At 41.9% G+C, this 121,896-nt stretch overlaps 5 protein-coding genes and 2 long non-coding RNA genes across 12 annotated transcripts; 4 read left to right on the top strand and 3 right to left on the bottom strand.

The window, feature by feature from the left end:
- Positions 1-1,756: 1,756 nt before the first annotated feature.
- Positions 1,757-7,314, bottom strand: LOC125705813 (dihydroorotate dehydrogenase (quinone), mitochondrial-like). 2 transcript variants are annotated; one of them, XM_048972093.1, is made up of 9 exons: positions 7,191-7,314; positions 5,376-5,588; positions 5,044-5,243; positions 4,535-4,617; positions 4,196-4,383; positions 3,867-3,980; positions 3,142-3,295; positions 2,630-2,789; positions 1,757-2,363 (listed from the first exon to the last, which is right to left on the bottom strand). In XM_048972093.1, exons 1-9 carry the CDS (start codon positions 7,206-7,208, stop codon positions 2,264-2,266), a joined length of 1,230 nt encoding a protein of 409 aa, XP_048828050.1. In that variant the 5' UTR covers positions 7,209-7,314; the 3' UTR covers positions 1,757-2,263. The 2 variants fall into 2 exon arrangements, with proteins under 2 accessions (XP_048828050.1, XP_048828051.1); XM_048972094.1 differs by lacking the exon at positions 7,191-7,314 and adding an exon at positions 6,708-6,843.
- A 3,480-nt stretch (positions 7,315-10,794) lies between these two features.
- On the bottom strand, positions 10,795-14,936 carry LOC125706380 (IST1 homolog). 2 transcript variants are annotated; one of them, XM_048973050.1, is made up of 11 exons: positions 14,811-14,934; positions 14,646-14,692; positions 14,349-14,449; positions 13,932-14,112; positions 13,683-13,770; positions 13,443-13,526; positions 13,218-13,328; positions 12,962-13,120; positions 12,726-12,806; positions 12,237-12,282; positions 10,795-11,962 (listed from the first exon to the last, which is right to left on the bottom strand). In XM_048973050.1, exons 3-11 carry the CDS (start codon positions 14,434-14,436, stop codon positions 11,793-11,795), a joined length of 1,008 nt encoding a protein of 335 aa, XP_048829007.1. In that variant the 5' UTR covers positions 14,437-14,449; positions 14,646-14,692; positions 14,811-14,934; the 3' UTR covers positions 10,795-11,792. The 2 variants fall into 2 exon arrangements, 1 of the variants encoding a protein (XP_048829007.1); XR_007381986.1 differs by having other exon boundaries at positions 11,860-11,962; positions 12,237-12,806; positions 14,811-14,936.
- A 1,488-nt stretch (positions 14,937-16,424) lies between these two features.
- Positions 16,425-17,511, top strand: LOC125706909 (uncharacterized). Its single transcript, XR_007382097.1, has 2 exons — positions 16,425-16,532; positions 16,925-17,511. It is a non-coding gene; the product is annotated as an uncharacterized LOC125706909 (long non-coding RNA).
- A 2,461-nt stretch (positions 17,512-19,972) lies between these two features.
- Positions 19,973-21,099, bottom strand: LOC125706136 (uncharacterized). Of its 2 annotated transcripts, none has more exons than XR_007381907.1 (3): positions 20,886-21,099; positions 20,228-20,517; positions 19,973-20,174 (listed from the first exon to the last, which is right to left on the bottom strand). It is a non-coding gene; the product is annotated as an uncharacterized LOC125706136 (long non-coding RNA). The 2 variants fall into 2 exon arrangements; XR_007381905.1 differs by having other exon boundaries at positions 20,228-20,460.
- LOC125706135 (AP-1 complex subunit gamma-1-like) lies at positions 20,419-35,125 on the top strand. Its single transcript, XM_048972685.1, has 23 exons — positions 20,419-20,510; positions 23,116-23,319; positions 23,465-23,589; positions 23,746-23,887; positions 25,988-26,084; positions 26,298-26,374; positions 27,628-27,723; positions 27,807-27,887; positions 28,013-28,111; positions 28,227-28,282; positions 28,369-28,482; positions 28,583-28,723; positions 29,687-29,741; positions 29,960-30,082; positions 30,723-30,812; positions 30,905-31,029; positions 31,133-31,237; positions 31,764-31,905; positions 32,150-32,276; positions 33,204-33,299; positions 33,500-33,660; positions 33,791-33,889; positions 33,990-35,125. The coding sequence occupies exons 2-23, from the start codon at positions 23,119-23,121 to the stop codon at positions 34,089-34,091; spliced, it is 2,454 nt and encodes an 817-aa protein (XP_048828642.1). The 5' UTR covers positions 20,419-20,510; positions 23,116-23,118; the 3' UTR covers positions 34,092-35,125.
- Positions 35,126-38,942: 3,817 nt separating this feature from the next.
- On the top strand, positions 38,943-52,075 carry LOC125706179 (ubiquitin carboxyl-terminal hydrolase 10-like). Of its 2 annotated transcripts, XM_048972749.1 has the most exons (15): positions 38,944-39,216; positions 43,809-43,877; positions 44,376-44,421; positions 44,806-44,862; positions 45,744-46,790; positions 47,788-47,879; positions 48,350-48,459; positions 48,656-48,714; positions 48,803-48,906; positions 49,027-49,126; positions 49,284-49,464; positions 49,804-49,969; positions 50,148-50,292; positions 50,536-50,601; positions 51,251-52,075. In XM_048972749.1, the coding sequence occupies exons 1-15, from the start codon at positions 39,196-39,198 to the stop codon at positions 51,436-51,438; spliced, it is 2,451 nt and encodes an 816-aa protein (XP_048828706.1). In that variant the 5' UTR covers positions 38,944-39,195; the 3' UTR covers positions 51,439-52,075. The 2 variants fall into 2 exon arrangements, with proteins under 2 accessions (XP_048828707.1, XP_048828706.1); XM_048972750.1 differs by lacking the exon at positions 44,806-44,862 and having other exon boundaries at positions 38,943-39,216.
- A 1,788-nt stretch (positions 52,076-53,863) lies between these two features.
- Positions 53,864-65,934, top strand: LOC125706180 (cysteine-rich secretory protein LCCL domain-containing 2-like). 2 transcript variants are annotated; one of them, XM_048972752.1, is made up of 15 exons: positions 53,864-55,214; positions 57,037-57,359; positions 57,549-57,667; positions 58,295-58,427; positions 60,153-60,268; positions 60,464-60,564; positions 61,020-61,235; positions 61,649-61,709; positions 61,782-61,848; positions 61,945-62,075; positions 62,259-62,302; positions 62,406-62,478; positions 63,167-63,242; positions 64,198-64,328; positions 65,069-65,934. In XM_048972752.1, exons 2-15 carry the CDS (start codon positions 57,087-57,089, stop codon positions 65,118-65,120), a joined length of 1,593 nt encoding a protein of 530 aa, XP_048828709.1. In that variant the 5' UTR covers positions 53,864-55,214; positions 57,037-57,086; the 3' UTR covers positions 65,121-65,934. The 2 variants fall into 2 exon arrangements, with proteins under 2 accessions (XP_048828709.1, XP_048828708.1); XM_048972751.1 differs by having other exon boundaries at positions 57,025-57,359.
- The last annotated feature ends 55,962 nt before the right edge of the window (positions 65,935-121,896 follow it).

Below are 121,896 nucleotides of genomic sequence, written 5' to 3'. Positions count from 1 at the left end.
AGCTTTTGAGGAAATGGGGAATAATTAAAGCTTTGCATATTGATATAAGCAATAATAACATTTACGTTCTGACAGAATACAGTGAAGTGATTGTGATGACACCATTATTTCAAAGCTCATTTGTCGAGCAACAGGATAGAGTGCCTCTTGAATATTTCCTTACTAAAATTCAGTACAATTTGTTTTGTAAATTGTCATTTTACGCTTAGCGAGATTGTCACTGAAAATAGCCAAAAATTAGTTCAGCTGCAGTGTTGCTGTTTAGCAAACATTTGAGTAAAAGTTAGTATTTCTATACACACATATTTTGTCTGGTTTTAAATAGAGTTACTTCCCATAGGCTAAGTTGCATTTTAACTCGGGTTATGTAAAATATGTCTTTGTGTTTTGTTGTTTTGCCTTTGAAGGATTTTGTACTAGTAATTGATGAGTCGGTTAATTGTCAGCTCTATTCCAGTCTTTCTGTAATGAATTAGTAATAGTTAATCAAACTCAGGTGAACAAGGAGTGACTACATCGTATTCATTGGAAACATTAGAGGAGATGAGTAGCCTAAATGCAATTAGTTCAAACCTCAGGAATCATTCTTTTGAGGGAAAGGATCGTTTCATCATGCCATTTAAGATTAAGATCAGGTGCTGTCGTTGGCTGAAAAATTGCATTTATATATATATATGTATATATGTATATATATATATATATGTATATATATGTATATATATATATGTATATATATGTATATATATATATGTATATATATATATGTATATATATGTATATATATGTATATGTATATATGTATATATATATGTATATATGTATATATATATATGTATATATGTATATATATATATGTATATATGTATATATATATATATATGTATATATATATATGTATATATGTATATATATATATATATGTATATATGTGTATATATGTATATATATGTATATATATGTATATATATATGTATATATATATGTATATATATATATATATATATATATATATGTATGTATATATATATATGTATGTATATATATATGTATATGTATATGTATATATATATGTATATGTATATGTATATATATATGTATATATGTATATATATATATGTATATATGTATATATATATATATATGTATATATATATATATATATGTATATATATATATATATATATATGTATATATATATATATGTATATGTATATATATATATGTATATGTATATATGTATATGTATATATATATATATATATACTGTCACATTCAGTTGCCCAATAACGCAGAGTGAGCTCTTCCTTTGGCATGAGATGTTTAACTATCTTGCTGTTATTTTTTACAATACCGTACTTAAATTTGTCTAATGAATACATTTATTTGAGATAAACATTTGCTATTCACAGAATCACCCATGCAATTAATATACAGACTTTACACGAACAGACGTTATTTGGGAAGCAATTTGCTTTTATTATGTTAAAGTTCGAAACAAGATCAGACTAAATATGTAGGTGTACTACTTTGATGCACTGGCCTATGTCCTACACACACATGTAAGAGCTTGTAGGAGTTCTATTTCATGTCTTAGAGAATCTTACTTGCAAGATCACAGATGACCGTTATCTGCATCTTCTGTGGGAATTTAATTGATTACTGTGCCTCAGTATAAACGCCTAGGGCCCCATCTTCTGAGGATGCGTCGACATAGCAAACACTGTTCAATTCACACCAAAAGTCTAAAATTTACATGTACATTTACAAACGTCTTTATTCAGTTTTTCATAACACTTTAAAAAATGAAATATTGATTGTAAATGTACAATTATAAATGGTCTGAGCCATTACCCTTGTCAGTAAACTCTGCTGCCACTAGAGGGAACATGTCTGCTTTGGTCAGACAACCTGTCCCATATTCTTTAGGACAGGTGTGCCTAACCTTTTGAAGACAGCAGATGGGGTGTTTGAGAACCCCTGTTCAAGCTGGTATTAGCTTTGTGACAACTTGAAGGGCACTCAGTGCTCATGAGTGTTCTGACCCCTACAGTGGAGTGTGCTTTACCATGATCATGCATTACAAATTTGTTTTTTTTTTTTAAGAAAAAAGAACTTTATGAAGCACATTTCATACACTGATGTTTACATAACTCCACAAACTCTGTAGGTACGCTATTTTCTTCTGTCCCGGATATCTTGACCATATTTTGATACTTTTGTGGATGTGGGTATCTTCTGCAAAGTCTGCGGCCTCATTTCTGGCTTAGCTTTTACAGCCCCGTTCTGGAACCTCCTGCATTTTCCCATCCACCATCCAGTGATCAGCCCCCACTGCATCCAAGATGCTTTTGAATCCCTGCTCCCTGAAGTGCAAGTTTATAGTGGGTTTTAATCCCTTATAACATGCAAGTAAATCTGAACTATATGAACTGCAGAATAAAAATATCACTCGTTTTAAATATAGTAACTTTTAGCTTAAAGAAAATACACTTGCTAATGTAATTCAAATAGTAAATTAATTGATATAGTTTAAGGCAAGTAATAATAGTAGAAAGAAAATGCTTGCACAATTCCTCTCAATTTCATGACTATGAATATTGACTGGCAAAGTGCTCAATGCATTACTTACTTCAGTAGCTGTGCCAGTTCCCGTTTGATTCTGGTGACAATGGGTGGTCCTTGATATGTAAACGCTGTATATAGCTGGACCAATGATGCACCAGCACGAATCTTATCCAAGGCATCCTGTCCACTAGCTATACCTCCAACACCAACTATGGGCACTTTCCCTAATAAAACAATGGGGTGATAGCAGAAATTATATTTTTCTGTGGCACACACTAAATCCAACTTGCACATTTCTTTTTTTTTTTTTTTTTTTTTTTTTTTTAAGAAGTAGTGGAGGTTAAGCACCATGATTAAGGACCAGGTACACTCTACTTTCCTGGGATCTGATTCCAAAACATTTCGGATTCAAGTCCATAGCTGCCTTCAGGCAGAGACAAAAGCAGCCAAACTTCTCCATCTCCCAAAAGATGTGTGCATTGCTCAAGGGTTTGAACGTGATGGACTTTCGTGGGAATGACTGCAAGCACTCTATACATTAGCTTAGGTAAATAGTAACAGTTCTTTTAATTTTACCTCTGGTTAAGCTGTACATCTCTCGCACAGTGGCAGTGGACATTTCTCTTAGGGGGGCACCGCTCAGACCACCTGCTTCGCACTTCTGGGGGTCTTTCAGCATCGGGGGTCTGGACACGGTGGTGTTGCAGATGATCAAGCCATCCACACCCAGCTGAAACCCATAAAGCATGGAATGCATGAATGCTAAAGCATAGCATTGGCCGTCAACACAAAAAGTGCATATGCTACATTGGGATGAGTGAATGAGGGTTTCATTGGCAGATCATAATGGCTTAGGTAGTAAAACGTCTACATGATTGAGGCAGATTCACCCTAGAAGATGTGCACAGTGCATGCTGTAATGCAGCATTGCATCACACCCTTAATGCTCAAACATTCTGACATTATATTTATTATTTTGATAGCTGTGTAACTGTGTGTCATATCTGATGTGTAATTCCATTTAACTGCCTGTCATATTCTACTCTGTTTGAAATATATATATAAATATAAATTGAAAGAAGCAGTGACTGTGGGATAAAAGTTATGGATTGAGGGTCAAATACACCAGGAGGTCCACGTGACAATAATCACATGCCACTCTGGAGATCTGTCAGGGATGAGTCAGAGAGTGACTGGAAGGTGTGGCTGAGAAGCATCAAATGGGTCTGTAATTCATCCAGTTACCAGAATGGTGCAGTGTTCCCTGCAGCAGGGTCTGAAATCTGCCTGGCTGCACTGACCTCAGTGATGATATCAGCTATGTCCTGCTTGCCCTGGGAGGTGAGATCAGGCGCAATCTTCACCAGAATGGGTGGCCGTCGCCCAGATTGTAAGCCATCCCGCTCTTTCAGAACCTGCATGAAATGGGAGAACCACAACTCAAACTACCTACTCACTATAAGGACAACTTAATGCTGATAAATCCGCCTTAGTGAGGAGACCTTGTAGTTTGACTGCATATTTGAACATGGTTCTCGTGCTCTGAATCACGGAAAAACAAGAGTTGTTTATAATTCTTTAACATGGCCTATACTGTAAGCAGGTTCTCTCACCGCGGCGGGACCCTCACCTTCTGCAGCAGGTGACGCAGTTCTTCCTTGCCTTGTAGATCCCTCAGCCCTGGAGTGTTGGGGCTGCTCACGTTCACTACCAGGTAGTCGGCCAGGGGTCCGAGTTTTCGCACCCCCTCCAGGTAGTCAGCTACCGCATCCTGAGACAGTTTGTTCTTGCCCAGGTTGATGCCAATAGGTTGACCAGCTAGGAAAAGACTTTGTCACATCTTTCTGTTGTGAACAGCTACATTGGGTGACCAGGAAACAAACCAAGACTATAATCCAAAGACTAACGACTTAAGGTTCAATCAGTCGGAACTGTTTTTTTTTTTTTACTTTGAGCCTGGAACCATTACCTTGTGTATGCTCTGCCTGGGTAACCTCCCTGGCTTTGAGTCTCTCTTGGACAGCAGTTAAGCCACAACTGTTAAAGCCATACCTTAAAAACACATACACACACAAAACTGACTCAAGCCAAGGTTTTTGGAATCATTTTTATCCCAGTTGCGTTTTGTCATTTTCTATTGTTTGTCTACTAGTTAAAATGACTGTCTCATTTCCCCCCAATGTAAAGCAGGCATTGCTTGACTAATACACAATGTAATATTCAATTTCTATTTTATTTTGGTTACTTAAAGTCTACCATTTAATAAACAGAGGGAGTCCGCTATAAGCATGGCAGTTATGTGTACTGTAAGAATAAGGGAAACAAATCACTTTTTGTGTCAGGTGACCTTTATATGGATTAAAAAATTACACTTGTCTACAAATTATGAAGTGATTCAGACAGGGCTTTACGGTTTGTAGAACATGTACTTTCAGATATGGCAGTAGATAGGGCAGCGTCAGTGTCATGACAGCATACCGGTTGATCACTGCCTGATCTACTGTCAGCCTAAACACGCGTGGTTTAGGGTTCCCATCCTGGGGCAGGGGAGTCACCGTGCCGACCTCCACAAACCCGAACCCCATACGGTACAGCCCATCCATCGCTTCCCCATGCTTGTCAAAGCCGGCCGCAATCCCAACCGGATTCTTAAATCGCTGGCCAAATACGTTCACTTCCTGAAAAGAAATGTGTAGAAATGGCCAGCAGGAAGGTGTTCAACAAGGCTTCTTTGGTCATCTGTAACACCTACTGCTCACAAAGAGATCACTGCATAACTTGGTATAACAAATACGTAAAGTATGACTGACCAGTGAGGCTGGATCCTGGAACCTACTGTATGGTACCAGACCCAGACTGATGAACCGTATTGCCATCACATGAGCCGTCTCGGCTCCCACGATTCTTTGCAGTGCAGGCACAAGCTGATTGGCATAGAATTGCTCATCACCTGCTGCCGTGAGGTATGAGACAAAGAGAAATCCACCAGTGCCCAGAACTTTTATGGAATCCTTTATAAGTCTCTGAAAAAGAAAAGAAAGAGCTTTTCAATAAAACTATACAATGGGTGCCACAATAATGGGTCGTATTAACCCTTTCATGCATGAATTATAAATATCTGAGTCAGGATTTGTTTCCTATGTGGTTTTATTTCTCTGAAGGGATGCAAAAAACACCTGTTAACTTTTTTTTCCAACATACTTTTATTCTAAAAGTTATTTACATGTCCACTTTAGTGAACTGCATGCATTTGGCAATATGTCATCAAAAACTAATGAATAGAACTGATTACGTGAAAAGTATGAAAATGTATCTGGTTTTAATTCTGTTGAACAGATATTTGTATATATTTCACGATATAAGGGTCTTCTAGAATACAAGGATTGGCAAGATATTCCTGCTGTGTTCAACTTTTCTGCCTGTCGGTCTGCCATCTTGGTTGAAACAAATTTTTAGTTACAAGTACTTGCCAGTGGGTGGAAGCCTATAGAGTGATGCAACAGCGTCCACTGTAGTGGCTGATATGCAGTTATACCATTGAGACCATTGCATTTCCAATAAAATGGCTGTTGAATAGCTGTCCACTGTAGTGACCACCATGCATGAAAGGGTTAAGTTGACGTCACTGTCCAAGGTACGCATAAATGAAAACGAGGCGGCGGCCATTTTTCCGGGGTCCGAGTGACAACAGCAGCAAGAAAACCCCGAATCTCAGTTTCTTCTGTAAACCTTCGGTTCGTACAAATCAAGGCAAAGAGACCGAAGAGCTGCCGGAAAACTTGGCTAATATCCATCGATCGAAAAAACTTCAACGACGATACTGTCAAGAAGTGGCACGTTCTGTGTTATGAGAATAGGCAGTATTTCAGTTAAATGCATTGAAAATAAGTATATAGTTTTTATAGCCACTGAGCCTGTGTAAAAGGGAGAACCAACTGGTGAACTTGGTCCCATTTGTATTTTTTGAGTGTATAGCTAAATAACTTTATCTTCGGCGCCCTACTGTAAGACAAAGCTGGCAATTCACGCATTATGATAATTTAAGAAAGCGCCTCATTGCGCCTGCATTTACACTTTATGGTTAACTGTGTGGTAATTTACTTTCTTCAAATGATAAGAAGAAATGCCTCAGTTCCATTTACCTGAAGAAAATACATCTTTTCATAGTTCTGAGCACTCGATATACATTTAGTTAATATGAAACTTTCTTTAACATTGAAAAGAACTACAGAACTTTATGCATCTGTGCGACAGACGTCTCCGACATATGTAAAATGGCCGTTACGCAGAAATCGTGACGTATACACATGAAACTTAATAAAACCCATTAGACAGAAAGGCAAACTTCCTAATTAGTCACTGAAACAGTTTAAGTGAAATATCCACAAAAATTATGTAAATAACAAGTTAGGGAACGGTGCGTACTAGGTGTAATAAAAAGGCCGTCATTTGAAGATTTATATTTTGTTCCTTTGTAGTTATACAGTTTGATAAATCAAAGATTATTCGAAATCTTTTTTTTCTAGCTAACTCGATTTAAAGTAAAATGTATAGATCTTATTACAAATTTAAAAATAACATGTATTTGATTATCTTTAATTATACAATGTGCAACGACTAAATACCTTTAAATGGCCCGCCATTGAAGTATTATGACAGAACAATACTGGAAGCGCTAGTACCCACGTTGAAATGAAGAGGAAAGATCACTTCCGGTACAGAAGTTGTCGCGATAGCTCGTTATCGACGTCACAGAATAAACGGAGCTTTAAGACGAGTCGAGTTTCGTTTGAGGGGCGGTTCAAATTTTGCGTAAAAATAGTTTAATGTAAATCCATTAAATAGTTTAATGAATACAATTGAAGTTTCAAAAGTGAACTGGATTTGTGTGGTGCACATACGTAGACAATTTCAGGTAAAGTTTTTTAACGATAGATTGTTTTTGTTACCACACATCTGGGCATGTTTATGGCCATTTACATGAGTTTTCCCATTGTATCCATCCATCCATCCATCCATCCATCCATTTTCCAACCCGCTTATCCTACTGGGTCGCGGGAGGTCCGGAGCCTATCCCGGAAGCAATGGGCACGAGGCAGAGAAGAACCCAGGATGGGGGGCCAGCCCATCGCAGGACACACTTACACACCATTCACTCACACATGCACACCTACGGCAATTTAGCAACTTGAATTAGCCTCAGCATATTTTTGGACTGTGGGGGAAACCCCACGACGACATGGGGAGAACATGCAAACTCCACACAAATGTAACCCAGGCGGAGATACGAACCCGGGTCCCAGAGGTGTGAGGCAACAGTGCTAACCACTTTGTTTTGGTAATTCTTTGTTTTTCTCTTTAGAGCACAGAGAACGTTTCTTGCTTACTAGCTAATTTCACCGTCAACCGGTAGTGAATAACAAGTTTAGAACAGGTGTTTTTATTAAAAATAATTGTTTCTTAACGAAGGATTTGTTTTTGATTTGAATAAATTTATTTCAAAGACAGGTTGGATTTTTCCATTTTTTTTTTGTGTGAGATGAAGCTACTTCACTGAAAGGAAGCTTTTTTTTACAAATCTTTACAAGGGGTGCCAATAATTGTGGAGGGCGCTGTACATATATACTTGTGTTTTAGGACAGTACTTGTTATATGTAGGCAACAATCTTCCCTGAATTACCTATTATGATTACATTAATTGCTTTGAATACTTAATGTGATAAGTGTTAACCATACTTTAATGGAAACACTCTCCCTTCCCTTTAGGTCTGCTGTGATGTTTGCAGCAGATGGTACCACCATGACTGCGTGCAGAATCCTTCTATTGATCAGGACTATATTTGTATGCACATAAGGAATTGTCAGTTTATTGGTTTTATGTTTTATGTAGGATTAATTTTGATTTATTTGACAATTTGACTAATTGTTTTCTAACATTATTATTCATAATAATAAGTGAATTTATGATTTTATTAAGCGTTTAGTTTGTAGTCATTGTTGGAATTGTTAATTGTATTTATTATTAAAGTTTCTGTGCCTTCACAAAATAATTTGCCAATTGAATCTCAGATGATATCTATAGGAAAACTTTAATGTTGAAATGAATAATTACAACTAGAACATTAAGTTAAGTTTCTACATTATATCCCATTTTATGCCCACTTGACAACAGCAAGGTCTGTTTCATAATCTGTGTAGGTACAGTGCATTACATGTGTTGTCATGAGGCAGCATATTCGTTTTTTTGGCATTCAAGATCATTGGCGTTCAAACTAATTTTAGCTGTGAATCATGATGCAAACTTGGTACTGTGACGCCCGGCCCGTCCGCTCCTCGTGTGTGCCACGCCCCCTAATTACCCACGTGTGATTTCCTGATCGTGCCCAGTCGTGTCTTGTTTTCTGCTGCCTTGTTCCGTGTATTTAAGTCCCTGTTTTGCATTAACCCCTTGTCTGTCATTGAAAGTGTTGCGTGAGACCTTGTTTCCTGTCCCGATCCCTCCATTAAACCCTGTTCGTCCCGCATCTTGCCTGCAACTTGCTTTTACTGCTCTTTGAGCTGCACCAACCACGCCTGCTCAGCACACCCGTCCGTCCTGCCGTGACAGGTACCAAAACATACATGACAAGTTTAGCAATTGATATTTACATTTCTTGAAAAGGGAGTCCTGACATAATGGAGGCCTCTGTATCTGTCTAACTGTAGATCACTCCATAAAACATTGTGATTCAGGGGAACCAAAATAATTTAAAATTGGATGTCCATTTTCCTGCAAAATGCAAAGGGGGTGCAATTCCTGGCAGGTGCCCTGCCGTGAAAGGCACACACCCCTGTATCTCTGTTTCTGGTGATTAGATCCTAAAATGCTTTGGACAGTACACACTGTATGGCAAAGAGTACTACCTGAGCAAATTTAATTGTTGTAGGACATACAGAGCCAGAATTCAAAGGGGGTGCAATTCCCGGCAGGTGCCCTGCCGTGAATGGCACCCCCCTGTATCTCTATCTCTGGTGATTAGATCCCAAAATGCTTTGGACAGTACACTCTATGTGGCAAAGTGTACTACTTGAGCAAATTTCATTTATGTAGGACATACAGAGCCAGAATTCAAAGGGGGTGCAATTCATAGCAGGTCCCCTAAAGTTATCTTAACAGATAGATTTGAAAAGGGTGCATACTCTTATGCTAAAGAACACACCCCCTTCCACCTCTGCATGTTCCTGTCAGTTTACCTCCTCCTAATATGCTTTTCATAAACCTGCACAATAGAAGAAGATCAATAAACAGAGCGAACTTTGTAAGGTACTAATAGCACAAGTACTGAGCCAGTTTCTTAAATACGAAACAAGTAAACTGCCGTAAAATGCACCCCCCCCCCCGACCCGCGCGCTGCACGTGATATGGCATTCATGAAATTAAGTAATTATTATCTATTTCTTTAAATATGTCGCTTGCTAGCAGCATTTCGTGATAGAATCAAAGGGGAGAATGGAAATGAATTTCCTGCCAGGTTAGCCGTCATAAAGATACTTTTTTTTTTTGTTTAGGTATTTCGGATCACTGTACCAGAACACTCTCTTCATTGTGGATAAAGATAATTACTAGATATGTATAGGGAATAATATTGTGTAATTTGCTTTGATTCTTAAAGCGAAGGACTTCCTTGTTCTCAAACTAGTAAACTGATGACGAGACTAATAAATCACCTACGTTCTCGTTCGGAGCTCATCGTTTACATATCACAGTTTATCAGTCTTATATGGGTTAAATGCAGCCTTCGTGAAGTGGGACAGTGGTCTTCTAAATGTGCAAACGGAATTTAATATTTCTGTTGCATATTTAGATTGACGGAACTACGTATTTTCCCACTTCGAATAGAAGAAAAGAGCGGTGCGCGCTCCCGACAGGGGGTGCATTTGACGGCAGGGGTGCAGAATTCGGCACAACACCTGCACCTATTTTTTCAAACTTCAAGCAGTGCGTTAAAGGTTGGAACAACGAGTAATTGGTATCGTGCATCAGTGCCTAAGTTCTTAGTAACAAGAGGGAAACTTCACCTACAAAAGAAGGAAGCAATAAGATCATCATTGTATATAAATATACGGTATTGTGTGTTAGGCATAACTTATTAGGATTTTTTTTATATATGCTGTCAAAAGGCAATTACACCTAGACTGTTATTGCATGGTACATGAAAGGTGTATATAACAAATAATGAAGACAGGGGATTTTGCATTTATCTGTCTTTTCAAATTCGACAGGGAAATTTTATTTATAATTCCCAATAACATTTACATTTTAACGTGGCATTGAGTAGCATTTTGGTATATTGCAGTTTTTTAATCAAGATAAATGTTTTTCTGGTTAAAAGACTCGTGTTAAATAGATGTAGCATGTAGTATGATGTACAATCATCAGAATGAGTAAAAAGGAAGAAAAACGTCAACCACAAACAAGTATAAATGTAGGCCACGACCAGTTTGTCCTGAGGTACCCATGACCACCATTGCATGCATGCATGAATGTTATTCTAACAAGCTTAGCAAGCAGAAAAACTGGTTATTAAGGCATTTTAAATATGAGGATGTTCTGGGATAAAGGCCAACTCTGCCCTTCTGAAACTAATCCCACCACACAACAGCCACAGTATATTTGTAACAGTATTACCAAATTCTTCCCCAGCCATTCCATTAAAACGCACCACTGAAAGACATTCTATACTATGGAATAACAAAGATTAAAGAAAAGAAATCCTAACATTCACACACAGCCAAGAAGCAGAAAGTCACAGTAACGGTCCTCTGGCAAAAGTATAATTTCTAATGGAAACAAGCAATCAATAAAGATGTGATGACCAGCTATCATTTTATTGTATTGGACATTATTAGTTTTCTTAGAGCAAAAGGCCATAGTCATGAAAAGTATCCATTAAAAAACAGATTTTTATAAAGATACTGATTTTGAAAATAAATCTGTACACGTTACTTCTATTCTGAATGTCAAGTATTTACTATTTAAGCACACTGTGCTGAAACTTTGTTTCCTACTGTTAGGGAGAGGATATTTATTTCAATTAAGTTAGGCTGGCATGTTTTTAGGATATCAAAGAGTTTTACTCGAAAAGGAGGGTCCAAGGGCTGTCACTACAGGGTTCTGAATCATCTCTTTGCAGGGACTGTAGTGTGAGAAGGGCCACTGAGTATAAAAGGGGGGGGGCGGGGGGGGATCAGGTCTTTTTCTTCAGATCCTCGAAGCGACGTGTCAGATCATCAAAATCAATGTCGTCTGAGGGTGCAGTGCTTCTGCCGATGGCTGCGACAGGAAGCGTGTCAGGAACAGAGGGGAGCTCGGGGAGGCCAGGGCTGTCAAACATCTGGGGGGAGGTGGGGCCGATGCCTAAGGAAGAGGTAAAATAATGCAATGAGATGCAGCATACATGATGGCTTGGGAGAGAGATTCTACCCCTGCAGCAAGGGCATAGGTTTGGTTTCAACATCGGTAGGGGACAAATCAGCCCCGATTCCCCTGCCCCCCTAAACACGCATGATACTCCCCCGATCCATGGCCAGATCTATGCTCTTGCCCTACAATGACCTTCATACCAATGTTTAAAAATGGGAAAAGGATTTTTTTTTCCCTTAGGACAAAACATGGGAAAATGTGCACTTACCTGTCACCTGGGAAGGAACAGGACTGTTGTTAAACAGGACATCCTTCTAAAACACAGAAATATTTACAAATTAAATACAGGAATACCATGCACACATTCCACTTGCTGCTTTTGGATACAGGCCCTGAAATGTTACATGATCAACCTTTTGTTCCCCTGGAATTTACACATTTTAGCCATGTTCAACTACTGAATATTATCATTTCAAGCAAAAGTGTTTTCAAGTTCAGTAAAAGTGTTTTCCTGTGAATTCCACAGGAATTAATATGACTCCTGAGAGCCCAAGAATACAATTTGTTTCAGGTAGTAGCTAATAGTTAACTGTCTATCTATCCTCTCCGTCAGCCTTGATATCTTGTCATTAACTGCTTTAGAGAACTGCACAGAAAAGCAGCGGAAAAAGCAAGGTGAAGGACAAGTTGTAATAAAAAGATCTTCCCTGAAGGCAGAATGGCTGGATCTCCTGTGGCTTTGGGAGCTTTCACTTACAGATTCATAGCTGGGGGGGTAGCTGGGCAGCTGGGGTGGTTGAAAAGCATTAAAGCCGGCAGGGCCAATCATGTGCTCTTGCTGCAAAATCAAGTTACACCAACGATCTTGTTGTGCTTGAAGCAGAAGAATGATGCTTATATAAACATGCAATAAATATCCAATTAAAAAAAGACGACTAATGACGCGGCATTGAAAGTCATAGTTAGACAAATAAGGCTGAAGGGTCTTCTTACTGAGCCTTTGGGCAGGGGGTAGCTGAAGCCTACTGGCATGGGCATAGGTATTGCTGAGGGTGGGGCAGTGAAGCCACCACCTCCTCCTCCACCTCCTGGCTTCTTGAAGTCATCCTTCACGTCAATAAGGTCGGCTTCCTCTGCTGCACAGACCTCAGGCTGTGGTGGGGGGTACATCAGGCCATTGCAGGTATATTGGGGGTGTACATATCAGGTCATATCACAGAGAGAGCAACTCAAAGAAGGAGAAACTCACATCAACCATGGCGTCTGGCTCATAAGGCACGTTGTAGTTCTTCGCAATCTCAATGAGGTAGCGTTCTACCAGAATCTTAGGCGGGGCTTCCACACTCAGTTTGTGAATGAGCTTAGAATGGAAACAGCAAATTAGCTGCCATTTTCAGAAAACATACAAAGGAACAGATAGTGTTCTAAGGATTTACATTTTAAAGAATCAACACAATGACTTGTCATTGCTTACCCTACTGTTGACTGTACCAATTTGGTTTGTCCTACACAGCTTGCCATACTCCTTGCTGTATTTTGCACATAGCTGGTCTGATACCTGCATTCATAGTCAAATGTGAACAAGAGCCAAGGGGCAGTGCCTGGAAAACTCCAGGTGAGTGCTACTTAAAAAAAAAACAGATAAATGATATGCAAAGGAAGAACAAAAATGTATTTCATGTCACCATCTTCATTCCTCTCTGCAGGTACTCACAGTCTTGAGTTCAGTAACTTCAGACTGCAAACGTGGAGCTGCCCAGATAAGTGTGGACACAGCCTCCTGAAGGCCTGGATCCAACTCCCTATCAAGGAGAAATAAAGAACCACCTGTCATGACAATGTGTTCACCTTAATTTTCAGTGGCAATCTGATTTACCCTTACTTACAGTTTGCACTTCCCTGCTGGATTGTATAGAGGAGTGTGACAACAAGCAATCGGTGCTTCAAAGAATCTCGAACTCACTTCATTGATTGGATGAGGCCAAAGCGGGCCAAGAGGAGGTCACAGTGCAGCTCTAGGATCTCCATGCCCTCCACCAGGTAATCTTCTCTGATTATGTGCTCAACCCTAATACGAGCTCGTTCATCTTTTCCAGATGACAAGTAATCCGCAATTTCCTTCCGTGCTTTCTGAGCTAGTTCAGCTGTGGGAAATGAGTAATATTACAATAAAACTAGGAGTACAGTCAACACTGTCACGGAACAGATCACTAATGTTACAGTACTTTAAATAAAAGTTGTTGAGTAACACTTATTACATGAAATACATTCATGAAACAAATGCGACATTTAATTTTGAAAAGCGCTGCCTGAGCATACTAGCCAAGAACAGATTTCACATTTGCAGTTTTGTCAATGGAATGCGGAAAAGGTTACTTACTTTTCTTCTTCTCCAATAGTTTGAGGCGATTAATGACCAAACGAAGGTTAACTTTAAGTCTATCAGCTTTGAATCCACCACCTAGCATGTTGGACAGCTGCCTGTGTACAGAAGTAAGAAACCTCGGTTACGGAACATGAGCCACACTTCTGTGCTGACAGGGTGGTATCACATTTATTTAGCCGTGTGGCGTATTTGCGGATCTTATAACAGCAAAACCGATTAATAATTCTAAATTACGCAAAACGATCAACTTAACAGTTACCAGTTTATAAGCTCTATCTTTTTCCTGGTTACCTGATAATGCTGCCAAGAAGTTTTTATTTTTCAAACCGCTCGACACCCTGAAAACCAAAATACAAGGTACCGTCATTAAACGATGGGTATTTTTATATTGAAGTTCACGATATGTGCAATAACTAACCGAAAATTATAGTATAAATATCAAAAATATCGCATTACCGATTCTTCCGAAACACAGGTAACTCCTGTTTTGATGAAGCGAATTTATTCTCTTCCGGTATTTTCCTACGTAGACACGCGTACGTGATTGACGTCACAAGGGCAGGACGCTGGGAAATCCCTGATCCCTCCAGTCGTATTACTACTGAAGATCTTTGAGGGTTTTAAGTTCTTTGACCTTTCAGTTTGGCGTTGTCATTATTCTTACACTTTTTCGTGCGCATGTGTGAATTGCAAATGAAAAGAAGAATTAGTAAGTATTAGTGTTGCACATACCCATCTACTGGTTTCTTTTATGTAGAAAAGAAACCAGTAGATGGGTATGTGCAACACTAATACTTACTAATCAGCTTGTAACGTGTACGATAAAGCCTTAGATACATGGAGCATTTACCAATTGCTCCGTAATTTAAATTACTTTATTTCCATTAGCTACTCTTGATTTAACTATATCAATGCAGCAGCAAAATCCAATGAATGATAGTATTTAGAAAATTAATGTCTGCTGTAGGGGTCAGTAAATCGCTGCTGCCCAATAGCTAACACATTACCATGGTAATTCGCCATGAAATAAGCCTCAATGAGTGAGTAAGCAGCTGTAACAAGTTTCCACCTTCTGGTTCTTACTGTAGTAATTACACGTTTATCTTATTCTTTTCAGTTGCAAGATAGAAGGATATACGTTTAACATACTTATTTTAAATTAATATTTTAATATAAATGTATTTTCTCAACAGGATACATTTATATTTTATAGAATCCCATCTGTAATGATATTGTACCAATCAAAAGTTTGGACACACTTGCTTTTTAATACATTGACTTTATTTAGCTATGTTATTCACGTTATAAGTGCAAAAAAAGCCTCGTGACAATGAAATATCAAATTGCAAGGACCAAGAGAAATGCTCAGTTCCTCATAGCCACCTTTTGCTTTGATGACAGCATTGCAGACTCTTGGCATTCTTTCAACCAACTTCCAGAAGTAGCCACCTAGAATGCTTTTCCAACAATCCTGAAGGAGTTTACAAAAATTGTGGGCGTAAATTGTATGCTTTACTCAGTCTGATTCAAATGATGCCAAACCAGCTCTGTAGGGTTAAGATCAGAGAATTCTTGAGGCCAGGTCAGCTGTAGTAGCATCGCCTTTCTTGTTCACAAGATAATTCTTGCATAACCTCAAAGTGTAATTAGGGTCATTATTTTATTGAAAAACAAATGACAGTCCAACCATGTGTAACGGAGCGTGCCCGAGCGGATAAATAGGTCAGAGCAGAAATATATACCGTTGCACAGAACTCGTCAAAAACTTCCTTTATTGCTTTACTTTTAAGCTGCCGGCAGGACAGAACGCGTCACAATCCCAAACAATACATCCTCTCACTGCAACGACGCCCACCCCACTTAGCCACGCACTTATTTAAAATGCTAGGCAATACCATTAATCACTCCCATATCAATCACTACCAAACACAAGCCTTTACTATTTTAAACATTTTCTTGCACAGTATACCCTCCAAAATCAATGTATTAATGCATAAAAACATCAGGTACCATGACGTGAATTCCATAACAAAAGTACCATACGACCCCCCTGCTCTAATGAGCTCTCCCACCGTACAGCGCGACCCGAGCATAGAAAACCTTCCTCCTACCTATGCTCCGGTTTCCTGGACCTCCCCGGAAGATTAAACCCATTAACTTACCACAAACATCAACAAAGTAAGTTATACCAAACCGACGCATGCCCTATCGTCTTCTGATCCTAATCAGTGGAAAAACCGTTGATTTACAATGACAGACGTGCTGCGCTGTCACACCATGAGTTCACCAGATGGGATGGCGTGTTGCGGCAAAATGCTGTGGTAATCATGCTGGTTCAGTGTGCCTTCCGTTTTGTAAAAATCTCCCACAGCATCTCCAGCAGAACAACCCCACACCATTGTATTACCTTCTCCATACATCGCAGTGGGGACACACATAGTAGCGTTATCTGATCACCTGCGAGTGTACTTACGGTACTCATATTAAGAAACACCCCAGATTTCCATTTTTCTAGTGTTCATTGGCTGTCTTCTTTTACCCAAACTGATCTTCTTATTTATGTCCCTCAGGTTTCATGCAGCAATTCTACCCTAAAGACTTGTTTCATATAATCTCTTCTGAACAGTTCATGTCGAGATGTTCTTGCTGCTAGAGCTTTGTGAAGCTTCAGCTGTAATCGGTGGTGCTGCGAAGCAGGGAAGTGTGGAAGTCAGAGCGGAAGGCAGACTGTTGGGGTTGTTTGCGAGTCCAGTCATTCTGTCCCTCAGCTCCGGCTTCCACGCTTCCCTGCATCCAGCAAACTGAATACCCCAAGTACCTCATATCTGATGACGGAAGGGGTTACCAGCACAGTGGGAGCCACCCGCCTTCAAGAGGAGAACTACTCCCTCCTGGATATCCATAAGTAGTGGAGGAGTAATCCCACAGTCTGGAGGATCCCCAAGGCAGAGGTTATCTTGTGGGAGGCAGGGAAGGTGCCCGTAAGACTCACCTTGGATGCGGATCCCAGGAGGCAGATAAGGTTCGGCGCTTAGTGTCTGATATCGCTCCTCCTGTCTGCCCTTGTCCTTCGCCATACTTGCCTTTTTGTTTTGGCTTCTTGCGGTCTTGTTTCCCTGCTCCTGTTTAGTTCAATAAACCACCTTTGTTCGCTAAACACCCGCCTTCAAGTCCTTCGTCTTGCATATTGTGACACATCCACTTGTGAAATCACTGAGTGTGCAGTTGCACAGTGATGGATTTAAACAGGTTAAAAAATCTGTTTCGTTCTTGGATGGTACTTCTATTGCAATGTATGTGCAATCAATAGCACTGACATTAGGAAAGCTGGACATTGAAGCAAATTGCATTGTAATGTTTGCTTGGACACCCACACTAGGTAAATCTAACATACTATCTTGACAGTCAGTTACAGTTTTTCTTGATTGCCTTGAACAAATTCTCAAATGAAAATGTTACTTCTCATAACCACATATCCAATCCTAATATGTAATCCTAACCACATGTATCGATTGGCCTAATTTATTAAGTTTAATCCTTCTCTCTTTTGCTGTGGACCTATGCTAAAGCTAGTCTTGATTTTTGCATACGTTCTTTGTGCTCTCGCCATCTCTGTTCACAATTTGTGTACCACTCGAACACGTCAGTATCAAAGACACAGGAGATGTAATGTTACTCTTGCACCTTTATGCAATTTTATTCTACTACTTCATCGGTTCGCTTAGCAGTGAAACAATCAATATTGCTAGACTCTAATGTGGAAAAAGTTGGGTAGCGTAAAGTCTCCAAGTAGGAATAGTTCATTACAGCTGGGACAGGGTGGAGGGGTCAAGTTTGTGCATTCTGAAAACTGGCACTAAAAATGCAAATAAACACATTGGTATAATTTAAATGATATATTATGTGATATCCTGGATTTCTCCAGGCGCTAAAACTAAATACAACTTTGATGTGCAACTGTCCCTTTTCTTTTCATATTTGTACGACTGCTGTGGACCGTTTGTGAATGTACAAACTTTTTTCCGTTATAAATTTATAAAGAAAATGTGTCTACATATTTTATTTATATAAATAAAATATATTTATATATATTTTCCCCTTCATATCAAGCCTTTGTAAATGGTCTCCCTTTTTCTATTTTAAAACATATTTACATGTAGAAATGACATTGATGTGCTGTGATGAAAATTCAACACTTATACATATTACTTCAAGTGCAGTGCAGAGTCTCTTATCCCCCAAAAAAGTACAAAAAAAAATCCAACTTGGATTTCTTCGCCTTTCAAAACATTCTCGCACACAGTTTTTGGGGGCAATTCTGGGCAGTTGGTATGATTCTTTTACCCACGGCTATTCTTTTATTGACTCCACTGCACTACACATCTGGTGCACTGTAATTGCTTATATAATTATTAGATTAAAAAAAAAAAAAGAATCAAAATCAGTGAAATACATTTTCTATCTAGGGGCCCTTATTTATATGTTATAGCTATATGTTATAGAATTCAACTATAACAATGGATGTGAAGAAACTTTCTAAGGTGATGATTAACTGGGGCAGGCTCACAAGGACGCAGGCTAGACATTACTTCAGTAAATATCGTGAACAATTCAATTCAAGTAGCAAATACACCAGATACCAGAAAAGAAAACGTCAGCTCTAGGACGTACTGAAGTGGATGAAAAGAAAACAGTTTGCTGCAAATCTAGGGCTTGTTCCTCTTTCTCGAGTGATATTATCATGGGATGTTTCTCTGATTTAGGAGAGGGGGAGGAGCAGCAAAGGGAGGGGGCGGATATGAAATGAAACAACATTTAAAAAGATGTCCACATTTGTCACAGAGGTTACCCAACATCTAACAAAGGCACACTCAGTTTTTATCAATCACAAAACGCATAAACCCTAGGCACACTGCAACTCAGCCAGCAGTCCCTGCAGTTTGCTTATAGTGTGAAGCGTTATTGTGCTATGTATGTAGTACACCGCGTCTACAATGTCAGGACACAGCTGGGCCAGTTACTTCCTGGCTATAGCCTTTTATCCTTTAATGTGTTTCCTTCCCATTGGCTTCATGGTAAAATTATGCTTCAAAGTTTACTGCCTCATACTAACATTGGATGTGTGAATTTTATTCATAATGTCAGATTTACCATCACACACACAAAAGTGAAAGCAGAGTGTGATATCCATATAAATATGCAGATTCAAGAAATTTCAAAACAAGTTTTCGCAAATCTTTGTTTCAAACTAAAAAGAACTGCGAGAGATATATGCACTACAATTTTAGGTGTAGATTTTGCATAAAAATTTGGGTACAAGTTGACTATCCTTCCTTGGCTGTAGTACAAACATTACATGACACCTGGGCTTTCAGATGCCAGTGACAAAATAGTTACCGATATCAGAAATTTATCATAAAGCAATGAAGATGGTTAACTGGCATAACTTTTTGTGTGGCATTAGGTGTCTATTAAGAATACCCTAGTAATTTAGCTAAGACTTAATATGTCATAAGTAATTAAGCAACAAATATTAAATGTTTTTTTTTTCTAAAAACACTCAGTATATGGTGACTGATGGAAATTCATGAGTAAAACAATTATAGGTCACCACAAGATCTGTCTTATGATTTTATGGTGTGTGTGTGTACTCATTACAATTATACCAACATTATGACATTATGCTGTAAATTTGAAGTGCTTATTAGACAGGCAGGTTGACTAAAGTACATATAAAAAGGGAAACGGGAGCCCGAATGGAGTCCCTTTCGCGAATACTTTCCAAGTAATTGGAGCCCGAATGGCGTTCACGTCGCACACCTTGCTACGGGCCGAGGAGAAATGGGAGCCCGAATGGCGTTCACGTCGCACACCTTCTTACGTGCCGGGAAGAAACAGAGCCAGAGGGAAGTCCATGTTGCATACCTTCCTACGGGCTTCACAGAAACTGAGCCCCAATGGTGTCCAAGTCGTACGCCTTCATTCTGCCCTAGAAGAAACTGAGCCCGAATGGAATCCATTCACCGTCTTGAAGTATCCCTCCGCCTACAGGGGTGTTCTCAGGCTGGCCCGGCCGCCATTTTGAATGTCAAGTTTGCTCCTTCCTCTGTCGCAAATAGAGAAGATTCCAGTTTCCTTTTGGTGTCACTACGCCCGGTGAGTTCTACACACGCAGAAATGGGGCGGTTAATTGTCTCACCTCTCCGCGAGATGTGTGATATATTTATACAAGAGCACGTTTGTTTTTTCGTGTAGGTTTGGCAGCTAGTTCAACACCGGGGGGGGGAGTTGTCTCTGGGAAATCGTTCAGTGTAGCTAGCTGGCTAGTGCTACCCCAGGCAGACATTAGCGGAGATTTAACGGTATAAAGTGGTTAACTGAAGAATTGGACGGCCTACATTGCACTGCTAGATCTTTCTGGTAGATTGACCAAGTTGTACTGTCTCCATATTAGATTATATCTTTAAAAGGGAGGGTTGTGAGAGAGGCCCCGGTAGACGTTAACCCGCCTGTGAGAGTACGTAGTATTACCTGCTGGCTCTTGCTGCCGGAAAATGCAGTTTCTATAGAGGTCGGCCTGGGACATCGTCAGTTATTAACCCGAGTAGATGTGTTAGCAGCAGCAGTATTGCAGCATTTGCAGTTCAACGATACGCTAGTTTGACTTAGACCTGCTATCCCTGAGGAGTGAACGCAGATGACTTGTGAGCAGGTCCGCTAAGCTAACCTGAAGTAGTTAACGTGCCTGCTTACCTGTCTGCCTGCGTGGCTTTTTTATTCAGTGAGTATTTTAGCCGGGGGGTTAGCTCTAGGGATGTAATAGCTAACCAATTTTAACGGACCGGTTTAGTGGAAACAGGTGTGTGAATGAATTAAACATCGCTTGTCGTTCAGCTACCTAAATTTGGGATTTTTTTATCTCGCATTTCCTACTTGTTTCTGCAGCAAGTACTGGCATTATTGCGTGACTGTTGTATAGTTTCTGATCTTCTTAAGCTGGCTGTATAAACAAATTAGGTCGTTATAAAAAGCAGCCAGAAAGACCGACACAATATTTTACAAAGAAGAGAGAGACTTTTGTGATTAAACTAACCGATAACGATGAATTAGTGTATCTGAACTGATCTCGATGATACTAGTTTGATAACTTGTCTATAGGCCAGTTGATGAATGGGAATGTTTTTTAAATGGTTGAGTTCTATGATTCTTGTATGAGACCTACTTCAGGATTCATTTGAAAAGGTTTGACAGTTATGTCACATATAATTGACTCATAGAATATAATATTAATATAATAATTGACTGACCATAACAAATCTACCCAGGCCAACCATCCATCTACCATACTTGCTCTTTCAGTACACAGTAGTAGTGTGTACCCATGCCACTTTTTTTTTAAAATAATGCTACTAGAATTTAATGAGTTGGAGACCAACATATACAGCATCAACTACTAGTAATGTCTTCACTAATCCTCCTAGTTTACACTTCCCTGATAAATGTGGTCGTCATTAGTGCGCTGCGTCCTGTCACTCCGCAGGGACTGTTAACACACCAGATACGTTTTTATTTGTTTCTCGTTGACGGGTGGCCTGCACTCTCAGTGTGCGGCTGCTTCCTCCTAAATTAGTTGCTGATGCAACGGTGATTTGACCTGGCGTATGTCTCACGCTGCGATTGTGAGGGTACAGCGTGCTGAATGCCACGCAGATCATGGTGAAGCTTCTTGACTTTATGCTGCTGACAGGGTGTCTGGCTGCAAAGTTCTGCAGAGCCCAGCGAGCTCGCTCAGCTCTGCTACAGCGAAATAGCTTATGCCCCCTCTGTGTCTTTCTATGTTAAACCAGGCTTGGTGCTTAACACTGAACATACACTTGGAACCTCTAAGTCATGCCTCTGATGTGATGTTTGCCACCTTCAGAAAGTGTCTGCACATTGTGGTCATTTATAAATGCTTGTTCTTTCAGGAAAAATATGTACATCAGATTTGTTGTTAATTTTTAGAATTCCACTAAAATCACTAAAAGTGTCATTACCAGACATTTAGGAATAACTGAAAAAAATATATACTTTTAGATCACTCTTTTTCTACGGTAATAAATTATACTATGCAACTTTTTAGTAAACACTTTCAGCTAGGTGTTGTGTGTTAAAGAGGAAAAAAAAAATCACCGGACACCTGAGCCTTTCTGATATAGCACATCCAGCCTGGTGATACCAAGGCAGAGGGGAACTGTAACACAACTTTAACGTTTTACATGTGTATTGTCTGTCATTAACTAGAATGTTTCATGGATATGCCTTGACACTTGTGCTATGAAAGAAGAGATGGAAGAAATGAATCTTACAGCTAAGCATGTGGTTGATGAATCTTTTATTGGGGTCTGTGGTTTGAAACCTTAGTGCTTGCCCCATTAAATGGAATGGAATTTCAGCGCGCTTTCATTTCAGATTAAACTATATGCTGCAACTATATAAAGTCCCCTGGGGTTTATTTAGTAATATATAAAACAAATATTCTTTTTGAACCCATAAGTCTGGGAGGAAAGTCACTTTTTTAAAGTTGAGGAAACAATATGAAAATGCATATACGGTTAAGATACTCTAAATAGATATACTTAATATCCTAACCTTCTAAGATGTCATGCAGGTACATCCATACGTTTTATGTAACTGTCAAAGATAGCATTAAGCATCATTTTTATATTATACTGTGGACTTCAATTGATAGGTGTTATTATTTATTTATCTTTTCAAAAAGAGGATGCCAGCTCCAATCAGACTACGGGAGCTAATCCGGACCATCCGGACTGCTCGGACCCAGGCAGAAGAACGGGAAATGATCCAGAAAGAATGTGCTGCTATTAGATCTTCTTTCCGAGAGGAGGATAACACATACCGCTGTAGAAATGTTGCTAAGCTTCTGTACATGCACATGCTGGGCTACCCAGCACACTTTGGACAAGTAAGTGGTGGGACTTGGTTAGTCTGACAGGCCTTAAGCACTTCTGCTTCTGTGCCAAAAGTAATATATTAAACATAAATCTCATTTCCTTTTAGTGTTCATTGTGCTGTGACTTAAATTACAAAGTGATGATTCTGTCTTTCAGCTGGAATGCCTGAAATTGATTGCATCTCAGAAGTTTACAGACAAGAGGATAGGGTATCTAGGTGCCATGCTGCTGCTAGATGAGAGACAGGATGTGCATCTCCTAATGACGAACTGCATCAAGAAGTAAGGAACTGTTCTCTTCAGTGGAATTCCATTTTCACATTCTTTTCTGAATCATCTAAATTTGCCTAACTGGTGTTAAATTATAATTTTTCTGCCTTAAGTAAACAACATCTTTTGGTTACGCTTCTGCTTGCCTGTTTCTCTTCCTTTCACCAGCGATCTCAATCACAGCACACAGTATGTCCAGGGCGTGGCCTTGTGCACCCTGGGTTGCATGGGCTCAGCAGAGATGTGTCGTGATCTGGCCGGAGAAGTGGAAAAGCTCCTCAAGACGTCAAATTCCTACCTAAGAAAAAAGGTGTCATTGCAGCACAACCTCGCTTGTTGCACATAAAACTGCACTGTCTGCAAAGTAGTCAACTGTTGTTGCTCAACTTCTTTGATTTGCAGAATTTGCCAGTTGTGGGTTATGTTTGCTACCTGACAGTTTGGGCTGTGGATATTTAAACTGCATGATGTTCATTATTTATTTTCCTGTGGTGTTTTTGAGAGCTGATGTAGTGGAAGGCTGAACAGCTACGGTACTGTGTGCAAGTCTTAGGCTGGCAGAGAAAACTGTTTTTTGTTGGTGTAAGTTTTATATCTGTCAAAGTGTGTTTAGCTGTTTTAAAACCTCTCCTGACATCACCCTAGTATTGTAGGGAGGTATATGGCTCTGCAGGTTAGGTCTCTCTCACATGGTTTCCAGTTCAGATCATGTGGTTGGCAGAGTGATGCCACTGCTGGGTCCTTAAGTAAGGCCCTTAACCTCAGTTGCACCAGGGACTGTCTGACCCTCTTTCTAAATCGTATGTTGCTTTAGATAGAAGCGTCAGCTAAATACAGTCACCCTTTCAGATTTGCAGAGGCCCCCTGGGCACCCCAACAGGTGGCTGCCCTTTGCGGACAGCTTGCTCTTCAAAAGAGCAAGTTGAGGGAGGTGTAAAAATGAATTTCCCCACGGGGACAATAAAGGATCAATTATCAAAGGTGGAAGATCCTGGCAAATGTGAAAATCGATGACTAATATTAATATTTAGTTTGCACTTGGACTCACTATTAAATTACACTAATATTTATGTGTAATGTGATTTTATATGATATAGATCGATATAAAAATTGATCACAAAAAGGTCTATAATGTGATCTACTTAGATTTCCAGAAGGCCTTTGATGTTGTCCCCCACAAACGGTTCTTGCTTAAACTCAAAGCCACAGGGATATTAGGAACTGTAGCAGCTTGGATCAAAAACTGGTTAGCAGACAGGAAGCAGAGAGTAGTTATTAGAGGCACAATGTCACAGTCGGCCTGCGTTCATAGGGGGTACCGCAGGGCTCAATTTTAGGACCACTATTGTTCCTAATTTACATTAATAATATTGACACCAATATATACAGTAAACTGAAATAAAGGTAGCTGATTACGAGAAAGATCTCGGTGTGTATGTTGATGCTTCCATGTCCCACTCTTGCCAGTGTGTGGAAGCAATAAAAAAGGCCAATAGAATGTTGGGTTACATCTCTAGGTGTATGGAGTTTAAGTCAAGGGAAGTGATGCTACGATTATATAATTCCTTGGTAAGACCCCACCTAGAATATTGTGTGCAGGTTTGGTCACCATACCTTAAGAAGGACATTGCTGCTTTGGAAAAGGTGGAATGTAGGACTACGAGAATGATTCCTGGTCTTAGAGGAATGTCTTATGAGGAGAGGTTAACTGAGCTGAATCTGTTTAGTCTCAAGCAAAGGAGACTAAGAGGGGACATGCATATAAGATTCTAACAGGTCTGGATGCTGTTCAGTCAAATGGCTATTTCAATATTAGTTTAAATACTAGAACTCGTGGCCATAAGTGGAATTATTGGAATTATGGAAACATTTTAAAACGAATTTGAGGAAGCACTTTTTTACGCAGCGTGTAGAGTATGGAATAGTCTTCCTACTAATGTAGCACAAGCTAAAACCCTGGGTTCCTTTAAATCAGAGTTCCTTTAAATAAGATTTTAACAACTGTGAGCTATGGTATTAGTTAAGTTCTCCCCAAACGAGCTTGATGGGCCGAATGTCCTCGTTTCGTTTGTATATTTCTTATGTTCTTATGTTGTTGTTTATATATTTTTAAGTTATGCGTTGTCCATGAGTTTCTGCGATCTTTCGGCAACCGAAAATTTTCCCATTTCATTGTTCATGACCAACTGGCAAATAACCAAAACTATGAGTGTCAAACTGACACATATGGAAGGGTGAATGTAAATGCAATGTAAACCATTGACTCAAACATACACTATGCCTAGCTAATCAGTACCACATCAAGTTTTTTTATTAATTTGGTGGTGAAATTTAACAGATACATGGAATATATTTTGCACAGTGTTTGTGTGCGTTCATGTTTATAACAGCATGACTTGTTTCACTGCAGGCAGCATTGTGTGCAGTCCATGTGATCCGGAAGGTGCCTGAGCTAATGGAAATGTTTCTTCCAGCGACAAAAAACCTACTGAACGAGAAGAATCATGGTGAGACATCAGAATGGGTGATGATGGGTGTTTAACTGTCACCTCAGACCTGTCTTTGCCAAGGGCCCTGGTGGGACTACTCATATCTTGACAGATCTACCCTGGTCTTCTCATGTTGATGTTGTAATAAGTGACTTTCCTCGTTTGCTTGACAGCACCGGGGGGTCTGATATGTGGGTGAGCTAATCTGCGTGCGGCGCCTCCTCGTTTCAGGTGTCCTGCACACGTCTGTCGTTTTGCTCACAGAGATGTGTGAGCGGAGCCCCGACATGCTGGCACATTTCCGGAAGGTACGGCATGGCTCTCTGCCCCTCATACGCCTTTGCCTCTCCTTTCCCTCTGCCCAGAGGCACTGCTCGTTTCGGGGTTTGATACCTCAGTTCCAGCGCGTTCTCTTTACTCAGTAAGAGTTCTTGAGATTTCGGGAATTCCATTTCCAGTTACCAAAAGACCGTAGATCTGTCTCATTGCTTTAAAGCAGGATTTCCCAGAGCCAGAAGGGAGCAAAAACTGGTTGTGGGTCCCCAAGGACTGGATTTGGAAATTCTGATTTAAATTCATGATCCTGGGTCTGTGGATGCACAGCTAGGCTATATTGAAACACAGGGTTGCATATGTGTGAAGCCGGACTGACACAGCTCCGGTCTCTGCCCTCTATACAAGCTGTCAGCTGAGATGAATCAGTCGCTGTACCTCCTTTAAATTTCTCTCTAAGTAAAACTTTTCCGGTTCTTCCTAACATCTACCTCATTTTTCTGTCATTTGTCTTTGTTACAATTCCTGCATTGTGTTAGAATGAGAAGGTAAGAGGACGTTTGGTTGATTGTTGGTGCATGCCCATGCCAAGATATTTAAGGTCATTGTAGGTGTAGTGCAATTTTTGTGGAAGTATTGTTTATTACTTTGGAAAGTCACTTATTCTGTTGTCTTTGCCAATCTTGGCAGGCTTTATATGTTTATTTGCTTATTTATTTGTAATACATGCATTCTTGGCCATTATACAGTCTTTTCACTTCAGCAAATCATTTTATGACTGTATAATTACATTCGCATTCAACTGAATGGCAATTTGCATAAGTATGCTCAGTTAATTAAATTGGATAGTTAGGAGTCATAGATTACATTTCACAATTTGGCTATTTTATTTGGCGCTTTTATTTGTAGCAATAGTAACGTCAGTAATATTTAAATAGAATTATCTTTAAACATCTTTAGAAAAAATAAATTTAATTTAACATTATACCAACATTGCTTTTATAAGCGGTATACGTCTATAAGAATCTAACCTCTAAAGAGTGCATTTTATAACATTTCCATAGACAAAGACTTGCTGAGTAAAAAGTTTTTACAGCAAATAACAATGGATATTTACGAATAGATGGTTTACAAGGTATAAATGTTTAATTTACAGGACATGTCAATGACCGTCCTTCTGGCAACATTATACAGCTGTGTATTTATTTTCATGAGCAATATCTGTGTTTTGATGTGTCCTCAAACAGTTCCATTATCACAGACTCTGCCTCTGTTGCTCATATTTCAGTTGGTCCCGCAGCTGGTCAGAATTCTTAAGAACCTCATCATGTCGGGCTACTCACCAGAACATGATGTGTCTGGTATCAGCGACCCATTCCTGCAGGTAATAGGCCTCGACTCTGCCTACAGTTCGCATTCAATAAATACATTTGTTTTAGGAGCGATCAGTGACATTTGCCGTTTCAGGTGAGAATATTGAGGTTGCTAAGAATTCTGGGAAAAGGCGATGACGACTCCAGTGAAGCCATGAATGACATCCTTGCACAGGTGTGATTTATCACTTTGTTTTTCTTCATATTTTTTCACGAACCTACCAAAATTAAGTTGTACAGCGGTTAGGTTTCACACATTCGGTGCCCACCATAGCAAATCATCTTCTCTACCTTTTCTAGGTTGCAACCAACACGGAGACGAGTAAAAATGTTGGCAACGCCATCCTCTACGAAACAGTGCTGACCATTATGGACATCAAATCAGAAAGCGGACTGAGGGTCAGACTGTCTCTATTCTCTTTGGGGGCGGGGGCAAGCACATATACAGTAACTTTTCATTTGTAAATTTGTAGAGATGTGTGCATTGAAAAGTCAAACTCCATTTTTTATGTAGGTATTGGCAATTAACATCTTGGGGCGCTTCCTACTAAACAATGACAAAAACATCAGGTGAGTGATTTAGAGCGTGAGGTTAATTAGAAACTGAGTAGATGTGTGGGCAAAACATGATGCACTTTTTTTTTTTCTTGGTTCAGATATGTAGCACTAACATCCCTGTTGAAGACCGTACAGACTGACCACAATGCTGTGCAAAGGCATAGAAGCACTATTGTAGACTGCCTGAAGGACCTTGATGTGTCCATCAAAAGGTAAGAAAGACAGATGCGGTCATCATTGCGAGATACTCCTGTGATCTGTGGACGAGCCTCTGTGACCGTTGGAAGGCTGACAGTTTGGTGCTTTCCCCAGACGAGCGATGGAGCTCAGCTTTGCGCTTGTGAATGGAAACAACGTCCGTGGGATGATGAAGGAACTACTTCACTTCCTGGACATGTGTGACCCTGAATTTAAAGCTGATTGTGCGTCAGGAATCTTCCTCGCTGCAGAAAAGTAAGGTTTTTATCCATGAAGAAAGTTAAAACGTTAGGAGGTTGGGTATTGTGGAGCGTACGATATGAAACCACACCCTTGTGCAAATTAATTGAAACAAGTAATAATTTTTCACGATATGATTTTGTTTCATTCTGGAAAGCCAACATTGTGCTTTCATTACTTTTTCAATTGGTTGGGGTTACATCATCAAACACAGGAAATTTCATCATTGTTACATTTTCTGACTGGTCAGGCGTCTTCAGCATGATCTTGCCCTGTGCCGTATGTCAAAAATGTTTAGGAATTTTATCAACAAGAAGAAAACTTTTTAATTGGCCTGTAAACTCTGGATTTAAACCCTATATAGAATCTGTGGTCAATCTGTAAGCAGTGCCTTCGTGGGATGGACTGTAACACCAAAGATAAGCTTATTCAGGCGTTAATTCAAGTGTGGTACTGGAACCCCAAAATCATTAAAGTCTGCTCAGAATTGTTGGATTGTATGTCCAATCGCATCCAAATGCTACTGGAATAAAAAAACTCAAGGAGGTCATATTATATGTTGAAATGTTGATACGTTGAATTTGTTTCAATTAATTTGTCACAGTTCTGTAAGATATACAGGTTCTTAATATTTATTAAATTGTTCCATGATAAGTATACTGTATGTTTAACTCCCTTTGACTACTCAGTACCCAATTCAGCTTTTTTTTTATTTAAAAAAAAAAAAAACTGTAGTTCTTTATGGTCAAGAACAATGTTGTATGTCCTTGCTTGTTGTAAAAGTAGATAAATCTGCGTTCCCTCTAACGTTGCACTTACTTTATCATAAGTGGTGTGTAGTTGTTATGTAGCTTCTCCTCCAGTACTTCTTACACTTGTTTGGCCAGTGACTGAGGCTCAACCTACAAGCACATATACCCCGTTGACTTCGTAATGTCTTCTGCTGCGTTGACTTCTCTCTTTGTGTTTTGCTTACAGGTATGCACCCTCAAAAAGATGGCACATAGACACCATTATGAAGGTCTTGACAACGGTATGATTCCTGCTGGTTTAGGGATTGTCTGAAATGTCACAGTGTGTGTGTTATTGCTGTACAATATTGTTATACTGTATGTAAGATTTGATGGATGATTATTTATGGAATGATCCCTGAACTGTAAGCATAAAGACGAATCTCAAAGCAGCGACAGCAGCTTATGTTTGTCTAAATGACACGCACCTCAGGTAAATGCGGCTCTATTCTTCACTTAGGCGGGCAGTTATGTTCGAGACGATTCTGTGCCCAACCTCATACAGCTGATCACCAACAGTGTGGAGATGCATTCATACACAGTGCAGAGGCTATACAAAGCCGTGCTGGACGACATCTCGCAAGTAAGTGGCTGAAAAACCTGTTCTATGAGCATTGCAGAACGGAAACATGTCCATGCGGATTATTTGTTAGGATGTGACAAAAGTGTGTGTGTGTGGGGGGGGGGGGGGGGTATCTGTCACCTTTGACGTACTTTGACGTGCTTTCTCTTGCTGACCCTGTGTGAGTGTCAGCCTTGCAGTTATGAGACTGATGCGGTATTGCCCCAGTTTGCTGTTTTTTTTTTTTTTCCCTTTTGATTGTCGTAATGTGAAGATGTGTTGGGGTTTTTGGAACAACAAGCACCGCAAACTGCATGCAAGCGACACTTTGCAGTCTTGACATCTCCAGGAATACATCTCGGCTTGCCATCACAGTGCCATCAGTTGTTGGGGATGAATCATCTGCGTGTTATTGCACAGATGGGGGATGACAGATTGCTTTTTAAAAACGGAATATCAAAATGCTTCAGCATGGCCCCACACCATGCTGACACCCCCCGGGGGCTTTGTGTTCTCTCTCTAATCTGTCTTGATCTTTATTTTTCTTGTCAAAGTCATCCGAAAGTTGCCCTTCTCGATAGCTTAAGAAGAAGCAAAAGGTGTCTTGCATATGGCACTGAACTTGTGCTTCTATTTGCTGTTTTCTGTTTCTTATCTTCAGCAGCCCTTGGTACAGGTGGCATCCTGGTGTATGGGCGAGTATGGTGACCTACTGGTGTCGGGTCAGTGTGAAGAGGAGGAGCCCATCCACGTACGTACCCCGTGCTGCTGCTTGGTTAGTCAGTCTTTCCTACATCTCCGGCCTGACTTCAGTGTCTTCTGTCTACTGTGAATTACACACAGGTCACAGAAGATGAGGTGCTGGATGTTTTGGAAGGCATCCTTGTGTCCAATCTGTCTTCACCGATAACTCGGGGCTATGCACTCACAGCAATTATGAAGCTCTCCACGCGTTTCAGCAGTGTGAAGTATGAACTTTTACTGCTGTGACTGTGACATAACTTTTCTCACTCTGTTTTCTCTGCTCAATCAGATGTCATTTTCCCCATGTGTGTGTTTGTGTGCTTGCAGTCGAATCAAGCGGGTTGTGTCAATATATGGGAGCAGCATCGACGTGGAGCTCCAGCAGAGGGCTGTGGAGTACAATGCGCTTTTCAAGAAATATGACCACATGAGGTATGTCACAATCACATCACTCTCCTATCACGCTGTGATTGTTGTCCTTGGCTCTTCCTCAGTTGGTTTTCTGTGGCTCTTTACTGTAATGTGCTCTTTAATTGACAAAATGTAAACAGGTTTAGTTGTGTAATATAGCTCAGTGTTACTGTTTCCACTTTTTCCTTTTTCCTACTTTTGGAGGGGGGAAAAACACTAAATATTGTCCTTATGTGAACTCGCATGCCGGTGTTTAATATGTGTGCAGGGACTCACACATACTTGTTTAAATTCGCTGTGTAAGACAGGACTTTCTTTGAAATGGCCAGTGTGAGATGCCGGAATGGCTGTGGTTCAGTAATAATGTTATCATGTTCACATTGTATGTATTGCAGCTTTTTTTGTAAATTATATGCATGACAAAGTTCTGTCAGCCCTCTCACTTTCCATGACTGCCTACCACCTATGAGAATTGTACAGTCGATCTATGATTTGACCCTGAAGTCCCCATTGCTCCCCCCACCCTGTTTTGTTCTTTTGCCTGAAGGTCTGCCTTATTAGAACGAATGCCTATCATGGAAAAAACCACCACCAATGGCCCTACAGAGATACTGCACACCAATGGAGAGGCAGAGCCTTCAGTTCGGGACTCCAAACACCCGCCCAGCATCCCGCAGCCTTCTTCCCAAGTGAGGGAAATGTAATCTCATAGCCAGCATGGGTCCAGCATGTGCTACTCACTGGGGTGCAAATCTGTTACTGTTACTGAGTGGTCAGTGACTGTGCCTTACTCAGTTTTGGAACATGCCATTCTTGCATTAAATGCATGATTTGTTTAATTATTGCCCACTGAGTCAGCTCATTTATTGACACCTTCACTATGGCATTTTAAATTATACTGCTTTAATGCTGTGAATCTTGTCTTTGCTGAAGGCTAATGATCTGCTAGACCTTCTGGGAGGGAACGACGTAGTGCCTGTGATCCAGACTGAGCTGCCCACGAAACCAGCCTCCTCTGGTGGGGAGTTATTGGACCTTCTGGGGGACCTTTCGCTCTCAGGTAGGATGGAGTCCTGCTTCTCTGCCACGCCTCCTGTGCTATGCTTGGTGTTTCTGGTATTTGTCCTCAGAGTAGCTCCTGACAAACTATTTTAAGGTGATCTAGTTATGACCTGATTTACAGCAAAATGTTCGTTAGACTTTGAAATCAGCTACTTGAATCATGTGGATCCTCGTAATCTAGTCTCTGATGTGCATCGGGAGGTTTTTGTATGTGTCGCGCATGGTGATGAGGCAGGAATGTTATTCTGGGAAAGAGGCGTATGTACCTGTGAAAGCAATGCTTCTACCAACGTAAATGGCAGGCTATTAGGGGAGTGATTAATTTAACTGAACTGTATCTTCGCATCCTGAAGAGAATGTTATTGAGAAACAAGTTTCTTGCACAGCAGCGGAGAGACATCCTGTCTACCTCGCTTATCCCATTTCCCATGCTCCGCCTTCCCCTTGCTCTGGCTGCTGTAAACTGGGAGGCTTCCTCCCGATTCCTCAGCATTTTCTGGTGCATCACTGAAGCCAACTGCTGTGCTCTGCTGCTCCCATGGAGCCTTTGACTTGGGGGATGCTGGGGGGTTGGGCATGCGTGGGCTGTAGCGAGACCCGAGTGTAGAATCTGTCCCAGCTGGACACAGATGGCTGCCACGTGTCAGCAATGGATGGTTCCATGCCACCCTCCTGCCAAATTAGACACTCTAAGCTTGTTGTGTTTGTGAAGTGAGCCTGCAGGATTTGCCAGCTGTGCTGGCTATAAAACGGACTTTGATGGTGCAGTTCAGTTATAATATCTGTCAGGTTTAATGACCCAATTGCTGAAAGACAATATTTAGAAGTTGCCCAGAAAGTCATTTTTGAGCCTAAAAATGCGTATTATTCCATGCTGTTATATTGCCCTGCTGCAACGAAAAGGTGTGTTCTGCTCCAAACCTAGGTGTCCCAGCCCCTGCTGCTCCCATCTCTGTCTCCCAGCCCGCCTTCCTGCTGGACGGCATCTCCTCCCAGCCCCTTTTTAATGATGTTGCAGGAGGTGAGAGTGGCACCTTGCACACAGCCATTGTGGGTCATAAGTTTGCCGGGAAATGTCCCCATATTTGTTCTCTAGCAGGCAGTACAGTCACTTAGGTTTAATATTATATGAATTCTTGATTCCCTATAGTGCAAGGATTTTAGTAGCCATTTAATCAGTGTTACTCAGTGTATAATGTATTTGTTTTCCCCCATTTTTAGCCATTCCACCAATGACAGCCTACAATAAAAATGGACTGAAAATAGACTTCACATTTGAAAGGTCCAATTCAAATCCCAATGTGTCCGTTATTACCATCCATGCGTCCAACTTGACTGAGGTAGACATGGCTGATTTCGTATTCCAAGCTGCAGTACCAAAGGTGAGGTGTCTGTCCCTGTAATTACAGTGCTGAGAATTACCGTACTACTACCCAAACAGACAAAAAATTTGAGTGCCAATAAATGATGGGCAATTTAGCAGGAAATATTAACTAACATTGCTTTTCTCAGACCTTCCAGCTGCAGCTCCTTTCCCCCAGCGGTAATGTTGTTCCTGCACTCAACAAGGGAACTGTCACACAGGTGATCAAGGTGCTGAACCCACAGAAGGTACGTGCTGTTCCCCCACAGAGCATGTAGAGCTTATTTTAAATTACTTGCTGGGAGAGTAATCATTGATATATTATTTATTTATTTATTTAATTCCCAGCAACAACTGCGCATGAGGATCAAACTGACTTATACCCATAAAGGGTCTTCGGTTCAAGACCTGGCAGAGGTCAACAATTTCCCCACTCAGTCCTGGCAGTGAAGGGTTGGCTCTTTGCTCTCAAAGACCCCTCCTCCCCCACCTGCTAAATGAACTATGGAAAAGACTGCCCCCCCGCCCAAACTGTGATGTCAGCACAGACTGGTACCCTGAGGTGGCCCGGGGGAAACAGGATTCCTTCAGACACAAAATGATGATGATGCGTCTGACGATTAGTTCAGCAAAAGTATGTGACGACATATCCATTTAGCGAGTGCGACGGGTGTCAGTGCCGTCCCCAATGTCCACCTCATCTAGGCACTACTCTGACACAGGCAAACCCGTGCTGCTGCCAGGGAGGCATGCAGAGCCTGGAGCTGCTTCATATCAGCAGTTCCTCTGCTAAAAGGAGTCCCTTTCATGTTTTTAGCAGTTGTCTGTCTAACTAAATTGTCAGGATGCCTTTTATTTCTTCTTGTTTAATGTCCCCTCCAGAAATGAAATACAGCAGAAGGTTAGTTTTTTGCACTTTAATCACTTCTCCCTGTGTACTGTGGGGAATTACGATGTGGCTGTGGGGTTTCTGGCTCTTTCTGGGTTTTGTGGTATGTCATTTATTCTCCAGTTTGGTGTCTTGGTCTTAATTTCTGTAATAAAAATCAGCCATCTTCACGCTAAGTACAACCCTTTTGGTCCAAATACTATGCTTCTGTTTTTTTTTTGGCATGTTCATATAAAACTGACTTATTCAGCCTAACTTAACCAGTCGCAGATTGTCAGTGTTTTGGCTGAAAATTCAGTCTTGCATTCTTGTAGCAATAATGTTGAAATTGAAAGGAAAAAAATATATCTTGTTGAAATGGTTATTTCCCCCATTCCAGTGTGAATGAGGATTAAACTTGGAAATGTACACTTCATTTGGTATATAGGGTTGCATGTTAATTTGTTTGGCCTATTTATTTCTTTATTTTCCCCTGCTTACCATGCTACTGTGACTAACAGTCTTTAAAAACTGCAGCAAAAGTGCAGTACATTTTACGCATCCTGAATTTTCTCATGGTACAGTAGTTACCCATGGCAAAATCACCGTTTTAAAGAATGAACCGTTGTCATGAACATTTTTCGCATTTCATTGACCACGTTGTTTTTTTCCTTAATTCTCTTAAGGTGAACATCACCAGATCACAACCCAATCTCATGCTGATTTTTATTTTTTATTTTTAATTAACCAATCCAGAACCCTAACATTTGTACCCTTACTATAGAACCACTATGACTACTTGCTGTCAAACTTGAATTTGGCATTTCAGAATCCACAGTTCCTTGAATGTTTTTTTGTTTGTTTTGTTCAGAAGTCTTACTACAACTGTTGTAGGTGATGTAGCCAAGCAGTGTTTGCGTGCAGTGAGTACATGTATGTTATTTTGAGTCTCATGCAGTTTTTTGTCATCATGTTTTATCTGAAGTTTCCGTCTGGTTTAAGCACCTGTGTGGTGGTTTTTCACCGTCTCCCCTCCATTAACCCTTCTGCAGGCAGGCAGCACCGTCATGGAGTTTGCAGTGATACTTATGTCCTGCCCAGTAATGCTTGAACAGAGCAATGTGCCTTTTTTTCCTTCTCTGATGTATGAAAGATCTTGATGTTGAAGAGGAATGGTTTTTAGGCATCTTGCTACTGTATTGCCGTTTGGAAAAACAGGGCAATTACACCATGGGTCATCGATATGTGGATTGAATACCTCAAGTTGTTGAGGCATGTTATATGGGATTCAGTGCTGTGGCTGCACAGCAAGCATTTTCTACAGGATTTTGTTCAACTGGTTATTGTGAGAACATCCATTCATTTCAGATGACCTGATTCATTTTATGACACTATAGAGCCATTTTATTTTTCCCTCTTGGTTGGTTGTACATGAATCTTCATGACCAGATCATCAGATATTTATCAGAGTAAATCCCTGCCAATGTAACATGATCTAAATTGAGAAGTGTGGAATGAATGACTTTATGCAATACTGGAATTATATGATATGTACAGAAGATGTTGGGACTTCCTTCCCCATTCAGTTTTATGTACAGCTTTCATAAAATTAATTTCAGGAGAGCATGAAGTGGTGAAATGTTTCTACTAAACCCATAAACCCAGTTTTCATGTTCGTGTGTGTTAAAATTGTAGTGTCCTATGTTTGTAGGTTCTGCAAAATTATATCTATAGCTTCTAAAAATTATTGCTTAATCTGGTTAAGATTGATTATTTAGGAAGCAAATTTACTTTTTACCATGAACTATGTTTTCTTCTAAGTTAAATTGAGAATCTTTTTTGCATATTATATAACTGTAATGAGGCCAGATGTCTGATGTCAGACTGTAGTGCAGTTTCACTTCCAGTCACTCAGAGTAGAATAATAATCAATCCCTGTTCTTATAAGATTTAACTGGCCAGGTGTGTGGTGGTGTTGCACTGAAATAATTGGGTCTCTCTTTTGTGTGTAGTTTGTATAAAAGTTTGTTTTTCCAAATGCATTGTCATTAAGCTGGTCAATGTAAAATATGTATGAAAACTTTACCCAATAATGACATTTTCTAGGCGAGGCGCTGCAGGCCTTTGACGATCATTGGGGGGGGGTGGAACACAAGTGGAATTCTTTAAAAACAGACAGCACGTGTGTAAATTTTACACCTGTGTCTTACATACAGACACAGTAAGACAGGATGTCAGCTGCAAACATTTCAGTTCTTAGCTTCAGGGCTGCATGTGAGAACCAGTGTAAATATTTTCATTTCTACTCTTTAAGTATCCGCCTTTTGAAGTTTAAAGGGATTAGATCAGCTAAACCACCACATCTCTGCTGAACTGGAACCTAAATGTACATTTGGAAGTGTTCAACCTCTGTAAAAAAATAATAATAATAATAAAATAAATGCAAAAATTCACACCGTACCATTTTGGGGACAATAAAAGTGAGCTCACACCATTCTGCTTGATGCTATTGTCTCTGTCTTCCATCATCATACAAAGCATAAGCTGTGATGGCCTTGAGTGTACAAATCCATCACCAGAATTTTGACTTTACTTCAACAACTGGAAATAAATTCTAAGGACTGAGCACTTAGGTTTATGATGGCACATCATACCTAGGTGAATATAAATGTATGAACAAAAAAATATGGTTTCTGCTTGTCAGTCTGGTAATGTTTAAGGCTGTTCCCAAAGAAGGACATTACACAATTCATTTCTCTTCTGTTTTTGATTTGAATACTTGATGTTGTGCAGTGTTTGTTGTTCAGCGTTAGTGGCAAAACCATACCCATGAGCTGTGTGTTCATATTGTGAGATTGTGTATCTGCCCCACCATGGTTTCCAGTCTCGATATGGAACCCTGCCTTGCCAATCTGATGACAGAAGTAGGATTCAGACTAGTGGAAGAAATAAATGAGCGTCTGGAGCAGGTGTGGGAAGATCGGCACCATAAGGTTCACGGTTAATGGGACTGCGATCTGAGACTTAAAGGTATACTGTGTGTACGTAATCACTTCAGTAGAACTTTTACAGATTAAGCCAACTTTTTATATTATTATTATTATTATTATTATTACTACTGCAATAGAACACTAGTTTGTAGTAAACCTTTTGTATTCACCTTTAATAAATATGAAACATCCTGTGAAATGCTTTCAAACCAATTTATTACATCATTAAGTGAGTTCTTGCTTGTGCCATACACAGACAAACCACACAGGAACTGATATGTACAGGGCTGGACTACCAATCTGGCATACAGGGTATGTGGGTCATGGAGACCCCAAAGTCCAGAATTGAATTTTAATCTCAGTCCAGTCCTGAAATTTTATTAGCTGCATATAATAATCTCTCATTCCTCTCCTACTTAAAGAGAATAATTTTTAATAACAGCTGACCATTCCTGCACTTGATTTTTCTGTGAATTATTTCGTTCAAGTTCTTTCTCAAAATTTGTTCAGAATCTTTCTATGATTTGTTCACTTCCAACTCACAAGCTTTGGATATTTTTCACCCTATGAGTAGGTTGACATGATATTTTCATTTTGAGATAAATCTGCTCATGCACTTATATGCATGTAACAGTTTTATTACCAAATATCTGTAGTGCTCTTAAGGCAGCTGTTATGCTTATAATGGAATAATGTATATTTGCCATAATATTTCTTGTGTGAGAGTCAGGAAGTGTCACACCAGATGCATGAGAGTTGGCAACCCTGAGTATGGTGGCCCCCCAGAGATATCTTCCTGTCTGGTGGGGTGGTCTCTGTTAATGTTTTGTTTTTACTCCATCCATCCATATTCTATACCTGCTTGTCTAATGCAGGGTCATGGTGTGTTTTGCTATTTATTTATTAAATACTTTATGAATGAATGAGATTTATCAGCCAGGTAAGTTCACACTTATGAAGATTTGTTTTGGTATGATTGCAGTGGCATACAACAAACTATATTTATTAGATATTTGTATTATTTTTAAAGAGTATATATTTGCAATGCATATATTAGGTTTCATTACATTTGTTCAATGTTCAATAAACTATATTCACCATACAGTTCCAGACGTCTGTACATCATTACACCAGTGGGTGGCGAAAGTTCAACTCGTTCAAGTATTCGTTCAAAAAGATCGAATCATGCAAGTGTAATCAAAATAAAAAGGCTCTCCCCGAAGCAATGCGGTACTTTCTACTTCGCCGCATTATTCACCGTTTCTTTATGAAGACGTCTTGAATTAAAGTTATGTAAATTAAAGTAAGTCAATCTAGGTCTAGTTGACCAGCAAAGAAAATGTTTAACAGCGCTAAGTTGAAGCCACCGCATGCATCTCCGACTTCAAAACCGCTAAACCAGTTGGGTGACTACCTCCAGCACGTGACTGAACGCGCAATCACACGCACGCGCCCATTGAGCAGCGTTACGTACGCCAGACAAAGATGGCGGGCACGGCGGGGAAAGCAGCATGATTTGCAGGTGTAGAAGAACGCAACCTGAAGAATTATAGTATTATATGAGCGCTGGGAAAGCTAGCAAGATGACACTTTAGGGTATCCATCCATAGTAGTAATTCGTATACATTTTCTAAGTTTTCCCCGGAGGGAACGTGTTATTTTTTAGGGTTGGCGAAAAAGAAAACTCCCCAGAAGCATGGCTTCCCACAGTATCCAGGTAGCTAGCTATCCGAAACTCTCCTTCACTCCGTACTCGCGGGCTCAGTGCATTGCATGGCTTGGACAGCAACAAAAATGTGACGTCCGTTTTCCAAAGTATTTAACTTGTTGTGTATAGACGGTAGGCTCACGTGTAAGTGCAGATGTAAGGAGTAAGTTCGCGTAAAGTAAGGGACAATTTATCCCGAACGACGGAGTCGGTCTCTGCTCCTGTGTCGAGCCAGCGTGATGCAGTAGGCCCGGCAGCCCGGCCCATTCATAATCCTGGCGAGCTGCTTCGTGGCACCCTTAAATCCCATCTACTCGTTGCTGCTGTTTAATTACAGATTATACATTGAAGACGTCATCGGAGCTATTTTGTCCGTCGATTAGTTTAATGAATTGAAATTTCGTGTTTTGGAACTGCCGGTTCTCCAGGCCTGACCGTCCCGTTCGCAGGGCTTCGGTGCTTAGCTGCCTTTTTAGAATGACTGACATCCTGCTGCTTAACTGGCATTTAGAAGGAAAACCGTCCGGTTAAAAGTGGTTATTAGCGGCGCAGGTGTCCACCCTCTTTCTCTGCGTGCCGCGCCGAACTAAGCACATTTAAAGGCCCCCGAAGAAATGTAATATTGGGACTAACGTGTGTGCCGCTTGCACGAAACCAACTCGGCGATTTCGTCTTTAATCTTAAATGCGTTGAAATAGCAGCAAGCCAACAAGATAATGGAATTGGTCTTCTCTGACCACATCATGGTTGTTTAAATACTTAACATGCAAAGTTATGGAAATTCCTGTTAATCCCACCTGACCCTTTCATGTTTAATTTTATGGTTTGCGCATTTTATTTTTGTGTGATAGAAAATCATTTTAGAGAAGTTTTAAATGATTAAAATGCCTCGTTACATTATGCATTACATAACACAAAAATTAAAAGTTACAGGTAAATATTCATAAATTTATAACGTAGTCCCTTGTCTGAGATTGCTATTCAGTTTGGTGCAATATTATCTTATAGTATGTACTTGCTAAAAGTCTATTAATTTTTTTTTAAAGCAAGAACGAAACTCTGTCCTTAGAATGGAGACTGGTTCTTAAACATTTGCTTTTATAAACTGGAAATTATTTAAAAATGCAGCACTTTTAAATAGATATGACAAATGGACCTGAGGTAGAATGCTTAGTGTGATGTTGGTGTATTGCTGCATTAAATTGTTTGTATGTGGAATACGACAACGGTGACTTTGTCTCGCATCAAGACGTCATGCTGCTGGACCTAGAAAATTAGAACTTTAGCAGCATTTTCCAGAGTTTGTGTTTTTATTTACTTGCATGAAAATGGAAGAAGGCTGAGTGGTGGAGATTCCAGGTGCTGGTTATACAAGTGATTAGTACCGCATGTGACTAAATACGAGAGCCACGTGGCACTGCAGGGTGCTCATTGGGTTCACGGCGTCGCTTTGATTGTCAATGTAAGTGTCTGGAGTCATCTAAGGCCCAGTGTTTATAATTGGTTAGCATGGAGATGTTTATTATATGTGGATGAGTGTCATATGAGTAGGGGGTGTGGCCAAGTTAGTGGACAGGAGGGTTTTGGCATGGTGGTCATAAGAACAGGGGCTTTGATATCTGCCGTGATTGTCTTCTGGGGTGGCAGGAGATGTCATGCTGTCACTGGTACATGACCTTCAGATTGCTACACAAGCTTTTCCTGTCCTCCCTTGAACTGTTGTGAGTTTGACTGTAGGGGGAATTAATTTAGCTCTTTGATTTATACCTTATCTGTGCTTTATGTGTGACCAAATGGCTCCAGGTCAGTGTTTTAATTTCAGTTTAAGATATGGGCTACCTGCTGTAGTCTGTGCAGTAGGCCTGTTGCGATAAATGATAAATCAATTAATAAATCAAACGATAATTAAAATGAGGTCGATAATTTTTCCCGCTGCGATAATTTTCATTTGCATGCTTGTTTGTTTTCCTCGTGTCTTTCTCTACCAAATGGGAATATCGGCTGTTTTTAGCAAACCGGCTCATTTGGCTTAGCTCACCAAGAAGAGCCGGCTCCTAAACGGCTCTTTTTAAAAAACCCGCCCCTCTCTTCGTTTAACCTGATGCTGATTAGCATGACCTGATTTGAGCTTGTTAAAAATAAGACACCGTCTCGTGGTCGGGCTTTTTCAGAAAACAACGTGTTCCGGTCACTCTCGTCCTTAATGTTTAGGCAGCTGAAAAAGTCGGACAATTCTATAAACATTAATAAAGCGGCTCTTGAACCGGCTCCCATCGTTCACGAAAAAGTCGACTCAAAGAGCAAACAACACATCACTAGTAATGAGGCGTGAACTCTTGTGTCAGTGGGCTCTTTGCACGTTAGCTTCCACATTCATGGAAATGCGGCTCGCTCATTTCCGGTCTGTGAAAAATGGCATTGGTTTATACATGCTGTTTACAGGACTTGCCCAATCTTATGATCAACGACGTACATCACTTTTGTAAATCCTTCTCCAAAGTACCAACGAGTAAATTAGAGAAGGGCTTTAAGATGTGTGCCTTACATCCACAGATATGAAAAGGAGTCTTATTCGTTCAACTTTGTGGCTGACGTTAGACTGAGACATGAAGAAGAAAAAATCGGTTATGATGATCATCCGATTATAATTATCAATTTCGCCCAGGCGGACTGTTCACTATAAGCAGTAAAGTAAAATGTGGCAATAAATTATATAATTATATGCAATGAGTTATATTTCTTGCTCGTAATTTGCCAGACTAAAGTAGCTACGGATTTGCATACGGCCTGTTGCGACACCTGCTTTTACTCATATGGAGTGTTTTGTTGTTAATTAGCACTTTTTGCTTACAAAGGTCCTAACTGGCAGTTTTGCCTGTTTTCCCTGTCTGAGCCTAATGTATAATATTTTAAAAGCGATTTTGTTTACAGAGACTTCATACTCCATTTTATTTATTGTTTGTTTATTGTTTATCACAAGCGGATATGTAGGCAGAGTGCAGTTTGAAGGGCTTCCTTAGAATGGGCTGTCAGCTAGTTGTTTATCTCTAGATGAACCATGGTAAACGTTACTCAGAGGTCTATGCCTTTGTGCAGTTATCCTCCAGCCCCATAGTTGCCCACCTGACAGTAGATATTGCTGTTGACGGTTGAACAGGAGAGGAATCCAAATGTTTGATCCTCCATATGGGAAAGCAGGCCAACCTGCATCATCTGGGCTTCCTCACCTTGGGTAGCCGATGCAGAATGGTGTAGATCGAATCTTGCTTTGAGCTGTCCGCTGCTGTGGAAACTCCTCAACTTCTTTATTGGTCCTGCAGAAAGTAGTGACCAATGAAAGTTTTTGCCAGTAGTGACATTTCTTAGTTTTAATTTATCTTTGACTATTTTCATCCATGTTCATGTTTAGTTGCAGTCAGTGTCACACAGTTGAAAGTAGAATTATCTTTTGAATATGCTTGGATCTCCAGGTTTTGCTGAAGGATGCCACTGATTTCAGCATCTTATTCTTGCTGTTCAATATCTTGTCAGTTTCAAGTTTCACACTGTCGATAAAACTTGTCTGCTCTGGAAACGCTGTTGGCTTTTCCCTGTGTAACGTGCACTTTGGTTAGTTCAAGTGAAACTCTAGTAAATGTTTGATCAGTGTTGTCATGATGGGTTCCTTTGTGGCAGCGTTCTGCCCTGGGGCTTCAATTTATGTAATGCTAATGAAGATATTTTTGAGAACACTTCTGTAAAGGCTTTCTTTTTTATGACAAGATGTACATAGATCATGCTTTGTGTTGTTGGATGCTACTATAAATTTTTATCTTTAGGTCCACACGTGCTTTACATGTTCTCGTCAAAGTGTGGTGGTAGTAGCTTAAAATAATTATTAGTAATTAGCAGGTGTTTGCACTAAGATTAAGTCATTGAATTTAGGACTGTTATTCGTTTCTTTGAGAACTTGCCGAGTTTGCGCTATAGTAATCTATATTTTGGTTTCATTGTTACGGAATTCCAAAATAGGTGCTTAAAAAAATTGCCTGTTAACTGGTGATTGCTGGCATTCCTCTTGTATTGGGGTTATATTGGTGTGGCATAAATACAAAGTTCAAAGGAAATTACTTCTTAAGGTATAATAAAGTCTTACATTACATGGGGCGAGTGTCTTTCAGGTGAACTGTGAATGACACTCCTCCATAGTGGTTTTACAACCCGACTATGATGAGTCCACATGTGAGCATGTTCCAGAAGCACGTGAGCTGCCTGTAGTGACCACAGTTGTGCTGCATGTCTGTGATTCGACACTTCGCCTGAAGCAGTGTTGTCACCCTGTATGGCAGCCCGCCTTTGTCTGCCAGTGCATCGCAGGCCGGAGCTGCTGGCCTCTGATAAGCCAGACGCCGGTTTCAGAAGACTTTCTATTCTCTGCTTTGTCATGGTGACGAGTTGAAAATTTTGTGGCAGCATTCCAAACCCCCACCCCCCACTGTGCTAGGCGTAACATTCAGGAACGGTTTTGTACTTATTTTAGTTTTTAAAGAAATAAAAACTGAACACGCCCTAGTTTTTATGTTATGGTAAGTACTGATTTGTTTTTCCTGTCTGTTTTTCAGTACATCTTCGGGGAGTTCAGTCCCGACGAAGTCAATCAGTTCTTCAAAACTCCCCGGTGTTATGTTGAGGTAAAAACTGCAGAAAAATGTCTACCTTTGCTGGCATCTTATTTTTGTGTGCCAGTCCCTTTCTAAAATATTAATGGATAATCTCCTTTAATAATGAAGGAAACCTGCATGCAAACGTTAGGGTGTGTTAGATCTGTCTCTACTTTCGCTGTAACTCACACTGTGCAAAACGCTAACTTAGAGGGAGCTTACAGCTTCCAAAACGGTGCTTAAAGATTTGGTCATCTGCTCGTAGAGTGCCTGGGAGAGCTCTGGGTGTTCTTGTATTTCTGAATGGGATGGGCAGTAAAGGGCCCCCAGCTGAACGGCTAAGGAGTTGCTTGTATTCCACTCCGTGTAGAATGCAGCAGTTTGCTGCAAATTCCCGAGGCTTAAACATGTCGGCATTAACGGCATGGAGCTATGTAGAATTAGCTGTCCATTATGGATATTCATTCTCAGAAATGGTCCTCTTAGTGCCGTGCCTAATTTCTTTTTGCCCCCCCCCCCCCTTTACAGCTTCCCCCATTCTCCGACAAGGTATCCTGCGTCACGAAGCCGACAGGTAAGAGCACATGCCGCCATCTTTCTGAGTGCAGTGCACAGATGTCCATTTCTCTGTGCCCTTTGTACTCGTGATTTCACCACGATGGTCATGCTTCATGCTTGGGTTGTTGTCATTGTGGCTGCAGTTAGTCTAGTTAATGTGGGACTGAAGCTGCAAACTAAGGAACTAAATGCAGACGCTCTCAAACTAAGGAACTAAATGCAACACATCTGTGTCCTTTAGCTGTGTAATGTACCGTAACTGTATAACTGTCTCTGTTCAAATCAGTGGTGTTTTAGAACTGCGATCCAACAAAAATCAGTCTTTAAAAAATACTATTGTTGGTACTGTATTCTCTGTATTCCTGCTGAATATGTCCATGTGTGCCATGTATGTATTCAGGAAGTTACTGTACTCCAGTGCCAGTCATTACGGAGTCAATGAGACGGCAGGTTTGTGGTGAGTCGGCTGTCCGATGCAATGCCTGCTTGCCGCGAAGCTCACCCTCGCGTTCTGCAGCTGGTGTTTTCCTAATCTGTCCTCTGGTTCTCGCCTGTGGGATCTGTGAGGCTTTGCATGCTTAGATGTCTTTAGAGCTGGTATATGTATTTTAAAAGGTCCAGTTACTTGTCTGCACCTCTCCTTCCTAACAGAATGACCTGTGCTTCGCTGGTCAGCTTCAATCCGGCAGGTGTTGATTACTACTGAGTAATGCTCAGCTCAGCCTTACATTTAAAAAAAAAAAAAAAAAGATGCTTGACTCACCTCTCCAGGACGTTTTTCTGAATTGATTTTTAGTATTAGCTAAAATTTGCAATGGGCAGTCTAACATTTTAAGTGGGTCCTTCGGCAATGGGTTTGGGTCTTTGTCAAACGGTATTCACTGACCCTTAATAAATAACTGCATCTTTATATCTTGCAACGCCTTAATTTTGCCTGTAAAAGCTTACACTCTATGCTTCATTCAGATATGTTGTATAAATGTGTGTCAGGCGACATCAGTTGTAAACCCCGAATGCCTTGTAGTGTGATTAGTTACGGCGGAGGGTTATATATTTGTATAACCTGACTCATTGTTTAGGCTAGAGTACAGATGGTGGCTGTTTATTTGTTCTGGGTATAATGCAAAACTTAAAATAACTACAGTGATGTCTCTATAATGCAGAGAAGCCATGTTTATATAGTGAATAACAAGCAAAGGAATATGCACAGAATGAAGCAGAATAAGGCTGGACTGAAAGGCAGGTTTTAGTAACCTCTCTGGGTAACTGACTCCTTGGTTCACTCTGGCCTCGGGTTAGGGTCCTTGGCGCTGACTGCTTTTGGCTTCTCCTGCACAGGTGGCGGCTGTGACCACATCAAGTTTGGCGTGGACGAGGTGATGGATGCCGAGGGTATCAGGATGGGCGATCCAGCCTGCAAGGTCTCCAGCACTCTCAACCCCCAGGCTCCCGAGTTCATCCTTGGCTGCCAGCCAGCTCAGAATGCCCTGCCGACCCTGCAGGGGGCCGACGCTTCTGATTTCAATTTGGCGGACGGCTCAGACCCCCTGCTCCAGTCCCCAGATGACAACCAGCCCTTGGGCAGCCTGGCGCAACGGGAACGCAAGAAGAAGAAGAAGCGACCGCCCGGATACTACAGCTACATGGAGGGGCCCAGCGGTGCAGCCAAGGCCACCGGGGCAGTGCTGGTGAACGGGCACACGCCTGTCAGTCCTGATCACCAGCCAGAGGACATGGTGGGGGAGGCGGGCCTGAGCACAGAGTGCTACCCTGGGGGCGCAGAAGCTTCCTCTGGGGCTCACAGCCGGACTAGTGAAAGTCCAGATGAGTCGTCCTTGGACCCCACGGATGGCGTGGCCCCTTCGGTGGACCACGACGTTGTGGCCGCTGCCTCGTGTTCTCACAGCCTCCAGCTGGCTGCGGCCCCCAGGACAATTGAGCGGCGCTCGGCCCCCCCAACCCTTGAAAGCCCTGAACTACTGGGCAGCGAGAGGCAGAGCCCAGGCCTCTCCTCCCCTCTCCCTCCTGGTACTACTGATGAGGCTAACAGCACAGTTGACGGGACGCTGGACATGCATGCTGAAGACTCCGGGAGCCCGGATAGGGAGGTGCGGCCAGGGGCACCACAGACCTCGCCATCCGTCCCTGCCGTGTCTCCGGCCCCCCCTACTGGCGCTCCTGCTGCCAACCCACCCAAATCCTGGGCCAGCCTCTTTCACAACTCTAAACCCCTGCCCGGTGGGCCGCAGGCATTTGTGCAGGTGAAAAACATCCCGGCCCCAGTTCCTGCTGCCCAAGTCCCTGCCCTGGCGTCGGAACAAGTCAACGAGGTGGACGAGGGTCCTGTCCATGTGTCTGAGGACCCCCTGGCCCCCAGGCTTGCAGGTGATGTATCAGCTGGGGTTCTGATTTGTAGAACTTACTGGTACTTTTAAATTAACTGAATGCATCAACAAACAGCATTGTTTCCCAACCTTGTCATTGAGGACACACAGACAGCTCATGTTTTTGCTCCCTTCCAACTCCCTTCATTTTTTCTGGTAGGGAGCAAAAAGATGGACTGTCTGCATGTCTCCGCAGACCAAGTTGGAAAACGCTGGCATAGAGCACAGGTTCGGTTTCAGTGGGAGAGCTTTGGACGTGGCTATCAGGCTTTGACTCTGTGCTCATGGAGTTAATACTTTGCAACACTAGGTGGCACCAAGTCTTGAGTTATAGGTTGACCCTTTACCTTTCTGATAGCGCTGCCTTGCTATGGACCCTGGAGCTACTACTTTTTTTTTTTTCTTTTGGATACCTGTTGTGTGTGTGGTGTTTTCCTGCTGTGTGGTTGACCTACTCAGCAAGAGGCAAATATGAATTTTTACAAGTAATTAATTTTTTTCACTCAACAGGTTTTTACTCCCCCATCCCCCCCCCCCCGTCCCAAAGGTTTAACACCACACTCTTAGTTACTTTTGTGTTCATTATATCCTAGACGATCTTAACAGCTTGTCACTAAGGCAGTGGTTGTTTTAAGGCTCTTTGAATGTAAGTGGGCCTGACCGCAGTTGATTGCTGTAGTCATTGTAAATATGTCAATGCTGGCAGGGTTTGGCTTTGCAGCTGTATCCATATTGGTGAGTCTTTCCCTGGCCACCAATCTGGAGATTTTTATGCCTTCTTCATTCCAAGTAATAAGATGTATGCCCTTGTTTAACTGAATTTTTAATGTAATTTATAAACAAGTCTCTCTTGTCTGAATTTTCCTGGTTGCTGGTTAATACCCCCCACAGAGGTATTTTATAGTGCAGATGGTAGTAGGGATGCTGGGTTATTAATCAGCTTGGTAAAGCTCCTGGAATGCCGACTTGGTAAGAATTCTCCATTTTGTATCCCACAGAATTGATTGAAAATGTGAAGTTGATACACAAACCAGTGTCTTTGCAACCAAGAGGACTGATTAACAAGGGAAACTGGTGCTATATCAATGCTGTATCCTTTTTGTTCATGCATCATCTGTCTTTGGATACCTCCCACTCCTGAAACATTGTTTTCCTCTTTCTTTTGCTGTCCAGTGGGCAGTTTGTGAGCAGGAATACACTCTCGCAGTGCTGGCAGTTATAGCGTGATGCTCAATTATTCTGCATCCTCTGCCTCTATGGGTAGTCGCTGAGTGTGCTGTCTGTGACATGTGTGCCATGTGAATAGACAGGTCAGCATTGGGTCTGATGCCAACAGCTCTAGCAAAACTGCCCAAAAAATCTGGCAGTTACTCTAGGTGTTACTTATTAGCACCCTTGATGAGAACAATTGAAATTATTTTTCTCTGTCAACTCATTGAATATAAAATTAGCCTTGGAAAAAGAAGCAGTTTCCGTAAACATTGGCAGATGTTTCCCCACAATGTCCGGCTTCTTTGCTTCCTGGTTGTGCTGGCATTTGCCTTGACCCATTCCCCAAAGACCCTGCAGGCCCTGGTTGCTTGCCCCCCCATGTACCATCTGATGAAGTCACTTCCTGTGCCGAACGAGACTCAGCGGTCCTCCTCATCCACGCCCATGATCAACAGCTTGTGAGTGTTCTGGCCTAACTCGCGCAGCTTCTAGTCAACCCCATGTGACCAGGGAACAGTGACACTTGGGTTTTACTGAGGGTGTTGGCTTGAATGAGTTCAGTCTCGGGTCTGAAGCAGTGCTACAGTAAAATGGCTGCGTGCTCAGTGTTGCCTCAAAAAGGTTATTGTCACTCACTGACATGTCTCTTTGCAGTGTTCGACTAGTAAACGAGTTCAGCAATATGCCTGTGCCGTCCAGGGCTAAACAGCAAGGTGAGCACAATATGAGCTTTCCTTCATCAGGTCTTCACTGCATCGCGCAGCGCTGACCTTTGTACTTCTCGCTGCTCTGTTCACCTAGCTGCTGGAGACAAAATCATGAAAGACATTCGGCCAGGAGTTCCCTTTGAACCCAACTACATTTACAGACTCCTCACTGTCATTAAGTCCAGCCTCTCTGAAAAGGTATGTCCCTCATGTCACTTTCATCAGTGTTTACTGGCTGGCAGTGCAGGTCCATTATTCTGTGATTTTTTAAGCTATGTTGCTTTGTTGTTCCTGAATGCCTTGCTTGTTGATCCTCAGGGTCGACAGGAGGATGCAGAAGAATACCTGGGCTACATCCTTAATGGCTTGCATGAGGAGATGCTAGCTCTAAAGAAACTTCTATCTCCGCCTGAAGAAGGTCCGCATTACAGATGGTTTTTTTTCTGAACACATTCCTTGACTTATGGCACATTTTGTCGCTCCTACATATGGCGGAGCCTATTCCTCTTTACATTTTCTGAGTTGGTATTAATCGTAAGGCCTGAATTTAATGAAAGTCTCACCTGTGTGAGCAGAGGTTTCCACCTTGAATGGCCCAGAGTCCCACTCAAGAGCCAATGAGGAGACGGTGGAAAAGGAGGTGGAAAGCAGCGATGATGAATGGGAGCAAGTCGGCCCCCGCAACAAGACTTCCGTAACTCGGCAGGCCGACTTTGTCCGCACCCCCATCACGGACATTTTTGGGGGTCATATCAGGTGGGAGTTTCTGGGCACTGCTGGGTTTATGCATACTGTAGTATTATAACAAGGGAAGCTTTTGACTTTGTGTGGAGGGGGGGGTATTGACTTACTCCTGGAGTTTACCCTCTAAGGGACAATTATGCCAACTTGGTCTTTTGGAGTGGGGAAAAAGGCCAGTTCTCATTATAGTGGAAGCAGTTTAATAGGATTGTTGTTGATCGTTTTGGGCGCACCGACTATTTTCGTAAAGGCGAAGGTAAGTTCATTTGGGGTCTGCATGCATCATGGAAAGAAGGTGCAGCTAGTAGGATTGGGAACTGGCACTGAAAGGATGTTTGTGTGCCCACCCTGCAGGTCAGTGGTGTACCAGCAGAGCTCCAGGGAGTCGGCCACGCTGCAGCCATTCTTCACCCTGCAGCTGGACATTCAGTCAGAGAAGATCCACACTGTGCAGGAGGCACTAGAGAACCTGGTGGCCCGAGAGTCTGTCCAGGGTTACACCACGAGGACCAAGCAGGAGGTATGGATGGTGATGGCTCCTCTGTGGAGTATAATAGACTCTTCTCTCACCAAGGTCTGTCGGTCCTGTTTGATGCTGTCCTTCCCAATCAGTTTGGTCAACACCCTCCAGCCTTAGCGGGCCTCACTCCTGCAGGGACCAGTGGTTTTCCTTTTCAAGGTTTGGTCTTGCTTTACAGATTGAGGTCAGCCGGAGAGTGACCCTGGAGGAACTCCCCCCTGTGCTGGTTCTCCACCTGAAGAGGTTTGTCTTTGAGAAGACAGGAGGCTGCCAGAAGCTGGTGAAGAATGTCGATTACCCTGTCGACCTTGAGATCAGCAAAGGTATGAGCAGGTCGTCAGCATCTTCAGCCTGTAACTCGTGCTCCATTATTTTAACGTCCGATACTGCTGATCATCATGTACTATTAATTCCTCTTTACGTCTTTGTGGAACTGAACTAAAGCCTTTGTCTATTTTACTCCTTTGTAGTGTTAAGTTTTTGATTTGTTTGTTTCTATTTGGAAACCTAAGCTTGAATTCTCTGAGTAAGGATTTCTGTAGTCCTCACACTTCTACTACTTTCAGATCTTCTCTCGCCTGGAGTGCGGAGTAAAATTCTCAAAGGCCAAAGAACCTACAGGCTCTTTGCAGGTTTGTGGGGTTTTTTTTCTGGTGACTTTGCTTTGGTCATCTCTTTAGTTTTTATTATGCTTTTAAACTTGAAGATCCAACCCTCTGCCTCTCCCACGAATGATGAATTGTGGTCCCCATAGCAGAGGGCTCAGTAACATGTAACCTCAGGAGGGTGGGCTTTTGCAGTCGTGATGGTGCCTAGCATGGCCAGAGGCTCTGGTTGGGGTTCCATCAGGCCTGTCTGCTGTTCCTCCTCTGTCAGGACTTGCGGTTCCCTATGTATGTTTGAGGATAGATGGTCCTAGTGGCTATGAAGGTGCCTGAGCCTATGGGGACATCTTCCAATGTTCAATGAAATCGCAGCCCTCTCTGGAACCTTGAAGGACATCTGGAAAAACGATTCAGTACTTCATATATATCCATCCATCCATTTTCCAAACCGCTTATCCTACTGGGTCGCGGGGGGTCCGGAGCCTAATCTGGAAGCAATGGGCACGAGGCAGGGAACAACCCAGGATGGGGGGCCAGCCCATCACAGAGTTCATATATATGGGCAGTGAAAAACATTTGTGCAGGTTAAATGTAGAGTAGCAGTGCTATGTTCTGACATGCTGTCTGGATTGGCGTTCACCTCTTTGTGGGTCTTCCTCATTTTCTCCCCATGCAGTCGTTTATCACCATGGGAACAGCGCCACGGGTGGACATTACACAGCGGATGTCTTCCACATCGGCCTGAGTGGCTGGCTGCGCATCGACGACCAGCTGGTCAAGGTGATCAACCAGCAGCAGGTGGTGAAGCAGGCTGCAGAGCGCACCGCTTACCTGCTCTACTACCGTCGTCTCGACCTGCTGTAGAGCCGCGCCCTCAGCGTCCTCCTCCACCTCTTCCTCCTCCACTCCACGTTTTCCTAGTAAACCAGCTTTATGGTCTGTCTTGGTGAGAAAAATGAGACTCTTCCGGGAAAGCTGCAGATGCTCTCTTCGCTGTGTGTGGCACAGTTTGATTTAACGTAGGCTGTTGGAAGGAGGGAAGCCAGAGCGAAGCTGGGAGTTGACTTTCAAAATCGAATCTCATTTTCTAAAACGCCGACCTCATCCGGACGGCAGCTTCACCAGAGCCCTGTTCCCGGTTAGGCTGAGCCATGCTTCTGTTCCGGTTACTAGGAAGAACTTGGGCCTTTTTGTCTACCTTGTTTTTCCAAGGACTCTTTTGCCTTTTAGTAGGTCTTTCTGAATATGCAGCTTTTAAATTTTTTCCGCAGGGGCCTCGGCACCAGCAAATGGAAACGTGTTTTTTGGTTCGAGTTCCGTGTTGGGAGGCTTCCCATTCTCACTCCCTCCTGATTCTTCTCTGCTCACCTTCCCGGCGCTTCTAAACCTAAGTAATGTTCAAGCCATTTGAATGACGAGAGCCTGAAATAACGACGACTACTTTTGAGAGGATCTCTGGCGGTTTCTGGGTGTAGAGTCAAAATAAAGAATTTTAAACTAACTTGCTTTAGGGTTTGAATAAAGATATGCACGTAAAATTTGGGGGGGGGGGGGGGGGGGGATTAGGAACATATCGATGTGCAGACATTTTAAAGTGGTAAATAAGCAATTGTGTGTGGTCACTTTATCCTGCCTCCTGGGTAGTGTACATGATATTTTTCGATATTTTTTTCCTGCGTACATGCTGGAAAAAAATCCAACGAAGACTGGCAAGTACTCTTTACAGATGTCTGTCTTTGGTTGACTACAGCATTTCTCCTGCGCCATCTCGTCAACTTACTGTGCGGTTTTGGAAGATTTTCCTTCAGTCGCTTCCAGGAATCTGAGACCACACCCTCACCCCCCCCCCCCTTTCTCAGTCCTCCATGCTGCAGGCGTGCACTCCGCAAAGTGGACACGGCAGGTTCGAGGACTGGGTCTGCTTTGAGTAGTCGTTTAGCTGAAGGGGGCGGGGGGACGTACCTAACTTCCCCTCCGGAGACCTTAGACGCCCTGTGGTAATTGCACACTAAACGATACAAGTGGGATTATCCACAATCTTGCTTTGGTCATTTGGTTAAATTGGACTTTAGTTAAAATTTGTTTGACACTTGTGTGTTAATTTTTGACTATGAATATATATATATATATATATACATATATATTTTTCTGACATTGTTCTTGGATCCAAAGTGGTATAATTTTCCCACAGGGCGGCAGAACTGGAAATAAAGTTGTATAAATTACCACCCCTTTGGCTGACCGTATTTGATGCACCTTATTCCAAGACTTTGTACTTAACTCTTAGCATTCGAATGGAAATGCGGTGAGTTGACTGTATCTGCACTGTGGTTCTGGGGTAAGAGAAAGTGCATCACTAACCGACTGCCTGTAAGCTGTTCACTAATTGTTTGTTCCCGGTTTTTCGGTTTTGTCAGGGTGTTTCTAAATTCACCCGATTTGAACGTGCATATGTGGATACTCATTCTGTTCAGTTGGGCATCAAACTAGATCATGCCTGTTAAGAATTTATAATGTAGGGTAACGTGACAAGGCAAGAGGCTGGAAAATATGCATTATGTATAAAGTAACAAATCTAAGCTCTCAGTAAAAGGCAAGCTTTCTATTAATACATTACTAATTAAAATGATATACAGTCATGAAAATGGGGTAATTGATTCACAATGGAAAGCAGAAGCTTAATACATCTACGATCCCCAGTCCGTAATACCAGGCTCCCACTACCCTGCTGTCTTACTGCTGTATGGGAAGCGTTATCCAGGTTACTCTAATTCAGTGGGTGCCTGCCGTTATGTTGGTGTTGAGCTGTTTTTTTTTTTTTTTTTTTTTCCCCCCCTGCTGATGTCACGGTGCCTCTAAACGCACACTGCAAATGCAGTCGGTCCGAAGCGGATCCCCATCCGCTTGTCTTAACAGGTGTGCCCTCACAATTATGTAACGTGATTATTTTCTAACAATGTGGTATTAGCGGTGACCTCAGATTGGAACACTTAACACTGCTCACTCTCGCGTTCTGTTACGATATTTCTGCTTTACAATGCGATGTGTATTCGGTGTGAAGGCTATAGCCAGGAAATGTTTGTGAGCAGCAATTTTTCTGTGAAAACACAGCTGTGAGAGGTGGCTCGATTGTTCTGCTGTCACAAATTAAATGGCTTAGTCTCGCTTGGCTACCCGTCAGTGTTTCTTGCCTTTGCACATTCGTTCTGTCTTAGCAGGAAAATTAAAGTTCTTCCTTCACATTATAGCCACAGTCTATTGTTTTCAACCATATCTTTTTCATGTCTGAGGAGGTTATATCAGAAAATTTTTATTCATAAATATTTCATGATCTTCATGTATTATAAAATATTTCTTAAAGCTCACATTTCTAATGTTTCAGGGCATTATTGGTTTTCCAAAACCTGACTCCCAGACCAAAACATTTCCTGCTTTTACACCCATCACTTAAGTTGTTTCTCTCTCTCTTCTGTGAGGATGCCTCTGTTTATAATCGCCGTTTATTCCTGGCTGCCATTGATGTAAATGCTGAAGTTCTGTTTGCTTCTGCTCAATTGTATTTGGAGCCCTTCCCATACCCAGCTGCCCTAAAGAGCTTACATAGCATGTGTCCCCTTGTTTATATGGTTACACAGCATGTAAGTGCAGCTTAGTGATGTTATTGAATATGATTAATGTTGTCTTTCCATCCTGAATGAGATTATTACTGTCTCAATGGCCTGTTGCTTTGTGAAAATGAAGCTTCACGCTTAGTGGTTCGGATTTCTCTGCACTGTTGGCCACTGTTTGGTTTAACCCCATGGTAACTAACTGACCTGCAGGAAGGTAATTTAACTGTGGGGGTGTTGGTCCCTTGTCTGTAGCTCTGTGGCCTCACTGCCTGCTGTTCTCTGAGTCTCGTGGCGTTGCAGCTGCTTCTGTGGATGCTAGCAGCTCTACTTGTGTGGACACTAATAGTTTTCCTCTGCAGACACAACACACGCTCACATCAAAAGAATGTTTGTCCTCTCGCTCAGTAATGTGCAGGTGTTGGTAACGGCGATCCGTTATTGCTAAGGATGTGACTTTGGGGTTCCTCTTCACACTGCTATGCCAAGAATCTTTTTCTGCCTCACGAAGGTGAACGGGAGAGTGCAGCTTTTGCATGCTGCCAAGGCAAGGGCCATCCTGAAAGGCCTCCCTGTCACCCTGGCATCACTGACCAACACCATGAGTTATTGGTCTCTGCTGGAAAAGCACATAGGAGCCATGCTAAGTAACGCTGCCGGCTTCGCGATGTGATGCTGATTATGCCGAGACATTTAGCAGCACTGCCACATGAACTGGCTCCGTAGATGTGCACGTGCACTGATTGGTCCTAGTCTGGTCCTGACAGCAGCAATGGGTTTCACATTCTCTGTTTTTCTTCAAGAAAACTTTTGCCAGAGGACTGCCAAACCATACCTGGGTGGGAGTCTGGGTGTGTGTTTCTTTCTTTCCCCTCCTCCTTTCTTCATAAGGGTCTCCCCATGAAAGGCACTTTCTGCTTCAGTAGCCAGGAAGCAAGGAGTTCAGCCTCATATGCTTGGAAAATATTTACCACGACAGACAGGAAAGTCTTGAAAGCTCAAGTATAGGTTCTACGCAACTTTGTTGCCAAGGTAAGATGTCCTCTTGAGCTGGTTTAATTATGGTCAAGGCAATTTACTGTGGTTTGTCATAAATAAGCCAAAATCAATTCAATAATTAAAGTTTATGTTTAGTTTGAAGAGTTAAATACAATCCTCAATGAGGAAAGGATGAAAAGACAGAGTAGAACTGGAGGTGCATGCTGCTAAATGAGTGATGCATTCAAAATGAGGTGCATGCTCTCCTTTGATTGGGGTTCCCCAATTCCAGTCCTGGAAAGCCAAAACCCAACTGTTTGCAGAATTCCTGCTCATGCACATCTTATTCAGCTAATTATCAGGTTGTGCAAGTGTGTTTAAACAGCAAGGTCTGCAAACTTGGATTCTACTCCTCCAGGAACAGAATTGGGGACCCCTGCATTAGTTCAATGTATGAAACACTTTCTGCAGAGATTTTGGTATTAATGTTCACTCTAGATGAATGTATGAAATGCCCTCAGTGGATGAGGTGCACATTTTCCCTAGTTGAACATGCGTGCTTTTTAGAGAGTGAGGAGCATGTTCTCCCTAGATGAATGTTTGAAACACCTTCCACAGAGAGAGGTCTGTTCTCTCCTCAGCAACATTTGAAATGTTCTTTTCAGAGTGAGGTACATTTTGTCTAAAACGTGCCTTTTCAGTTGATGCAAAGATCACATCCAAGTCATTCCCCATAAAGTTACTTATATTTATTGGGTTCAGCTGACCCTGAAATTTCTTATACATAAGGGAATTGCTTGTGTTTTTTGGATTCTTAGAATGAAAGCCCGTGATTCCAGGGCCTTGGTCACTGGGGTTGAGCTTGTTGCTATAGGCTGGCCTGCTCATATGGGTGTCTGTCACGCCAGTATAAAATTCATAACAAAGATGAGAAGGAAAGAGAGAAAGTTGGTCCAAGCCTGCGTGCGGCTGGCTCAGGCCACGTCGTTGGCATATCGACAACAGGTAGTCACAAGCCTAGGTGTCAGACAGTAGGTCTATCCCACAGGGCAGGGTAAACATCACTCTGTGTGCAGTGTCCTGGTTGCTCCCAGACTCCAGAGCTGTTCTACTTGGCATCTCTATGCCAGTGGGCCTGAGAAGGAGGTGAAGGACTGGCAGCATATCCTGTGAGATGTGCCTTCTACACATGCTTTACCAGTCAGGATGAACAGTTGACTCAAACGTCAATCTTTAAACTGTATTTACAGTAGTTTTTAAAACACTCTACAGGGGACAGCGTCCGTGGGCTAAGCCTGTGTTCCTGTAATCAGAAGGTCGCTGGTTCAAACCCAGTCTCAGCACTTCTGCAAGTCCTTGAGCAAGGCCCTTAACCCCCAGCTTCCTAGACGCTGCTATGGGTGGCTGCCCTTCACAGACAACTTACTCTACAAAGACCAAATTGAGGGAGGCATAAAGACGATTTCCCCTTGGGGATCAATAAAGTATTAATTGTTTCATTTCACTGAATTCTTATAAAATGTTGGTTGAATTTAAAATGTGGTTGGTACCTTTTATCCATTGTTTATCAAATGCGTGTAATTTAACAAGGAACATACTTACTAAACCTGTATTAGGAACCTGGAGATTTCAGGTCCAGAGAATACTAATGCAGACCAAGGTTTTTGTTTCATCCAACCAGTTGAGTAGAAAAAGTCAGTCACAGAATACCCAACTGGTTGGCTGAAACAAAATCTTAGTCTGGATGTGTACTCTCTGGACCTGAAATCTCCACCTCTGGACCTGTTATTTGCTAAACCCATGATATTTTAAATTGTTTTAAATTCTGTGAGTTTGGAGGCATCAAGAGTATGTTACCCTTCAGATCATTACACAGGAGCTGAAGAGTTGAACATAAACTGAGGAACTCTGCAGACCAAGCAGGAAATGAACTTCACAGCTGTGTATTTAGTTACTACCACTGCCCTTGGTTTACTGATCTTGACCACCCAAGATGGAGATGGTCTCTCTCTGCTGAACTCCCTGGAGCTGAAGGATCTGCTGGATCGGTGCCGAAATGGGTACCAGAACCGCACTAAGAATGCAAGTCTAAGCAGGGACCGACGGTCCATCCCGTGGTCTGACAGGGAGGATATCCTCAAACTTCATAATAAACTACGAGGAGGCGTATATCCCACTGCTTCTAACATGGAGCCAATGGTAAGAGTGGACAGGACCTTATTGGGTTAAGGAGCAACTTGACCTCTGTCAAGAGATTAGCCCAACTAATGTCTCCTTTGACAACAATGGCATGTTGTGTGCTATAGCAGCTAAATTATTCTCTCCAATATTCTCTAATGTGACTCACTGTGTAGTTGAAGGTTCTGATGGTTTGGTATTTATGCAAAGGTATGGGATGATGAACTGGAGCGGTCAGCCTCTCATTGGGCTCGGCAGTGTATATGGGAGCATGGGCCTCAGGACTTGCTTCCATCCATTGGCCAGAACCTTGCTGTCCACTGGGGCAGGTGAGAGAATAAGTTTTGCGGAAGGTACCACAGTCCCATCATTGAAGACATCACTGGGATGCTATTGGCACAAAGAAGCATGTGAACACACACACAGTCCACATTAGAGACTGTTCAGTAAAACTTGTAGAATTCTGTTCTTGTTTTAATTTCATTTTCACAAAATCAGCATTCGTTACAATGCACACAATGGGCTGGTTGTGATCATGAATGGATCCCTAAATTATCCAATCCAGACCAAGATTTTGTTTCAATCAACCGTTGTGCATAAGGAGTCACAGTCATAGAGTGCTCTACTGGTTGGTTGAAACAAAATCTTGTTCTGAATTAATACTTTCTGAACCTGAACTTTCTACCTCTGATTTGATCCATTTGACAGTAAAGCAGCTGAGTAATGGGATCACACAGCAGCATTCAGTCTGAATCCCTGCTCTCATATCACTAATGCCTCTCTTTAGTTTGCTTTGGTTCTTGGCTCCCAAAATCACATGGAAAATTGTTAGGCTTTTTGGCTCATTTTCAAACAGACTTTGATAAATGATTTTATTCTAGATGGTTTTCTGAGCTATTAACTCTTTGCACTATGACTCACTGACTTATAGCTGTCATTGGGTCTCTGTGTTGCAGTTTTCGGTCCCCTGTTTTCCATGTTCAGGCCTGGTACGATGAGGTCAGGGACTACACATACCCCTACCCATATGAGTGCCGACCCTTTTGCCCTGATCGATGTTCTGGGCCTATGTGTACTCACTACACCCAGGTGAGTGTATCAACAGCACAGAAATATTAGTGGGACTTTAAACTTAGCAGAAAGTTAAATTTGAAGACTCTTAATGCATGGATGATGTTTAAAACCTTTTGTATTTCCATTTATGGGGTAAAACTGGAACAGTTTTCCAGTGGACCTACAGCAATGTTCAGGCATTATTCAGTAAAAAAATTCTTGATACCTGCTTTTGGAAAATTATGAAACTGATGAACTGGGTGACTGATGGGATATATAATTCTGCTAAATTGTATCCGCATTATATCTACCACTGTAGTTCTACTTATACATTTTCTTTTTTTTCCTTTTAGTATGGGGTGAGTAATGAGAGGAGGTGGGGGTAAGAGAATATGGTGATTTGATGGTGTTGGATGGGATAGGGAGTAATTAGTATGTACATACTTCCTTCTACTCCATTTTGGACTTAACGATTTTATTTTTTTTTCCTTTTATGTTAAGATTTTATTTTGTATATGTGCGAAATAAAAGGTTATCATCAAATGCTACTGTATCTTCTGGTTATTCATTTTCATCTTGATACCATCTTTGATGGGCTGTGAGCAGTGTGTGTAACATTTAAGTAGAACCAGTACGCACACAACAAAACTGATTTCAAGTATAATGTATTTCGAGCTGCTTAGGAGTTTGTTCAGCTTGTGAGACTTCAGTATTAATAATTACAAAATCTAAGTGAATTAGAGTCTAGAGTGATAGATCAGCATGTCTCAACTAAGCAGAGAAAGAGGAATGGATAGAGAAAGAATACAAGAGTTCCTTGTATTTTGTGGTCACTGTTCCCCCTTGTTCTGCCCCTAAATCTGTGTCCATTACAAGAAGACAGTCCCTTGACTTGGTGCTTGGTGTTGGAAGGTCCATCTTGTAGTAGTCACTCATCTTGTGATTGTTCCAGTCTCCATAGTTCAGTTTAATCATTTACAAATTATTTTTGCTGGGTCTTTCAGTGTTCTATCCTGCGTTCTTTCTTTTCTTTTTTTTATGGACTGGCGCTGGGTTATGCCAGGTCAGCCACAGTACTAATGTGGTTTTCTCTGTCTGCTGAGTCACTGGGTAAATATTTCTCACTGTTTTTGTCAAATAGACATACATGGACATACATTCCTCAGATAAAACATCTGCTCCTCTGAGCCTAACTACACCATCTGGAAGACAGACAAAGCTTTCATTTTTTAACTAGGTAGTTATCCAAGTGTTTTGTTGCTTATGCACATAACCTAATACCTGGGCTAATTGGAAGCATGCTGTTTAAATTGGCTACATGAATACTCTTAAGAGAATTATTTTTATAGTTGATGACATGAAATTAATGGGTGAACCACATAGTTCCACAGTTTTTTTTTCAGAGGGGAATTCTGCAGAGTATGATGAAAAGGCACAATGAGTGGGGTGTTTGACTACTGTTTGTGAAGAGTCCTGCAGGGGATAAAGTACAGAATAGGGAGTGGAGGCCTCAGAGATGCAATTACTAAAGGTTTTATTTTTTGGAGTAATTTCTGAATTGCATCACTGGGAAATTAAAGAAAGACAGGCCTGAATTTATACTGAACATTGCATAAGTTGGATTCCATTGTACCCATTTTTTTTCTTTTACACATTATTTGGCATGTTTGTCTTTATATAATCTGTACATTAATTCAAACTTAACCTGGCAGAATGACTTAGGGCCTACGTGCTGTAAATTTGCAATCTGCTTCCCTGTAGCTAGTCTGGGCCACCACCAATCGATTGGGGTGTGCGGTACACATTTGCTCTCGGATGAACGTCTGGGGTGAGATTTGGAATAACGCTGTCTACCTGGTCTGCAATTATTCGCCAAAGTAAGAGAATTTATGGTATAGACTTTTCTGTTGTGCTAAATCTCCTACTCTGTGCTGTTATTTATGGCATCTATAGTTGACTAGAATTAATTAAATAAAAATGTCAAGATCATTCTTGATTTTAATATATACATTTTATCCATAAAGTAGTGATATATGTAATCAGAGTTGTGCACATCTTTGTCTTACTCTCAGGGGAAACTGGATTGGAGAAGCCCCTTATAAACATGGCCACCCGTGCTCACAATGCCCACCCAGCTTTGGGGGTGGCTGTCTAGAAAATCTCTGCCACAAAGGTGAGTGGAGTTGTAGGAAAGATGAGCGGCCATCATAGAATTCATTGATCTGAAACCGCCTCTACTTATTGTACATTGTGCTTCCGTGCTAATCTGCATAATCTTTCCTCACTTAAGTGGTTGACTGTATTTCTTTGTCCTAATGTCCATGTCTTAAAATGTCATGGCTATATGTATCAGTATTCTATTTATTAACTTTTCATTTTCACTATGACCAATAACAAAGATATTTCATTTCAGTGTATGACCCATACATCATAAATCTGAAATTCACAGTAAAAGATGCTTTGATTTTTGACATAGACATTTGATTGTGGCTTGTGGTATTTGAACAGTCTGACTGAATCTATGTATGATATTTCTTTGTATGGAATTATACAATTATGTGTGGGGCTCATATTACTGGATGGTACTTGCTTTTGTTATCCACATAGTGATAGTCTCCCTCTTCTCAGAGCCATATCACCCAGAGTCTGAGAACCTGAATGAGGTAGAGAAGCTCCAGGAGTCCGTCCAAACCCGGACAACCCCCGTCAAACTTGGCCCCAAACCCAGTGAATGGGGGGCCTCCGTGACAAAGAAAACAACATCAGACGGGTCCTCATCCCAGAGGACAGCCTCAGCATTGAAGAAGACATCCCCACCCAAACGTACAGGGAGCACCTTCCTAAGTATGTAAAAGGGAGGAGCTCTTTAAAACCTATAAATCTTAAGCAGTGGAATGTGTTCACATAGCCTGGCGGATTGTTATCCATTTATTCATCCGTGTTCATTAACCATGTGTTAAGCTGCAGTAGCCATGTATACCCAAACATCCATCCATCTTCTGCCACTTATCTGGGGTTGGGTCACGGGGGCAAGTAGTCTAAGGAGGGATGCCTAGACCTCCCTCTCCCCAGCCAGCTCCATCAGCTCCTTGGGAGGAATACCATAATGTTCTCAAGCCACCCGAGAGAGAGAATCTCTCCAGGGTGTACTGGGTCTGCTCTGGGGTCTCCTCCTAGCTGAACGTGCCATAAGCACTTCCCCAGGCAGGTTTACTCAAAAAGGAAAAAAAAAAAAAAAATGTTTTTCTTGATTGCAGCACAAAATATCAACTGTGAGACAAACATGAGAGACAGATGCAAGGGAATAACATGCCACAGGTCAGTATGTCTATCCAGAATCCTCTGGTGATCTTGATATTATTGGGTGACTAAACTATCTCAACATTACAGGTACAGGTGTCCTGCCAACTGCCAGAACAAAAGAGGTAACGTGTGGGGCTCAACCTTCTACGATGTGGTGAGCCAGTTGTACTACCTTTAAAAATCACATGACACCTAGAAAGAAAGGAACTTGTAACACTGTGTTACACCCGCTGTTTTGGGTTCCCCCCAGAAATCAAGTATCTGCCAAGCTGCGTTGCATAGTGGAGCAATGAATTCCAGTGGTGGTCTAGTAGATGTCGCACGGAAAGGCAAGCTCCCATTCTTTGTCAAGGCAGTGAAGAATGGAGTAGAATCTTTGAGGTAGACACCTTACAGTTTGTGTAACGTTGTAGAATGTTGATGCATATAGAATTCATTCTACATCTGGTTTATTTATGCACAATTCAATGAGACTGACAGAAGAATTGTTTTATGGGTTTTTTGCTGCATGCTTATTGACATGATTTATATACACTAGAGAAAATTCTTCCTTCTCTTTTTCAGCAATTACAGAGCAGGAAATGCATTTGCCATAGCAAAAGTGAAAGGTATTGAGTCCTTGATATAATTTTGTTTGAATGTGTCTCTCTTTTTTTATTAATATTGCATGGAAAAAAGTCCATGACTACAGTCTTGGTTTTTTGTCCAAAGAGCAGTCAGTTGACTGCTATACCACTGTGGCTGAGATCTGCCCTTTCAAAAAGCCAGCCTCCACCTGCCCAAGGTAGATGGCCCTGTTCCCTGGTTGCTCTCATGCTTTCACAATTAGCAATTGTTTGCTCAGAGCTGGCATAATCTAGACCAGTGATTGTCAAACTTTTTGCACCATGACCCAGATTTTACCATGCCAGCTCAATCGAGACCCTACATCAAGTATAGGTCTATGCTCAAGTGCGATGTGCACTCTGCAGTCTAGTCCAATAAATGGCTATTGCACAAATCTGATTGGATGTGCCAGTGATTTTTTTAATTAAGCGTCTGTGGTTTGGCTTCTTGGATTGGTTGAGCGTTCACTAGTTTAGTACTAATTAGTTGCCGACTCAAGACTACATTTATATAAGTTAATTCTAGGATTGGGGCTAGGAAAAATATTTGGGGATCAGCATAGGTGCTTGCTGGTTTTAAAATGCTTACATTTCCTATTCTGTCTCACAACCCTGTCAGAACTTGCTGCAACCAAAATTTGCATTGCAGGTTCAGAGTCTCTGACCTAGACCACCACATTCAAGTCACAGTCTCTGTCAGATGTTTGTCTATCACTAGAACCATTTCATATTCCAAAGACTCTTTCACAACTACAATAAAAGTACTACCAGAATAGCTTGGAGGATATATTAGTAGGTACTATGCATGCATCTAACCAAACCTTTGTATGGAATGTGCTGTATCACACATTCCATACTGTTTCTCAGAGTCTTCTGCTCATCCAACTGCAAGAATGAGCCATCTTATTGGGCCCCGGTGATTGGGAACAACATCTACACAGATGTAAGGACCTGGTCTTAGCAGAACTCGGTTTTCTGCAAGCTATGGAAACAGCCAGTGGAGAAGAATTGGGCCTCATATCCACAAGCAGTCATTAGTAACTTTTGTTTAATGATGCCACAGTCGTTAAATATGATGTGACTCACAACTCTTGACAACCTTCATTGAAATGAAATGAAGTCTCATAATCCGGGGGTTAGTGGTTGGGCACTTTGTTCCTAGGATTGTTAATCCACCAATTGGCTTAACCAGGAAAAATGCAGGTAGGTCCCTGATGGAACCCATGATTGGTGTAAATCTTGAATATTTTAAAACCTTCAGTCCCTCAAGAGAACTCCCCTTTTTGCTTATTTGGTTATTTAAATTGCCATATCCATTTCGTAGTGAATGAGCTCTCAGGAGACCTCTGACAGATTCTCGGTATCTGCTGTTAGGAGCATTCAAACACATCACTCAGCATCTGTGTCTGAGGACCTTGGTTAGGATTGTTCAGAACTGTACTGGGTAGCACCAGCTTACTCTAATCTTGATTCAAAGCAAATCTATGAAGGAATAATTTGGCACAATAGTATGTTATAGACAATAGAAACATCAGCTAGTGGTAATCACAGTCAGAGACAATGAGAATTTTACAATGAGACAATGAGTTTTAATGCATTCTGATATCTCAGTGGATTTGATTTAGATGTCATTAATATACTCAGATCAAAATGAATGCACACACCCTCAAATTATTTCAATGAATGCCCTGGTTTCTTTTGGTTATAATGTTTATAACTGAAAACTTGGCTATAAGTGCTATGCTTATCTTAGTATAGTATGAATCCTACTTAGTTTTTTTATTACTTGAGATCAAAATTGGAATAGTGAGTCAGTGGAATAATTGATGTATATCAAAACTTGTAAGCTTATATGTTGCTCTCCTGGGTTATTGAATTTTTTTCCGGTTCTTCCTCAGAATTCCAGTATCTGCCGTGCTGCAATGCATGCTGGTGTGATGAGACCCAGTGGGGGATATGTGGATGTCTTGCCCCTGGACAAAAGGAGCAGCTATATTGGAACACTGAAAAATGGTATCCGGTCTGAAAGGTGCCCTCTCAGTCTTTGTAGTCATCCCTATTTACTGTAGAGAGCATGTCCTTGGTGGTCAGGCCTTGTGGTCAAATTGAAGTACACGAAGGGTCAATCACTTGGCAAGAAGCTTTGCATACTTATGAATTATTGTGCAGATTAATGCTTGGAGGGACCACATGATCCGTATGACTTCACTATAGTACATGCTGGAACATCCATTGGAAAAAAACAGCAAGGAGAAAATCAGCCCCAGTGAAATGAAATGTATTGCTGAGGTCCATGCTAAAATCCACAGTTTGGCAATTTAATCCTCTCCTAATGAAGACGAAATGTTACGATTGGACTGGGATTTAGTTCGAGAAGAATCAATGATAAGTTGTTTGTCCTTCATAAGTCAAATGGCTCAGAAAAGGGAGATGACCAAAGCTTATGTGACCTGATGAACCTCCCAAGTTGAAAAGCCTTTAATTGGTGTGCAGATTGACATTTTGATGGTAATTGGGTAGTCAGTATTGTTATATTATACTAGCTGAATTGATAATATTGGGTGATATTAGGGTGACATCATCCAAATATATTATTGAAATAGCAACATTACAAAACATATTATCAAACCACTGTTTAGCTTTGGATTTCAAATTCAAACTTTCTGACCCAATGCGCAACTTGACTATCAGCCTGGTTTGTTGCTTTAGAATGATGGAATATAAGTGTGCATGATATCGTACCTATTTGAAGATGTTTTTCCCTTGCAGTAAAAAGGACCATGAAGGATGCTCTTTCCGTGTCTTTGCTGTGAGACAGTGAGATGTAGTGACAAGAGGAAACCTTTTCTGTTTCGGGGACAAACAATACATCCCCTCCCACACCACAGTATCAAGCATCTAGCCTCAAACAATCTGATTAGCATCTTGCCACTAATTAGACTCCCCTAGCAGGGTTTACCCTTCTCTCCCTAAGTTTCACATTCAGTATCTAAGGATTAAAAAATTCTTCCCCACATCCAGCTGCCACATACACTAATGACCAAAACTGAAGAAACACCTAGCATTTTTTGGCATTAAGCTTTAAGAATTACTACACGAATATTGATGGTAATATTTATGAACAATCAAAGAATGTTACAAATATCATGCATTGGACAATTAAGTGGTTTGGAGAAACTGGAATGAAGTTCTGCAATCTCTAAATATTACAAGTGTTTCCACAGTTTTGGCTGCTAGTGAACATGTCAATGTAAAGCACTGAAGTGCAAAATGCCAGTGTTTCAAAACATCAAACTTTATCAAATATTTATAAATTAAATTTTTTTTATTTGCTATGATGGGGAGAAGGGGACCAGGAAGCCTTGGAGATTCTGTGTTAGGAAATGGACGAGCATATTATGCCATGTCTCAAAAATACTATATTAACCTTTTTAACATAAAATAAGCCATGTAATGAGACCCAAACTTGACTTCCTGCCCAGTTTACCCCTGTAGTGGCACTCCATTTGCTTATGCGTCTGTTATTGTTTAACGTCCTATCCCTGTCATGGTTTTCGCAAAATTTATATTCATCTCAGGCTGTTTCAGAGTCATTGTTGTATTACCTGCCTTACTTGCAACTTGCTTTGAACAAATGTGTCTGTTACACAAATAAATGTAAATGCATCCATTTCTACAGAAATTTTCTTTTTGTCAAAAAAGATCTGTTTCATTAAAGGTAATTTTTATGACATTGTTCCATTTTTCTCCCCCTTTTTTTCTCCAAAAAGTAACAAATTCATTTATACAGTCAGACCTACTACAATGGGATTAATGCATTCCTGAAAAACCTAGTGTTAGCTAAAATTCTGTACTAAAATACACATATCCAATGAGAAAAATATGATTAGGGGAATGCAACTCCAAAACTTGGAACCTTAGGCCAAACGAAATTATATAATATAATTTAAATTATTAAATAAAAAGAACAGTGACCAGTATATGCATTTAAAATGTTAATAATAATTATAAAAATACATGAATAAATCATATAAACATTTCCTATATGAATCTTAAGAGCCTCACGAGAATTGCCTAGTAACTGCTTTAACAGAACATGTTGAACTTGTTAACTTGTGGATTGCCAGGATTTGGGAGTAGTGATGGCCAAAACGAAGGTTCATGAACCATTTACTGTATTTCCTGACCCCCACTTGTTGGTGCTCTTGGCTTACTTTGGAACATACTTTGAGCTGTTCTTTGAACAGAGAGCACCATCTATTGGAATCAGAGAATATAGGTAATGGTTCGAGAACCCTCATTCTGGCCGTTGTTAGTCGGTGCTGAGCCTCAGCTACCATGCAGTTGGGCACACAGCACAAATACAACGAATTACGGTATGCGGAGGGCCACCGAAGGCAACATGGCTAGACAGTCTACTTAAAACAAATGTAAGTGAATTTTAAAATGTTGCTGTATTTTTATATGATCGTTTGTCGAATATTTTTCGATTTTTAGAATCTATGACTTCGACCTGTGCAATGTGTTTTTGTACAAAAATGTTTCGTCTTTGAAAGCCGCTTCCAACAAATCACTGAAAAGAACTGGAACACTTCATTCACCAGTTGAACATCACTATTGTTCACTTGCATGACATTCAGAAAAAAAGGGTAAAATAATTGTACTTTTGCCTATCACTGGCGCTGTACCCTCAAGGATCTGCCAATTGTGCCATTAGCTGAGGGATTAGTGTACCCTTTGGGGTACAGAAATGGACTTTGAGGAACATTTCTGTACCATTGATGCTACAGTAATGCTGTCTGTACCATTTGGAATGTTCCTTAGAGCCCATTTCTATACGTTAGAAGGGTACAACCCCAATGACGAGCAAAGCTACAGATATCTACACTTCTTTTCTGAAAGTGTACTGGACTTGTGGACTGATAATATATCAAAACGCATTAGGTGTGATATTACTTGTTGTGGCATGACTGACTGGATGAATGTTTCAGTTGCATTCAGAAATACTGTATACTATTGTGTGGCATTTTCACAGCAGCAGGTAACACCACTGAGTAAGTATAACCTGTGTGAAGTGAATATTCTCTCTCCTGTAAAAGTGCCCAAAGAAATGTCTGGTGTAATGTTTTCCTCCTTTACAAATGTATGTGCCGAAGTACTTAAGAAGCATTAAGAATGATTCTTTATAAAAGAGTCACCTCTTTACAATGAAATGGAGATTTCATATATAAATATTAAGTGGTAGCGGACAGCTTACTCTATCACCTGTTTCTTATGCCGTTTCATTTGCTCTCATCCCACTAATGTCAAAATTGTAATATATTCTTGATAGAATGCTTTAGAGACTTAGTTTTTATACACAGAATATAACTGTCACAGGTTCAAAAAATGAACAGCTGGAATAAAGGAATCATAGCATATTTTGAATATTCACCTCACACTTCCAGGATTGGGGGTTTGGAGTTTGTGAATTCTCCCCATGACACCTAGGTCTCCTGCCGTAGTCCACACTTGTTAGTGATTATGGCAACAGGCATCTCATTGACCAAAGTGTGTGATTGTGTGCGTGTGCGTGTGTGTGTGTGTGTGTGTGTATGTGGTGGGGGGGGCAGGGTTGCTAACTTATCAGTTATTTGGAATTTAAAATCTCACAACAATCAAGTCTGTAGGGTTTTCCAAATTACCTCAACACCTTTGAAGCTGCTAATTTCAAGTTTATAATAATATATGAATAATATAGATTTGCCATACGATTTCTTATATAACCGTGAGTGTAACGCTAGATGCCTGAGAGTTGTCAGTCCTGCTCTTGGGTGGATGGATGGCTGTCTGCATTCCTCTCACTCCCAGAATGAAGTATCCTTGATTATGTGTTTGCCTTTTATGTAATAGTCATGTATTCCTGAAATTAACCGTACAGTACTCACTGAAGGACAGATTCGGCATTTTCACATTAAGTGACAATAATCGTACCATTATAATTTCACAAGACAAACAGCGATGCAGGAAAAGGTCGGAAATGGAGCACAACTCAATACTTCTTAGTTGTCAAACATTATAGATTTGCTTGTTATAAATATTTGGAATTCGGTAATGAATATTGAATATTGTGGGAATGTTTGCATGTTGAAATGATTTTCACTTTAAGAGTTCAGCTTTGAGAAGTAAGTGACTAATTTGAATCTGGTCACATGAGGGTGATGTGTATAACATACTGTTTCACACTGGATAAGTGTCGCGGTTTACTTTGTAGTTTCCCGTGCACCTGAATTAGAGCGGCATAAAACTAATCAACCGCTCAAGTGAAGTCTGTTCATTGGCCAAAGGATCCCACTGTTTGATCATTTTTAATTCAATAGGTTTTAATTGGACAGATTTCCAGGATGTTGCACCTCATTCCTGGGTGTCAGGGAGCTGCCAGAACGTTCAGGAGAGCTAGGATGTCTGCTACATACTTGTATTAGTTTGACAATTCAGTGAGGCAGCTCCAAAACTTAACTCCAGGGGCACTGTGCTACTGAAAACTTTGGATACCCCACAATACAAATTGCAAGACTTATTCTAACATACATTTATATTGTGAATCAGTATCAGAAAAAAATTTGTAACTGCTGCTGTACTTTGTGGTTATAACTGGTGAGTGACATCCGTAAAGCAAGAAGCTTTTTCTATTATTTGGGTCTGAGGTTGACATTATAAAAAAAGCACTTTCTGAAATGAGCCTGAAGTTGGGCTTGTGAACTTCGTGAACTGTTGCTTGTTTTCACTTGGCTGGCTTGCTAGGTACACTTCTACTCCAGTCCTTCCCCTCACACATACATCAATATGTGCTCGGAGTGTTATATCCCAGCTCTTTTTGGCTGTTGCCCTTACTAAACAAAACGCGCCTTCTCATCCACGCTGGACTGTTTGACCTGAGGTTTTCACTTGGGGAGCAGACAGATGCATAGGCTTTTACTAGGTCTGGTGTTGTAGCCAACAGTGAAAGTACAGGCCAGTGGAGGGAGATGCAGATGCTGACAAGCGAGCATTTTCACACCACTGGGGGAACAAAAGGCACAAACCAGTGTGTCTAAATGGAGGCGTAAATTTCTTTTTTTGTTTAACTTTCAGATTAAATTTATATGCTAGTGTACCACAAAAGTTAATTTTCAAGTTATATCAGTAGTTACCAAAATTTGCTACATTTCACAGTTTTCAATTTTTTTGCTCAACACCTCACATTAATTGTCCTATGGTGTGATATTACATTTGGAATAGCTTGTGTATTCTGTAAGAATAGGCGCCCTTTTTAGCATATCCACACACAGATTTCTCTTATGATATTTATACTTTTCTGTAAAATATTTTATGTGTATAATGTAGATGTGTCACTACAGGACCCAAAAAAGTGGACACATCAGAGGTTCACATGAAACTCGGAACATTTTCAGATTAGTTTGAGATGGACACTCATTTTGTGACCTTCAGAAGTACTTTTCATTGTCTGACAGACTTCCTGGTGATGGTCTGACCCTATATGTGCTAAAGAAAATGCCTTTTTACAAAATATTTTTTTGCATCACACGAATTGTATAAAATATTATCAACTGCAATAAATTTATCTTTAATGATATCAAAGTGTGACTTAGAAAATATAAGTCCCTTGAAAGAATGTCAAATTAATTTTTATTCTATTTTTAGGAATTATTTTATTGACATTTACGTTTCCAAAATCAAATTTGTTATGATCGCATAACTAGCATAGCATTTTACTAGCTTTTTTTTGTTTTGAAAACTTGCCTATAGCTAGAAATAGGTTTCTCTGTGTTGGCCATAATCTGTAGCAGTGATATATTTCAAATATTAATACAAAACGTAGTGATATCCTCTAGCTTTTTTTGTTTGTTTTTGATCACTACTGTTTAGTTGGAATTTTATAATGATTTTATCTGGCAGACCTGTATTTTTGTTTGATATTTTTTGTTTCCATGGTGGAAAAACTTATTTTGAGACATTTATGGGGTGACGGAAGATATCTGGAATTACATGAATGTTTCTATAGATGCATCTCTTATTTTAATGGCGAGAATGAAACATTTTACACAAGGAAGTCATCAGTCGTCCATTGATGTTAGGGATCAGGAAGTCTCCAGTTTGTGCCAAAATACTTGTTTCTGGAACTGCTGTGTTCACATTAGTCTGGATGTAGCATCACTTTCTTTCCAATTGTTTCTTGTCCCCCTGGTTCTAATTTTTATGAATTCTGCATTTTTAATTGAAATCACCTCATGTATTGAAGAGAAACCCATAGAGTGTGACATTGCAGCCAAAGATTAGCTATAATTCTTGTCCTTTACGTTTTTTTCTTGCAAGGAAGCCCACCAGAAATGTATAAATATTTGAGCTTCCTTTAGGGTAACACAGACAGTGTACAAGGAAGAGCCTTTCTTTAACATATTTAGGCGTGAGCTGCCTCTTTGCTTAGTATTTGAATACATTGAAGAGCAAATCCTAAGAGGATGAGTTCATGTTACCCTTTGTTATCATGAAGACCTGTAATTGAGGTTTTGGATTATAAACAAAGATTTTGGCAAGATGTTCTGCTTATATGGGGAATTTAACTTTTTTGTGTCTCTGTTGGATGTTTTTAATGAAGAGTGAAGTGGTGTCTGTTATGAAAGAATGGTGTTGAAAGGTAGGTATGTTTTGTAGGTCATCAATTTTTGGGTCCATTTCCATTCTTTGAACAGCTTTTAAAGAGATTTAATTTCAGTTTTATAAATTAATTAGGTTTGATTAAAATATTAACTGAAGTGACAGAATACATGAGCCAGGAACTTGCTATAAATCATAAACATTTTTTTGTGGAACAGTGACCAGTGTAATTGCAAAGGAAGCTGCTTCTGTTTCTCTCCAATACATCCCACCATCTCAAACAAGCAAGGCATGTGTGTAAAAAGTATCCCTCCCATTTCTTTCTACTTTTGTTCACACAGATTGGTTTTATAGTGACATGCCGATCACTCTTCACAGTCCAGGGTCTATAATATGTCCTGCCTGCCTGCAGAGGGGATGACAGGATATAGTCACTGTAGTGCAGCCCAGTGAATGTTTATGCATGATGTTCCCCAGTTCTTCAATTTGGAGTGCTCTTGCAAACAGAAGTTTGATCACTGCTTGAACTTTACATTGTGCAGAAAATCCGCAATACAAAATGCTGCGTCCATCTGCGTTACTGTAGCATTTTTCAGGTGTCCAGTCAGATTGTTACTGAATTGTTCTGAAAGAGAAGATTATCTGTTGGCTTGTTTCTCAATATTATTCCTGTTATCTTGTGCATCCATTCTGCGTTCTGCCTTTTTTGTTTGCAGATGGTTTTAATTTTCCTTCTTTATTACAGGAGTAAATTGTTTTCTCTTGTTGGTTTGTGTGGGGGGAGTTTGTCAATATTATGTCTTATTAGTGACTTTTACACTATTCTTCGTGTAAGTATGTTGCTGGGGTTTGTCCTGGAATGGGTTTAGGTCAGATAAAATTTCAACTGACCATAAAATACAGGGGCTTTTTAGGTCTATTCTGAGAGGCACAGTCTGAGACACTAAGGCTCAAGGATGAAATGGACTGCTGCTGTCTTGGCAGCTTTATTTAACTTTCTCTGTGAAAAAGCTTTTTAAAGGAATGTGCAGAAGTCTGAGAAGAGTCCCAGCTGTGGGTGGCTGACCAAAGGTAGCTTTTCACCTGCTGTCAGCAGGTTACGTCAGGGCTGTTCAGCAGAATGCCTGTTTCCTTGGTTCAAAACGTCAAGCATGGCTTAGGTTGTGCCCAAAGTCTCACATCATCTGAATCTCGTGCAGTATCGTTTTTAAAAAAAGCCTCCATTATTTTCTTTTTTTGAATTCCTAGTAATGTTTTTTGATTATAAACACTTTTGTGGGTGTTAGAAGACTCTGTGTTAGGTGTTCTTTAGTTGAGCTATTATGTGTGATTTATTCATTGTTATAATTAGGTTCCATGCATATTGATGCCTTTTCCCTTCAGGACTGTGGAACCCTGGTGCCATTATTTCCCCCTTTTATATGTTGTTAGTGCTGTGAGTTTAATCAGCTGTCTCAATTATTATACACTTATGGAACGCTTGATATAATAATACTGGCTCAGCACTGTGGGTAGCACTGGTACCTCGCATATCCAGAGGTGCGGTCTTGAATCCCACCTCTGCTCTGTCTGTGGAGTTTTCATCATCTTTCTGTCCAGCACGGGTCTCCTCTGGATGCACCAGTTTCCTCCTCCTTTTCAAAGGTATGTAATTATGGTTAACTGCAATTCCCCCTAGTGTATGGTGGTTTGTGTGTGTCTCTCCTGTAATGGGCCGGCATCTAGTCCAGGGTGTAACCCAACGACCCTGGTCAGGATAAGGGTTTGGAAGATGGACTGATAAGATGTGCAAAAGCAGAAGTACACACAATATGACATGCAGAGATGGATATGAGGATACAATGAGCAAACGACTGCTGTTATTGAAGTGGCTTTTCAGCCATGGTATTTGAATTACAGGGAATCATTCACTAAAGCTAAAATCCTTATGTTATAATACACAGTGGGTCTTTTCTTCCCCTCCATGTCTGTCTGCTTAGTTTATCCAGTGGCAGTGGCTGTTACCCATGTTTAAGAGTGAACAGAAATGACTCAGAGTTCAGAAATAGGGCCTTTCTTTGTATTGATTTGGTGTTTTAGATGTGTAAATAAGCAGTATTAGAGACGAGTTCTGTTGAGATTCGGCTTTCATCCCTTAGTGCTGAGTCACTATGTCCCCATGTCGGTGCACCTGGTCCAGCCCATAGCACTTAACCCTTGCCACCCCCTAAACTTGCAGAAGCTTATGGACTGGAAATTGTTCGGGAGAAGCTTCAGCAGCTTATGCGTGTACCTCCCAGATTTATACAAGGACTCATTTATAAATGCAAAGCTGTCTCCTACAGTACATAGCAGCCAGGACCTGGAGCAGTTTGGCTTGGAAACCCCCAAAGCTTTTTTGGCTCCGCTCCATCAGTTCCAATGAGCCGCTACATCACCTGTTGGCAAATTTGGCTTTGAAGCCTATTAACATTTGATCAAATTTGGAAACATGCATTTGAAGAACCACGTTTCTCAAGATGCTGATTCTGAAACTGGCTTTGTGAGCCCTCTGCTGGACATTTTAAAATCATTCATCTCCGTAGCACTTGCTCATTGTGTTTATCAGGTAATGCCATAAAGTAAATTACTGTAAGTACAGTCTGAATTAAGCACTTAATTTGAATTGTGCAAAATCTTCTAACAGCAGGTATCTTAATTTTGAACAGCAACAAGTATGTGAAGTAAAGCTCTTCAGGTATTTAACCCAAGGAAAATTAGTACCTATGCATATGTAATCTATAAGTATAAGAAGCCAAATCAGAAAAAAAATATCTAGATACTGAATAGTGTACATTTTATTTTTGTTGTAGAAATGGAAGGAAGCAGACTTGCAGCCAGGGGGCACTGTTGCTGCAGGGAAGCTTTGGGTTAATAGGAACAGAAAGAAAAATCTGACTACAGTTTTTAAAGGAATATGCAGAGGCATGGAAGTGAGCTAACCAATTAATGTTCTAACCAATTAATGCATTTCTTATCTGCGTTTTGTATCCTTTTCTTATCTTTTCTTTTTTTGGTATTGGGTATTAAGGAAAGGGAGGAATTAGTTCTATGAAATGTTGGTAGGTCTGGTGGAACTTGACACCAAAATTGGGGCTGCTGTATAGCAAAGGATATAATGAGTGAAAAATTTTAAGTAAGTACGACAAAGGTACGGTTGAAATATCAAACTGACCTGCTGCAAATTAGATGATTTTTAAGGCAGGCACAGAGTCTGGCTCATTTCAGACAGCTCAAGCTGTACAATGCATATCAAGGCAGCCCTCTTTTATAGCAGGACTTCTGACCCCTTGTTAAATCTTTGGAATTTCCACTAGCATGCCCTCAATGTATAATGCAACCAGAATCTGTGCAAAAACTGTTTAACCAGTCCATCCACACACTTTCAAAACCATCCTGGTACATTCTACATAATATGCAAAGAGAGATTTTAAATGCTATTTCGACCTGTGGTAACCAATTTTTATCGTGATTTTGAGCAGGAATGACTAAACTACTTATTAGACATTTAAGTTAATTGTTCTTGGGTAAAAAGACAATCTAGTCTTTGTAACCTGTACAATGTACACTACCAGTCAAAAATGTGGACATGCCAAGCCACTTACAAAGGAGAGCAATAGTATCACATCACATGATCTGGCCACCTGACCTGAACACAGTAGAAATGTTTTTCGAGGAGACTGAGAGTGAAGGAAAAGCAGTCAATGAGTGCTCAGCATATATCTGGGACCTCCTTAAGGACAGCTGGAAAAGCAATCCAGGAGGGCCACCTCATGAAACTGGTGTGCAGGAGAAAGTAGGGTCAGCCCGTCTAACAGTTTGGGTTAAGAGCCTTGTTCGGGGCTCAATGGTGAGATCACTCTGCTGAACATGGAATTTCAGCCAGCAATCTTTTGAGTCCCAACCCACACAGCTGCCCCCCCCCCCCCCCAATTAAAAATTGTAGAGAATAGTACAATAAACCTTTTTATGGGTGGGGGTGTCCAAACTCTTGACTGCTATTTGGGTATAAGAAATTGTTCAAATTATTTATAATTGGAGTAATTTATAAAATGATCTATACCTTCTCAATGATCCCCAACTTGACCTTTTCCATCAAACTGCCTGACTGGAAAAAGAATGGCAAGATTCCTGGATGTAGGATACTAAAGGGACATTAGAGTTTAGTTTGTGGCCCCCAGTCACTTATTCACAGTAGTTGCATGAGATCAGGTACAAGTATGTACAGCAGCAAGTCTTTTGACTATGGAAGGCTAACCAGTTGAAGAAGGAATTTGATGAGAGGTATTACCTTCACTACAGCCTTGTAATATTCTTTTCTCCCTTCAGGACTCCTTTGAAAACATTAACTGGTCCCTGGTTATGGTATTGCCTAGTTTTTTACATTTTGTCCTGTAAGTGTTAAGGTGCTCTGGGTTTTTTTAAAAATATGTACATTGACTCCCTTACTGTTGAAATCACGTGCTCAGGAATATAGCAGTCACCAACTCTGTAACTTTGTGCATGTGAGAGACTGCATAAAGGAATTAAATCAATATTTTCACAGCTGGATTTTCTCTGCATAGAAAAACGCATTTTGAAATTTTTGCTTATACTGACTGTAGAATAAATCTTTTACATTCAGGTACAGTAATGACCAGTCTGTGTATTTCTGTGTTCAAGTGGAACAATCATGTTAAATGGTGCTAATGTAACATGAAAACTACTACACAAAATAACAAGGTTTACCTTTTTACAGACTTTTGCTGTGAATGTCTGAAAAATGAGTGCATATTCATAGCGTGATATGAATTAAATTATTATCTCCTTAATTCCTCCCATTTTATATTTTGGCTAGTATCTCTTTTAAGTCTGCATTATGCACATATTTCAGAATGGGTATGTAACTACATTTCCAAATAGCATTTTGAAACACCATTAAATCCATGTGATCTTGTGCTCATCGACATCCTATTCAAGTGTCATAAGACATACAGTGGCACGCTGTTTACCACAATAAAGGCAGTAATCCAAATATTGTTTGACTTTCATGACCATAGTTAATTTAGTTCTCCAATATATTATTCAGGCAATTAAAGACTATTAGTTTCATACTCAAGTCATACTTTTTCTAAGAAAGTCAGTATCCTTATAATTCAATATGCGAGTTACGTAGAGAATCATGTATAAATAGAAAAGCAGCCGTTATGCCAGCATCTTTATATCGTTACGCCTAACTGAGGTATTTTTAAGAATCTTCAACATATCTCTGTGTCTGGCAACGGTCCCCAAGTGCCTGCCTAAAGTCATCATAGTGCTAATGCCGAGAAAAAGAAACGTCAGCAATCTGAACGTCTATCGTCCGGTTGCCCTCGTACCTACAGTAATAAAGTGCTTTAAAAGGCTGGTCCTCTCCAAAGTCGTCATCCCTGCCTCACTGGACTCTCACCTGTTTGCTTACAGAGCTGATAGATCCATAGAGGACTGTGGACTACAGCTCTGCCTCCAGCATAGTCATCCCCAGCAAGCTCACCTCCAAACTTGGGCAGTTAGACCACAGCTCATCACTGTGCAGCTGGATCCTAAGATTCCTCTCAGACCGTCCTCAGGCAGTGAGAGTGGCCCCCACATGTTCTCCACTGTAACTATGAGTACTGGCACACCATAAGGTTGTCGTCAAGTTCGCGAATGACACAATGGTGATGGGGCTGGTCTCCAACCGCGACAAATCAGCCTACAGAGGACCCTGTTGAGCCGGTGCTCAGGAAACAACCTGCTCCTTAACACAGCGAAGACCAAAGAGCTAATCATCAACTTTTGGCAGTCACGGGATAATGAGTACGCCCTGATCTTCAAAGACCACAGCCACACACATTTCAGAGGACCTCACATGGACAACTAACACCACTGAACTAGACAAGGAAGCAGCCATGGTTATTTATCTTGTTTTTTTTTGGAAAAAAAACATGTCTGCCTCAACAGTTCCAGATGACCTTCTGTCGATGTGCCATAAAGCATCTCTGTAAGTATGTGTTATCAGCTCGGTAAGAATCTCTGTATGCTATTTCATCTGCACAGCAGCTAATAGGAAAACTCTTCAGCAAGTCATCTCCAGTGCACATATGATCCTTGAGAGCCAGAGGACATCTACGGCTACATGCTCATGCTCAAAGCTTCCAGCATCTGTAAAGGCCTCACACACCCTTGCTATCGTTTGATCCATCTGGCATGTGTTATAAGGCCCTTTATACTCGCACCCCCAGACCGAGGAATAGCTTTCCCCCCTGAGCTATGAAGGCCCTGAATCAACTCATCCAGCTCCCTTCGTAATCTGCCTGTCTTCCCCCTTACTGTTTTGCTTATGTACTGTTTTTGATTCTCCAGCACTGTTTTGCACATCTGAGCTGTTGGCACTATTTACTTCTGTCAAACTTGCACTTTACTACTGTGATTCATTTTGTACTGTCTCTAGTGCTGCATTGTTTAAACCATTCACACTGTACATGCTGGCTTATATTATGGTTGGTTAGCAAAACTGCAAATTAAATAATTGTATTGCTTCTGGCGCTGCTTTTTATTTCCTGTATTTTAATTTATTACTTAATATTTACCTTTTTGTCCTATATAGTCTACTCTTAACTTATTGTGTAAGAGTTGCAGACTTAATCTTGTTGCAATGTGCAGTATCAGCAGTACGTGCATGATGACAAAGATATTCATTGTCATCATCGTTAAATAAAATCATTTTCTTTTAAACGTTTTAGCCAAAGCCAGGGACTGCTGAATTGGGAGGAAATATTTATAGTCTTCTATACTGAAAGACCACAATATAAAGTGATTGTAAATATAAATTTAATGGTCTATACCAGAGTCACTCTGGGACTGTAATTATAATGCTGTGAATGGTGGGAAGCTGAACAGGGAGTGAGTTAGAAATGTCTTTTTTCCAGCCTCCATCAGAGGGAGACTGAGTACTATGGAGACTCCTCTCTGCTTTGAACAGAAAGCACATGTCACAGCAGCAGTCCATTGGAAGGAAATCCATTTGTTTCTTTGGGAAAGGGAGGTCAACGTTAAATTTTCCACAGCACAGAACCGAATACCAGCTGACTAAAGCAAAACCAGGATGACAGTCATATCTTTAAATAACATTTCTGACTGTCCATTCTTGTTATTCAGGAAAGTGTTATTTTAAACTGAAACTTTATGTCAAGTTGCCAGAGATACTGGGGGAGGACAGTAGTTTTAATATACAGCATGATTTATTTATTATAAATGAATTAATAGTTTTGTTAGGAGTGCATGGGGCATACCGAAGTATTTAGTTTAGTCCTGTTTGTTTATGTATAATGCATGCATAATACATATTTTCTATAAGAAGGAAGTTTATCAGGGCATGGGGCCATCAATTCACATATGCACAACATTACAAGAAGTTCATGTCACATAGGTCTATATTTTAAAAATGGAATGTGAAATATGATACAAATGTCAAATTTCCAGATGTGAGTTGGGCCGTATAGCAAGATCAGACCATGCAGTGTGTGTTAGATTGTGGCCCCGCCTGACAGGTGTAACCCAGAGGGCTTCATTGTGCCAAGAAACTATCCAGCTGCCTTCATTTTCACGGTATTTTCTGTAAAGGAGTAATGGAAGTAAAAAAGGCAATGGTCACAGGTCCAGCCTAGTTGCAGTTAGTTACTTCACATATAACCAATATTATAAGCAGTCTTAATGAGTCTGCTGCAGTCGAGTTTGTGTTCAGTTAGACACAGCACCAGTTCACACATCAATGGTCAGTGGTCTTTAGCGGTCATGTGATAAAGGGGCCGGAATTGTGCGTGGAGACAAAAACGTGGTCTCGAACTTGAAGCCGTAGACTTGCATAGGAGTAATGCTAGTAGCCAAACCGCCATATATTAACTAATATGAAGAATTCTATGTGTGCATTTGTCAGGTCTGTGTACAGGCATATGGACTTAGTATGGATCTTGGGTGTAAATTACAGGGGGCAGATAGAGGGGTTGTAATCAAAAGTACCCAATACACCCCCCCCTGAATAATCACAAATTAGGCAGAGATGTCAACCCCCCCCCCCCTCCACACACACACACACACACACAGTGTTCAGTGCAAAATTATGCCCTTGGTATGAATACTCAAGAAGAATGAGCGGGTGATTAATTACAAAAGGAGTTAATGCTTTATATAATGTGTCTCTGGTGTCTCTGTGATCAATGCATCCATCTTTTGTGGACTTACCTTAATCAGATATAACTGGATTTTTAATTCACAAATTACTACTATACTACCACAGTGGCATATAATGGTCAGCCCTTCAGACTGAAAAACACTCTTTATTTCACAGTGATGACTCTAGGTCCCTTTGGATAAATCTTTGCCAAAACAGGAATGAATCATTGGACTATATTAGATCATTTATAAAAATTTGATGGTAATGGAAAAATATCCCTTTATGGTACGTTCTGGTATGCTTGACAATGGAAAAAACGACTTCTCAGTCATCATGTGGACAGCACCTTGCCAGACAAGAGTTAAGATCAATAAGAACTGTCCTAATTGGTTTGAATGTCCTCCACACCTGTACCAGATAGTGGTAGCACTTTGATTTGCAGTGACCTGTCAGAGTTAATCTTCATGATTGACAGCTTTGCAACAGTGAATGGGATAGATACAAATATAATGAAGCCAGGAGTGGCGTTGTGGTGATAACTGGCTCTGGTGAGTGAGGGCAGTAGGGGTAATGATAGAAGGTGGGTTGTAGGGGATGTGGAGAGGTTTAGAGGAGGAGTTTTATGGAGGAGAAGGTCATGGAGGTCGGATGGCCTGACCTTCAGTACTCTGTTGTCATGTTTTACTGCTACTAAATGCATCATCTGGCTTATTTTAACCATGCCTTGAGCTAGCTAGGATGTCCTATGCAGGATACCTCGAATTTTCTGCATGTTATTCCTATTAAACACAAACAAGAGCTTCTTATGCCATGTCTATCCATTAGTCTGTCTGCCTCTATCCCACTCAGCCACATTTCTGATTGCTTCTCATGCATGAATAATTCATTTTATCAATTTAAATATTTTGGTAACCAGGGGCAAAAAATGAAGTAATCCATCCTCTGTATAAGTAGTTCTTGTGATTTGTGTTATGATGCTGTAACTTTATGAGTTTCACTCACACCTTTTGTCTGAGTATCTAAACTGAACCTAATTCCTAGGAGATTTTCTCCTCTAGCACAAAAATTATATACATGGGCTTAATTAAGAACAAAAAGGCATGCATGGTCTTAATTAAAAGTGGAAAAACATAGTGCTGTCTTTGTAGTTTTCTTACAAAAAATGGAAAAATAAAAATCTGTTGAAATGCGTTATAAAATGGTGTGCAGCCTATGATTTAGTGAGGCAATAAAGAAGCGAAAGGAGGCCATTCATCAAAAAGGCGAGCTCACCCAGAGAGGACCTGTCATAGACAAATCGCCCAAATACCAGCTCAGTGCCACAGCTGCTCCAGAGGGAGATGGAGGGCAGAGGGTGGGTCCCATGCCACTTGATGGGAGCAGGGTGTAGAGGATAGTGCTTGTGTTTGAGAATGGAGGCAGGTTGCTGGGTAGAGGTTGGGGCACGAGTACCAGGACAAGTGATGGGAGTAAAGCATGGACGTCTTATCCTGAACACTACAGTCTATTCCCAGTGTTTTTGATATTTAGTTGATGTTAAGTCTCTCTAGGTTTATGGTGTATAAACAGCAGTGGCAGATTCTCAACCTTTAGGGAGATACTGATGGACAAAGATATACATAGACCTTCGTATACCTTGCAGGCAGCAGTTCATGTGAACAGCATGGCTTGGTTCAGTGTGGAGACCGCAGAGAAGCCAAACAAGCATGGATTAAAATGTAAGGAGGATCTGAACACTAACCTGCACAGTTCTGTAACACCAACACTAGCTGCTAAGAAGTTATACACGTACCTACAGTAAATAGTATATGTGTGACTTTGCGTGTGTTAGGTCTGAGTCTGCATATGAAATGAGATGAAAGGGACAAAAAAACTGTCCCTGGAAAAGTCTGCAATTGATTATTTCTGAACATAAGTTACACCAGAGCGCTGCTTGTTGCCTGAATCTGTTATAGTTGTTACAGCCAAACCTAAAAACATGAAGTAACTGGGTATCACAGACGTACTAACAGCAGACTACCAACTCTGCTCATTAAGTCTCGTGGACTGCAGTTCACAGAAGTACGAGATGGGAGCGAACTGCTTTGGGCTTTACGTTCTGAGGATTTCCAGCAGCATTTTTTCATCTGTTGAATTAAGTGCTTCTGCATAGCATTCTGCATGCCTTCCTCCTTCATCTGTTTGTTTCTGTGTGGCCATGGGAAATATGACATCCTAAATTCCGGCCTGCTGGCTCATGATCTTTTTCCTGATGACCCTGCCTTCCATCTCCTGTTTTTTCTTTAGGTTACAAAATGTAACAATTTATGAACAGAAGAGAACCGAACGTATGAATGCTGGGTAGAATTCCTATGAAACTAGGAGGAAACACTACATGTATATTAATAAGGACATGTGTGATTTCCAAAATAATGATTAAAAAACGTTTAACCAGCTGCAACCTTTCTTCTGACCTGTTCTAATTGAAACCACTTGATTCTCCAGGAAGGTCTTGATGTTTTCTATTAGTCGTGTTTGATAGATTACAGACATTTTCAGTATGGGGTAGAAATGGAAAATACATATGTGAGAACAATACTGACTTTCTATCTGTGATTGCAAGCATTTAGTAATTAAAGAAACATTAAACTGATATGACAAGGTTTCTTAACTCCTTTCACAATTAGACCTGACTTTCCACAAGAAACAACTGAAGTTTGTTAGTGAGGTCTCTTGGGTCTGGGTAAATGGGTATTTCAGGTTCAAATGGTTCTGTTTTCAGTTTCCCGTTCTTAAATCTTCCAGGCTTCCTTGTTTCACTTATTAATAAGAGATGGTATGTGTCTGTTGCATGCTGTACAATTGAAATGACAGGTATACAGTCTTCTAAGTAGAAACAGGTTCCAGAGAGAGAGTGGAATTTTATACTATACTTAAAATGGCATTATCATGCAGGAAATGCTGCACTGAAAGGTTATTGCAGGGGACTCTTAGGCATTTCATACAGTTCGTAAACCCAGAGATGCTCACATGACATTTAAATTATGGCTTGTAATCGAATAATCAATAAATTAGAATATTGCAAAATGTGTTGTATATCCATTCATCTCTTCAATAAGTAAAAGGGAGAATTGAGCAGAATATTAATTATGTGTGTGCCCCGACACATATGGTAGCAGGGAGAAACCAGTAGGTATGGGTTGTTGAATCTGTAGAAATGACATGTTTACTCGGTGGACTGTCCATTCTAACTACTATAGAGCTACATGTTTAATCGGTGGACTGTCCATTCTAACTACTATAGAGCTACATGTTTACTCGGTGGACTGTCCATTCTAACTACTATAGAGCTACATGTTTACTTGGTGGACTGTCCATTCTAACTACTATAGCGCTACATGTTTACTTGGTGGACTGTCCATTCTAACTACTATAGAGCTACATGTTTACTTGGTGGACTGTCCATTCTAACTACTATAGCGCTACATGTTTACTTGGTGGACTGTCCATTCTAACTACTATAGTGCTACATGTTTACTTGGTGGACTGTCCATTCTAACTACTATAGAGCTACATGTTTACTTGGTGGACTGTCCATTCTAACTACTATAGAGCTACATGTTTACTTGGTGGACTGTCCATTTTAACTACTATAGAGCTACATGTTTAATCGGTGGACTGTCCATTCTAACTACTATAGAGCTACATGTTTACTTGGTGGACTGTCCATTCTAACTACTATAGAGCTACATGTTTACTTGGTGGACTGTCCATTCTAACTACTATAGCGCTACATGTTTACTTGGTGGACTGTCCATTCTAACTACTATAGCGCTACATGTTTACTTGGTGGACTGTCCATTCTAACTACTATAGAGCTACATGTTTACTTGGTGGACTGTCCATTCTAACTACTATAGAGCTACATGTTTACTTGGTGGACTGTCCATTCTAACTACTATAGAGCTACATGTTTACTTGGTGGACTGTCCATTCTAACTACTATAGAGCTACATGTTTACTTGGTGGACTGTCCATTCCAACTACTATAGAGCTACATGTTTACTTGGTCTACTGTCCATTCTAACTACTATAGAGCTACATGTTTACTCGGTGGACTGTCCATTCTAACTACTATAGAGCTACATGTTTACTCGGTGGACTGTCCATTCTAACTACTATAGAGCTACATGTTTACTTGGTGGACTGTCCATTCTAACTACTATAGAGCTACATGTTTACTTGGTGGACTGTCCATTCTAACTACTATAGAGCTACATGTTTACTTGGTGGACTGTCCATTCTAACTACTATAGTGCTACATGTTTACTTGGTGGACTGTCCATTCTAACTACTATAGCGCTACATGTTTACTTGGTGGACTGTCCATTCTAACTACTATAGCGCTACATGTTTACTTGGTGGACTGTCCATTCTAACTACTATAGAGCTACATGTTTAATCGGTGGACTGTCCATTCTAACTACTATAGCGCTACATGTTTACTTGGTGGACTGTCCATTCTAACTACTATAGAGCTACATGTTTAATCGGTGGACTGTCCATTCTAACTACTATAGAGCTACATGTTTACTTGGTGGACTGTCCATTCTAACTACTATAGAGCTACATGTTTACTTGGTGGACTGTCCATTCTAACTACTATAGAGCTACATGTTTACTTGGTGGACTGTCCATTCTAACTACTATAGAGCTACATGTTTACTTGGTGGACTGTCCATTCTAACTACTATAGAGCTACATGTTTACTTGGTGGACTGTCCATTCCAACTACTATAGAGCTACATGTTTACTTGGTCTACTGTCCATTCTAACTACTATAGAGCTACATATTTACTCGGTGGACTGTCCATTCTAACTAAAATAGCGCATTTTGTTTGCTTGGTGATTTGAATGCATTGTTGTGAGGCTGTTTTTATCAAGCAGGATTTTAGTATTACAACAGGGCCTTAACAACAAAATGGCACTAGTCCCACTGAATCAATACGCGAAAATGCCACTGATGTGTATAACCGGCACTTTCAAGTTGGGGCCTTGAACTGCAGTTTCATTATAAATAAAATAGAAGAGTAGTAAGATAATACCAGAGAATAGGCAAATCATTGACTGTCCCGTGTAACATATTCTTTTGTAGGATGGGTTTCCTTTCAGAGTACATCCAACCTTATGCCGAATACCTGTGGGCCATAGTTAAGTCCTGACCTTGAACTAGTGTCTGCTAAAGCCTTGCATAAGAACTTGAATATGATAATGGTGGGGGCAACGGCCAGGGTGTGCAAGGGTGTTTCTCAAAACCAAAAAGGCAAAGATCGTCATGGCAAGAGTAATCTTCTTAACTTGCCTCCCAAGAATGAACTTGGGGCACAGTGAATCATGGGATTGGTCTTGTTTGGCAAGGATGCAATCGATGTATCCTTGATATTTGGTGTGGGGCAAGAACTTCTGCTCTTAGTATTGGAATTGGTCTTTGGCAATGGAAGACGACCTAAAATGGGCACACAAGAGCACAAGTATGGTCAAGTACGCATATTGAGAAACACCCCAAGGTGTTCTGTTGTTTTATATGTCACTTTTGTCATTACAAAAATGTATCATTGTCTTTGTAAGAAGTTCTTTGGTTACCTGAAACAGTAGCTGAAGAAATCACAAGATTAAGCCATTAGCAGGTTCTTTTGAAACAGTTGTGGAAGACAATACATTATCTAGATAACATCTGGGTTTGGTATTCTGTGTGTGTGTGATTGCTGACTTAATCTTTGATTTTTTTCAGTCCTACAGTAGGAGCATAACCGTACTTAATGTATTCAGAAATCGAACAGTAAATTCAAGAAACAATTTAAATGAATAATCTTCCTGATCAGTTAAATTGCAAATGGTTAGGTGTAATGTAAGCATATGTATATGTTTGCTTCAGCAGTTATCAGTAAAAAAAATAGCTTAGTGCTAGCTCAGTTAGCTTAGTGTTAACTGAGATGTAGCTAAATAAAGCAAATTTCGCCTTTAGGAGATACTGTGTTACTGGTAGTTTCTGGAATTCACTCACAGAAGAGCAGCTCTGCATCACACCTCATTCTGAGCAAAATGTAAGAAAAACACAAAGAACAAGTAAGACTGCTTGCTCCACTGTGCCATTGCTCCTTGGGTCTTTGTTAAAATGCTGCTTTCCTGCCCCCAGCTACATTAAATCCCATTAAATTCACTTTCATTAAAACAGCCTGTTCTCCTGCTCATCGTGGCCCTAGATCAGGGCCACTCAAGGACAGACTCATAATGAGGTTGGAGTAGATTTAACCTTGGAGAATATAGTTCTCCGTGTCTAAATCAATAATGTATGATTGAACACTACACATAGATCCATTCTATCATTTCCAGGCATTAATTGTGTGGCTTGTGTTTTTTGCTTGAAAACCTTAAAAAGCAGTTTTAAAAACCTGCGTTACCATTATACATTGTGTGGAGAGCTTGACTTTCTGTGTAAATTCGAAGCTCATGCAATTCCTGCAGTGATGAGTCACAGAGGATTTGTTTACATGGACAGCCCATGCTCTGTGATTTAGCTCCTTTATTAGGGAATGTGGTTGTCCCTGTTTGCACGATAATGCCTTGTATATTTATTTCCATCTTGAAATAAAAGCCTTATTCTGTGATGAAATCTGGACCTAAGAAGCAAGAAAGATGAAAACTGGACTGAGAACACGGGGCAAGACAAGGAAGGTGACATTCATGATACGAGCATCAGACATTCAGGTGACATGAAGGGTAACATCCCTGCCCTGACCGCCTCTGCTCCACGGTGTTCCACACTGTCATGTAGCCAAAACACATCTCTCCTCTACATAATTTGTCCCCTGGTGATAATTTCTGTTCAATAGCGTTCTTAATATTCACAATGTGAAATCAAGCTCTCATCCTGAGGGGGTGGAATATTTGCAGCAACTTAATTTTTTAAATCAAATTCCCCACTAAACGAGGTTTATTAAATTATGCAGCTTCAAATGTGGGGGGGGGGGGGGGGGGGGGGGGTAGGGGGGGGTAGCAGCTGTACCAGGGTGAAAACGAGATTCATGGCGTAATTAAATAAAATGAATAAATACCTTCCATCACTTCCAAGGGAGGAGGGAAAAGGGGAACCCCCCCCGGGCCATATCTCTGTCTATAAGTCTCACCCTATTCACTTTGGACGTGGTATGGGCCTCCATTTAAGTTATCGTGATGAGGTGCTGGGACTGCTGCCAAATTCTGAGCTGCCTTGAATCTGTTCTGTGTGCCTGAAGAACACAAGAAACACAAATGTGTGATTTCGCACACATCTGGCGGGAATACAAATTAATAATACAAATAGCTGCATTTCTGCCTGCCATGATCACCGATACTTTTTAGAGTCAGAGTCAGAGAGGTTTATTGGCAATTCCTTTACATGTACTAGCCATATAAAGATATCGAGATTACGTTTCCCACTGTCCCTTGCGTACATTAGACAAACAATACAGGACGGGACGAACTATAAAGTGCACAGAACAACAACATAACAACAACGTAACCTTTTATGCCTAGAAATGATATAAAGGGCTGTTGATTGAACATATATTTAATATGAACGGAATACATAAGGTAGGGTCTTTGAACTCAGTGTGTTTACTTCTCTGTGCGTGGAAAAAGAAGACGACAAACATGCCTGACTATAGTTCATAATGATTTCAGTATTCCATTTCAAAAGGGGGATCTTTGACCTGTCAAAGAAAACTGTCAGGAAACTGTTTTCCCTCATCTATTTCCGACATGTCATATAACAACAGCAACAGCAGGCATGCAGGGCTCTTGCAGCTTATACCCATTCACTTCCAGAACAGGTATAAGAGTTGCCCGATGAGGCGGAAGTGAGGTGTTGGGTATGATGGTATTTCTGACCATTGATTGTTCATCCAGTGGTTCCCTTTGCTTTAGCCTTCTTGAGGGAAACTGCTGATTGAGAAGAAGAGCTTCACCAGTACTAGTTAAGTCCAATTCTGAGTTGCCAGCTTCCATACTGTGGTTCCCCAGCCAAAAGTCTTGGTTAATAATTTATATTGCATTATGAGAATGCAACTGGAGAAGGTTGTTCTGGGGTGTTTGGCTATGATTCATGGAAGGACAGTTGCCTGGCCACCTGCTTATTTTTAAGATTTCACCTGGAATGAAAAGTGCCTAATGAGAGTTAGGGTTGTGTTGATGGACAATGTTGAGCCAGCATCGTGGCAATTCCAGTGTCTCTGCTAGGCACACACATAAAAATTATTTTAAATGTACCTGGTTTGCACCTGCCTCAGTAAATCAGAGACGGAGGCTTTATTTGTATTACAAAAATGAGGATTAAAGCTTATCTACAGAACAAACTCTCTCGTTCTCTGCTATACCCCCCATAAGCCAACGAAGAAGACACTGCCCAACCCTAGCTGACTGGACAGGGGGGCTGAGATCTGTGCTGGAATCGTGTTTGAATCGATTTATGGACATTAAATGAAAAGCTGTGATATTTATCCCATTATCTCCTGAAAGGAAAATTTATCTCCTCCAGACCAAAAATTTATCACTTCATGACTTTTTGATTGGTGATAGCGAGAGGGCGAAGGTGTTGTGTATATTTTATGCAACTTTTTTCGGTTTGACAAAAGCGACAGAGCAAACTGAAAATTAAAACAGATTTAATTTAGACTTACAAAGTGCTGTTTCCATTGACCCTAAGTAATTTGTCTTAAAATGCAAGTAGTAAACTGTTGCTGTAATTTTTGAGGAACTCATGGTTATTTTGTTACACTTACATTGACAGCTTTAATACACATTAGTAACAAACATTATAATCATATAATGATTGTTATTAATGTATAATTAAACGGTCATGTCTTGTTCATTGAAAGTGTTATAATTGCAAATGCTTTAAGACACATTAAGGTATACATACCTGCTGCTAATTAATGTTCTATGAATCCATTATAAATGCATTATGAAGGTGCACTTGATGTAAATTGAACCTGTTACCAATGAACCTTTCTGAACATAAAATATGAACAGTATAATTACATTTGCACAGTTAAACACAGTACTCCTTATATTCCGTGACAAACTGAAAGAGAAGTGTTATTATTTAATTGATGAGATTAAGTTATATTGAATTTTATACACATATGAAGCTCTGAATGACTGGTTGAAGTAAGGTGATCTAGAACAAATGTTGATTATGATTACGATGCTTATAAAGCTTAATCTAAACAGAATTAAGTCTTGTGCAATTGCTTTAGATACAAGTCACTCAGACAAATACATGAAATTTGTGCTAGATCTTGACAGATTTCTGTGTTCTGCACACGTAATTAAATGCCCCAAGATTAAGCCAAACTGAAATTATATGTTTTTATTTTTCAAGCCAGTGTGTTGTTTAATGATGCAATACAATACTGTGTAAATAACTATGGTGGACAGCTCACAGGGCCGTGACGTTACCCTTTAACCCAGGCCTACAGACTATTGGAAACTCCGGATTATTATTAACAACTTTTCAAAACTGTATTTTTTCACTGTCTGGGATGTTTGCGTGTAGAAGATGGTGCTGTAATACTCAAGCTACTTGTAGCTGCTATGAACCTCAGTTGTGCTAAGCCTGCATGGATTGGCACTGAAACCTTTTTCCACTGGCCAGTGCACTGGTTAAAGGTTATTATCTTTTTATACCTATTCTTTGCACACAAAGAGCTGGGTTTGACGCATATACTGGGGTCAAAAGGATAGCCTGGAATGCTGGGGTCAGTTTTTTCAGCAGATATTGCTTTCATATTTGAGTTTCATATTTGAATTTAGTAAAACAAATATTAATTTATTTCCTTGCTGTTAATATACAGGAATCAATCTGGAGATGAAAGATATCACAAAATGACTACATGCTTACTTAGCCATTTTAAACTTCCAAATAATAATTACTGTTATGATATTTCTAAATTGTTAAATGACAATGATAGCTGGACAGGTGTCCCTGGTGAGATGACCTTTTATCATGTACCATCTATTACTTCTGCATTTAAAGGATTTTTTTTTATGTTTGAAGATGCTGTCTACATTAAGTGGTATACTGCTGTAGGTAGTTAGTGCAGGTCTTTGAATGGTGGGGCATCAACATGTCAACCCTTTAAAGTGTGAAGATGACGCTACTACATGAATGCTGCAATGTATGAAGCTGGAGTTAACAGTGTGAAGCTAGCAGACGGTGACAAGTGAATCCATACAAGGTTACGCTAACTGTAATACAGGTTTAATCCCCATGCAAACGGCTGGCTGTGAGCTGTGCTGTGTTAGCACTGGTTGCATTCCATCCATCTCTCCTGAATGTCACCATATCTTTGACAGCTGCTGTTTTTCTTTTAAACTTATTTTTTCTCGTAAGTAAAGGATCCCTGTGTTTTTTGCATGAGATGGGTATAAATCCTGCAGGACAGGATGAGAAAAATCTGTTGTTTGCTTGGTTTAAATGTGTTTATCTAGGGGGGGTTTCTTTGTGGATTCTATAAGGTCATCTAAACTTGCTCCAGATGCATTCACAGGTTATGCCCTTTCCAAAGCTTGTCCAAAACACTTAAGCTTGTTCTTCTAGATCTCAGGTTAATTAAAGGTTAATTCAGTGTCTGTTGGCGTCAATAACTATCTTGAGATTGAGTTTTTTAATGGACCACCTAGGAAACCTTAAGAAACAGAAAGTAGTGTGTAGTACACAGCCGTATTTATGGTTTATTACCCCACAGCATTCTGTATAAGCCTCTTCTTTTTCTCTGCTTGATAAACTTAAATTAGACTCTTCAATTTCACTCTTTTGGTAATAAGTTTTTTCCTCCCCTCCACAGTCTGTAATGTGTAACAGATACTGTACCTAGTAACTGAGGTAAGTCTTGTCTGTGTTTCTGACCAGGCTTTGTGAAAGAAGTTTATGACTGGAAAAAAGTGCCAGAATGAGAATTTACAGTTGTAGACTGGAACACTGGAATATAAAACATGTCTCTGAAGTGATCTGTTCTCAGATTATTTTGCTATTTTGGCTGGTTTCTTTTAGGGATTTGTGTTCACTGCTGTTAGGATTTTCTGGAGAAGTCTTCGTACTGTGACATAATGTAACATCCTGCCCATCATATCCGCCTGACCCTCCTGTCTCCTGCCTGATGTGACCCTAATGAACCTCGGGCTTGTTGTCCCTCGTTAGCCTTTGTATTTAAATACCTGTTTATCTTATCAGCCCCAATTTCGGTTATTGAAGTCAGTCTTATTGCCTGTGCTCTTCTCATGCTAGCCTTCTTGTTTTGACCCCTCGCGATCCTGTTTATTTCCTTTGCAACTATTTTTGACCCCAATAAATCCTTTGGTTCTCTTAACGTTTGCCCTTGAGTTCGTCCGTTTTATGTGAGGACACATAACAGCTCAGACGTGCTTATCTGAGCAATGGAATAACTGATTTAAGAGCAGGTTCAGAATTTCACTTGAAAGATTAAGGATTAACGAGTCAGCTTTGTCTCTGAAAGCTTGCTACTGCTACACTTGTTTACGTATATATGTACAAATGATTGTGCACTGACTATATGTGTAGCATTATTGCTTGCCTGTATTCCCAGTTTGACCATTTAAAGACAGCAGTAAGCATGACAAAATAATATCTGATTTCACCCTAGGCATGCATTAAAAATAGACCTTTTGTTTAGCTGTGCATTTTTGCGATAAATCTAAACAGAATAGCATGAGGTAATAATTTTCAGTGTTGATTTCATCTGATTATTGATGTCATTTCATCACCCTACACTGTTAAACTTCATGATGTGACAGACGCCCTTCTCATTCTGATAGAAAGCAAGGGAGCTCATGCACATCCTTCATATTCCTGACCAAACACGTCATGGCACATTTTACAGCTTGTGTTGCCTCATGTAATATTGGTACTGCTTTCCCTTTTAGAAACTAAGCATTGAGTTTCATTTAGATCTCCAATGAATAGTGGCAGTCATGTGCGTTCTGGTAGACCCTCTGTGGCAGGCTGGTTCTTCTCATACTGCTTACACTACAATACACTGGTGTAGGGAAGTACATTGTAATCACTTAGCTTATTACTCATAAAGATGCTTATCCATCCATCTATTTTCCAAACCGCTTATCCTACTGGGTCATGGGGGGTCCGGAGCCCCGGAAGCAATGGGCACGAGGCAGTGAACAACCCAGGATGGGGGGCCAGCCCATCGCAGGGCACACTCACACACCATTCACTCACACACCATATGCACACCTATGGGCAATTTAGCAACTCCAATTAGCCTCAGCTTGTCTTTTGACTGTGGGGGGAAACCAGAGTACCCGGAGGAAACCCCACGACAACATGGGGAGAACATGCAAACTCCACACACATGTAACCCAGGCGGAGACTCGAACCCGGGTCCCAGAGGTGTGAGACAACAGTGATGCCCCATGAAGATGCTTAGTCTGAGCATAATTATTTCAGGTCTAAAGACCTTATCAGCTACGTTTCTTAGTGTCTTTTTTAATCACGTAGCAATTTATGATTTGATTTAAGGTCTTGCAGAGTCGTATATGAGAAACATACTATTGTGCAAAATGATTTTTTTCAGATTTTTGACAGTCTTGTGAATATAACAGTCTTAGATGTTTTATATCTTTTTCTATATTTTATATAGAATGTGTATGCATCTCATCCATTTGAAGTACGACAGACAGGACTTGGTGGATTCTATGTAGTAGAAGTGAAGTCTGACTTGATCAGAATCTTTAAATTTTTACGTACAGTTGGTATATATATATATATATATACTTTTTCCTCAGGGGTGCACAGTGGTCTTTGGATTTAAAATTTACTGAAAAGAATATGTCTTTTGAAGTTTTATATATCCTTTGAACAGACTTAAAATGAAGTATATTTCATATTATGTTGTTAATTTCCACTATAGAAGATTTTGATGTAAACATCTGTTCCATCAATGATTTTATGAAAGTGAAGGCAGATCTATTGAGGTACTTTTCCTAGATTTAGCTAACCCTTCACGATTCCACAAATGTAGATGAGGGGCCGTAGCCCTCGTATCATACCCACCTTCATGGAGCAGCACTGGGCTCTGCACTCACCCTTTCTTCTGACAGCTTTCTGAATTTCCTGTTGGCTCGGGTCGCAGCCATGCATGAGTGGGTTTTGCATGTCCTCCAAGTGCTTGTGTGGTTTTCTTCTCCAGTTTCCTTCTGCTATCCAAAATCATTCAGATCTGGTAAACTGGTAATTTTAAATTGGTCTTAGTGTGTGACCGTGAGAGGTAACTCTGTGAAAGCCCTGTAATGGACTGGAATCCCATACAGGAAGCAGCCTTTCTCAGGCCATGCTTTCTGAGATAGGATCCGTACTGTCAGGCAAAAGAATTTGAAATGATTGTATGGAAGGAATATGTTAAGAACATAAGAAATTTACGAAAGGAGGCCATTCAGCCTATCAAGCTTGTTTGGGGAGAACTTAACTAATAGCTCAGAGCTGTTAAAATCTTATCTAGCTCTGATTTAAAGGATCCCAGGATTTTAGCTTGTGTTGCACTAGTAGGAAGACTATTCCATACTCTAACTACACGCTCTGTAAAGAAGTGCTTCCTCAGATTCATTTTAAAATGTTCTCCTGCTAATTTACACTTATGGCCATGAGTTCTAGTATTTAAACTAATATTGAAATAGCAATTTGGCTGAACAGCATCCAAACCTGTTAGAATCTTATATACCTGGATCATGCCCCCTCTTAGTCTCCTTTGCTAGACAGATTCAGCTCAGCTAAACTCTCCTCATATGACATTTCTCTTAGACCAGGAATCATTCTCATAGCCCTACATTACACATTTTCCAAGGCAGCAAAAACCTTCTTAAGGTATGGTGACCAAACCTGCACACAATATTCTAGGTGGGGTCTTACCAAGGAATTATATAATTGTAGCATCACATCCCTTGACTTAAACTCCACACACCTAGAGATGTAACCCAACATTCTATTGGATTTTTAATTGCTTCCCCACACTGGCGAGAGTGGGACATGGAAGCATCAACATACACACCGAGATCTTTCTCGTAATCAGCTACCTTTGTTTCAGTGGAATCCATAAAATATCTGTACTTTATATTTCTGCTCCCTGCATGGATTACTTTACATTTATCTATGTTAAATTTCATCTGCCAGGTATCAGCCCAGTTGCTAATTAAATCCAGATCCCATTGTAGCCCCTCCGCTGCTAGATCAGTATCTGCTACACCACCCACCTTGGTGTCGTCTGCAAATTTAACCAGTTTACTGTATATATTGGTGTCAATATCATTAACGTAAATTAGAAACAATAATGGTCCTAAAATTGAACCCTGCGGTACCCCACTATGAACGCAGGCTGACTGTGACATTGTGCCACTAATAACTACTCACTGCTTCAAGCATGTGAGCATGTTTTCAAGCATTAGGCACTGGCTTTTCTCGTTATAGCAAATACTGTTAAACAGCAATAGAATGGTCATCAGCACAAGAAGTGGTGTCCCTCTATCTTGAATTGTTATCAGGAATTTCTTGGTCTTGCGATCTTTTTTTTTGTTGATATTTGAGGTGGTATAAATTACCACTTTCATGAAGTTGAAAGTAAACTATATAACGAAGCAAAATTTATTTTAGGGCTGAATGGTACTGGGAAAAAATGTTGATATTGCTATATTTGAAGTAAAAACTGAGTCTGGTGAATAGGTTAGTGGCGCCTTGTGTTGTGTCAGTAGACACAAAGCAGAACCGACATCTCCATAGAATATAAAATAGCAAAGCTTGCTAAGCTGGGTTTCCTATGACTGAGTAAAAATGATTTAGCAGAACTTATTGATGGTTTGAACGCAGCAGACTGTTGTGATCCTTGTGATGTGACAAGTGCACGTGCATGAAATGCCGTGTCCCTAGGCAGCACACGATGTCTCTGTGATGCTTGAAAATCCTTTGGCAAAGCATTTCTTTGAGGTCATTTTCCCATTGGCACAATGCTGCAAATGCATCGCTAGCATATAACATATCCCCTGATTAGGCTATTTAATCCATAATAGGATTATGCTATGTATGTTTATAAAACATAGTGTTGTTTTGTTCTGTTTACCCCGCACCTTAGGCATACTGTTTAAAACCACACAAACAATTTGATTGATTAAACATTGTATGTTTATTATTTTAAATATTAACAACATGAGAGAAACCGTAACAATAAGGCAAATTGTCATATCTGGGCCAGACAGATACTAGATCACACAAAATGCAGAGAAGCAGAATTTATTCAACAGATCGGGTAAACAGAACCAAAATTGGCAGGTAAGCAGACAGGTCACGGTCACAGGTCTGGATTTGCCAAGAGTCCGGGGAAGGCACTATGAAGGCACTAGAGATAGGGGATGATGATACTGGGCTTGTCCGAAATGACAGGTGCAGTATGGGCAATCGGAGAGACATACAAGAAGGCAGAAATGCTTGGTAAGGCTCCTGAGTAGTACTGATTAGTCCTCAGTCATTGGCCACGCCTCACGGGACACAATAATAATCCCCCCAACAGTCTCCTGGAGGCAACTGGGGGTGACGAGGACGACCACGGGGACGAACTGCCAGCTTAGAAGAATGGTCCCATGCGTTCATGGACATAGTCTTCCCAATTGACTAGGTACTAAAACTGACCCCACCCCCACCTGCAATCCAGAAGGAATTGGATGGTGTATACAATCTCACTATCCAGGGCTATCGGAGACAGTGGATCATCAGACAGAATATTAGAAGCGCTGTAACAAACCAGCTTCAGGAACGATTTGTGGAAGGAGGGGAAGATGCAGTACATACTGGTGCAGCTGCAGGTGCTAGGACACAGGACCGGCCCATTTCACCCCCTGGAAGGTTCCTGTGAAACAGGGAGACAACTTACGATATGATGGTAGGCGCAGGTTCTTAGTTGAGCATCACACTCGTTGGCTTAGTTGAAAAAGAGTGGCAGGACATCGATGATGATCCGCCTGGTAGTTCTGTTTGAGGGCTCTTTCTTGTAGCTGTTTGTGAGTTCTGGTACAAACCTGCTTGCTTGTCTGGTACCAGTGCTCGACAGATGGGGCTTCTCTGGGAGAAGAGTCCCATGGGAAGAAGAGTGGCTGATACCCCAGGACACATGGGAAGGGGGTTAGCTGCATGACTCGGTTGCATAGTGAATTCTAGGTGTATTCTGCCCCAGAGTGATGTTAGACCTACTACTCCAGATGAGAATGGCATATCAATCGCAGTAGCTTGGTCACCTCCTGATGTGTTCTCTGAGCCATCCTGTTGGACTGCAAGACACCAATGTAACTTTTCCTTCCCCATTTATGAATGCTCCTTTGACTTGAATGAATTACCGAGTGGAGTATTACAATGTGCATTGTTTTTTACTAGCTATCCCATAAATCAGACAGCTTGCACTCTGCCTCCACAAACCCTAGTCTTGATTGTGGCTTATGTTAGGTAGGAACTTGTGCTAATGGGACTGTGATGTTTGAGACGTCAGTCTGCTTTTGCGAAAGTTGCTCATTTAAGTTGACGCAATATCCACAGTCTCTGTGTGGCTGCTAAAAGTAGATCCATCAGTTTGGAGACTAGTAGGCCTGCAAGTTAGTTAGCAAGCTCATGATATCGCCAGTTTGTTAGATGGTGGGTTTCGTACCAGGGCTAAGAAAGCAATATAATGAAAAATGTCTAGATTTGACCACACAACTTTGACACTAGATTGCTTAGTATGAGACTGGAAAGTTTTAGTTTAAGCTGGTCTAATATTACAGACTTTGTTTTACAAAAAGCAGCTGCAATTTAATGCGACCTAATGAATGAATTCCAAGTCAACCAACTTCATAATGTCACATTAAGACAACATGGCGCTGCACTTTCCCGAAAAAATGTAATTTGAATTACTTTTTATTTTTAATTCTGTTTCATGGACATCGCTGAACATATATGGAGTTTTAAAGTAGGGATCCATCTTGTAAATTATGCTAACTACATCTCGTGTTTCATCTTCCCTTTAAGGCAAATACAGCAAACCTGATTTTCAGCTCTGCTTTCGAAAGGAAGATTTAAAATCTAAGGAGCAGATAGCATTTGGAGAAGCAAACTTCTTTTCCTTCTTTCCTTTGGCCGCTCCTCACCTCAGCTGAGCTCCATATGGGCTGAGTGGATATAGGCCTAGGCAGGTTGTGTGCTCAGAGGCTCACACAATTTGTCTTGAGGGAGACATAAACCATCTATTAGATCCAGGGCAGCTTGGACCCGAATGAAATGTAGGACCAGCACAGGGAGCTGAGTGGAAGTCCAGCACAGTACACGAGGCCAGGGATTTTTACTGGATACGGATTGGATATTAAACCTTTAGCCCTCTTTGAAATAAAAAAGTTAATTTTTCTCCTGCTTGACCCTCAATGATATTTTCTCACCATATGCTGCAAATTGGCCACATCTTCATTCATGGAACAATGGCAATTGTTAAATATTGAAATATATTCCTGGGTTCAAGTTCATAAAGATTTAGTCGTCTGTCTCAGTTAAGCAGAAACTAGATAAGCATGCTGTGATCATTTGGGGAGTAATACTGGCCTTTTTATTACCATACTCATGCATGAAAAATTCAGTGTCTTTCATTTTCATGAAAAACACATTCTGTTTTTAGCAGTCATATCCCCTCTTCTTCATGTCTAATTTACCCTTCTCATTCTCAATTTTTCATTTCAGTGATTTGAGCGCAACCAGTTATTTGTTGTTGCTTGGTTTTCCTGAATTGATGGTATATTGCTGAATGGTGATGCATCTTTCTTGTTAAAACACCAATTCAGAGGTGAGGACTACAACTGCACAATGTGCATTATTAATGGCCATATCTCATGTTATGCACATGCAGTTGTCACATTGCAAAGACTGTAATAGTCAGCTGGATTAAGACAATAAGTTATGTTAAAACATTTCTGCTCTGTCATTATCCTGGGTATGACATTAAACTTGCAGGGATTGCAGTTCTTGCAGGGAAAATATTTGGGAGTTGGTGGTGGGACTGGTATTCTAGCCACCATAAAAGGCTTCATGGCAGCTAGGTCCAAACAGGCACAACATACCTCTGCTCTCTGTGGGAGTAGCTCTGCTGCACCTGCCCACAGGAAGGCTGCATACATCATGAAGGGGATGGGTGAACGTTTTTGGGAGCTTCATCCCCGAAAGAGTCGAAACAATCAGTGAACTAATAGGATCAGGCCTGTTGCGGATCAGGGCTGGTCTGGTGCTGAGGCATCACCTACTGCATGGCAGCACTTGGGTCCCAGCTTGAGGTGGCCAATCTGGGGAGGCACGTGGAACATCGTGTTTCTCCAGCCAGATGACCATCTTCCTCTGCTGTCGGGGGAGCTTCATAAACTCTGCATTTCAGTGGTGGCACTCTCTGGGGTACGCAAACCAGGGAGTGGCTGGATCTCTGTAGGCGCATACATATACTTTTGTCTGGTTGCTCTGATGGTTGCCATACTCAGGGAGTAGCTGTTGCTGTGGCGGAATGGCTCCTCTCGATGGTGTCTGATGTCATTCCTTTCATCGAGCATATTATGGCGCTCAGGCATTCTTTGGGTGTCTTGTCTGTTGTCTCAGTGTATGCTCCAACAGCAGTGAGTGATGTCGCGTTGAGGGAGATCTTTTACTCCCAGCTTTACTTGGTGGTAGATGAGTACCCACAAGGTGACACTCCTCTGGTCATGGATGACTTCAGTGTGACCACTAGCACTGACAGGGCTGGAAATGAGTATCGTGTCGGTCCCCATGTGTCAGGAGACCGGGGTGATAATGACTCCATGTTCTTTGCCTTTTGTGAAAAGTCAGGGACTGCGGGTTGCTGGATGCTGGTTCCAACACCCTGAGCATTGAACTTGGTTCGCGTACTCCAGTACTGGTGATGCGACAAGGAGATTGATCACATCCTCATGGGTAGAACTGCAGGGTCTACAGAAATGCCCAGTTTGTGAATTCTGACCACAGACTTGTTGTTACTATACACTAAAGATTCAGCTTAGATCCAGTAGGCTACCACCTACTAGGAGAATGAGGCTGGATTTGGCCAGACTCCCAAATCAGACTGTTTGCACTCAGTTTTTGTGAGGAACATGCAGATTTGGATGCCAATGCCGACTCTAATGTGATGTGGGACATCTTCTGTGATTTTGAAGGTAGCTGAAAGTTCTGTTGCTGGTGTTCCCAAAAGAAGGTGCTTCATCTTGCAAAGTAACCTAGATATTATCGAGAGGAGTCACAGCACACGACTTGGTGGCAACTTCAGTCTCTGTGGGGAAATGAGAAGGATGGCTGTGAGGGCTCTGAGGGCAGATAAGGAGACGTATGTTAGACGAATCTGTGAGCAGTTGACACACCATCTGTGGTCTAGTGACCCACGTTCTGCTTACAAAGGAATCGAAGCATTATGTACATCTGAATCTGTTCCCCGGAGACTTGCAGTCAGTACAGGTGAAGGAATGATCTTTATGGATGACACTGCAGTTGTGACCTGCTGGACTGGCTACTTTGAGCAGTTGTTTAAAACTGATCCTCTGGCTAGGATGTTGGAATTCTCTGGGTCCACGGTTCTCGAAGCTAATCCTCTGATCAGCTGTGAACCACCCAATCTCACTAAGATTGCGAAGGTGGTGAATCAGCTGGGGTGTAGGGAAGGCTACAGAGATCTGTGGTATCTGGGGTGAACGTCTCCAGGCTGGTGGTCAGGCTGTCCTCCTGGCATTGCAGGCAATCTTTCTTTCCATTTGGGAGTCAGGCGTCATCCCAACTGACTGGAAAATGGGACTTACAATTCCTATCTGGAAAGGGAAGGGTCATCGCCTGGATTGTAGCAACTACAGGGGGATAACACTGCTCTCAGTGCTGGGTAAGGTCCTTGCTAGGGTCGTCCTAAACAGGATATATCATCACTTGCTTCCCTGTCAGCGACAACAGCAGTCTGGTTTTGCACTTAAGAAGTCTACCATCGACCACATCCTGAGACTGAGGGTTCTCATTGAGCGCAAGAATTAGCATTGGCAGAGATTCTTTGCAGTCTTTGTTGATTTTTATAAAGCGTAAAGTCAATTGATCAAGTTGCCCTGTGAGACATCCTGAGACTTCTCCAGGATCCCCCCGAAGTTACTGGACACCATGGCCAGCCTGTACACTGGTACTGTGAGTGCTGTGCAGAGTGGAGGGAGAACCTCCGAGAACCTCTGTGTTTTTCCCAGTTGGTGTGTTCTTGGTCCTACTCTGCTCAATGCTTGCACAGACTGAATGTTAAGCAATGTCGTGGGGTCCAGCAGTTGTGGGGAAGCTGTTGGAAAAGAAAGATTTACTGATTTTGACTTCACCAATAATGCTGTGATCTTCACAGAGTCAATGGAGGGTCTGATAGGGGCTCTCAAAAGACTGAGCGAGGAGCTCAGATCCAGGCCTTTAATGACTAATTGGGCATAGCCATCAGTAGTGTGACTGTCTGCAGGGAGAATGTCGACTTCGTCAAGAGATTCATTTACCTCAGCAGCGACATTCATGTCTCTGTTGACTCTTTCTATGAAGTCAGCAGACAGATTGGGAGAGCATGGGGAGTCATGAGGTCACTGGAAAGGGGTGTGTGGCGCTCCTGATATCTTTGCAAGAGGACAAAGGTCCAAATCTTTGGAGTCCTGGAGCTCCCTGTCTTGCTGTATGGCTGTGAGACATGGACACTGTCCAGTGAGCTGAGACGAAGACTGGACTCCTTTAGTACTGTGTCTCTTTAGAGAATCCTTGGGTACCGCTGGTTTGACTTTGTGTTGAATAAGCGGTTGCTAGAGGAGTCCCGAATATGGCACATTACCTGCATTTGAGGGAGCGCCAGTTACGGCACTACGGCCTCGTGGCTCGTTTCCCTGAGGGTGATCTGGCTCGCAGGATCCTCATTGCTGAGGACCCAAGCGGCTGCACCAGGCCAAGGGGACATCCATGTAACACCTGGCTGTGGCAGATGGATGGCCATTTCCAGAGGGTGGGACTGGACCGTGTGTCTGCCTGGGGGGTCGCCAGCCGGGATCATGAGGTGTTTTGTTGTGGTGGGTGCAGCAACGCACTGCATCAGCACTTGTTCCTCAACTTGACCTGACCTGGAAACAAAACTTATCAAGCTTTGCAGTGATTTTAACAAAAAATTTATGAGAAGGATGTCATGCCCGGCTCGTATGATCCTCGTGTGTGCCATGCCCCCTGATTATCCACGTGTGCTTCCCCAATCTAGCCCAGCTGTGTCTGATTATTTTTGCCCAGTCTTGTCTATTTCAGTTGGTATCTTGCCTTAGTTTCTGGTCCGTCATTGATGTTAGTCAATGTCTGATGTTTCCTGGTCTCCGTTACCCTGGTTTCACAAAATAAATCCCCGTTTTTTCCGACGTGCGGTTCCTTGCCTGCTTCCTGCCCGCTTGCCTGGCCGTGCGATCACCTGTTTAATCAGTGACTCTGACAAAGGAGAAAAGTGAACAAGAGCTGGTTACCAAAAGACATTGAACTTTTTCTGTATAAAAATATCTTGGATTCCAAAAAGACGATATTGAGCAAAAGCAAGTGTTTTGTTGGTCCAAATTTGTGTCTGTTGGTACAACTTGTAGCAACACCACAAACATAATGACAAACTGTATTGGTAGATATTAACAAGCTGTATTTGGCTATAGTTTATTTTGGTAAATTTCAGCTGCTTTTTGTCTCATAAATTTCACATTATTAATTGCGAATTTTTCAAATATCGTGAGGTGAATTTTTTCCAATATTGTGCAGCCATCCTGAAGACATTCAGCATATCTGATCAAGAGGCCCCTAGGGCTATGCTGCAGGATTGTTCCAGCATATTGTGACTTATGTGTAGTATTAAAGTAAGTTAGGTGTTAAATCACTAGTTATCTTTGGCAAGAGGATTGGTATGGAAACAATCAAAAGTATTTTCGGTTGTGCCAGTGGTGCTCTTAATGTGCTCCCAGAGCAGCCTTTATGTGGAGCTTTGGAGACTGCAGGCTTCAGGTTATATGAGCAAGTCATCAGTGAGTGCTTGCTGTTGACTGTGTGGGGCCCCATGCACAGAGAGGATGTGATTTTTTCAGAGACACATCTGTGTAAACATTTCTTTTCTTTGGAGGGGTGGGCATATTTTTATCTCATCTTTTGCTTTTCATCCCTCTTTTAACTTTTTCCTTGAAATGAAAGTGTCTAAAAGCTGCTGGACAGCCTGGAGCTTTTGACAATGCTGTGCATTTTAGTCATATTCAATTCGTATTACTTTTTATCACTCTCTTATCAATAGCTACATATCCTATACAATATAGTTTATTGGTTTGGGTGATGCTCTATCCTTACGTTAATGAATCTTTTGGCAGAGTGAGTATGAATGCAGGTGAGATGTATGACAGCCTTGCAGTCTTCACCTCCATAACCCCAGAATTCCATTTCTGGTGTAATCAGGCCAGGGGGCCCATGAAATGACATTTATTTAATTCAGCTGCTGTCGACTAATAAAATCAGTCCTTGGTGACTGCTGTTTCTGAGCCCATGGGATGGTGATACGGGGGTGAGAGGGCAAGAGTCTGCCACTGAATTTAATCAGGGAGACTGGGAGCTTTGTCCACAATATTGTTGCTTTGAGCATTCTTTAATTGCACCCCCACCTTCTCCACATCAGCATTCATCCTGAGGAGGTGCCACTGTGCACTGTATCGCTTTTCCACTTGTTCTTTCATGCTGTGCATCGCCATCTTCTGGGCTTTTTTTTTTACCTGCCAGTGAGATGGAAGAGCCGACGACACCCCCACAAGTCTGTGGAGCCTGAGCCTGAGCCTAACACCTTAATGCATGGCAGTCAACTTTAAACACAAGTATAATGATTGATTGATGTATAATGTTGTCTGGGATAAGTTGCAGGCTCCCCGTGATGCTGCACTGAGTAATTAGTTGAAAAATTGTTGGATATGTGTACTGTATAAATGAATGTACACTTTTTGGCCAAAAGAATTGGGACTCACCACTTAATCCTTGAATTCAGGTGTTTTATACAGACCCATTGCCACAGGTGTATAAAATCAAGCACCTAGCCATGCAGTCAGATTTACAAACATTTGAGGAAGAATGAGTCATTCTGAAGAGTTCAGTGAATTCAAGTATGGTACTGTCATAGGGTGTCACCTTTGTTACCTTTCAGTTTGTGATTTTTTTTTCCCTGCTAGATAGTCCAGGGTAAGTGGTATTATTTCAAAGTGTAAGTGTTTAGGAACAACAGAAACCCAGCCACAAGGTGGCAGACCATGTAAAGTAACAAAGCAGGGCTGCTGAGTGCTGAGGTGCATAGTCCGTAAAAGTCGCCAATGTTCTGTTGACTTAGTAATTGCAGAGTTCTGAACTTCCTCTGGCATTAAGCCCAACACAAAAACTTGGAATGGGCTTCCATGGCTGAACAGCTCCATGCAAACCTCACATCACCAAGTGTAATGCCAAGTGTCGGATGGAGTGGTGTAACGCACAATGCCACTGGACTCGGTGAAGTGACGAATCACATTTCTCTATTGGGCAGTCTGATGGATGAGTCTGGATTTGGCAGATGCCAGGAGAACATTACCTGCCCGACTGCATTGGGTGAACTGTGAAGTTTTGTTGAGGAGGGTTAATGACATGAGGTTGTTTTTCAGGGTTGGATTAGGCCCCTTAGTTCCAGTTAAGGGAACACTTAATGCTTCAGCATACCAAGACATTTTGGAGAATTCTGCACTTCCAACTTTGTGGAACCAGTTTAGAAAAGGCCCTTTTCTGTTCCAGCATGACTGTGCACAAAACAAGGTCTATAAAGAAATGGTTGGGTGAGCATGGTGCAGAAGAACTTGCCTGGCCCCCCACAGAGCCCTGACTTCAACACCACTGAGCAACTTTGGGATGAACTAGAACAGAGATTCCAAGCCAGGCCTTCACATCCAACATAAGTGCCTGACCTCATAAATGTTTTTCTGGATAAATGGGCAAAAATTCCCACAGACACACTCCAAAATCTTGTGGAAAGCCTTCCCAGAAGAGTGGCAGCTGTTATAGCAGCAACAGGGGAACCAACTCCATCTTGATGTCTATGGATTTATAATGGGATGTCAAAGGTTCCTGTAGGTGTAATGACCAGGTGTCCCAAAACTTTTGTCCATATAGTGGATATATTGCATATATAGTGCAAATATTATACTGAAACTCCCAGTTCATGGTTGTACCACCTGTACCACATGTTATCATCTGTTGTAAAAGTAGAGAGCAATGTTTATTGTCAGGGTCGGTGCCTGTTTGTCCCTGCTCTTCGTGTCTTCTAACTTTTGGCCCACAGGCATCGCTAATCACCATGCTTTCCCCCCTCTGTTGCGTAAATCTAGTTCCTAGTGTGTTTTTCATGCTCCCCGGGCTGCCATGTAACTCAATGGGTTGAGCATGCAGCTCTGAGGCAGGGGTTGGGAGGTTGTTCGGGTTTTCTGTTTTTCCCTAATGATTGTTATTAGTTATGTGTTTGCTCTCTTTCTGGTCCTTGCTCTGTTATTGTATTTGTTAGGTTTGTAGTTGACCGAAGTCTGCTCCTGTTACTATGCGGTTGTTTTTCTGTTCCCCTGTATATTTGTTTTGTGGTTTCTTCAGTGAAGTTCTGATTGCTCCTGCCTTTTTTTGAACCCCATGCGGTACCTTTTATTTGTGATTTTCCCCATTGTGTTCTATTTTGCTTATAAACCCTTTTGTATTGAAGCCACACCCTGGATCTTCTCCTGTTTTTTGCCTGTGCCATACCCTGCCATAATGGTCTATGGCTTAAAATGCCAGGTCAGGTGGTGAATGCTGTGTAGTTGGTGACTGTAACGGAATCATCCCTTCATATATGCGAGGAAGAACCCCAAAATTTTGTGTTCTCTGTTTTGCTAAAAACCAAGACATTTAGAAGTCATTTTAGTAGAAAAGTTCTGCCCATTTCTAGAGAGACAGATCTTCTCAAACACTTCTGTAAACTCAAGACATTGTGATGGGATTAGTGTATTACTATATTAGTGTACTATAAGCATATTCTCAATCTGTCACTAGAATGAGTCTTTAAATAACCACTGATCCCAGTACTTATTTTTCATTACTCCAAAAAATGTATTGGACAGTTTTAGGTCTGAGCTTCATTGCAGGAGATCAGTGGATGGGGGTTAATTGAGGTACTGGTTGTTCATTTCAGCACAAGTTTAAATAAGACGACTCAGTCATGTCAAGATCAATCATGCACTGGCCGGGCATTTAATGGAACGAATAGAATTTTAAAGTTAATTTCATAAGCAATTAAGAGTAATTTAAATTCTTGTGACTTGCAAGATGGTGTTTCCAAATAAGTTAATGAAAGAAGAACCGCTTAGAGAAAGAAATAAATTGCTTTTTAATTTCAGCTGGCTCCTGCTTTATCAGCAGTGTATAGCCTACCTGCCACCAAGAAGAAAAAGGAAAGGAAGAGTTGAGATTGGGTGCTAATAAAACTGGCCATCTCTCATTAAAACCTCAATCGTGCGTAAAATGAGACTGATGGAAATTTATCTAAAAGGTCAGGGAAAGGGAGTTTTCAGTCTGACAAAGGACATAACAGACAGGATTTTAATTTCGCTGCTTCCCACAACAGCAAGGGAAGCATAGTACCTTCAGGCAGGCAGCCTTCAGCTTATCTGCATCATATTAAAAGCATTACTGTTCCCACTTTGCTTTTGCCTGTCCTGTCCATCTTCCTTTCCTTGGATTCTCACTGTTTCTCTTGCCTTGTCTTTGATGCTCCACTTCTGATACATTGCTTCTCCCTTTAACTCCAGCACATGTTTCCATACAGAATGTGTCTTAAAAAGTTGCATCTGCTGAAGCTAGAGGTCACATGATCAATTGCATTTCAGTATTAGTACTGTATGAGTGACTCAAAAGGTCTTTTGGGTCATGTGCCTTTCATAAAACATAACTCAGAGCTTGTGGGGACTTTTTTCAGATATTTATATCGCCACCTGGAAGAATCAAATCTGAACAGAATCATCCCATCCAACCCCTGGAAGACTGAAAAAAATGTTGCCTGGGCAGATGAGTCTTGATTTCTGCTCTGATATTCAAAAGAACATAAGAAATTTACAAACGAGAGGAGGCCATTCGGCCCATCAAGCTTGTTTGGGGAGAACTTAACTAATAGCTCAGAGCTGTTAAAATCTTATCTAGCTCTGATTTAAAGGAACCCAGGATTTTAACTTGCGCTACACTAGTCGGAAGACTCCATATTCTACACACTGCGTAAAAAAGTGCTTCCTCAAATTCGTTTTAAAATGTTCTCCTGCTAATTTCCACTTATGGCCACGAGTTCTAGTATTTAAACTAATATTGAAATAGCCATTTGGCTGAACAGGATCCAGACCTGTTAGAATCTTATATGCATGTCCCCTCTTAGTCTCCTTTGCTTGTGACTAAACAGATTCAGCTCAGCTAACCTCTCCTCATAAGACATTCCTCTAAGACCGGGAATCATTCTCGTAGTCCTACATTCCACCTTTTCCAAGGCAGCAATGTCCTACTTAAGGTATGGTGACCAAACCTGCACACAATATTCTAGGTGGGGTCTTACCAAGGAATTATATAATCGTAGCATCACATCCCTTGACTTAAACTCCACACACCTAGAGATGTAACCCAGCATCCTACTGGCCTTTTTAATTGCTTCCCCACACTGGCGAGAGTGGGACATGGAAGCATCAACATACACACCGTGATCTTTCTCGTAATCAGCTACCTTTATTTCAGTGGAACCCATAAAATATCTGCATTTTATATTTCTGCTCCCTGGATGGATTACCTTACATTTATCTATGTTAAATTTCATTTGCCATGTATCAGCCCAATTACTAATTAAATCCAGATCCCATTGTAGCCTCTCCGCCGCTAGATCAGTATCTGCTACACCACCCACCTTGGTGTCGTTTGCAAGTTTAACCAGTTTACTTTATGTATTGGTGTCAATGTTATTAATGTAAATTAGGAACAAGGGTGGTCCTAAAATTGAACCCTGCGGTACCCCACTATGAACGTAGGCCGACTGTGACATTGTGCCTGAAATAACTACTCGCTGCTTCCAGTCCTTTAAGCAGTTTTTTATCTAAGCTGCTACAGTTCCTAAAATCTCTGCAGCTTTGAGCTTAAGCAAGAGCCGTTTGTGGGGGACAACATGAAAGGCCTTCTGGAAATCTAAGTAGATCACATCATAGGCCTTTTTGTGATCAATTTCTCTTGTAGCTTCCTAAAAGAACTCAAGTAAATTTGTTAAACAGGATCTATCTGTCTGAGTTGTGGGTAAGCAGACGGGCAGGAAGGATCAGGCAGGCAGGCGAAAATCAGGACAAACGGGGGAAGACAACTACGGAGAGAACGGAACATCACTGACAATACCTAACATCAATGACGGACAACAAGGCAGGGCAAGACGTGGACTAAATACACAGAAGACTTGGCGAAATAACGAGGTAGAGCTGGGTGCGATTGGGGAAGCACATGTGGATAATCATGGGGGCGTGGCACACACGAGGATCTTACGAGCTGGGTGTGACACTACCTCTCCTGAATCCCCTGTTGGCTATCCCTCAGAATGTTATTATAATCCAGGTAATCTACCATTTTCACTTGGATTTTAGCTTCCATTTTTTTTCCAGTAATGCTAGTTAAACTGATTGGCCTATAGTTTGCTGGATTGCTTCTATTCCCTTTTTTGAATATGGGCATTATATTACCATGCTTCCATTCAAATGGTATGGTCAAAATTTGGCATAATGAAGGCATGGATCCATCCTTTCTTGCATCAACAATTCATACTGATAATGGTGATGTAATGGTGATAGCCTCCACAGTCACCAGATTTCAGTCCAGTATACCACATTTGGGATGAGGTGGAATGGGAGAGTAGTTTCATGAAGGTGCAGCCCACGAATGTGAAGCTATCATGTCAACATTTCTGAAGAATGTACCTTGTTGAATTTATGGCATGAAGAATTAAGGCAGTTAAAAGGGGGTCTAACTCAGTTCTACCATGTTGTACCTAGTAAAGTGGCAAATAAGTGTATGAATGAGTGTGTGCATGTATTCTATAGTCTTTACCCTTTGCATAATGCTTGTGCATTAAAGAGAGAACCTGATGAGATTGATTAGTCATTTGAAGTTGGTAGTGAAATGGAAAATATTCTGGAATATATATTATTATTACTATTATTACTATTAACACTTCAACACAGTATCTAGGGTTTATTTGCTTTGGGACAGTATTGCCGGTTTTATGAGCTGTTTGACCCTAACACTGAGTAAAATGTTTTTCAAGCTTAGTACTTAAAATTGAAGTTATGCTGATTGTAGAAATGCTTTCATGTTAGTAGAAACCACATGCAGGAGAAGGCTTAAAGGTCACATCATCTGTCGAATACACAGTAAAAGTACTGGATGTCGAATAAGAGAAATAGCCTGCTTACAATGGCTTGTTTTTTCCTCACATATTTCTATACATTTTGCAGAAACCCACTGTTCTACTGTCTTCCTGTTGACTTGTTAATGAGTCTAGATGTTCTCTTCTGACCGCTCTCATTAACAGGTTGTTTTCAACCACAGTGCTGCTTCTGACTGGAAATTTCTTTGTAACGCCATTCCATGTAAACTCTAGATATTATACTGCATGAAAACCCCAAGAAAGTAGCCATTTCTGAGATTTCCGAACTACCACATCTGACACCAATAAACACACCACATTTAAGAGCCATGTGTTTGAGCCATTCTAATACTTAGCCCCACAGTACCTGAGCCTCTTGACCCTGTCTGTGTGCTGCATGCATTTAGTTGCAGCCACATGATTTGATATTTGGAGGAATAGGTTGTTTGTGTCAATATGCAGGTCTACCACATTTGATTTTGCCCAGACACATTTTATATGTGGAATGTATTATAAATTCTTAATTTTTCTTAACTTTGGTTTTAAATATTCGTTGTCTGCAAAAGGCACGAATGGGAACGGGTATTCTGGGAGGCCAGATTCCCAGAATTGTTTTCCACTAAAAAGGCAGGTGTTCTCTGGATGCCTATTGTCATTTTCCTATCATGCTCTTCTGCCAAAGGTGTTCACCAGAAGCCTGCTGTCTTTATAAGCTAATTTCAAATCTCCTTGAAAGCCTTGATAGATGATGCACCAGGTTTTGATAGATTGTTGTACCATTGATCTAATTTTGAAGCCTTTGAATTCCCCCCCCCCCCCCCCCCCCCCCCCCCCCCATATTTTTAGTGAGGAGTTGAGTAAACCTAATTTCCCTGGGCAACACACAGAGCCAGCTCTGCTGAAATAGGGGAAAGAACACATCCAAGAAACAGGCTGTTCACAGGAGCCCTGTTTTTCAAAAGACTGGATCAATTAAATTAGTCTTTTTCAGAACAGTAAGAAGTAGCATAACTCAATCAGGTAATAGGCTTGAAAATGTCTTGCTGCGTTACCTTTAGACATGTTGGTGTTACCACATGGATGTTAATATTTAGCCTTGAAACTGCAGAAGGGAGTGGAAGTAAAGGTGGCGCATGGCTACAGTCCAGTGGGCAGAATGTGGAGTTTGACACTGGGGTGGATCTCTCCAGTGACCACTGTGCATTGTACTTGAAGGGAACCAGGTGTTCGAATGGAACTTGCAGTGTAATTTCATCTCTTGCCAGACGCTTGCCTGTGCAGATAAAGACAAAATCCCACTTGACCTTGACTTCCTAGAAATGACTGCTGTTTCATTGGGTATAAAGAACATGTGGGGTCTATCTCTATAGAAACAGATTTGACCTGTAAAATGCCGGGGCACGCTGTCAGTCTCAGCTATTGTTTTTGTCGATTTATTTCACCCATTCGTTTTTCTGGTGTCCCTGAAATGGACTTAACCATAAAGACAGACTTGCGATCTCCTGTGTTCGTCATTCTCCTGCCTACCCTTGAAGAGGCGTTCCTGAATAAAAGTGTTTGTCCATCACATAGCCCTCGTTTCAATTCACCATGCTGTCCAGACCTATTTCCCATTTCTTTGAAATTATTATAAATTTAGGATTTATAAAGGTAGGCATAGACTTCATTCAACTTCTCCCATGTAAATGTTCAATTTACTATCCTATAGCATTATGGGATACAAAGCTGTTGTTATTTAGTTGCCCCATGTAGGTATGATGAACAGACAGATAGCCATGATAATGGTATAGAGACAGACCCAGATGTTATTCTACTGTTCTACAATAAAAGAGTCATAAGCATTGTATAGCCTGACCTGCATGACATTTCAACCAGCCATCACAGATCGAGCCTGATGAGCTCACAAATCATTACTAGTAAGTTCTCTCGCCTCCCTCCTTATCTTTCTTATTTCAGCCTGTCGTTTTGCTCTCTTTAAATGTCCTGCTGGCAGAGTGACCTAATTAGAGTGGTGTGTCATGGCAGATACCTCGGAATGAGCCATGATACTCGGTGCCCAGGGAAAAGTACCAGGGTGTCCTGCGTCGCCAGGCTGCTGGACACCGTTGCTCGCTTAGCGGGAGGCTAATTGATAGTCTTGCTTCATGTGATCAGGCCCATGCCCATGATGTGCTGGGATGTCATGGCAGGATGCTGTGGGGAGCTGCTGCAAGCGGCGCCGTGGCTGGTGCTGTGCTTTGCTATATGGCTTTCCAGCTCCTGGGTTCTTACGTAATTTGTCCCATTAAGTAGCATACATAGCTACATGCTATATCTGATCTGACACGAGATCCATCTTTTGCCCGGGCGTTGCGCGCTTTCTGCTGCTGCTTGGACGTTTGGTTCAAGTGAACTTTCCAACCGGTTGCCCCTGTGCTCCCACACTGTGATTAGGGTACAAGAGAGCTGAAATGAACATTAAGAGCAGCCAGCCCTTACCGGTGGTGTATGAGAACAAATGTCCCCATTGAATTCTGCAACACTGAAACTGGCCAGTGTTATCATTCTCTGGATCTTAGCAGATGGATCCTAAGTGACTTGTTATTTTGTTCAGTTAAGCATCTGATTCCATCAAGTTTCCAAGCCAATTAACCAGGTGAAGCTTACACTGAACCAGGTCATTATTTTGACGCTTTAAACTAATTATGCCAATGGTTTGTATTTGGTCCAGATACACTGGTTTTATTTAAAACCTCATTCTTTAGAGACATTGTAGCCTTAATTCCTGAATTATTATTCATTCACTCATCTCATCATAAAAAACTGGAACTGTAATCAACTGACTTTCTCTGCCAGCCTCAGCTCCCTTTGAGTCTGGTTCCTCCCAAGGTTTCTTCCTTCTAGGGAGTTTTTCCTTGCCACTGTTGCCTCTGGCTTGCTCACTGAGGGCTTTGGGTGGGGATGCTGTAAAGCGCTTTGAGACAATGTAATGTGAAAACACGGGGGTCCAGAGTCTGGTGATCAGGATTGGGGTAATATATTGAACCAGTTCTTTAACAGCTTTGACTCAGAACCCCCCCCCTCCCCCCCATCCACCAGAGCTCATCACACCACCTTCACATCTCTCTGCAACCCCCCACAGCAGTCACAGTGCCGGGGATATGATGGTGCATTCGATTATTTCTCTCCAACTCAGAACTCGAACAAAACGTCACGAAAAACGTCACTTCCTGTCGGAAACATGCCTCTTTTATGACGTTGATGTCGGACAGAATTTTCTTGTCCGAGTTGCCCCTATGTCGTAATTTCAACATGGCGGCTTACACACTCAACAGTAATTCTATTTTACAAATCTTTAAAAATGTTTATTTTGTTAAATATATTAATAATTATAAATGTCATTGCACGTGTTTGATTTAGAAAATACAATATCGTGACCGTAAACAGTATCCTAACATGCAATATAAGATTTTTACCAGACTTGTTAGTGTTTTTGCTTTGTTTGTAGTTTGTTTGTCTCTTGAAAAAATAATATCGCTATGTGTCATGCCCGGCTCGTACAGTCCTCATGTGTGCCACGCCCCCCTGATTATCCACGTGTGCTTCCCCAATCGTACCCAGCTGTACCCTGTTGTTTCGCCATGTCTTCTGTTTATATCAATCCACGTCTTGCTGTTGGTCCGTCATTGATGTTAGGTGATGTTAGTCGATGTCAGTGCTGTTATTCCGTCCTGCCCTTCCCGTAGCCGACTGCCCCGCAATAAATCCCCGTTTTTCCCGACTTGCAGCTACCTGCCTCATTCTTCCCTGCCTCCTACCCGACTACCTGTCCGTCTACACCCACGAACCCTGACAGCTATGAATGTACTAAAATATTTTATAAAGCTTTTAATGTGGTTTAACTAGTTCATGTTTCTTGTTTGTTTGTCTCTCGGAAATAATAATCTTACTCAAAAACTGCTAAAATATAAAGCAACAACACATAGCGTATTCATGGAGGCAGCCATGTTTGTTCCGAGGTGTGGTAGCTCGAACGGGAAATTGTCGGACGTGATGTCACTCAACTTGGAATTTACAGGTTCCGAGAGATAATCGAACGCATCATTCACCCCATCTGCCCCCTTTGTTCCCCAACGGCTTTACTGCCCCTCCCCCCCCATGATGTCCATCAGGAGTCACCCACCCACACCCTAAACTGTAGCCTTTCCATCACAACTGACCAGGTGCGGAGTCAACTGATGAAGATGAAAACCAGGAAGGCCACGGATCCAGATGGAATCAGCTCCAGACTGTTGAGAGACTGTGCAGGTCAACTTTGTGAGGTCATCACATACATCTTTAACCTCAGTCTCAGTCTGGAGAGGGTCCCCATTCTGTGGAAGACGTCCTGCGTGGTGCCGGTCCCAAAGACAATGCACCCCAAAGAGCTGAATCACTTCAGACCTGTTGCCCTGACTTCACACCTGATGAAGAACATGGAGAGGATTGTACTTCATCACCTTTGACCACTAGTCAGGAGGGATCTACAGTTTGCTGCAGTTTGCCTACCAGCCGAACATTGGGGTGGAAGACACTGCCATCTACCTGCTGCATCGGGTCTTTTCTCATCTGGAGACTGCCAGGAGCACTGTGAGAGTCATGTTTTTTGACTTCTCCAGTGCCTTCAACACCATCCAGCCCTCAGTGCTGAGGGAGAAGTTAGAGGGAGCAGGAGTGGACCATCAGCTGTCTGCGTGGATTACTGACTACCTCATCAGGAGACCCCAGTATGTGAGGCTCCGGGACTGTGTGTCTGAGGTGGTAGTCTTTAGCATGGGGGCCCCACAGGGAACAGTACTCACTCCTTTCCTCTTCACCTTATACAATGCGGACTTCAGTTACAACACGGACACTTGCCATCTCCAGAAGTTTTCAGATGACACCGCCATTGTTGATAGGGTGTCGGAGGGGAACGAACTGGAATACAGGGGGGTCATCAATCCTTTGTCAGCTGGTGTGAACAGAACCATCTTCGTATCAATGCCAGCAAGATGAAGGAACTGGTGATTGACTTCAGTAAGAAGTCTTCCCCTACTACACTGGTGATCATCCAGGGTCTGGACATTGAAACGGTGGAGGAGTACAAATACCTGGTTGTTCACCTCAATAACAAACTGGACTGGTCTACAAATACTGAGGCAGTTTACAAAAAGTGTCTTCACCTGTTGGGGCGGCTAAGATCCTTTGGGGTGGACAGGAATCTTCTTCTATGACTCTGTGGTAGCGTCTGCTATCCTCTATGCTGTGGTCTGCTGGTGTGGTGGAATTTCAGAGACGGACAGGGGGAAACTTAACAAACTGGTGAAGAGGGCCAGCTCTGTCTTGCACTATCCACTGAAATCCATCGAGCAGGTTGGGGAAGAGAGGATGCTGTCAAAGCTGACATCCATTATGGACAACACCTCCCACCCCCCGCATGAGACTGTACGAGCTCTGAGCAGCTCGTTCAGCAGTAGACTTCTACACCCACAGTGTAGGAAGGAGCGGTAATGCAGGTAATTCTTACCGGCAGCTGTCAGACTTTATAACTCAATTTAGTATGGTTATTTTACTGATCACCTGTCTAACTGACATATCACCTGTCTTTCATTGCTCTTACTGATTTGCAGCTTGCTTGTACACTGTATATTTCACCAGCATCATTCAACCCCCCCCCACACACATGTACATATACAGTATGTATGTGTACATATCTCTGTAAATTTTGTTCTTCTAATTTTTTTTGCACTTTGATGTGTGTGAATATAGACAACTGACCTACCTGTTCTTGTTCTTCTACATTCCTTTTGTGTAAGAGTTCTATAACACTTAAATTTCTCATTTGTGAGATAATAAAGGTTAAATCCATTCTATTGTATTCAAAAACAAAAATTAATTGAATTGAACTCTTGTTAGGTGTATATTCACCCATGAAGGGAATATGTTGTAAAAGGACTGAGTAGGACTGATATGATTTCTCTGGTTGTCTGAAATGGTGTGAAGGGTTTTACTAGGTGCATTAGATGACATGAAGGCCTAAAAGTTAATCTGAAATAGAATTGGGCACAATCCTGGGTGTTTGAGATAGTGGGAGGGGCATTATTGGGTGTCTGAGATGTGGGAGGGGCATTACGGGGCATCTGAGATGTGTGAGGGGCATTACTGGGTGTCTGACTTGGAGTGAGGGGCATTACTGGGTGTCTGAGATGTATGAGGGGTATTACTGGGTCTCTGCCTTGGTGTGAGGGGCATTACTGGGTGTCTGAGATGTACAAGGGGTATTACTGGGTGTCTGCCTTGGTGTGAGGGGCATTACTGGGTGTCTGAGATGTATGAGGGGTATTACTGGGTGTCTGACTTGGTGTGAGGGGCATTACTGGGTGTCTGAGATGGTGTGAGAGGCATTACTGGGTGTCTGACTTGGTGGGAGGGGGCATTAATGGGCATCTGAGATGTGTGAGGAACATTACTGGGTGTCTGACATAGTCTGAGGGGCATTACTGGGTGTCTGAGATATGTGAGGGGCATTACTGGGTATCTGAGATGGCGTGAGGGGCATTACTGGGCATCTGGGATTACGTGAGGGGCATTACTGGGTGTCTGAGATGGTGTGAGGGGCATTACTGGGTGTCTGAGATGTGTGAGGGGCATTACTGGGTATCTGAGATTACGTGAGGGGCATTACTGGGTGTCTGACATGGTGTGAGGGGCATTACTGGGTGTCTGAGATGTGTGAGGGGCAATACTTCCACTATCTGAGATAGTGGGAGGGCCATTACTGGGCATCTGATATGTGTGAGGGGTATTACTGGGTGTCTGACATGGTGTGAGGGGCATTACTGGGCATCTGAGATGTGTGAGGGGCATTACTGGGTGTCTGACATGGTGTGAGGGGCATTACTGGGTATCTGAGATGGTGGGAGGCGCATTACTGGGTATCTGACATGGTGTGAGGGGCATTACTGGGCGTCTGAGATGTGTGAGGGACATTACTGGGTGTGTGACATGGTGTGAGGGGTATTACTGGGTGTCTGACATGGTGTGAGGGGCATTACTGGGCATCTGAGATGTGTGAGGGGCATTACTGGGTGTCTGACATGGTGTGAGGGGCATTACTGGGTATCTGAGATGGTGTGAGGGGCATTACTGGGTATCTGAGATGAGTGAGGGACATTACTGGGTATCTGAGATGGTGGGAGGGCCATTACTGGGCATCTGAGATGTGTGAGGGGCATTACTGGGTATCTGAGATGGTGGGAGGGGCATTACTGGGCATCTGAGATGGTGTGAGGGGCATTACTGGGTCTCTGAGATGTGTGAGGGGCATTACTGGGTGTCTGACATGGTGTGAGGGGCATTACTGGGCGTCTGAGATGGTGTGAGAGGCATTACTGGGCGTCTGAGATGTGTGAGGGACATTACTGGGTGTGTGACATGGTGTGAGGGGCATTACTGGGTGTCTGACTTGGTGGGAGGGGGCATTACTGGGCATCTGAGATGTGTGAGGAACATTAATGGGTGTCTGACATAGTCTGAGGGGCATTACTGGGTGTCTGAGATATGTGAGGTGCATTACTGGGTATCTGAGATGGCGAGAGGGGCATTACTGGGCATCTGGGATTACGTGAGGGGCATTACTGGGTGTCTGAGATGGTGTGAGGGGCATTACTGGGTGTCTGAGATGTGTGAGGGGCATTACTGGGTATCTGAGATTACGTGAGGGGCATTACTGGGTGTCTGAGATGTGTGAGGGGCAATACTTCCACTATCTGAGATAGTGGGAGGGCCATTACTGGGCATCTGATATGTGTGAGGGGTATTACTGGGTGTCTGACATGGTGTGAGGGGCATTACTGGGCATCTGAGATGTGTGAGGGGCATTACTGGGTGTCTGACATGGTGTGAGGGGCATTACTGGGTATCTGAGATGGTGGGAGGCGCATTACTGGGTATCTGACATGGTGTGAGGGGCATTACTGGGCGTCTGAGATGTGTGAGGGACATTACTGGGTGTGTGACATGGTGTGAGGGGTATTACTGGGTGTCTGACATGGTGTGAGGGGCATTACTGGGCATCTGAGATGTGTGAGGGGCATTACTGGGTATCTGAGATGAGTGAGGGGCATTACTGGGTATCTGAGATGGTGGGAGGGCCATTACTGGGCATCTGAGATGTGTGAGGGGCATTACTGGGTATCTGAGATGGTGGGAGGGGCATTACTGGGCATCTGAGATGGTGTGAGGGGCATTACTGGGTGTCTGACATGGTGTGAGGGGCATTACTGGGTATCTGAGATGTGTGAGGGGCAATACTGGGTATCTGAGATGAGTGAGGGGCATTACTGGGTATCTGAGATGGTGTGAGGGGCATTACTGGGTATCTGAGTTGTGTGAGGGGCATTACTGGGTATCTGAGATGGTGTGAGGGTAATTACTGGGTATCTGAGATAGTGGGAGGGCCATTACTGGGCATCTGATATGTGTGAGGGGTATTACAGGGTGTCTGACATGGTGTGAGGGGCATTACTGGGCATCTGAGATGTGTGAGGGGCATTACTGGGTGTCTGACATGGTGTGAGGGGCATTACTGGGCGTCTGAGATATGTGAGGGACATTACTGGGTGTGTGACATGGTGTGAGGGGCATTACTGGGTGTCTGACTCGGTGGGAGGGTGCATTACTGGGCGTCTGAGATGGTGTGTGGGGCATTACTGGGTATCTGAGATGTGTGAGGGGCATTACTGGATATCTGAGATGGTGTGAGGGGCATTACTGGGTATCTGAGATGAGTGAGGGGCATTACTGGGTATCTGAGATGGTGGGAGGGTCATTACTGGGCATCTGAGATGTGTGAGGGGCATTACTGGGTGTCTGACATGGTGTGAGGTGCATTACTGGCTGTCTGAGATGTGTGATGGGCAATACTGGGTATCTGAGATGAGTGAGGGGCATTACTGGGTATCTGAGATGAGTGAGGGGCATTACTGGGTATCTGAGATGGTGTGAGGGGCATTACTGGGTATCTGAGATGTGTGAGGGGCATTACTGGGTATCTGAGATGGTGTGAGGGGCATTACTGGGTATCTGAGATGTGTGAGGGGCATTACTGGGTATCTGAGATGGTGGGAGGGCCATTACTGGGCATCTGAGATGTATGAGGGGCATTACTGGGTATCTGAGATGGTGTGAGGGGCATTACTGGGCATCTGAGATGTGTGAGGGGCATTACTGGGTTTCTGACATGGTGCGAGGGGCATTACTAGGTATCTGAGATGGTGGGAGGGGCATTACTGGGTATCTGAGGTGTGTGAGGGGTATTGCTGTGTGTCTGACTTGGTGTGAAGAGCATTACTGGCTGTCTGACTTGATGTGAGGGGTATTACTGGACATCTAAGATCATGGAAGGGGCATTACTGGCCGTCTGAGATGGTGGGAGGGGCATTACTGGGTGTTTGAGATATGTGAGGGGCATTACTGGATTCCTGAGATGGTGGGAGGGGCATTACTGGGTATCTGAGATGTGTGAGGGGCATTACTGGGTGTCTCAGATGTGTGAGGGGATTTACAGGGTATCTGAGATGGTGGGAGGGGAATTACTGGGTATCTGAGGTGTGAGAGGGGTATTACTGGGTGTCTGACGTGGTGTGAGGGGCATTACTGGGTGTCTGACTTGGTGTGAGGGTCATTACTGGGTGTCTGAGATGGTGGGAGGGGCATTACTGGTTGTTTGAGATAGTGTGAGGGGTATTACTGGGTGTCTGAGATGGTGTGAGGGGCATTACTGGGTATCTGAGATGTGTAAGGGGCATTACTGGGTATCTGAGATGGTGTGAGGAGCATTACTGGGTATCTGAGATGCGTGAGGGGCATTATCGGGTATCTGAGATGGTGTGAGGGGCATTACTGGGCGTCTGAGATGTGTGAGGGACATTACTGGGTGTGCGACATGGTGTGAGGAGCATTACTGGGTGTCTGACTCGGTGGGAGGGGGCATTACTGGGCGTCTGAGATGGTGTGAGGGGCATTACTGGGTGTCTGAGATGGTGTGAGGGGCATTACTGGGTGTCTGAGATTTGTGAGGGGTATTACTGGGTGTCTGACATGGTGTGAGGGGCATTACTGGGTGTTTGAGATGATGGGAGGGGAACTACTGGGTGTCTGCGATGTGTAAGGGGCATTACTGGGCGTCTGAGATATGTGAGGGACATTACTGGGTGTGTGACATGGTGTGAGGGGCATTACTGGGTGTCTGACTCGGTGGGAGGGGGCATTACTGGGCGTCTGAGATGGTGTGTGGGGCATTACTGGGTATCTGAGATGTGTGAGGGGCATTAATGGGTATCTGAGATGGTGTGAGGGGCATTACTGGGTACCTGAGATGAGTGAGGGGCATTACTGGGTGTGTGACATGGTTTGAGGGGCATTACTGGGTGTCTGACTCGGTGGGAGGGGGCATTACTGGGCATCTGAGATGGTGTGAGGGGCATTACTGGGCGTCTGAGATGTGTGAGGAACATTACTGGGTGTCTGACATGGTCTGAGGGGTATTACTGGGTATCTGAGATTACGTGAGGGGCATTACTGGGTGTCTGACATGGTGTGAGGGGCATTACTGGGCATCTGAGATGAGTGAGGGGCATTACTGGGTATCTGAGATGGTGGGAGGGGCATTACTGGGTATCTGACATGGTGTGAGGGGCATTACTGGGCGTCTGAGATGTGTGAGGGACATTACTGGGTGTGTGACATGGTGTGAGGGGCATTACTGGGTGTCTGAGATGTGTAAGGGGCAACACTGGGTATCTGAGATGAGTGAGGGGCATTACTGGGTATCTGAGATGGTGTGTGGGGTATTACTGGGTATCTGAGATGTGTGAGGGGCATTACTGGGTATCTCAGATGTGTGAGGGGCATTACTGGGTATCTGAGATGGTGGGAGGGCCATTACTGGGCATCTGAGATGTGTGAGGGGCATTACTGGGTGTCGGACATGGTGTGAGGGGCATTACTGGCTGTCTGAGATGTGTGAGGGGCAATACTGGGTATCTGAGATGAGTGAGGGGCATTACTGGGTATCTGAGATGAGTGAGGGGCATTACTGGGTATCTGAGATGAGTGAGGGGCATTACTGGGCGTCTGAGATGTTGGAAGGGGACATTACTGGGCATCTGAGATAGTGGAAGGGGCATTACCGGACGTCTGAGATGGATAAGGGACATTACTGGTTGTCTGACTTGGTGTGAGGGGCATTAATGGGCATCTGAGATGTGTGAGGGGCATTACTGGGCGTCTGAGATGTGTGAGGGGCATTACTGGGTGTCTGAGATGGTGGGAGGGGCATTACTGGGTGTTTGAGAGAGTGTGAGGGGTATTACTGGGTGTCTGAGATGGTGTGAGGGGAATTACTGGGTGTCTGAGATATGTGAGGGGCATTAATGGGTATCTGAGATGGCGTGAGGGGCATTACTGGGCATCTACGATTACGTGAGGGGCATTACTGGGTGTCTGAGATGGTGTGAGGGTCATTACTGGGTGTCTGAGATGTGTGAGGGGCATTACTGGGTATCTGAGATTACGTGAGGGGCATTACTGAGTGTCTGACATGGTGCGAGGGGCATTACTGGGTATCTGAGATGTGTGAGGGGCAATACTGGGTATCTGAGATGAGTGAGGGGCTTTACTGGGTATCTGAGATGGTGTGAGGGGCATTACTGGGTATCTGAGATGTGTGATGGGCATTACTGGGTATCTGAGATGGTGTGAGGGTAATTACTGGGTATCTGAGATAGTGGGAGGGCCATTACTGGGCATCTGATATGTGTGAGGGGTATTACAGGGTGTCTGACATGGTGTGAGGGGCATTACTGGGCATCTGAGATGTGTGAGGGGCATTACTGGGTGTCTGACATGGTGTGAGGGGCATTACTGGGCGTCTGAGATATGTGAGGGACATTACTGGGTGTATGACATGGTGTGAGGGGCATTATTGGGTGTTTGAGATGATGGGAGGGGAACTACTGGGTGTCTGCGATGTGTAAGGGGCATTACTGGGCGTCTGAGATATGTGAGGGACATTACTGGGTGTGTGACATGGTGTGAGGGGCATTACTGGGTGTCTGACTCGGTGGGAGGGGGCATTACTGGGCGTCTGAGATGGTGTGTGGGGCATTACTGGGTATCTGAGATGTGTGAGGGGCATTACTGGGTATCTGAGATGAGTGAGGGGCATTACTGGGTATCTGAGATGGTGGGAGGGCCATTACTGGGCGTCTGAGATGTGTGAGGGACATTACTGGGTGTGTGACATGGTGTGAGGGGCATTACTGGGTGTCTGACTCGGTGGGAGGGTGCATTACTGGGCGTCTGAGATGGTGTGTGGGGCATTACTGGGTATCTGAGATGTGTGAGGGGCATTACTGGATATCTGAGATGGTGTGAGGGGCATTACTGGGTATCTGAGATGAGTGAGGGGCATTACTGGGTATCTGAGATGGTGGGAGGGTCATTACTGGGCATCTGAGATGTGTGAGGGGCATTACTGGGTGTCTGACATGGTGTGAGGTGCATTACTGGCTGTCTGAGATGTGTGATGGGCAATACTGGGTATCTGAGATGAGTGAGGGGCATTACTGGGTATCTGAGATGAGTGAGGGGCATTACTGGGTATCTGAGATGGTGTGAGGGGCATTACTGGGTATCTGAGATGTGTGAGGGGCATTACTGGGTATCTGAGATGGTGTGAGGGGCATTACTGGGTATCTGAGATGTGTGAGGGGCATTACTGGGTATCTGAGATGGTGGGAGGGCCATTACTGGGCATCTGAGATGTATGAGGGGCATTACTGGGTATCTGAGATGGTGTGAGGGGCATTACTGGGCATCTGAGATGTGTGACGGGCATTACTGGGTTTCTGACATGGTGCGAGGGGCATTACTAGGTATCTGAGATGGTGGGAGGGGCATTACTGGGTATCTGAGGTGTGTGAGGGGTATTGCTGTGTGTCTGACTTGGTGTGAAGAGCATTACTGGCTGTCTGACTTGATGTGAGGGGTATTACTGGACATCTAAGATCATGGAAGGGGCATTACTGGCCGTCTGAGATGGTGGGAGGGGCATTACTGGGTGTTTGAGATATGTGAGGGGCATTACTGGATTCCTGAGATGGTGGGAGGGGCATTACTGGGTATCTGAGATGTGTGAGGGGCATTACTGGGTGTCTCAGATGTGTGAGGGGATTTACAGGGTATCTGAGATGGTGGGAAGGGAATTACTGGGTATCTGAGGTGTGAGAGGGGTATTACTGGGTGTCTGACGTGGTGTGAGGGGCATTACTGGGTGTCTGACTTGGTGTGAGGGTCATTACTGGGTGTCTGAGATGGTGGGAGGGGCATTACTGGTTGTTTGAGATAGTGTGAGGGGTATTACTGGGTGTCTGAGATGGTGTGAGGGGCATTACTGGGTATCTGAGATGTGTAAGGGGCATTACTGGGTATCTGAAATGGTGTGAGGAGCATTACTGGGTATCTGAGATGCGTGAGGGGCATTATCGGGTATCTGAGATGGTGTGAGGGGCATTACTGGGCGTCTGAGATGTGTGAGGGACATTACTGGGTGTGCGACATGGTGTGAGGAGCATTACTGGGTGTCTGACTCGGTGGGAGGGGGCATTACTGGGCGTCTGAGATGGTGTGAGGGGCATTACTGGGTGTCTGAGATGGTGTGAGGGGCATTACTGGGTGTCTGAGATTTGTGAGGGGTATTACTGGGTGTCTGACATGGTGTGAGGGGCATTACTGGGTGTTTGAGATGATGGGAGGGGAACTACTGGGTGTCTGCGATGTGTAAGGGGCATTACTGGGCGTCTGAGATATGTGAGGGACATTACTGGGTGTGTGACATGGTGTGAGGGGCATTACTGGGTGTCTGACTCAGTGGGAGGGGGCATTACTGGGCGTCTGAGATGGTGTGTGGGGCATTACTGGGTATCTGAGATGTGTGAGGGGCATTAATGGGTATCTGAGATGGTGTGAGGGGCATTACTGGGTACCTGAGATGAGTGAGGGGCATTACTGGGTGTGTGACATGGTTTGAGGGGCATTACTGGGTGTCTGACTCTGTGGGAGGGGGCATTACTGGGCATCTGAGATGGTGTGAGGGGCATTACTGGGCGTCTGAGATGTGTGAGGAACATTACTGGGTGTCTGACATGGTC

This window comes from Brienomyrus brachyistius, chromosome 13 (genome assembly GCF_023856365.1).
Source record: "Brienomyrus brachyistius isolate T26 chromosome 13, BBRACH_0.4, whole genome shotgun sequence".
NCBI classification, from domain to species: Eukaryota; Metazoa; Chordata; class Actinopteri; order Osteoglossiformes; family Mormyridae; genus Brienomyrus; species Brienomyrus brachyistius.
The sequence above is the reverse complement of the archived record's forward strand: the minus strand, read 5'-3'. Positions and strand labels throughout refer to the sequence as shown.

What these genes read in the sequence shown, in the direction of transcription:
- LOC125705813 (XM_048972093.1), bottom strand. An exon ending in TAGCTGATATCATCACTGAG is followed by an intron (nt 3,296 to 3,866) that starts GTCAGTGCAGCC and finishes TATGGGTTTCAG; the next exon opens with CTGGGTGTGGATGGCTTGAT. An exon ending in GAACTGGCACAGCTACTGAA is followed by an intron (nt 2,364 to 2,629) that starts GTAAGTAATGCA and finishes CTTGCACTTCAG; the next exon opens with GGAGCAGGGATTCAAAAGCA.
- LOC125706380 (XM_048973050.1), bottom strand. Translation starts at nt 14,436, where the DNA reads ATGCTAGGTGGTGGATTCAAAGCTGATAGACTTAAAGTTAACCTTCGT. An exon ending in GGCCTCATCCAATCAATGAA is followed by an intron (nt 13,771 to 13,931) that starts GTGAGTTCGAGA and finishes TCTCCTTGATAG; the next exon opens with GGAGTTGGATCCAGGCCTTC. An exon ending in AGCCAGACGCCATGGTTGAT is followed by an intron (nt 13,121 to 13,217) that starts GTGAGTTTCTCC and finishes CCCCCACCACAG; the next exon opens with CCTGAGGTCTGTGCAGCAGA.
- LOC125706135 (XM_048972685.1), top strand. Translation starts at nt 23,119, where the DNA reads ATGCCAGCTCCAATCAGACTACGGGAGCTAATCCGGACCATCCGGACT. An exon ending in ATTCCTACCTAAGAAAAAAG is followed by an intron (nt 23,888 to 25,987) that starts GTGTCATTGCAG and finishes GTTTCACTGCAG; the next exon opens with GCAGCATTGTGTGCAGTCCA. An exon ending in AAGAAATATGACCACATGAG is followed by an intron (nt 31,238 to 31,763) that starts GTATGTCACAAT and finishes TTTTGCCTGAAG; the next exon opens with GTCTGCCTTATTAGAACGAA.
- LOC125706179 (XM_048972749.1), top strand. Translation starts at nt 39,196, where the DNA reads ATGGCTTCCCACAGTATCCAG. An exon ending in CCTGGCCCCCAGGCTTGCAG is followed by an intron (nt 46,791 to 47,787) that starts GTGATGTATCAG and finishes TGTATCCCACAG; the next exon opens with AATTGATTGAAAATGTGAAG. An exon ending in GTCCAGGGCTAAACAGCAAG is followed by an intron (nt 48,715 to 48,802) that starts GTGAGCACAATA and finishes CTGTTCACCTAG; the next exon opens with CTGCTGGAGACAAAATCATG.
- LOC125706180 (XM_048972752.1), top strand. Translation starts at nt 57,087, where the DNA reads ATGAACTTCACAGCTGTGTATTTAGTTACTACCACTGCCCTTGGTTTA. An exon ending in GTCTGCAATTATTCGCCAAA is followed by an intron (nt 60,269 to 60,463) that starts GTAAGAGAATTT and finishes TCTTACTCTCAG; the next exon opens with GGGAAACTGGATTGGAGAAG. An exon ending in AAGGGAATAACATGCCACAG is followed by an intron (nt 61,710 to 61,781) that starts GTCAGTATGTCT and finishes TCAACATTACAG; the next exon opens with GTACAGGTGTCCTGCCAACT.